The sequence below is a fragment of the Schistocerca americana genome, chromosome 2 (genome assembly GCF_021461395.2).
Source record: "Schistocerca americana isolate TAMUIC-IGC-003095 chromosome 2, iqSchAmer2.1, whole genome shotgun sequence".
In the NCBI taxonomy this organism is placed as follows: Eukaryota; Metazoa; Arthropoda; class Insecta; order Orthoptera; family Acrididae; genus Schistocerca; species Schistocerca americana.
In genome coordinates, this window is record NC_060120.1 from 525,937,599 (window position 1) to 526,081,777 (window position 144,179).

Sequence of the window (144,179 nt, forward strand, 5' to 3'; positions counted from 1 at the left end):
AAGTTAATAGGAAGCAGATAGTTTTGGTGCAGGGGGGGTCATGGAAGGTTCAGGAAATGGTGAATATAAAGAACTTGCTAAACACTGAGGTGAGCTGGTGGGGCAGTACGAGGAGGTATCAGTAAAGGTTTTGTTTGGTGTGAGGAAATGTAGGATTTTGGAGGTTTTCCATAGGTTGGGTGTGTTACCTGTGGAGGGGAAAGTGATATATATTTGCAGGGATGGTTAAAAAGGACATAGGTCATTCTTTGTTATGGCGATAGGTAATACGATTATGACCAGGGGATGTGTTGCGCTTGCTCTGAAGTACCTGTTTAATGTCCGGTGCTTTGATTGGGGTGCTTCATTCTGTTTCTGGTATGACGCAGAAATAACTGAAGCGGGGTGCTGGGCATGGGAGTGTAATATCTGTGTGTTCGTGGTGAGGAGGGAGTTGGAAATTTTCAAAGTGATAGTCGTCACAGACAAGGAAGAATTAGGAGAAATAGGCTGCAAAGTGATTGGATTTGCTCAGGTCGTCTGGTAAGGGAGTGATTTTTTGAAGGGACAGGTAGTTAGGGATGGCATGGGTGCCAGTAGGACTGTGGAATGCTTCCCAGTACTTGAAGGAGTTAACTGTAAGTGTAGCATTAGCTCACGTCAGGGGCCAGTCGCAGCGATTTTTAGCACTGAGTAAATTTCTAATTTGTTGCTGTATTTTCTGGTGACATGTGAGTGTATCCTGGTCATGAGTCCATGGGAAGGAGTGGTATAAGCGCGGAGATAGAGAAGTAGAGCTTGAGGAAGGGGGGGGGGGGGGAGAGTGCTGCGATGAGGATATATGGTTTTAGTAGGAAGATAACAATATCCTTTGGAGGAAGGCTATCTCATGGGCACTATCATCAGATTGCTGGAATGTTATGGATGGCCTGCAGTCTATCAATGGAGTCTCAGCAGGTATTCCTGTTGGCACAGAAGTAGTAATGGACAACTTAGGCGCACATAAAGACAGGGATGTGTGTACGCTACGATGAGGAGGGCATGTAGGTGGTGAATTCCAGTTGGATTAAGGATCTCTGCAATGAGGCGCCCAAGAGGGTTGGGAGATGTTAGGATCACATATGGGGTGGTTTTGCTTTCTGTGCATGAGTGTTTTGGGGTAGGGATAGTATCAACTTGGAGGGATCAAGTAAACTGAGGCCACCACCAGAGTTCTGCAGGGGATATACTGTAGTATAGATTTTGAGGTCGGTAGCAATAGTGTAGGCGGAAAAGTGTAGTCAATGTGGGCGAGGAAATCAGAGGGGATGGGATTATTACCAAAGGATGAAGATGGCAGTATAGGTAACAGAGTTGTGGGGAAGACGTTAAAGGTAAGGTGCTCAGTGGGATTATTCAGTGAGGGCTGTGGCTGAATGGTGATACTCCTGTGATTACCAATTGCTTCTCCATGGAGGGGTTTTGTCAGTGAGGTTGAGGATATAGGGAGGGGTTCACATGGTGTGGTGTGGTTGGAAGGTTGTTTCATTGAGGATGAAGATAATGGTGTTGGATTTGGACAGGGTATGTGTAAAAAGAGATTATTAATGGGTAGCAAGCGGATGTTGCGATATAGGATGCTTTAGTTTCTGTTGCTCTATTGTAAGAGACTATGTAGCGAAAACGGGTGGATAGAATAATAAGAGGGTGTCAAGAAAAAGTGGACATGGTTTGGGGAGTATGCGATTGGGTGTTGAGGAGGAATACTGAGTAGGCAACAAAGGAGATATGCTGAAGGGTTTGTGGTCATCGGCAGAGCTGGATATTTTGGGCAATGATGGTAAGGAAACAGATGACGTGCTTATCAGTGGGGGGTGGATGAAGGGAGGTGCCAGGATGACTGGGTTGGTAAATAGAATGGACAGCCGCAGTTAATTCAGTGATTCAGATTTGGCAGATGGGGGATTATCCTTGAACTAGGCAGATTAAGTAGAGTGAATGTCATTGCAGGTGTTGTAGATGCAGGAGAAGTGATCTACTTGAAGAAGTGGGATTGCTCATAATGGGGGCCAGTGTGAGGTTTCTTACAATCAGTAGTACGGAGGTGTTGGAGGTATTTCTGGGGTCTGTAGCATTGGCTGTGAATACTTAGACGAGGAAGCTGGGACTGGAGACACAGAACATATTTTGGATGGTGTGGATTTGTATGGATTCATACGGAAGGATAGGAACTCAGCTCTGTGACTAACTCGTCTGCTGTTATCTCAGGGTCAAGCTCCATGTTCATAGCAGCGTGGGTGGTGGGACAGTGGGGAGGATGCAGTTGTCTGGATGGGGGTTTGTTGTCAATGGGGTGAGAGTGGAGTGGGAACCGAAGGAATCTGAGTAGAAAGTCACTTTGGAATTTTGGAGTAGCTGGTTTGATAAAAACCAAGTTTTTGAGGGAGATGATTTGGTTGATAGGAGTGTGGAGGACACACTTCTTGGTTTCGAAGGTGAGTGATTTGGTGTTCAGCGGGGTCTGGGTTCGTTTGAGGTTAATTGGTGGAAGTGCTTCCTCTGGTGTCTGTGATGTGGCGCTTCTGGGATACTAGAGGGTAGAGGAATTGGAAAGGGTAAAATATGGCGCTGGGAAGGTCCTTCAATGGGCTGGAGTCATTGCAGGTGCTGGTGTATGGTGTTGTGGCGGCTGGTGTAGCGACATTGGCATGGCAAGAGGTAGATGTTATAGGAGCAACGGTGAGTGTGGGATAATTTGGCAATTAAGGATAGGCAAATGAAAAAATTGAGGGTAGGGAAGGTGTCGTGGGGTAGGCTGCCGAGACGAGGATGGATGTTTCTGGAGTATGAAAATCTCCTGCGTAAAAATCATGCGGAACTCAGCTCACTGCGTTCCTCCATGAGATCCACAGTACCGTAGACAATGGAGCTCAGGTCGATGACATGTTATTTGACTTCAGCAAGGCATTTAACATCGTCCCGCATTGCCGTATAGTGAAACAAATACGAGCAGATTTGCGGCTGGATTCAAGACTTCCTCGCTGGTAGAGTTCAATACATCGCAGAACAACATCGACAGATGTAAAGTAATTTCTAGAGTAACCAAAGCCAGTGTGATAATACCGTCTGTTTACAATATATATTATTGTATAGTAGAATGCATCGGATGCCCTTTTAGGCTGTTTGCATATGATACGGTGGTCAATAACAAAGTAGCAATGCCATAAGATTGTAACGATTTGCACATTGACCTCCAGAGAATTGATGGAAGCTGCAGGCTATGACAGTTGACCCTGAACGTAAGCAAACGTAACACGCTGAACATACATAGACAATGAAATCAACTACTGTACAGCTACACTGCAGATGGAAAACCGCAGGTAACAGTATATACCGTAAAATATCTAGGAGTAACTATCCAGAGTGACCTTAAAACAAATAGTGGGGAAAGCAGCTGCGAAATTCACAGGAAGAATCTTCGCTAAAATCAGGTGATGCCAGCGCTCCCGGTATGCGACGTGCCTCCGCTAAGGCTACTATGTCACGATATCGGCAAAGTGCTGCGTGTATGTCACTGATTCCCCTGATCTGGTGAGGTAACTTGAGGCAAGGTCGAACGTATACGGGTCGCTACCACTCTGGTAAATATGTCGCTGCTGAAGAGTGTCAGCGAGCGGTAATCATACTAGAGCCCCATCTTTTATGGACAGGAATAATCATTCCTTCGACCAAGGCTGCGGAAGGCGGCACGGTGGGGGACATTAGCTCCCGAAATATGGGCGTCAGCTTTGGAGCCAGTTTATACAGGGAGTCCGTTAGGGCCAGGAGTCTTTATTTAAGGCGTCGATAGTTTTTACTTAGTTACTTCAAACTATAATTCAGTTTGTAGCTATTGTGGAACAGTATCGTAAACTAATTGTGAGACTCCGGTCACCGTCGTCGGGTCGGAAAACTGAGCTAAATAAAGTCTTGTGTAATAGTTGAAGAAATCTGCACCAGTACCACTTTGCTTGGTGAGGCGACAGTCGTCCGCAGTAGTGATGGCCTTTATAAAGCTCTTTCAATCGTAGTTTACATTCTCGAATGACGTGGTACCTGGCTGGTCATTGCTATTCAGTGATGTTTCGCGCTCGGACAATCGTGCCTTCGAGGTGTCGGCTCATATATGCCACGATCTGGACCTCCGCACGGTGTACTGTCATCTGTCGTTCTGGCATGAGTGGCGGGGAGACATATTCGCGTAGGACCGTGAAACTAAAATCTTGATTGAGCCGCCTCCAAGGATACGGACGATTTCTGTGATTCTATTTGAACGTTTTCGCGGCTAAATCGTTTGATTTCTGAATTATTATTATACGTGGTAGGAATGGAAGCTGATATTGATGGTGTCTTGTCAGTAAGAAGGAGCCATAGCGACGCAATGTCAATGAAGTCGAGTAGCAGTTGAGGCTATGTAAAGGAACTACGAGCTCTCGCGGCTCTGTGTCCAGGAGGAAACAAGACGTACTTGGCACTCATCTGCCGAAGGTAGACTGCAAATATCATTGTTGAAACCTTCCCAACTCCTCTTTATCTCTATTTTTTTACGGAAGCTTCTCTTCTACAATAACCTATGAAACCTTTCCTTAGGATATCTATCTCTTGCTTAATAATAACAAATGAAATCTTCTCTTTGAAATTTATTCTCTTTCTCAGTCTTCACATACAAATTTAATTGCTGCTTATTAAAAGTGATTTTCTGATTATTTCAACGAAACATAGAATGTGTCGTCGTCGTGGCCCTCAGTCGTTATCTGCAATAACGCTGAACTCATAATTTCCTTTTTTACTGTTACTGGATCGCCATCTGACTGCTTCATCGAACTGTGACATGAATATACTTACTCTGATTTACTATACTCTATTAAATGCTGGTGGGCTGTCATAAGAAGTGGCTGTATTTATTACCAAAGCTGACATTATTCTTTAATTAATTTGACTGAAGTTACGTAATTCATAGTTACACTTTTTCTTGACAACAATAAAATTTTTGTAAAGGTTTACGTTGATGGTTTTTTGGATGGATTATAATCAGTAATGCAACATTGCTGGCAAAAATTAATTACATTCTGAAAACGCTTCAAATATTTAGTGTTGGTAATGAAATGATTTTACAAACGTTCAAATGGGACTTACATTTTACAATAATCTTACAACTAGCATCACGCAAACGTACTTTCAGTAGTCTTGAGTTTCGCAAAGAAAATAATTCAATAATACTAGTTCCTCTTATGATAATAGTTGATGTCTCTGTACATCCGTTTATAATATCTTGTAAATCATAGCTGGTGGCTGGCAGGCACACTACTCCTCTCAACCTCTCGCTTCAGATCTGCTACCAACTCGCTTCACATCTCGCTTACTGCTGACTTCCTACGAACGCTAAAGTGCAGTCTCTCCTGCCAACAATGCTTTCTGGTGCAGACAATCCCTGCTACCATTACAAAACGTATCAATGCGCGGTCTTTCCCGCTCTTTTCTTAAAATGTATCCACACGCGGTTTCTCCTGCCATTTTTAAAATTATACCAATTTGCGGCTTTCTTGCCAACAATACTTTTATGCAGACATTCCCTGCTATCACAATTATTTCCAACATGACAAATATTAATTATTCCTACTTAATCCTATTAATAAAATACAAACATCTTTTATAAATTGTGGCTTGACAATAGACAATATAAATATACACGTCTTACATTGTGTGCAAAGATAGAAGGCAGTGGGAGGCGGAACACTGATTAAACTTCACCCTTACATTGGCTACGGCACCTTTCTATTTAACTTTCCTGGTAGATGAAAACTTTGTGCTACACGTGGATTCGAACGTCGATTCTTTACTTTTCATGGGGATTACTTTACCGATTGACTTATCCTAGCGCTGCTCACGCCCCATCGTCACATCTTTACTTCTGCCAGTAGCTCTGTCTCACTGTAAATATTGGTCGTGAGACGTGCTTCGATAGCTCAGTCGGTAGAGTACTTGAGCGAGAAATGCAAAGATCCCTATTGGCGTACAGTTTCAATCTGCCAGGAAGTTTCCAATCACCGTTTATACCGCCGCAGAGTGAAAATACTTTCAGAGGTGGCGTCACATGTTACACGTTCTCTGGAGTCCTGAAGCTATACCAAAGCTCTACAGTGACGGTTTCTAAAAAAGATATCTACCCTCATCCAGCCACACGACGACTTCCTCTTGAGTGGAGCAGTTCGGCTGCTGCCACCTGAGGTCTGAAGGAGCAGTTACAGCGCCTGGTATCGCAGCTGCGAGGACAAGCCTGAAGCCGTGCTGCTGGTAGATCGTACCAGCCGTCGTAGCGCGAGTGGTGCTGTGTAGGCATTAGAAATTCAGCCAGGGTGATAGAGATAAGACCCCGAGCGCTATCGGTAAGCCGCGCTGAAGCACCTTGCCTTGGTTGGCACTAACACCGCCAAAGCTACGGGCTGCGGCCGGCCGGGCTGCGCCCATCTAGCCTCCCTAACTTATGCGAGGCACTCCAGTGGCTGCCGTCTTGAGTGAGCAGGCGACAGCGTTCCGCAATGGAGCGTATTTTGTCCGGAACCACAAATTCGATGCCATGGGCAGAAGAGAAACCAGAACGTGGTTGTAAGACTCGACATACATGAAAGAGAGTCAGCATTCGAGAAGGGAATGAGACAGGGGTGCTGCCTATTCCCATTGCCTTTCAGTCTGTACACAGAGGAAGCTGTAACTCACACCTGGGCAAATTAGGAATTTCTATTATAGGGAAAATTAAGAAGAACTGAAAGAACTCCAGACGTCACTATAACTTTGGGAGAGACGTCATAGAATTTGAAAGCTCCTGAGTTAAACAGAATAGATAGTGTCTTGAAAAGTGGTCCCAAGGATGAATATAAACAGTGAAAGAAGAACAATGAAAATGAAACGACACAGTTTCAGAGACTTTACTGTTCTCATGCAGATATGACATATATGTAAATAAAATCATATCTGTATGAGACCACTTAAGTCTCTGAAAATGTTTAATTTCATTAGTATGAGTACCTACATCCTTCAATTACGTTCGATGCTCAGGTGCTACTCCAGAACTGGGGTGGCACTGAGAACCCGGGTCGAGGACAGAGGTATGCCGGGATAATCCGTGTAGATGTATGAACCGCTGCGCCAAGGTGGCTCGGTGGCTAACGCACTTGCCTAGTAAGCAGAAGACTCGGGTTCGATTCCTGGCGTTAGTACAAATTTTCGCTCGCCGCTTCGTTCTATGTACATAAAATTGTAATAGAGTGTGGCCGAATTGAATTACGATGTCTGTTTAGGAAATGGGACGCTAAGGACAGTGGATGACTTTTACTATCTGGGCAGCAAAACAACTGACATCGGCCGAAGGACATAGGACGTAATTTGCAGGCTGTCGGAAACATGTAAGGCATTGTCGGAAATGAGTTTTTTGCATGGAATATAAATGTAAGTGTTAGGAAGTCGTTTCAGTGGATATTTGTCTGCAGCGTAGCCTTACATAGAAGCGAAAGAGGATCATATACAGTAATAACAAAAGGAGCTGTGTGGTGTTACAGAAGAGTGCTGAAGATTAGGTGTGTAGAAGGAGGAAGTAACGAAGAGGTAATTAATAGAACTGGAGAGAAAGGTGATTTATTATAGGGGAGATCGGGGAATGTTGACGCTCGGGGCACGTTTACGCAGAGCACATTTCTCAGGAATCGTTCTTGCTAGAGCGCTACCAACAATGGAACATTAGTAGTGGTATCTACTGAGGACTGTCACAAACTTCAAGGCACTAGTAGAGTGAACGTCTGAGCTCAAAGAATATGTTTGCATTTTTGTGCAACGTGAATGAATTTTGTTACTCAAATATCGAAGCTCCTATGAGCATAGCTGTCACAATTCAGAACAGATACATACATGTTCGTTTCTAAGAACATATTCTACTTTACAAACCACATTTGTATAATTTGAAAGCCAGAAAGTTACTAATGTAGATTCTAAAATCATTCAAACATAGCGATGGGACACACTTCACAGTTGTCTTGGGCATGTTTAGGCACTATTTAGCATTGCCATCGTGACAGATACCCCAGTCATGAAAAGTTGAAGACAAAAACAGTTGGAAACTAAATCGAAAATGATAAACGCACAGACGAGTAAAAGGCAAAATTGCTAATAAAAACATTTGAGCCTAATTAACCTCTAGGAGACGGAATTAATCTATAACAGTAAGGGCAGATATGGACGTTTTCGTTAGGTGTATTTCTCATGTCATTATTAGTGTTCTGCCCAAAGGCAAGTTCTCACGTGAAACCGGTACCTCTCCATACTCTCCTGACTTCTACCACCCTCTTCACGTCTGCGTAATTTCCATTTCCCTTTACATCGTCTATCATTTCGTATCTCCTCCTTCCTCTCAATCTCCTCTCACAAACTAATCCTTCTCCTTATAACCTTAAGCAGCCTGATGAAGAGGACGGAAACTGCCTTTGTATTTACTGCTTGAAACGATACAACCAACCAGAACCAAATCTATAATGGGTCCAGTGCCTTAGATGTAAAAGGTGGGTTCACGACGATTTTTGCACAGGTAACACTTTGTTTTTTTGCATAAATTGAAGCTTCAACAGTGATGATTAATAGGCTTTTAGTTATTATTAAAACCTCTGTGTAGGCCATAATATGGTAACAGGTAGAATTCCCCCAAAGAAAGCTATAGTACTACTACAAAATGTTTGTATTTACCACGTTAATTCATATAAGTTAGCCCGTAATTTTGTTTATTGCCCATAAACTATATTTTGGAAATTTTGGTAGTGTGTTCTAATATAAGTGCAACTGTGCCTGCACAGGGGTTGTTAGCTTGTTCCACACTTGCGGCACGTTTATGCACTAATTACTGTCAACGCAAAATTACTTTGTTCTCTTAAAAATATAATATTGACTTTCATGTTGTACTTCAACAGCAATTTTATAGGAATGAACAATTTTAAACGTGATAAATCTAATTAAATAATTTAAAAATACCGAAAGGATATGGACATACATGTGCCCTGGCCTCCTCTACATGTGGCCAAAGAAGGTTTAGACTTGCAGGACACATTCTCAGGCATCAAGGAATATTAACCCAGTAGTAGAGAAAACTGTGTAAGTGCATAAGAGCTGTAGAAGGAGTCTAATTCTAGATCACAAGATAGAGGTGCAAGTGGATGCACATTGCAGAAAATACACAGAAATGAAGAGTACAAGGTAATTCATAAAATAGAGTAAAAGCAGAAACCACTCGTTGTTCAAAATCTCATTGTTTAACAACAAATAGTGCTGTTACCAGTTTGGTACCAACATCAAATGGTGGTTCACATTTAAAGTTACACATAGATTTTACTGTACATGCGACTTTGAGAGGTGTTTAAGGTAACATGTGTTCCTTGGGACAATGGTGACATACAGCAAACTTTGATGTCAGTAAAAGGATTAATAAATGTAATTTCATATAATAGTCAACAGAAAAAGGCAAACTACTCTCTTGTCTTACACACTTCGAAAATCTTGCACTTTGTTAACACTGCGGACTGGTTTTGAGGTAGTTAATTTTACATCAAATAGCAAGATTCAACACTTTTCTGAACTTTGGAGATATATTTTGGAGACATGAATATTTTCATAAAAAGATCATTTATCAAGACTTTTTAATCCCAGAGACCGTGCTTGCCCAAGAATTTACGAAGGTTATGTCAATGTTCGGTAACGGCCTTGCCGCCATGGATACACCGGTTCCCGTGAGATCGCCGAAGTTAAGCGCTGTCTGGCGTGGTCAGCACTTGGATGGGTGACCATCCAGGCCGCCATGCGCTGTTGCCATTTTTCGGGGTGCACTCAGCCTTGTGATGCCAATTGAGGAGCTACTCGGCCGAATAGAAGCGGTTACGGTCAAGAATACCATCATAACGACTGGGAGAGCAACACCCCTTGGATGGTCCCAGTAGGCCACTCGTGGCCTGAAGACAGAGTGCATGTAAATGTTACAAGAGGATAATCGTAGGGTGTATAGATTCAGCACTTTTGATGTGCACTGAATGTAAATTAATTATAACTAACGACAACAAATATAGGAAAAGAGCTTAATTTAAACATATTATGGAAATAAATATTGTACAAAATTTTGTGAAAAAATTTAAACAAAAATAAATAAGAAAAACCTTTTATGGGAATTTCTGGCAATTATCCTTATGGTATAGTTTGTGTACTGTCTAACAGATAAGTGATGGGATACAAATTTACAAGCGTAGATATTAACACAGTGGATGCTAATTTCTTTTGTAATAGCTTATTGAAACATCAAAGTAACTTAACTAGTGCATTGACTTACAAATATAAGTTAAATGATTTTGCTGCAGTGAATTTGTTTCAGTGCATGTAGGCAGAGGGAAGAGGGGGAGAGTGATTGATGGTGAAATGGATGGGGCTCAAACGAGAGCAGAGACATATGCCTCTCTTTTTCAGTAATATGACTACTGCCTGCACATTTAAATTGAATATGAAATATACATACGTTTAGTAACAGAGTATGTTCTGACACAGCCTGAATTGTTGCAGATAACTCCCTTACACATGACACCATGTGGCATTGCCAGATATCTGCTCTCTCCCATCTCCACACATTCTGACATAGGTCAACAGCCTTATGTATAAAATGGCAGCTAATTCAAATATTGGTGAGAAATACCAAATAGGCAGTTTCTCTCCACTCCTACAACTTCACTGTGTAAGTAGGGCAGTTCTCATTAATGTAAACGGGCGGAAAATTTAAGATGAAACATTGCTCTGTTGGCGTGAAGTTTAAGGCAGTCTGTATGGCATGACAATTCAAGGGGTGGTCAAAGATGGAAGCCTCTGCGATGTCAGAATTCAAGATAGTGATCGAAGATGGTGGATCTGGAGATACTAACATGGCCTCTATGATACCAGTATCCAAGGTGGCAATTCAGAATGGCAGACCTAGAGATACTACCATCATATATATGATGCGGAAATCCATGTTTGTTGATTTAACTGGACTAATCCAAACACAGAAGGAACAAGGTATAAAAATTAAATATACAATAATTACAAAAATATTTCAACATGATATATACACAAAATAACTCCCATATGTTAATGTGGTTTTTATAGTTAATGCACTTATATGTATTTCTTCCAGCAGCCTACAACAGTCGTAGCAGAGCTTACAAAGCACAAACAGCTGATGGACTTACACATTTTTGAAATACAGTTTACAGGTTACGTAAATTAATCACAGTTATTATGGAAGATACATTGTTCCTCTGTGGGATATGACATTAATCTACATACAGTTTTGCTTTGGTATGGCCAGCAGCAATGAATCGTAATATAGTATGCAGACAGTATATGCAACACACACTGTGTACCCTCCATCTTACATGCTTATACACCCATAAATACAATGTCGAAGACGATGTAACTCCAAAGAAAATAATTTATGTACGAAGTATCCAATCATGTGTATTTTCCCTGTTACAAGCACCCACAGGTATACACATATGTACACTTTCATACACATTTATACACTATGATAAATGGATAACACCGCTCCACATACACACACAAATTTTCACCATATATACAACACACATGCACACTTCCATACACTCTATCATTCAAGTGAATAGTGTGCTGTATGTTTAAATTTTTATGTGAAGATGTAAAACTCTATAACAGGCAACCCATTTAGCTCATGGTTCACCGGGCTGGTAACCTTGTTAGTAGGCTTCAGGCCAGGAGGATAAACAACTGCAAGTCTAAAATTGCCAAATGTTTCTGGAACCATGTTACATTATATGTATCGCAATCCTTTCTCCAATAGATGAAGGCCTATGTATCTGTATAATATCACCATCAATCTGTGAAATGAATTTCTGTGAATTTATGGCAGAGGTGGTCCATGCAGAGTTTAGATAGGTCTAATATACTCATAACTGCATAAAAGGATTCAGCGAACACTGCTGAAGTCATAGCCATTTCTACAGGACACTATCCAGTTTCAAGCACTACTAGAAACATTACAGGAGATAAATGTAGTATGTACCTAGGTTTTCCCTCCAGCATTGTTAAAAGCTTGGGTTGGCTACCATTTTGTAGGACTTAGCGCTCTGGATAAACGGTATATTGTTGTGCTTGTCACGCAAACTACCTCTAAAATATATCCCACTTCAGAATGTGCTTGCACATTTGAAGACTTACCCAGTCCAACACTTTCCTTATCAGGAAGTCATTGGAACACTACAATATGTCGAGATTGTGGCATGGGATCCCCATATAGTTCCTTCACTTCTAAGTGCGTACTGTAGCTTACACTATGTAAGTAGGCTGTTTAGGTTTTTATATTGGTAACGACTTGTAGCGCTCTATATGAAAATCACTGACTGTGCTGTGTGCAGTGTGAGGCTGGTCGGCATTGTTGCAATATTCGCAATTGTAGTGTTGGGCAGTTGGCTGTTAACAGCGTGTAGCGTTGGGCAGTTGGAGGTGAGCCGCCAGCAGTGGAGGATGTGGGGAGTGAGATGGCGATGGCGGAGTTTTAAGAGCGGATGATCAGGACAGAGACAGTAAATTTGTAAGACTGGATATCATGAACTGATATATATATGACTTTTGAACACTATTAAGGTAAATAAATTGTTTGTTCCCTATCAAAATCTTTCATTTGCTAACTATGTCTATCAGTAGTTAGTGCCTTCAGTAGTTTGAATCTTTTTGTTTAGCTGGCGGTAGTGGCGCTCGCTGTATTGCAGTAGCTTGAGTAACGGAGATTTATGTGAGGTAAGTGATTTGTGAAAGGTATAGGTTAATGTTAGTCAGGGCCATTCTTTTGTAGGGATTATTGAAAGTCAGATTCCGTTGCGCTAAAAATATTGTGTGCCAGTTTAAGCATAGTCTTGTATAATTTTTCTAAGGGGACGTTACATAACTGCACTGATTGCACATTAACAGCTTATTTTATGTGTGTGCCTATGAGCACACTGGACAAGCTACCTGTGAATCTCATATTCGAAAAACATCATAATCTTCAATATTAACTCATCGTTTTCCGCATGACAACCCATGAAAATCCTTATGTCATGTGGTACAAGAAAGGATCAAGAGAGTCTGTTTCCAGATATACACAATGGAGTCATTCGAAAATGTCTGCTAATAAGTGTACATCCATGTGAACATTGAGCTTTGTATATTCTACTAAAATAGATGTGCTGAACTCCTGTCATACACTCATCATGGCTCCATACTCTGCATTTGATATGACAGTGCCTGAATGTTTGCTGTAGAATGCGTTGATCCAAGAGTAGTGTTGTTACTCTACCTGCGATACTAGCAACAAATCTGCATGTTACTGAATCTGAACAGCGAGTCTGGAAAGTAAAGGGGTTCACTGACTTTGCATGTAGCCAGACCATGATCGGACTAGCATTCTTCCACGCTATATACACGTATAGATTGAGACCGTGCATCTCAAATTTACTGATGTCTGGAAACCTTACTGGGAATTCAACACTACCTTGTTCACAATACCCACGAATGTCTCCCACATGGTGATGATCCATACGTTCTACATTTCTACTATTATTTTCCTCGCAAGCCAGATGTCACCATGCAACGCTATAGTCATTGATTTAGACGACAATAGCGGCGTTTTTATTTGCTACCTCCATTGAAATAGGGTTATTGGAGGTCCTCCACATATTGGATCATATGCATCTACATCAGCATCCAAATACAGGACTCCTATTAGAGCTTCCTCTAAATGGAATTCATAGTGCAAAGCCTCTAATGGCTTCAGGGTGAAGACCTCAAATGACTCAGCAACTACAGTGCCATGCAATAGGTATCCATTATCTGCCCAATTACGCAAAATGACATTCTTGCAGACAATCACCTTGGGCGGTGAAAGAAATCAATTAAATGTCTTTCATGATATTTAACTTGTTTGTCTTGCTTTTGTCTTATGTCACTCAGTTTTGTGAATTGCAGACTTCAAGGAAGGAGGAGTGGCATTGTGTTCATTCCACTAATTCAAAAGGTATCAGCAATATCCCCATTCTCCCCAAACCACGTGTACATAAATATGAATGCGTGATATAGTGAATGAATGTAGCTTCATTCCTATTTTCCGCCTCCTCCATATCTGCAAAGGTGAATGTACTTTAAAATCAGACTCAGTATGTTTAGTACATGGACTGAAAGGTTTCCTGTACAATGCGTTGGTGGGAGGCGGGTGTAGATACTATATGTTTTCGAAAAGTTGGTCAGGAAACACTAAGGTACTTTTCAGTACTTTTCCTCTTCCAAAGCTGCATTTGGCCAGGGGACGGAAATCATGTAGAAATGGCACTTGTGGCCAGGCGACTTGCTAAGACAGACATGGATACACTGCAAACTTTATTTGGTTTTATGTACGTATTCGAGTTCTTACTCACTTGCCATAGGTCACCATCAACATATCATTTACTGAATGTATACTTCTATGTTATGCTCGATCCCGGCTTTAACATCTGCAATATGCAGCTATGTCCCAATCAAGCTCATCTAGAACAAAAGAACGTATCACAAGTATTGCATGTAAGCGTAAAATTGTCTGTACAAGAAGGAGAGGAAAAAGATGAGGAACAAGAAGAAATAATGTTACAATTACTTACATACCTGATTCTCCACAATAAGAGAAAAACCCAACACCTTTTAGTTGAGAATTGCGAATCCCAGTCGCATAGTATCCAGATCGCCGGCCGGTGTGGCCGTGCGGTTCTGAGCGCCTCAGTTTGGAACCGCGTGACCGCAACGGTCGCAGGTTCGAATCCTGCCTCGGGCATGGATGTGTGTGATGTCCTTAGGTTAGTTAGGTTTAAGTAGTTCTAAGTTCTAGGGGACTGATGACCTCAGTAGTTAAGTCCCATAGTGCTCAGAGCCATTTGAACAATTTGTATCCAGATCGTAACCAGCTCCTGATAAATCACCTGTGAAGAAGGTATGGTGTGATGGCTTGGAACCAAGTCGTTGACCCCCGACAATTCATCGTGCATAGCAGTGCCATTGCCATTATAAAATTCGTACTATCGCTTCATACTCACATACTAATCAGTGCTCACTCTGAAGTGGGACAGGAGCTGATCAACATGTCTATTTACCGTCTACACATGGATGTGTATACCTGTTTAAGATCTGTAACCTGCTCTGTCTGTGATCACAACTGTATCACTTCTTCAACACCAGTAAACTATACTTGGAACTTTTAACATTGCAGCTCGTCAGCAATTGTGAATAATTTAATGACTAGAAAGAATCCGCATCGATTGAAAATTGAAACCTGGATGTTGACCTAGGTTTCGGCACGAATAACGACGCCTTCTTTGGAACACCCTAGAACTACAAACTGCCTAAAGAGGCATGTTCCAACATTAATACAGAACACTCAAAAGGGCAAAAGACTCGCATTAAAAGTAAAATAAACGGTACGTGTGTACCATGTCAATAGCTGTACTTGGCTCAAACGTCAGAAGCGTGGTTCCTCACCCCAGCCAATGTTCGGTGGGCCGCGGGCTCTCAGGTAAACTGAGGTGGCCCGGCAGCTAGGCTGTGAGAAAGTCAGAAAGCAGTGCGCATGCGCATATTGAGAAATTGTCTTCTTCCATGTGATTGGCACAAAATGTGTTATGAAAGCGATCTGATGACCCGGTCAAAGGCGCAGGAAGTTAACGCGTGTGTATGTATAATGTCCTAGCTGGAGGACGATTTTATAGAACTATAGAACTTGGATAGGCTGAAACTATATATGTGGAATAGCAAATTCCACGGATGGTCAAAACGCATGCACGCAAGACAGACAAAATACCATTAGCTAGAAACAGGCTAAAAATATAGGGCATGAATAACCCATTTTTCAATTACTTGGGGTCGGTGATAGTATTTGATGACTACGCTTGGATATACACGTAAAGTTACCATATTAAATTCTAAGAGCTGTTGACCAGAAAAGGGTCAAATTAGTATGACAGGCCTAATGTAATTCCGTGAAAGGACGTACAACGTCGCCTTCATCGCCCTTAATATCTAATGACTGACAGAGGCCATTTTGAATAGTGCTATCGGGTTTGTACCAAAATAGTGTAAAATTAACCTAAAGCTAAACTAGTTTCTTAAAATCAGGTACTTGAGGTACTGAACCATGGAGCTTAATCAAGTGAGGTCTGTGAACGCATATAGTGTGGATCTGACAAACCACCTTTATGTTCTAATAGCTGTTGACGCGGAAGATCCAAAATGTTACGGGCTTAATAAAGATGCGTGAAAGGACGTGCAACGTTTCTTTCATCGCACTTATTATTATTGACCGACAGAGCTCACAGTGATTAGTGCTATCAGGTGTTACCAAAATTTTATACGAAGTTATGTGTATATGCGTGAAGAGACGTACGACGTCATTTCAACTTTTTTTAAAAAAAGGTTAAGAATTTTCTCCTAATTTTGGGCCAGATCTCGGACTTGGAATGATTATGACTAAAAACATCCTTGCATCACCATATTCAACTTAGATAATTATAACTAAGTGGTAATGGCCATTTGGTCCATATTACACTACTGGCCATTAAAATTTCTACACCAGGAAGAAATGCAGATGATAAACGGGTATTCTTTGGACAAATATATTATACTGGAACTGCTATGTGATTACATTTTCACGCAATTTGGGTACACAGATCCTGAGAAATCACTACCCACAACAACCACCTCTGGCCGTAATAACGGCCTTGATACGCATGGACATTGAGTGAAACAGAGTAGTGACTTGCGTATTGAGACGAGCCGCCGGCCGAAGTGGCCGTGCGGTTCGAAACGCGTCAGTTTGGAACCGCGTGACCGCTACGGTCGCAGGTTGGAATCCTGCCTCGGGCATGGATGTATGTGATGTCGTTCGGTTTTTTAGCTTTAAGTAGTTCTAAGTTCTAGGGGACTGATGACCTCAGTAGTTAAGTCCCATAGTGCCCAGAGAAATTTGAACCATTTGACACGAGCCAGTTGCTCGGGCAACTTTGACTAGACGTTTTCAATTGGTGAGATATCTGGAGAATGTGCTGGCCAGGGCAGCAGTCGAACATTTTCTGTATCCAGAACGGCCCGTACAGGACCTGTAACATCCGGTCGTGCATTATCCTGCTGAAATGCAGGGTTTCGCAGGGATCGAATGAAGGGTAGAGCCACGGGTCGTAACACATCTGAAATGTAACGTCCACTGCTCAAAGTGCCGTCAATGCGAACAAGAGGTGACCGAGACGTGTAACCAATGGCACCCCATACCATCACGCCGGGTGATACGCCAGTATGGCGAAACGAATACACGCTTCCAACGTGCGTTCATCGTAGTGTCGCCAAACACGGATGCGACCATCATGATGCTGTAAACAAAACCTGGATTCATCCGAAAAAATGACGTTTTGCCATTCGTGCACCCAGGTTCGTCTTTGAGTACACCATCGCAGGCGCTCCTGTCTGTGATGCACCTTCAAGGGTAGCCGCAGCCATGGTCTCCGAGCTGATAGTCCATGCTGCTGCAAACGTCGTCGAACTGTTCGTGCAGTTGGTTGTTGTCTTGCAAACGTCCCCATCTGTTGAATCAGGCTGCACGATCTGCTACAGGCATGGGGATAAGATGCCTGTCATCTAGACTGCTAGTGATACGAGGCCGTTGGGTTCCAGCACGGCGTTCCGTATTACCATCCTGAACCCACCGATTCCATATTCTGCAACAGTCATAGGATCTCGACCAACGCGAGCACCAATGTCGCTATACGATAAACCGCAATCGCGATAGGATACAATCCGACCTTTATCAAAGTCGGAAACGTGATGGTACGCATTTCTCCTCCTTACATGAGGCATCACAACAACGTTTCACCAGGCAACGCCGGTCAACTGCTGTTTGTGTATGAGAAATCGGCTGGAAACTTTCCTCATGTCAGCACGTTCTAGGTGCACCAACCTTGTGTGAATGCTCTGAAAAGCTAATCATTTGTATATCACAGCATCTTCTTCCTGTCGGTTAAATTTCGCTTCTGTAGGACGTCATCTTCGTGGTGTAGCAATTTTAACGGCCAGTAGTGTATAAGTATTGGAGCTTGTAAGAAGTGAGAATACAGTGAACATGTACAAGAATCACTCATTATAAGGCATTAAATGAGGAGTGTACTAGTGTGCCCACGTTTGTAAGGGCAGCCGGCGTAACTAAAATTAGGGGAACCTACAGCGTGATTGGACGAAATGACCATCCGTGCCGGCCAGAGTAGCCGAGTAGCCGCTACAGTCTGGAGCCGCGCGACCGCTACGGTAGCAGGTTCGATTCCTGCCTCGGGCATGGATGTTTGTGACGTCCTTAGGTTAGTTAGGTTTAAGTAGTTCTAAGTTCTAGGGGACTGATGACCTCAGAAGTCAAGTCCCATAGTGCTCAGAGCCATTTTGACCATCCGTGAGACCAAGCGACCGCAAGAATGCATCGGCTATCTTCTATGTCGTAAGGTAGAATGATTGACATTGAATATGTACTGCTAAAGTTCCAGCTTAAGCAATCTCGCTTTGCATGGAACAGTCAATCATCACTGTGGGTGCTAATTCTTTAAACTTCAGCTCATATATAAATTCATCAGCCTCATAGTAAGTAAAGTGAAATCTTGGGTACATATTGTACAACAGGTCGACATTGTTATTGTCCCAGTCGATGTGTAAGTTATCATGTGAAAACACCCTGAAATTAGATACATGTTAGCTTTTGTTACAGTTACCAAATACAGTCGAATCTGTTTTCAGGTTACCAATCCTATTAGTTTGCAGCACTAGAATAACAAATAGAAGAATTTCCAGATAGAAGTCTTAACCGTACATGACTGTTTCGATGTGTCTGGAAGAACTGTTTACATGTAAATTTCCCATGAATCATAGTCAATTGCAGCTTGGGAGTATAGCTGGTAGTATTGCTGCATTCTTTGTTTCCTTTTTTTTTTTTTTTTTTTTTTTTTTTGCCGATTCGATTGTGGCGGTGATCAAAGATACTTTATATCATTGCAGCGTGTATGTTTTTCCTGGCCCACGAGAGAACCCTGGTGGGTGGCAACAAGTCTGTATTTAACACCAGCCACATCAGCACGCAGGAAGACTTTCTCCTTCGCGTTTAGCACAGCTAGGCTGCTGTTAAATTTTTAATACATTGGCACATAGCTGGACAGCAGGGAACGGCTTGCAGTGTCACTCCTTCATGTTGGACGAACTATTGTCTGTGGGGTTTAAGGAAGTTTTCAGGCCAAGTCCCTCCTGAGTGTGGTGTATGCTGTTCAAGCAAGGCCACGGCGAAGTGAGGACTGAGACAAGGAAAGGGCTCTTCCCGAAGGAATTATCCGAATGGGTTAGAAATCGGTAGATATGATTTTTACGTACAGACACATTCAGAAAAATTAATCATTTAATCAACAGTAAGATCTTCCCAAATTGTGTGTGTCAATAACGTGTTGCTCCATCTTTGTCACTTATGCAGCTTGTCCTTCATTGATTGAGTTGTTGGATGTCCTCTAGAGGGATAATGTGCCAGATTCTGTCCAATTGGCGCTTTAGAACGTCATACTCAGGAGATGGTGGGAGGGCCATGGAGAGTTCTGGTGATCTTTATGGCCAAGGTATGGGTTGGAAAGCACGAAGACAAGCAGAAGAAACTCTCGTCATGTGGAGGTTTGCATTGCCTTGCTGAAATGTAAGGCGTGGAAAGATTGCTATGAAGGGCAACAAAATGGGGCGTACAATATCGTCGACTTGCCGCTATGCTGAAGGTGCCACGGATGACAACCAAAGCGTTCCTCCTGTGAAACGAAATGTCACCCTAGACCATCGCTTCTGGTTGTCAGACCATATGGTGGGCGACAGTCAGGTTGGTACCCCATGACTGTCTGGGGCGTCTCCAGACACATCTTCACTGGTCAACGCGGCTCAGTTCGAAGCATGATTCATCACTGAAGACAAATGTATTACTTTCAATGAGATTCCAGGATAGAAACATGTATAGAGACAGCCCAGTGGATCAGTGGCGTAGCGTGACGGGAGACTTTGAGATTTAGTCTCCCCTGTATTCGTGCTTAAAAACGGTGGAATAGTAATTCATAGCAAAAATATAAACATCTTTCTACTAAGAGCACTAAATATGCGAGGACATCAGTTTTGTAGGCCGCGCCACCACACCCTGAGTATTGGTGTATCTGCCTGCTTGAGACTCGACTGCTCTCAGTCTCTGCCTCCCTTTCCTTACCTGGCTGTGTGCGCCTGAGCGTTTGTGCCATTCTCGGCTCCCCTCCACTTCCCCTCTTCCACGGTGCGCTGCACTTGCTAGCAGGTATCGAGCCTAGTCTCCGCCGCTTCTATGCTGGCTTTTAACACGGAAGTGAACAGTCGCGCGGTTTGTGTTCATAGTCATTATTGTGTGATTGTAATGCATATTTTCGTTGTGTCGCCGACATGAGTGAGCTAGCAACTGAACACCTTACAGAATTTTTCTTAAAAACGCACTTTTCTACATTAACGTACGAAAAAAAGGTGCGAATTGAAACTCCTATACTCAGTGTAGTTTTTAGTGAAGCCAATCAAAAACCGACTTTTCAGACGGCTAGGTACGAAAAGTGTTCTTGGCTGGCTACGAGTGTAGTTAATAACAGATTATATTGTTATATATGTCTTCTGTTTGGTGGTGAAAAGGAATGATGTAATGAGGGCATTTGCACAATAAAGAACTTTGACAGGAAAGCACAAAAGCATCAGATATCAAAACGTCACCTGCAGAACAAAGAATCATTTCAGTTATCGGGCAAAAGTAGAAGTGAGCACGCCATTTCTGAAGCCGCTCGTCTGACAGCAATAAAATACAAAAACAAGTTACATCCAGCAGAAGAATATTGTCTCGTGTTATTCAGGCAATTGTATTTCTTTGTAAACAAGAACTAGCCTTTCGCGGCCATCGAGAAGACGAATCCTCCAGCAACAAAGGTAACTATCCGGAATTGTTGGATTTACTAGCTCAAGGAGAGCAGTTAATCCGAGACCATAAGTCATCATCTTCAAACTTTAAAGGAACTTCTCCAGATATACAGAATGATGTAATAGAAATGATAACTCTGGCAGTTAATGAGAAAATAAAATCTGAAATTCAGAACTGCATTTTCATTTCGATTCAGGCTTATGAAACATTAAATGTGTCATGCAAGATTCAAATGAGTATAATATTCAGGTACTGTATTGCAGACAAAATTGAGGAAAGGTTCGTTGGATTTTACGATGTTTCTGGAGATAAAACTGTTGAAGGTTTGTCAAACATTATTCATGCAGTATTGAAAGAATGGAATGTGGAAGGAAAAGTGGTTAGTCAACCATATGATGGCGCTGCAGTAATGGCGGGCAGAGAAAGAGGACTACAACAATTGGTGAAGCAGTTCTGTCCCTATGCGCTATTTATTCATTGTTACGCACACCAACTGAGTTTAGTACTTCTACATGCCTCCAAAATCATACGACAAGTACGCATGTTTGTAAGTGATCTTACTGCATTCCATTCGTTTTTCAGCAAATCATCAAAGCGAACAGTATTGCTAACTGAGAAACGATTTAAACTGCCACATGCAAGCAACGCTCGCTGGAACTTTCGTTCCAGGGCGGTTTCAACAACATCTTATCATTTCTCAGAGCTAATTAGTGTTTTCAATTATATATTTGGTGATCAGACTCCCCGTGGGACCTAGAATCTTTGAGCTGTGCTGTGGGAATGAAACGACGGATGTATGATCCCACGTTTGTCTACTTGCTTTGCTTCTACTGAGAGTGCTTTGTTTATGTTGATCATCTCTTTAATGTTCTTCTGTCAAAAACTGTCAGTATAACTGCTTGCGACGACGAAATAAGAACTGTTTTGTGAAACTTACGACAATTAAGAACGGAAACATTCGTTGATGAATGCCTTAAATGCAGCCTGTGTTTGGATGGCAACTTATCATTCTGTGACAGTCAAAAGACATCTCTCAGGGCACTAACTTACGAGTTATTGGATTTGCAAATTTTTCAGATGGAAAGAGTGTTTCAAGACTTCCTCCAAATTCAAAAAGAATTCCCAAAGTTGAAACTGCTTAAATTATTAGAACAGTACCCTTTTTTCAAACAAGAACAACTGGAAAACGATCTGTGTAACATATACGCTGATGAGAAAACCACTTATCTACAGGAATCCTCTTAAAGTATATTATGAGCAATGATTTAGACTCCGTTTATGAAGAAACAACGAAGTCCCTGCGTTTGGGTTTGACCCTACCCGCAACTACAGCAAGCAGTGAACGAGGCGTGAATACTCTAAACGAGTGAAGAATTATTTAAGGAATTCAGTGTCCAACATCTGGCTGTCGTGTTTGAGCACATTAGAAATAGAAAAGACACTACTTGGAGAGCTATCCAGTGATCAGAGCGAGTTATAGACTTATTCGTGGAAAGAGAAGAGCGATAGTGTGGGGTGCTATTTCTTTTCATAGGAGGACCCCTTTGGTTGTCATCGGCGGCACGCTTACAGCGCCAGCAGTATATCGACGATATTCTACAGCCTGTTTTGTCGCCCTTCATGGCAAGACTTCCTAGGCTTAGATTTCAGGAAGATAATACCCCCATGCATATGACGAGAGTTTCTGCTGCGTGTCTTCATGCTCGACAAACCCTACCTTGGCCAGCAATGGCGCTGGATAATTACGCTTTTGACAACGTGTAGAGCATTGAGGGCAAGGCACTCCTACCATCTTGGGATTTTGACGATCTAACGCGATAATAGGACAGAATTTAGCGCAGTATCATTCAGGAGGACATCCAGATACTCTGTCAATCGCTGCCAAGCGGAGTTACCGCTTTCCTAAGGGCCAGAGATGGACCAATCTGTTACTGATCTCAGTTTGTGACGTCCTTTTTCTTGAATGAAAGATCTCATTTCTGTGCAAATGTAATCATTTGCTTGCCAGCACATCTACATCAATTTCTTTTGGGGTTTGGACTTGTGGCATCGTTAATTGAATCTGATGAGCATCTGTTACAGAGAAAACTAAGATGCTGTGTTCTTGTACTGAGCCTCGCTAGGCTCTAATTATTTTTTTTCCGATGCAATGCTTCTAGAACAGTGAAGTGTTGTATACGTATACTTGAGGGCTAGCTAAGCGATTAGTTGTGTCTTTATTTTGAGTGTTATGTGGCAGTACCCCCGCTGCCAGTCTCCTGACTTGTTTAGTGGTGTAGATGATCTTTTCTTACGTCAGTTTGTACATAACACTGATAGCACTCGGTAACGGTTGATCTGCGATCCCATGTCCATTGGAGCATTTCAGCTGCTTTTGGCCTGTAATTTCAATGTGTAAATTATTTCCCATCAATTCGGAAACATTCTCCATTAACCACTGTGACAGCTGTGATATGACACCAAAGGCCATTTGAAGGGTTGCTAGTTTCTCGCTGACACACTACTCGCCTCACTAAAGGCCCATAAAATAGTGAAGGTCTGTGCACATTCTGAAAATAGCAGTACCTAATGTATGTCAACAGGTGGATCAAGTTCGTAGCCTAAATCGATTCAGCCAACTAAATTCCAAATCTTAAGCTTCTTTTAAGTTTTGCAATAAGTTGCTCATTCTGGTCCTTGTTAATTTACAAAACAAATCTCCGTACTACACAACTTGAAATTACATTTCTTTTCCGTTTGTGAATTGTTTGGCACAGAACAATTTTACTTATTAACACTGCCACTGCCATCACTAATTTTGGCCTATAGTAGGCCTACATGGATTCTCAGCCTCTTCTATTAGCTAGGCGGCTGCTAAGTGCTTCTTACGAGCGTATGTCTGAGACTCGATCGACTTTTTTTTATTTTCCATTATCCTATCAGCCGTACAAAAACCCTTATACGTTTGTATTACTAGGAAACATGTTTCTTAAGCAGATGACGTCTTAATTTAGTAGGTTTTAGGTTATTACTCACCTACAAATCAAAGAAGACACGCCTGTCCTCCTTCAGTATTTACAGAAATAAAAGTAAATCCGTGCTGCAGAAATATTTTACAGTAATTTCGATTTCTGCTTGTGAAGGTGCGATGTCTGAAGTTTATATATCTCGGACCTGTTATAGTCGGATGGTGCTTTCGCCACAATATTTATAACTTCATTAATTGTACAGATTTAATCATTTAATTAGCATTCTCGGAGAGCCCTTAGCTCGACACACTTCACGCCATCGGTTCCGACTTTTTATGCCGAAAAATGATAGAAATACTGGACTACATACCGTGCTCACGTAAAGTCTAAACAGGTGAACGCTGTGACAGCAACTGAGCACCTCGTTAGATCAACGAACTCAACAAATCACAAACCGTTACCACTTGTTCGTACAGTTGTCACAACTTTAACACATGTCCTCGAGTGGACGGGTTGGAAGAAGACAATTGCCCATGTAAGCAGTTAACCGTTGGCCAAAGTAGAGGCAGCAATGTGACACAACGCCAAAAAGCCACAACAAACATATCTGGCGACTATGATTACTGTAGTTTACCTATATATGTTTTCTGGCATGTTATCGACGCCTCATTTGTACGTACCAAAATACACTTTACTGTGGATATACTGGGTGATCAAAAAGTCAATATAAATTTGAAAACTTAATAACCACATATTAATGTAGATAGAAGGGTAAAAATTGACACACATGCTTGGAATGACATGGGGTTTTATTAGAACCAAAACAAAAACAATGTTCAAAAAATGTCCGGCAGATGGCACTGGACAGCAAAACGTCAGTGAATGCGCATGACAATCAAGTATAAAAGGAGCTGTAATGAGAGAGAGAGAGTCAGATGCGCCAGCAGTCGCAGCATGTTCACGTTACCTGATAAGGCGCTTTTAGTGAAGCTGTATTATCAGAATGGGGAATGTGCTAGTTCAGCGTTATGATCCTATCGCCACAGGAAGGGGTCTGTTGACAAATGCAGCTGTGGCGAGAATGATTCCGAAGTTCGAAGCTACGGGTTGTTTAGACGATAGACCCCGTAGTGGCCGACCGAGCACAAGGCATAATGCTCCTGAGACAGTTCACGAAGAAATGGAGACTGTAGCGGGTTCGTCTATGCACGGGGAAATCAGCGCTCGTGCAGTCGCACTTCGCACCGGAATTCCAGACACTACTGTTTGGTTGGCGCTGAGGCGTATGCTCCGATGCTACCCGTACAAAATCCATCGGCATCATGAACTCTTACCTGGCGATTTAGTGAAGCGGAGGGCATTTGCGGTGTGGGCGTTTCAAAAGTTGGCGGAATATGACGATTGGTTGAGTAACGTGTTGTGGACCGACGAAGCTCATTTCACGCTCCGAGGGTCTGTCAACACCAACAACTGCAGAATTTTGGCTACCGAAAATCCTAGAACTGTCGTGGAAACTCCACTGCACGAAGAGAAAGTTACGGTATGGGCTGGATTTACCACATCTACCGTTATCGGGTCTTTTATCTTTGAGGAAATGCGTGATTCTGGTTTTGTAACTGCTACCGTGACGGCTGAGAGGTACGCTGATATGTTACAGAATCGCATCATCCCCAGCCCGGCTGATGAACACCTGCTGGAACATACGATGTTTATGCAGAATGGCGCTCCATCCCTTATTGCTAGACACGTGAAAGATCTCTTGCGCGCGTCGTTTGGTGATGATCGTGTGCTCAGCCGCCACTTTCGTCATGCTTGGCCTCCCAGGTCTCCAGACCTCAGTCCGTGCGATTATTGGCTTTGGGGTTACCTGAAGTCGCAAGCGTATCGTGTTCGACTGTCATCTCTAGGGATGCTGAAAGACAACATCCGACGCCAATGCCTCACCATAACTCCAGACATGCTTTACAGTGCTGATTACCACATTACTCCTCTACTACAGCTATTGTTGAGGAATGATGGTGGACATATTGAGCATTTCCTGTAAAGAATATCATCTTTGCTTTGTCTTACTTTGTTATGCTAATTATTGCTATTCTGATCAGATTAAGCGCCATCTGTCGGACATTTCTTTAACTTTTGTATTTTTTTGGTTCTCATAAAACCCATGTCATTCCAAGCCGGTTTGTCAATTTGTACCTCTCTATCCACATAATTCCGTGATTTATTCAGTTTTCAAATTTATGCAGACTTTTTGATCACCCGGTACGTATTTTAATTGATGTCTTTCCGCCCAGAGTCACGGGCTTTTTATGCTATTTTAAATAAAGCAACAGGTTATTTTCCTTCTTTATTACCTGCATCTTGCGAAATGATGCTTTACAGTCCCCAAGCGTAGTGGCCGCGCAGCTTGAGGCGCCCTGTCACGGACTGCGCGGCCGCTCTCGCCGGAGGTTCGATTCCTCTCTTGGGCATGTGTGTGTGTGTGTTCTTCCTAGCATAAGTTAGTTTAAGTAGTGCGCAAGTCTAAAGACCGATGACCTCAGCAGCTTGGTTCCTTAGAAATTCACACACATTTGAAAATCCTTTTGGCTTTACAGTCTGGCTCGGTTTAACAGCACACTGTCCTAGTCTTGTTGGTCCATAATATGAATGCATGTCATTGCACGATGAATGCCAATTATGACGCTTTTCAATGCTTATTCAACTCATTTCTACGACTTACTCGATCTGAATAGATGCGTTTGAGGTTCTATAGAGCTGTAGATACTGCATTAAGGAGTAGCACTAAAGGAAATTGAGTTGAGTACGAATGGGCAATCAAAGAAGTTGGAAAGGAAACAAAGGTGCAATAAAGGTATCTTCGAAGAAAGCTTGGGTAACAGAATACATATTGCGGTTGATCAAACAAAGTCGGAATTACAAAAAATGTTCAAGGAAATTCAAGAACACAAAAATATAAGTCACTTAGGAACTACACAAATCGGAGGTCAGGAAAGATGAGGTGAACTGGCTGCATGAAATATATGAAGAAATCGAAAAAGAAATGATTGTCAGATGAACTGACTCAGCGTACAACAAAGTCAAAACAACTTTCTGTGAAATTAAAAGCAAGGGTGGTATCCTTAAGAGTGAAATGGTAAATCCGCTGTTAAGTGCAGAGGAGACAGTGGGTAGTTGGAAAGAGGATATTGAGGGCCTCTATCTTGGGAAAGACTTGCTTGATCATCTGATAGAAGGAGAAACACGAGTCGATGTAGAAGAGATGGGAGATCCAATATTAGAATCAGTATTTAAAAGACTTTTGAAAGATTTAAGATCAAATAAGAAGGGATTCATAACATCCCACCAGAATTTCTAAAACCAATGGGGGATTCAAAATGGTTCAAATGGCTCTGAGCACTATGGGACTTAACTGCTGAGGTCATCAGTCCCCTAGAACTTAGAACTACTTATATCTAACTAACCTAAGGACATCACACACACCCCAGCCCGAGGCAAGATTCGAACCTGCGACCGTAGTGGCCGCGCGGTTCCAGACTGTAGCCCCTAGAACCGCTCGGCCACCCCGGCCGGCCCAATGGGGGAAGTGGCAACAAAACAACTAATCAACTTCGGCGTAGAATGTTTGAGTCTGGGGCTATACCATCTCATTTTAGGGGAAACATCATCCACTAAATTCCTAAGATTGCAAGAGTTTACTAGTGCGAGAACTGTCGCACAAATAGCTTAACAGCTCCTGTAGCCAAGTTTCTGACAAGAATAATATACAAGGAACGGGAAAAGAACTTGAGGATGTGTTAGATGATGATCAGTTGGGCCTTAGGAAACGTTAATGCACCTGAGAGGCAGTTGCGATTGATAAACTAAACTCCGTCCGAACAGGCGTTGGAAGGCCCAACGGTACCGACAGGCTCCCGTGTTAGCCTCAGCCCACAGTTGTCATTGGACGCAGATATGGAGGGGCATGTGGTCAGTACACCGCTCTCCCGCACCTATGTCAGTTTACGAGACCGGAGCTGCTACTTCTTAATCAAGTAGCTCTTCAGTTTGCCTCGCAAGGGCTGAGTGCCCCTTGCGCTGTTAGCCAACCGCGCTCGGCAGACCGGATGGTCACCCATTCAAGTGCTAATCCAGCCCGATAGCACTTAACTTCGGTGATCTGACGGGAACCGGTGCTACCACTGCGGCAAGGCCGTTAGCAGTTGCGACTGATAATGGAATCAAAACTAAAGCAGAATCAAGTGATGGTCATACGATTTGTCGTCGTCGAAAAAGCCTTTGATATTATCAAATGGTGCAAATTTGTTGGAAATTCTGAGATAAACAATTGGTAAGCTATAGGGAAAGACGGGTAGTATACAATATGTACAATAACCTAGAGGGAAATATGAAAGTGGAAGCCCAAGAACTAAATACTCCGATTGACAAAGGTGTTAGACGGGTATGTAATCTTTCGTACCTATTATTCAATCTAGATATCGAATAAGCGATAACGGAAATAAAAGAAAAGTTAAAGTGTAGAACTAAAATTCAGGATGGAAGGGCCTCAGTGATAAAATCTGTTGACGAGTGAAAATGAAGAAGAACTGCTGAATGGAGTGAACGGTGTAATGATTACAGAATATGGATTAATGGTAATGAGCCGTAGCAGCTCATTTCATTACCGCTAACTTTTAGCTGGCGTCTCACCACGAGGCGCGGATTACTCCCTCCTACGGTTATTGCTGTCTCACCTAGTCTTAGAAAGTGGCCTCGAGAGTGGCGTCTAGAGAGAGAGAGAGAGAGAGAGAGAGAGAGAGAGGAACGACGCACACCACGGACTGTGTATTGGCACGACGTCTTTTCTAGGTCATCGTTCACACTTCTTCGCCAGGACTGGACAGATGGTAAGGTCTGATACTTTTATGTTATGCGCAACTAGTTGTTCAGCTCTGTGCACCGATTTGCCGCTCCGCAAGCTGTTAGAACAGATTATAATGTTTATGCTTCTTTGCGTCCTTACATAAGCCTTGTTTCTTGGCTCTGTGAGTTTGGGAATAATGGTCTGGCCTCTCCGCTCTGTGAAATTTCGAATCTGCTGGCCACCGTTCTCTCTCAAATTATTTGCCGTGGTTAATGTTACTATTGTTATGTAATGTGCCCAATTGTCATGGACAGCTGTATCAGGGTCATGTGCTTATATAATTTATTTTAAAAGATTATGACGCTTTTAAAATTCCTGTGCAAGAAAGCCAGCTGATTCAAGGTTAAATATTTCTTTTCACGATGTTTAGAAGCTGCTAGGCTCTGGTATCACTGTGTTCCAGACCTTTTAAGCATGTTGTGAGCTCTAGTTAAAGGTACGACCAAAGGGAATTACGCATTATATTCCTTCCTGGAAGAAATTACAGCTTGTGTTGTCTACATCTCTGTTAGCGAAGCTTATATCTTAGCCCATTAAGAACTTATCGGGAATGTTTTGTAGGTGAAATCATAATTAAACGTTAAGTTTACTTGCTGTAAAATCCAGTCATCTTTCTCGTTGTTGCACCCGACCTTTGCCGTTAACCCCTTCTTGCCTGTTGCGACTATGTAACAGTCATATGCTGCTGCGTCTACCATGTTGGACCACCTCCTCTCCTTTGAGCAGCAGTGCTTTTGATTTGTAATGCTCTCTATGCACATGAAAGAACGCAGTGAACAATATCAGTCTCCAAGACTACACTGGTCACACGTCGTCCATATCACAGTTTCCGTATGATTCTTCCTCGTGTGAAACCCTCTAAATATTGCCTTCAGGCCATGTTGTGACGAATAACACTCCCACCGTGCACCGTCACAGCTCGCTGATTGACACATACTGTATTTTCTGATTCCTTCAACTGCCTCATGTTGCGTGGCCAACACCATAGGGTCCTATATCGCACTGGTCTCACGCCATGTCACGTCCAGTTTCCTGGGCACGTTTAGGAGATCACTGGCAACATGCTCCCGCACTTTTATTCATTTCCACTGAGTTGTTAGTATGCGCCGGCCGCTGTAGCCGAGCGGTTTGAGGCGCTTTAGTCCGCAACCGTGGGACTGCTACGGTCGCAGGTTCGAATCCTACCTCGGGCATGGATGTGTGTAATGTCCTTAGGTTATTCGGAGTTAAGTCTACGGGACTGATGACCTCACATGTTAAGTCTCATAGTGCTCAGAGAAATTTGAACCATTTTTTTGTTAATATGCTGCGGTACTTAACCTATATCGCACTTGAGTCTTGCATGTCAGTGTCTCCCAGTATTCGTATTAAAAGCCATGACATTATTTAACGAGAGGGAAAGGAATGAAATATTTAATTTGTTGGAGTGGATGACTGGATAGAAAACCGATATAGATTTATACGCGTTGCAACGAAACCGAGAATGCGAACAAAATACTAATACGTTCCACGCTGAATACGATTTTAACATATCTCGTGTAAGTAAATCTGATATTCCACAAAGTACAATGGCCCAAAAGCAAAACGAGCAGGCAATGATAATCTAAAATGACGTCCCGCCAGCGTGCTTATTTCCCGATCAGAAAGATAAAGCGTCGATACTGAACAAATCGGCACATTGTCACATAGCCAAGCGATAGAACGCAGTGTCACGTTGTCCACTGGTAATACGATCCTCGCTAACTGATTCTTCAAAAATGGTTCAAATGGCTCTGAGCACTATGGGACTTAATATCTATGGTCATCAGTCCCCTAGAACTTAGAACTACTTAAACCTAACTAACCTAAGGGCAGCACACAACACCCAGCCATCACGAGGCAGAGAAAATCCCCGACCCCGCCGGGAATCGAACCCGGGAACCCGGGCGTGGGAAGCGAGAACGCTACCGCACGACCACGAGAGGCGGGCTCTAACTGATTCTGCTAGCCAAGTTGTCCTATTGACCGGCTCAATTCAAAGTGTAGCCGACTTGCTTAAGATGCTCCTTGCAATTCCCACCCAAAGATAAGCTATTGTAAAAGACAAATGGATGTGCACACGATTACATGCAAGAAACGTGTCTATTAGCAGATGACTTGCAATGTCAGCTCAACTATCAGCTGCTCTACTTCCAATAACTACCAGCAATATTACTCAAAATTCCTGAAAAGTAAACCGCAACGAAAAACTTGAATCACTCAGTGAGAGCTGATAGAATAAATGATATTAAGTAAATGCAATGAATAATGAGGATAAGGCAACATCCTTACCGCAGAGGTAACATCGGTTCCCCTCAGGTCACCGAAGTTAAGCGCTGTCGGATTGGGCTAGCACTTGGATGGGTGACCATCCAGTCTGCCGAGCGCTGTTGGCAAGCCGCATGCAATGAGCCCCTGCAAGGCAAACTCAGGAGCTACTTGATTGAGAAGTAGCTGTTCCGGTCTCGTAAACTGAGATACTGCCGAGAGAGCGGTGTGCTGACCACGTGCCCCTACATATCCACATCCAGTGACGCCTGTGCGCCGGTCGGTAGCATTGGGCCTTCATGGCCTGTTCTGGCAGAGTTCAGTTAATACTGAGGATAATGTTTAGCAGTTTTATGAATATAAAATATAGCCGAAAGTGAGTGTCATGTTGCAACATAAGCAACTTTAGTACACGTAAACTTGGATTATGATGGACAAAGATCCATCTATCTAAAGCGAACTTGAACACAGCGTGCAAAATTACATGTTGTCACAATATGCTGCACAGATTCGGGGACTCTGCCTGTCTCGCCTACATTCGGTACGTTTCGGCGTCGCTCGTTCCTTCGCGGAACTGCTAGGTACAGAGTGACTTTTCGTTCAGCAGTGCGACCCTACGCTGTTTATTCCGCCATTTCGTGCCGTATTTTTCAGTCGGCACCCCACTCCTCAGTTCAACAGAATAACATTGAAAAAAGTGTCTGAGCTTTGCTGGTTATTCGTGGTAGGAAGGCAGTTAACAGGCCCAGTGGCTGTTTGCACGAAAGAGGCAGCCTACTGATATAAGTAACATGCCTTTAAAAATTAATAGGTAAAAGACATGAGGAGGATGAAAATTATAAGCATCCATTACACAGTCGCAAGATCGACGGGTTACATGAATTCGCTACAGAACAGCGTTACAACACAATGCAGAAGGCAATAAAAAATAGTTGATGGTGAAAATGCAAGAAGTTGCTATTGGCAGACAGATTGTACGGGATTCATTGCTTTGTTCATCAAGACGCACTTTGTGTTAAATTGGCAGGCATAAAGCACATGATTAAATTAGTGGTACGAGTCGTAAGTTTCCTGCAGACGCAGGCATTATTATACTGTCAGTTTCAATATTTTTTGATGGAACTGAACAATGAGTATGGGTACGTTTTATACCACAGCAAATTGCGTTGGTGCAGTCAAGGGGCGTAGCGGAACGATTGTTCGAATTAAGACCCGCTATTGCTGAATTTCTGAAGAAGAAAGAAAAGTGGGAATGATAATTAGAACGTCTGGAACGGATTGCAGAATTCTCATTTTATGTGGACTTAACTGCAAATTGTCCACGTTAATATGTTACGAAGTGAGAACACCTTTTTTTCGTTTTGGAAGTGACAACTTCTCACAAAAATGCCGTCCACTTCCCTAAGCTTAGTAGTTTTACATAAAACGCAAACTTGAGGAATGTACTATATCGTTAAAGAAAAACGTGAATTATTTTGCAAATGGTTTCAGTACACTAGCAATCTTTCATCTGCTTTCTTATCTGCTTTCGAGAGACTATGCTGTTTCAGTTGAGAACGCCCGTATGCATGTGGAACTGATCGATTTGCAATACAGGGTGAACGTTAACAGAACCGACAAACTACAGGGACGGACTCCTGACTGGAAATGGAGAAATAAAGGTGGTGTTGAGATGTGTCCGGAAATGCGTCGTTGCCACGGTAGATCGCGCTGATGAATGAATGGTCCTATGAATGCGCGCCGTGTTTTTCTCGTCGTTGCAGTCTGCGTAGTTGACGTAGCGTACTGTAAGCAGCAGAATGGTCTGGTATTCATTACAATGAAATGAACACCCTTAGCTGCGTACAGGCGTTGACTTCTCCTACTCACATGGCAGACGCTCTATCCACCTGAGCCACGGAGGACACAGAGGATAGTGCGACTGCAGCGATTTATCTCTGGCACGCCTCCCGTGAAACCCACAGTCCCAACGTAGTGTCCCACACTACATTCATAGTGCCCCCGCCCATTATACTCATTACTCGCGGCGCGTTGGCGATTCCAGCAAGAGTTCGGGCACTGTTTGTGCATTCGCACAGAAGAAGAAGATGGTCAAGTGGCCGATGAGCCTTGACTATATATATATATATATATATATATATATATATATATATATATATATATATATATATAAAGTATGTAGTGCGGGACAATACGTTGAGAATGTGGGTTTCGCGGGAGGCGTGCCAGAGATAAATCCCTGCACTCGCGCTATCCTCTGTGTCCTCGGTGGCTCAGATGGATAGAGCGTCTGCCCTGTAAGCAGGAGATCACGGGATCGAGTCTCGGTCGGGCCTGTAAGCAGCTAAGGGTGTTCATTTCATTGTAATTTCATTCTAACGAGCTGCATGGTCATCGATGGTATCTGTTCTTTCGGACATGTCCGAATGAACAGATACCATCTTAGTAGTACAACAGCTCTACTCGCATGCAGAATTCTTGGCCAGCCCCGGGCTTAAAAAACAACTATCTGTTGACCGAGTGCTTGCAGTCGACCACAGACTGGCAAAAAGAGCGGAGAATTCGACATAAACACATCACACTGTTTGCAATAAATATTAAAAAAATCATGACAGATGGCCGAAACCAGTAAGTGGCTACAGCTCGTCATCACCTACAGCACAACGAGGTTACGAGAAACAGTTTCTCTTCCTTATTCTTAAGCAACCCCAAATATTTTAGAAATGACATCACAGAACACTATACGGTGCCGTGAGATGTATTTTTAAAAAGCGAACCACTTCATTCATAGCCCACATCCCAGGACAGTTCAGGTTAACAGTAAGAGTCAGGTTGTAATTTAATGACGTCAAAAAATCGACTTGAAACTATGTACGGAGTATTGTTAGTGTCTGCGTGAAGTGTCACATTGTATTCACTTACGGGATTCGTCTGTTGTGTATGATGTGTGTAGCGTCAATATGCAGGTATTTGTCTGTAAAATGCTTCAAGTTCCATCTGTTGTTCGATTAAATTATCATTTGCATATTATAGAGGTCGCTGCATGGTTATTCCTTGTAGTTTTCAGTTAATTTGCTCGCTTTTAGATGTCACTGTATTCCAATGTAACTTGTCCTGCTAATCCAAGTCGTAGTGGAAAATATTCTTTGAGCGAACCCGGTTGCTCATTAAAGAATACTGTTAACAGCAGGTTCCAGTGTTACGTAATGCCGCTTCAAAAGTCTATTGAAACTATGAAGCTCAACTAATTAAAATACCCCAGCAACGTTCATGCTGTAACATATTTTCTGACAGTACACGTGGGCCAGCCGGAGTGGCCGAGCGGCTCTAGGCGCTGCAGACTGGAAACGCGCAGCCGCTACGGTCGCAAGTTCGAAACCTGCCTCGGACAGGGATGTGTGTGATGTCCGTAGGTTAGTTAGGTTTAAGTAGTTCTAAGTTCTAGGGAAGTGATGACCTCAGACGTTAAGTCCCATAGTGCTCAGAGCCACGTGGGTTTTTCCAGTGGCTTGATACGCAACTGCCAGTATCGGGGGTAAGGGGCAGGATTTGTCTAGCTCAGAGATTTTGTTGAACGCTACAAGGGTGGCACAAGGGGAAGTTATTCTCCCAGGTGGCAGGTGTTACCACCCACCCACTGTCTAAAATCAATATTTCAAAGTGAAATGATTATAGCGAGCGCGAAATGACCAAAGAAATTGCCTGCAAGCGGCTGCGAAGTCTAGCTGAAAGGTCTGAAAGTAAAACATTTTCGTGGAACGGTCGGATGGTAGTCTATAGGCAGTCGTGAGCATGGGAGCAGAAGGCTCTTGGGAGTGGTGGTGCTGATTCGAGAGTATAACAGATTTCTGGGTTCCAAGACTGGGCGATCCACGAAGTATTTCTTCGTGTATGTAAAGCTCAGAAAACTGGAAAAGGTTCGTTACGTGGGTGTGGAGTGTTCATTGCTTTCATGGGTCCGGTAGGACGGTGTTAAACTTTATTGAGCGTGTACACGCCCAGTAGGCAAAAGCCTGAGAATAAGTTGTGGAGCCAAGAAGCTAGTTGGACGGTTGATGTTTTAGTGAACGAGACTGAATCCAGTGAATTGTATTCTTATCCACCGAAATTGAAGTGTTGAGTTTTTGTGGTGCTTTTGTGCTTTTACAACTGTGTTCCTGTTTTGTTGTTGTGGAAAATATCGGCTGAGGCTGCCAGTATCCAAATGGAAGCTACGTACCAACAGTTAGTGGTGAGCATATTGCAGACCTGTGGTTGTATCTAGGAGTATTTTCTGAAAGTCGTTTCACTGACACTAGCTTTTCAACTATATATTATATTTTGAGTAGCGAAGAATGTAACACTGTCTCGTGGGTCAAAGCGAGGCTAAAGGCCCTTATTTAGACTGTATAATGTGACAACGGAAAGAGTTAAGTCGGGTCCGCCAGTAACGCTTTCGAATACATCTTCCGAGCAGTAAGTCATGTCATATGCATCGTGGACAATGTGTTATTAAAGCCGGCATTTCTTATGACTAGGAATTTCCGCCGTGCGAACAGAACAGGTCATTTTGTATTGGCGAGGGCGCAAAACACAAATGCGTTAACATTCGCGTTTCCATTATAAAATAAGAGAAATTAAAGCTCGAACGGAAAGCTTTGGGTGTTCCCTTTTCCCACGCTCCGTTCGAGAGTGGGATGGTAGAGAAGTGTATGAAAATGGTTCGATGAACCCTCTGCCAGGGAATTAAGTGTGAATTGCAGAGTAACGATGTAGACGAAGATGTTGAATTCGTTCGCACAGTAACTATTCATCCCACACCCTCTGTCTGGGAAAAGAGTTCAAACAAAGTACTGTTTCGTTACCAAAGTTCTTATGTCCTTCACGGTATTGATGGATGTCCTGCAAAACTTAGAATTGCTATCACTGTTTGAAAAATTAATGAAATCTGCTTTACTTATCATACTTGCACAACATTTCAGTTCTTCCTTAACACATTTGTTTCGTATGTGCTTGTAATCGTAGTTTTTAAATATGATGGTAAGAATAATGAAATAATTTACTTGGATTTTTACAGTAATGCTATATTTTGAAGTTGGTCTCTAAATAATGCATTCCTAAATTGTTTTATTGAAAATATTACCATTAGCAATCTTAAATAACGCTACCAGAAATATGTTAATAATCTATAAACAAGTGAAGGACAAATATGGAAATATTACTAACAGAAATGTTAAATAATTACAATGAAATCTTAATAATGAGTAAACAACTGAAGAACAAAATTGTGTCCCTTTTCCATAAACAATTACCTATGGTAATATTATTTCATTTGAGTTTACTTACTTTCTGTTCGAAAACATTTCTAAATTCTGCATTCATCAAACCCTACACACAGGTCTGTTTGAAAGCACCTGGATACGCCAATGTAATGACTCACTGAGGTTTGAGGATCGTTCCCATGCATCATCAAATATCACATGCCTCTCAAAGGCAGCACAAGAAGAAGACTAGGTACTAATACGTTCTTCTATCTCATTGTTCATAGTATAAGTGCCTAATGTGACGAAACGTGTTATGAAAGGGGTGTAGGGAGTATTGGCAGTAGATAAATAGTAACAGCAGAAGGGGTCCGTTCGAAAGAGCTCAGTGGCTTCGAACATGGGTTAGTCATTCAATGTCACTTGAGTACCAGTAGTGGGAAAAGGGGTCTACTGGTGCAATCTGGCGTGAAGATATAAGGTCGAGGGCATGGATCACCGTTCTGAGAAAGTTCTTCATCACTATTGTGGCATAAAGTCCTACGTTAGTTGTCTTCCGTCAAGGTCATGGTTCAACGTCCTCCTTGGTCTAGGTCCTCTGGGAACAAGGGGTCTTCTGTTCTCTACAAGTGATCCATTTAGCTAAGTTGTTTAGTCGCCTTATTTTACATAAAAATATGTCAGTCATAATTGCTTGTAACCTATTACTCATGTTTACTATTATTTAATAGTTAATTAATGAGACATCGCTTGTATACTACAGTTATAATAATTTAGTACCGAAAAATACGATTTACTGTCACCACTCGGAAATAAAGGAAACAAAGACATCAGAGTAAAAAGAACGAGCACATTGTTTGTAAGTATTAATCCACTCCTCTATCTCATTACTTCTTGCATGAGTGCGTAACATTGCCAATACCTACGATTTCTTTCTGTTTCCAACACAGCACAACTGTTTGATCACCACACCCTCATTCGTTGAGCTGTAGCAAATGGGCTACATGATGTCTATTACCAACACCGCTTCCAGACATAACAAGAAACGAAATCTGACGTGTAGGTATTATTAACCCAATTCTCCCCATACCCTCCCCCCCCCCCCTTATTTATTAAAATTCGACCTGTTTTTAGAAATTAAATTTTCCTTCTTTTCCACAGTGTAACAGCCCTCCAATGCATCCTTGGCTGATGATGTTCACTACATTGTCGCTTGTTGAGGAGCAGCACGCAAATGTTTCATATCCCGACCCACAACCGTTTTCTGCGATGCCACCCAGGGTCACTCATGTGACAGTTTCTAGAGAGGAGTGGGTTTTTAGACCTCAGGATACGGAGCAGCCATTGAAAAGTTCCAGCTTTAGCCCTGTTAAATGCTTCTTGAAAGTAAAACATCTGACTGTATACTTTTTTTCCTTTCCCTGAGAGCTAGGTGGGGAGCACAGCCCTTCTTTGCCCCTGGGTGTGGGCACCCTTCCACCACCATCACATTTAGAGCGTGAGCGAAGTGTTCAAGATCTATTGCTGTTCGCCATTGCATTCCATTTGACTGCCAGTAGATCCGAACGTGGAAATATACGTAGGTATAACAGCAGACAGTGACTCTGATGTAATATAAATTGTGGAAATTTGTGTGGTTTATGGATATTATGCGGCAAGAGTCATGTTGTGCGATGCTGTACATAAATGTTCATATGACGACGGAATAGTATTCATCTTACTCTCCTCCAGATATCTATCCAGTCTTTGGTTTGATACTGTCATAGGTATGTACAGTAATGCTGCAGTCGAGATAAAATACACAGTGATACAATAATATAATATAGCCACTACCACCCTCATAAAATTTGTCTTCATTTAAACAATTACACGTTTAAGCCACTGACAAGCTCTTATGATCCGGGAAATTGATACCTAAGAAGTATACGTCATAGATGTTTACACGTAAAATGAAAATATTTAACGCCGCCAAGTAGGAATCTGAAATCACGAAATTACCGTGAACTTGCCAAATAATGATCGATGTTAGAAGTTTTTCTACACCTGTTTCACACACGATAAATGGTTTCACACGCGATAAATTGCTGTTTCCTGTAGGACAGAAATGGAGGAGGAGAAGGCATGCATTGATGAACGTGTTCTCTTTTACGTAATACGCACTTACACTATAGTTGACGGTGGTGTAGGATGGTAGAAAGTTTTATTCCGATGACCAGAGTTCACACCAGCCAGCGACGAGCATACTTCCGCAGTTGGAGACACTACGAGTGGACACACAATAGTAAGCGATCGCAGGTAAGTGTTTTTTCTGCACACACGCAGGCCACCGACTAGGAGGCACTCAGGCTTCATGTAGACACATGCTCTCAGTCTTATATTCTTAGTTTATAGCTAACTTTTTAGTTATCAGGATTGATACATTATTATTGTTATTATCCCAAATATTGTAGTATCCTGTACAGAGGTATACGCTGATTAGGTTGCAAACTTTTAAGATTATGAAACGCCAGATAGAGTTACCAGGAAAGGAGTGCAAGGACCACGCACTTGGGCTCGCGGAGTAGCCGCGCAGTCTTGGGCGCCTAGCCACGGTTCGTGCGGCTCCCACCGCCGGAGGGTCGAGTCCTCCCTTGGGCAAAGGTGTGTGTTGTTCTTAGCATAAGTTAGTCTAAGTTAGTTTAAGTAGTGTGTAAGACTAGGGACCGATGACCTTAGCAGTTCGGTCCCTTAGGAATTCACATACACATTTGAACCACACACTTATTCGGTATTGCTGTAATGGTGGAAAGGGAACTACCAAATCGTGAGCAGTATCCATTACTGGCTCTACAGTCTGGAACCGAGCGACAGCTACTGTCGCAGGTCCGAATCCTACCTCAGACATGGATGTCTGTGATGTCCTTACGTTAGTTGGGTTTAAGTAGTTCTAAGTTCTAGGGGGCTGATGACCTTAGAAGTTAAGTCCCACAGTGCTCAGAGCCACTTCAACGCAATTATCATAGTATGAATAGAATGATTGCTTCGAACGGCATTATTGTTTCACAGTAAAGAACTTCTAGGAAAAATATCAACAGACGATATTACCGTGGTATTTTCAAAAAAATGGTTCAAATGGCTCTGAGCACTATGGGACTCAACTGCTGAGGTCATTAGTCCACTAGAACTTAGAACTAGTTAAACCTAACTAACCTAAGGACATCACAAACATCCATGCCCGAGGCAGGATTCGAACCTGCGACCGTAGCGGTCTTGCGGTTCCAGACTGCAGCGCCTTTAACCGCACGGCCACTTCGGCCGGCGTGGTATTTTCAACTTGATTACAATAGCTCATATGGCATTATCGTAATGTATCACACACCAACAGCCACAATTATATACAGTCTCTAATGAAGAGCTGAATGTACGTTTATCTCCTCTTTCTAATGCACAAGGATTTCTTTGAAATAGTTAACAAATTAAAAGCCAGTAATATCGGATGCACATTGTCATGAAATACGCCATATGACATATGTGGAAACATCTTACTGCTGCGATGCTGAGTCACGCTGCGGAGGCTCCGAAGAACGGATGATAGGAAACTTTCAACGGAGCCTTCAGGGGTAGTCGCGCACCTACACTGAGAAGCCCGGGTGTGGGGAAGCACACAGGCCTGAGAAGTTCATTTGATGTACACGTATATATGGATCAGCCAACAGTGCTGACCCGAGAGTGGCGCTGTGGCGTGGTGTGACAGTAAAACAGGCGAGCCGTTGCCAGCACGCCTGTTTACACGCGTGCTGCGGGCGTCTCGCTGAGCAAACCCGCCCAAGCCGCATGAGCCGCAGCGGGGTGGCGGAGCGCCCGTCGGCTGTTGGCTCGGACGCGTCCTGTGCTGTGAGGCGTGCGCCAGCAAACAGCTGCACACATTGCACTACAGCAGAGCACGGAGCGGTACTTGTCACTCCTCAGCCAACGTTAGCGGCAGGATATCTCCTCAAAAAGACATCGCCCTTCCACCACCTTCCAAACCTACGAAGTACACGTTCCCCAAGTAAATGCTAACCCGAAAAGTCCTGAATACCCACGTACCCCGCAAATAGTTTGATCTACGTCATGTGGGGCTCGTAGTTTAAAGCAAATGCTTGTTTGTTATATTTTGTTGGAAGTGTTTTGCAGTCGAAAGTACATAAAACAATAGCTTTAAAAAGTGAAGTTTGCAGTTATCCCAAGACTTTAAGGAGGCGTAGTTCCCGAAACCACCCAAAGTAGCTGAACATAATTGTGTCTCCTACTAGAAATAATGCATTAAGCAATGGAAATACTTTCGAAATTGAAGTATTGAATAAAACATTACGAAAAGTAGGTCTTGGTAAGCTTGGAACGTTGTAATTTGTTTGGGAGTACTTGAAGCCATCAAAAATGAAATCACACTGAAGATGGTGGCAACAGACTAAGCTATAATGTAGCCTAGAGGATACGTGTGCTCTGTGCTTTATGCGCTGCTCATTATAAAAGCAATCTGCACAGAAATTTAAAAAAAAATAATATTTAGAAACTGGACAAGTATTTTTACCAATACTTTCACGTAACTTATGTACATTACTAGTTACGTACAATACTATTTCAAGTATAAATGCTGACATCGCAAGCAGAACATGGAGATACAGAAAGTATATAAGCCTATTTAACGGGGAATTCAGTACGCAAAGGGAGCTGAAAATCCAATAGTAATGGGTAACTGGAATGAGGCTGTAAGGGAAGGAGCACACGCAATATTTATGTTAGAATATGGGCTTGGTAGTAGAATTAGGAGAGGAGAAAGACTAAATGAGTTCTGCAATAAATTTCAGCTATAAATAGCACATTTTCTGTTTAAGAAGCACAGAAGGAGGAAGAATACTTGGGAAAGGGTGGGAGATACGGAAAGACTTCAGCTTGATTACTCCGTCGTCAGACAGAGATGCGGAAATTACTTCTAGGAATATAAGGCGTAACTAGGAGCAGACAGACTCAGATCACAATTTAGTAATGATTAAGAGTGGGCTGGAGTTCAAGAGGCTAGTCAGGAATCATTTCACAAAGAATTGGGATATGGAGGCACAACGGAATGAAGAGTTACTTTTTGAATCCTCGGGGGATAAAGATTCTGCGTTAATGAATAACATAGCAGGAAGTTCATTCGAGGAGGAATGCATATCTCTAAAAAGGCCATTCACAGAACTTGGAAACCATGGACGACCGAAGAAATATTTCAGTTTACATACGAAGGTACGAAGTAAAAAATTTTCAGGGAAATTCAGGAACACAGAAATACAAGTCATTTGTAAATGAAATGAATGGGCAGTGAAGGGAACCTGAGGTGAAATAGCTGCATGAAAACTTCGAAGAAACTGAAAAAGAAATAACTGTCGGAAGACTGACTAAGCATACAGAACAGCCAAAACGACCTTCGGCGAAAATACAAACAATTGCGGTAACATTAAGAATGCAATTGTAATTCCACTGTTCAACGCAGATAGGAGAACGGATAGCTGAAAAGAATACATTGCAGACCTGAATGATGGGGTGGACGTGTCCGATGACCTCTTAGAAGAAAAGACAGGAGTCGATATACAAGGGATAGTCGATACAGTACTAGAACTATAATTTGAAAGAACTTTGAAAGTCTTGAGATCAAGTAAGGCAGAAGGCATATATATGCATGTACTACGTGATCAAAAGTATCCGCAAACCCCCAATAACATACGTTTTTGATATTAGGTGCATTGTCCTGTCACCTAATGCCAAGTACTCCATATCAGCGACCTCGTAGTCATTAGAGATCGTGAGAGAGCAGAATGGGGCGCTTCGCAGAACTCACTGACTTCGAACGTAGTCAGGTGAATGGGTGTAACTTGTGTCAGGTAGATAATGCTATTGTGGGAGTTATAATAAACCAAAATGTACCAAACTTAGGAGGAAACCTCATCCAATTATGTACTTTGAAACTATGTCACTTTCAAAAAATGAAATAATAAAGACGATAGCAAGCTTTAGTTACTGGCTGTATTAAAATAGAAATTGGAAGAACCAAACATTAGACCGGCTAAAACTTTTTTTCCATTAGTGTATAATTCATTTTTCCTTTCATTGATGATATATAGCATAATGTCAGCTAAGATATGTCATTATCACGCTGGTCGGATGTAGTGTGCATGTCCTTGATGGATATATATGGTTGTCTCCAAATTACATTTTTCAGTGTTAGTTAAATTATCAAGTATTCTTCCATTTCATTTATAATACAGGTTTTTTCGGTTATATCGTCTCCTCTTTGAATTCCTGTTGATGCTGTCGTAATTTATATTTTTACTTGTCTTGCATTTCGTATACAATAAATAAATAAAAAAGAAAGCACCATTTACTAGTCAGTCATCAATGAGAATAGCCCAGTTCCAATTCAAAAACAATATCTGAAGGTGTTCTCGGAAATGGGTAGTGGGTGAAGGTCACTCATCACTACATTGTTGTGTTGACAAGTAAATAATTTAAATATTGGGAAACACTATATAAATGTTAAAAACGTTGTAAGTAATATGAAGTTATTAAGTTAACTCTTTAGCATGGTACTACAACTGAAACAGTACCACAGAATATCCTAACTGATGACACCCACACAAATATGTTGATAGAATGTGGCAACGATAGCCACCTATCAGCATTGGGTCAGTTGTCTCAGTTTATTGTTTTACGATTGAACGTGACATACTAATCATAGAATCGAGTCAGGATTAAATAAAATTAAAAAATACACTCCTGGAAATTGAAATAAGAACACCGTGAATTCATTGTCCCAGGAAGGAGAAACTTTATTGACACATTCCTGGGGTCAGATACATCACATGATCACACTGACAGAACCACAGGCACATAGACACAGGCAACAGAGCATGCACAATGTCGGCACTAGTACAGTGTATATCCACCTTTCGCAGCAATACAGGCTGCTATTCTCCCATGGAGACGATCGTAGAGATGCTGGATGTAGTCCTGTGGAACGGCTTGCCATGCCATTTCCACCTGGCGCCTCAGTTGGACCAGCGTTCGTGCTGGACGTGCAGACCGCGTGAGACGACGCTTCATCCAGTCCCAAACATGCTCAATGGGGGACAGATCCCGAGATCTTGCTGGCCAGGGTAGTTGACTTACACCTTCTAGAGCACGTTGGGTGGCACGGGATACATGCGGACGTGCATTGTCCTGTTGGAACAGCAAGTTCCCTTGCCGGTCTAGGAATGGTAGGACGATGGGTTCGATGACGGTTTGGATGTACCGTGCACTATTCAGTGTCCCCTCGACGATCACCAGTGGTGTACGGCCAGTGTAGGAGATCGCTCCCCACACCATGATGTCGGGTGTTGGCCCTGTGTGTCTCGGTCGTATGCAGTCCTGATTGTGGCGCTCACCTGCACGGCGCCAAACACGCATACGACCATCATTGGCACCAAGGCAGAAGCGACTCTCATCGCTGAAGACGACACGTCTCCATTCGTCCCTCCATTCACGCCTGTCGCGACACCACTGGAGGCGCGCTGCACGATGTTGGTTCGTGAGCGGAAGACGGCCTAACGAAGTGCGGGACCGTAGCCCAGCTTCATGGAGACGGTTGCGAATGGTCCTCGCCGATACCCCAGGAGCAACAGTGTCCCTAATTTGCTGGGAAGTGGCGGTGCGGTGCCCTACGGCACTGCGTAGGATCCTACGGTCTTGGCGTGCATCCGTGCGTCGCTGCGGTCCGGTCCCAGGTCGACGGGCACGTGCACCTTCCGCCGACCACTGGCGACAACATCGATGTACTGTGGAGACCTCACGCCCCACGTGTTGAGCAATTCGGCGGTACGTCCACCCGGCCTCCCGCATGCCCACTATACGCCCTCGCTCAAAGTCCGTCAACTGCACATACGGTTCACGTCCACGCTGTCGCGGCATGCTACCAGTGTTAAAGACTGCGATGGAGCTCCTTATGCCACGGCAAACTGGCTGACACTGACGGCGGCGGTGCACAAATGCTGCGCAGCTAGCGCCATTCGACGGCCAACACCGCGGTTCCTGGTGTGTCCGCTGTGCCGTGCGTGTGATCATTGCTTGTGCAGCCCTCTCGCAGTGTCCGGAGCAAGTATGGTGGGTCTGACACACCGGTGTCAATGTGTTCTTTCTTCCATTTCCAGGAGTGTAATAAACGAGGATAAATTTACGTTCATCACCAGGAAGTAAAAATTGTGGTGTAATAAAATATTTAGTTGGAAGTATAATGCGCTAGTGAAGATTTTCGAAAATATTATGTCTATCTACACAACAGGAGAAACAAGGACTGTAAAACAATATCAAACAGGAGGAGAGGAAAGGGTTACCGAAGAATAAGACTTGATAGTAGGAGTGAGACAGGAGAAAATATAACTAAGTTCTACAGTGAATCTCAGGTAGTAGCAGCGACTACTCATGAATCAGAAGAAGATTGTATGTACGTAGAAAACGGCGGGAGATACGGGAATATTTCAGTTACATTACATCAAGGTCAGAGATTCCGAAATCAGATACAGGACTGTAAGGCGTACTCAGAAGCAGATGTTGACTCAGATCACAATTTAGTAGTTATTAAGAGCAGGCTGAAGTTTAAGGTACTAGTCAGGAAAAATCAATGAGCAAAGAAGTGCGATACGGAAATACTAGGGAAGGAACACATACGCTTGAAGCTCTCTGAGATAATAAATACTGCGATACTTTCGGTTAAGGAGGATGGATATTTTTAAAAAGGGCCACTACAGAAAAGTTGGAAAGAGAAAAATAGGTACAGAGAAACCGTGAGCAACAGAAGAAATGCTTTAGTTGATCGAGCAAAGAATCGAAGGAGCTAATTCTTCAGGGAAATTCAGGAATAAACAAATAGAAACCAGGACTGAAATAAGTAGGAAGTACAGGGAAACTAAGGCGATATCGCTGCATGAAAAACCAGTAGAGATCGAAAAATAAATGATTGATGGAAGAACTGACTCAGCATAATTTTATAGGGTCATCAGTATTCTGACTGGTTTGATGCAGCCCGCCACAAATTCCCTCTCCTGTGCCAACCTCTTCGTCCTGGAGTAGCACTTGCAACCTACGTCCTTAATAATTAGCTGGATGTGTTTCAATCTCTGTCTTCCTCTACAACTTGTGCTCTCTACACCTCCCTCTAGTACCATGGAAAGTTCCCTGATGTCTTAGTTGTCCTATCATGCTGTTCCTTCTCCGTATCAGTGTTTTACACAAATTCCTATCCTCTTCGCTTCTGCGGAGAGCCTCCTCATTTTCTACGTTACCAGTCCACGTAATTTTCAACATTCGTTTGTAGCGCTACATCTCAAGTGCTTTGATTATCCTCCATAGTCTATGTCTCACTACCACGCAATGCTGCGCTCCAGACGTACACTCTTAGAATTTTCTTGCTCAGCACCCAGAAAAATCAAAACAACCATCTGTGAAATTAAAAAAAAGAGTGGGAAAATTAAGAGTATAATGCCAATTCCACTGCTAAATGGAAAGGAGAGAGTAAATAGATGGAAGGAGTACATTAAAAGTCTCTATGAGAAGAAGACTTGTCTAATGACGTGATAAAAATAGAGAGGAGTCGGTATGGAAGACATAGGGGATCCATTATTAGAATCAGAGTTTAAAAAAGCTTTGGAACCCTTAAGATCGAATAACACAAAAGGTGTGGACTACATAACATTAGAATTTCTTAAATAATTGCAGTAAGTGGCAACAAAGCGACTACTAACTTTCTTGTGCAGAATGTACGTCTGAGGTGATATAGCACCGAACCAGGAAAAACATCATTCACAGTGTTCACATGATAGGAAGAGCCAAAAAGAATGAGAGTGATTGCATAATCAGATTAACAGCTCAAACATCCAAGTTTCTCACAGGAATAATATAAAGAAGGATTGAAAAAAAAGATGTTGTCTTAAATGACGAAAGGTAAAGATTGATAATGGACGAAATGTTACGGTTGATAATGGAAACATAGCTAAAGAAAATTCTAGACACGTTCACTGAAATTTTTGACCTGAAAAAAATGTTCGACAATGTTGAGGGGAACAAGATACTGGAAATTTTGAGAAAATAGGTGTAAGCTATAGGGAAAAACCGGTAATATACAATATGTACAAGAGACAAGAAGGATCAGTGAGAGTGGAAGACTAAGAACAAAGTGCTAATATTGAAAAGTGTGTGAGACAGGAACGTTGCCTTTCGCAACTTCCGTTCAATCTATACTTCGAAGAAGCAATGAAGGAAATGAAAGGAATGTCCTAGAACGGAATTGAAGTTCAAGGTGATAGAATATCAGTGATAAGATTCGCTGATGACACTGCTATCCTTAGTGAAAGCAGTAAAGAAATACAAGATCTCTTGAATCTAAGGAGTGCTGAATATGAAGTGAGAGAAAACCGAATAAAGGCGAAAGTAATGAGATGTTTCAGAAGTGATACCAGAGCGAAACTTGACATCCGGATTGGTAATCACGAAGTAGATGATTTTCAGGAATTATGCTACCGAGGCAGCAAAATATCCCATGATAAATGGAGGAAGGGTGACATAAAAAGTAGATTAGCACTGACACAAGAAAATTCCTGAAGAAGAGAAATCTACCAATATGAAACTGAAGCCTTAATTTGAGGAAGAAATTTCTTAGAATGTACGTGTAGGTATGACAGTGAAACATATACTGTGAAAAAACCGGAAAAAATGAAATCAAAGCATCTGAGGTATGTTGCTACAGAAGAATGTTGATGATAACTTAAACTGATAGGGTGAAGAATGAATAGGTTATCCTGAGACTTGGCGAGGAAACGAATATACGAAAGATACTGACAAGAAGGAGGCACATGATGGTAACACATCTGTTAAGACATCACAGAGTAACTTCCATGGTACTGTAGGAGGCTATAGAAAGTACAAGCTGTAGACAGAAACAGAACGGAATATATCCAGCGGACAAACGAGAACACACGTTGGAAGGGCTACTTTGAGATGAAGATGATGGCACAGGAGAGGAATTTGTTGCTGGCCGCATCTAATCAGTCAAGAGACCGATAAACTTATCACCCCCCCCCCCCTCCAAAAGGAAAGACGGAGGTTTGGGTTGACATTCGCAACATATGAGGATTTACTTTCCACGCAGATCTGGCACTCTGCTATCCGATTTGTAATTTCTGCGTCCCTATTTCTCCAAATGATCGTTTTCAAACTCTGCGCGGAGTTTTGTACACTTCCGTACGCCCCAGCTCTCACTCCCCACTGGAGACCCATGAAAATATTTAAATATATATGGAATAACCACCTGTGGAACAATTGACCTCGGCAATCTTTCACCTCAAGCATAACATCCCCATTTTAATAACGTATGGTGGTTTCACTTGATCGCTCTGGATTCTGTTTATTAATTCCAATATCTCCGCATCCAACTGCTCGTATTCTTTAATATCCAGAAACAACTGTGAGGTGTCATACAAATAAGATTGATTGAGATTTCTCTTGGGTGGCCTGAGTGTCCAACCTTCTAATGAAAGTGTCCACAACAACATTGTCATCGCCTCTTATATTAACTAAGTCAAATGAATAGTCAAGTATTCTTACTGCCCACCTCGCTGTACTCTTGCCCCTAGTGGTGCTGGGCCACGGTCTGCTAACTGTGCAGCGGAAATCAAGGTACTAAAATGTAAATATTATAAAAATGTTATATTATATTATATTATATTATATTATATTATATTATATTATATTATATTATATTATATTATATTATATTATATTATATTATATTATATTATATTATATTATATTATATTATATTATATTATATTATATTATATTATATTACATTATATTATATTATATTATAAATATCAGCCATGGAAATATCATTTTACCAGAAAGAGAGTTCATTGTGACATTTATTTTATTAATTGGAATCACAAACAGAAATCATATGATGGAAATATTATCAAAAGCTAGCTCTTTCCTTCTATACTAACCAGCAGTTCATAAAGGAACAACAAAATGTTACACAAGCTTTACTGAGAATTTCGATGACTCCGTCGTAAAATAACAATACCTTATTTCACATTACTAAGACCTCTATTAATGAATGTTTACAACTACACATATAATACACCAATATTCGTGAAACAGACTGCGATTTACTCAACGTATCTTTGATAAGAAGGTATGCCCGGTAGAGTTCCACATAGGGTCTTTGAGTGAGAACATTTCCGAACATGCCATGTATCTAACTGATCAAGAACGAGTTGTCCTTCATTCGTAATAAGGAGACCCTGTTCTCCCAGCACTGTCTTCCAACAGGACAGATCGAGGATTCATACACAAGAGCTCATATGACGCGTGCACCGTGCAGCACTTAACTGCAGCACCTGACTTTACAACGGCCTTAGCAGAGCTTCAGAAACCGTGAAACGGCCCTGCACTACTCCACCGAACAGTGTTCTCAAAACGAAGTGATAACAGAATGCTCTGGCCATAACCAAAAGTATCTATAATAGTGCCAGTTCACCATCGTGTTACTTTTCCAACATCTACGTATATGATTTCATACAATTTAGATTGTGCACCATAACAACGTACGGAAACATTTGTCAGCTTACGGCATCATATCATCGCGATTTCACTCACGAAACTGAACTCCTGCCCCTAGTCCGCCCTTACTCTCCGTAGCGTGGTAAACTCCCTTTGTGCTGTCGTCACTCGGCAGTTACCTTTCCCTACTGCCACGCCGTCTCGTGGCTCCGTCCCTCGGGAATAGACGCTAAACACTAATGGATAGCAAAACCGTAGTCGATTCGCAGGCACAGTGGTGAGAAATAAGCGTTACGAAAAGAAGTTGGTGCGTTGCACCGTTGCTGCGTTAATTACCATTTAAGTTAGCCAAGCACGCCATTGCTCTTGCAGATTCAAGTGGTCTGCGCATGAGTCTGCATAGCCTTTGGCTTGGGTTCGATCCTTACCACCGTCCCATGTCCAATTTTTGTATCACTCTCTTGCTCATCTTTAGAAAACCAAATGAATCACACGTCTGGCAACATTGCCTCTGTCAGACCGCTTCAATTTTCGCGCGCAACAGTCTCATTGGCTAACTTCAAAGTTAATTAACTCGGAAACGGCACAATGTATCGAATTTGTTCCTTAAGAGTTATTTCTTAGTACAATCTACCCTGCAATACCCTTCAAGTTTTTCAGACACTTTCTGATCACCATGTATGTCCCCTTACCAATTATGTATGGCCGTAGTGGCCGAGCGGTTCTAGGCGCTTCAGTCTGGAAGCGCGCGACCGCTACGGTAGCAGGTTCGAATCCTACGTCGGGCATGGATGTGTGTGATGTCCTTAGGTTAGTTAGGTTTAAGTAGTTCTGAGTTCTAGCGGCCTGATGACCTCAGATGTTAAGTCTCATAGTGCTCAGAGCCATTTGAACCATTTTTAAGTATGTCTAACTCATGTGATTGTCTTCATAGAAACGTCAAAAGTGAATTCGCCCACTCTACAGTCGTCCGTTCCACAAATCAAAACTGTTCTGCATGTCTTCTTCAGTAAGGAGTCGCACCGTTTTCACCTCCAAGCAAAACTCAAGAATGCGACTGTGGTAAACAGTTAATACACTGTCACAGAGCTGATAGATATTTGTGAGTCTTTTCACACTTCAAAAAGATAATTTAAAGTAAAAGAACGGTGGCTCATTATAACACAGTGGCGTAGAGTTTGGTAGTAGATCGGGCAGTGTCGTTCGTGTTTTGTCGAAGAAGTCTGTCGAAAGCATTGGTAGCCTTTCGTTTTGTTATTTATATGAGCGAGACATTTAATTTTGTGCAGTTCTGACAATTCGGAGACGGGATAGTATGCAGCTAAATCATAGGACTGCAGAAATGTGTAATAATTCATGACGTAAATGGCATCAAATTCAGAGACGAATAACGTACTGAATAAAAGTTCCTAAGTGAGAGATTTAAGGAAGAGTTACCCTTGAATTGTTAAAATAATTTGGCTCTGTTCAGTGCTGTAAGGCATTTCCCACTATTTAAAGTATCAAACACCTCTCAGAATTATATTTGAGGCCGAGAGGGACATTCATAACAGTGGAATAAAGTACATTAGCGGAACCAGTAACGTTGCGATTTAACGTCGTTAGAAATTCTTCCGCCACGATCCATACATGTCACAAAGAATAAACTTCTTTTTTAATCCGGTTCAGGACGACGTAGAAAAACTTAAAGTCGGCCATAAATCCACTACAGCATCCAGATTTCAATGTAGTGAAGTGTCTGACTGTTCTTGTATGACCTGTTTCACTACACAGTGCGTATCTAGTCTCGATAAAAGTATATCTAAATAATTCTTGTTACAGAACATGAAAATCCACCGCAAGTTCTTGTTATCGATTTGTAAACAATTTGCCATGTCTGTAAATACCCATAAAAACTATGATACATGTTTGACAACTAAATCTACACCTAAATCTATACTCCGCAAGCCACCTCACAGTGTATGGCGGAGGGTAATTTCTATGCCAGTGTCACTGCCCCTTTATCAGCTCCGGTCGCAAACGGTTTGCAGAAAGAACGAGTGTTGGCAAGCCTCTGTGTGGGTTTGAATGTCTACGATTTTAAATCTCAATTGAGTAAATTTTCTGAAAACTCCCTCGACAAAACACAAATCGTTAAAAGCCTGAAAAAGTCGATTAAACAGGAATTGTAGTAAAAGGTGTCATAAGCCTGTTGAGTATATTTTCGACGCTGAGCGCAATAAAAGTAAACGCTGGCGCTTAAGGACTTTCACAAACTGAGTACATCGATATACTGCGTAAGTAATTCGCGTATTATGCATTTATTTGTGGTATGTTTTAAAATGTTATTGCGGTTGGATTCACAAATCATTGACTTCTGTATTAACTCATGATGAATATACTTAAGCTTGTAGGCAGCGTCATATTACTGTTCAAAACCCTTAAATATTTTACGTTTCGATCCCTCTTCTGGTATCAGATTCAAGGTTGTTCCGATGGCCGCGGGAGATTCTATGTAGTTACATGAATTTCTTTAGTTGAGCGAAGCTAGAACCAAGAGCCATCAGAAGTTCTTACTCTTCACAGAATACGCTCCACGTTTGAGAACGCAATAATGTAAACCAGATAACAATATTTTGATTTGGTTTAACAGCTGCAAGTTATGCTGAGTGTTGCATTTTATGAATTTAGTACTGGAGCTCAGGAGTTGTCTCCTTTACACATCTACATCATACACTCCAAACCGTCGTATGGCACCCGTTATAAGATCTTAATTTTCACCATACCATTCCATTCGAGGATGCCAAACGGGAATCAATAACGGCGACACCCCGTAGCACAAAGGATTCTGTCGCATAAATTAGTACGCGATATATAATTGTGTAGGTGAGAATTATACATATTATTGAAAAAACATACAAAGCAGTATGTCTAGCCTATATAATAATATATTTTCTTGACTCATTTTGAAGTACAGAGCTCCGGAACTTGTTGAGTAACGGCTTTCTAGCGGCGGCTCCCACTATATTCTTGAAAGTTTCTGTGATATTTTCACGCTGCTGAACGAGTCTGTGAGAAAGCGTGGAGCTCGTCTCTCAGTATTTTCTCTCTCTTCCCCTAATCCTACTTGGTGTGAGCACCAGCCCATCAAGATTTTATAAAAGAAGAACTTTAAATTTGTGTGAATTATAGTTGTTTGGGATTCTTCCAATAAAATGTCGTTGTTTATGTAACTTCCTTGTTGCTAGATTTTTATGTTTCAACATGAACCACCCTTAATATATATTATTACGTAACAGCTTGGTAGTCAGTAACCATTTATTGTGAGAAATTTGTCAACATTCGGGATGAAGTTGTTGCTACCTAAACACCAGAGGGCGAGTACACAACCTTAAATTTGAATAATGCTTGTGTAAAAGAGAGGGGTTCAGTTATGCACTGTTGCTTTGAATCCCTACAGGTACAGAGATCAATCGTGAGGGAATTTAGTACACATACCAGTGAAGTCAACAAAAAAATAATTAGTCGATTCGGAATACGAAAGGAAAATAAAGGGTAAATCAGTGGACTACAACGAAATTAGTAACTGTGAATGTCCATATACTTAAATCATAAATAAATTTGTTTGTAATCGTAGCATCACAGGGACTTTCACTGAACACGTACAGGAACGAGATATCAAAATGATTGACTCTGCAGACGAAGCAGAGCGTTAGCAGGTCGTAACGTACGTAAAATGAAAGTATGCAGCCACGTATCATATCAAACTGGATCAGAATCCTAAAATTTATCTAGTTCTCGCAAGCCTTTGTACCAAACTTCGACTGAAAAGTTCAATGAAAACCTTACTTTCAGTCTACTTCCACAACTCCCAAACACACTGCGGAAAAAATTAGTACGCACTCTTAGAAGCTTGCAATTCACTCAAGACTCATTGTTCTAACAGTGAATATGGATCATATAAAATGATTACATTTAAAGATCAATACGTCACGCGGTTCTAAGGTACCAGGTATCTACGCATGCCAAAACACCCACATTAGTACATGGAGTAGCCTCCAAGAGCGGAAATGCTCGACAGTCACTTGCGTGAAGGCAGAATCTGCTTTCTTCGCTGAAAACCACGAGGCGCCATTCCATCTTCGAAGTCATCCTCTGACTGCAACAAACAAACCGTGCTCATCGATTATGTGGCCTGACCGCAGGACTGGCTAGAGATGTCCCACAGCTAATAATCGATTCACGACCATGTTGACACGCCCAGGCTCACGCAAGCCCTCGTATCTGTGCTGTGGCTGTTGTACGACCTGCCACTGCTGCCCACACAATACGACGATCCTGGTGGCCGTCTGTGCTCTGTGGATGTCCAGAACCTCGTCTACGGATCTGAGAATGTTCATTGATACCAGCACCGTCGCGGAACTGACGCAACACGTCCAACTTGTGTGGCAAGTATCCGAAAGGATCATCTCGCCACTCGGAAGGCAATTTGACTCCTGTCAGCTCTCTCAGTCGGCTGCAGGAAGCGTGACTACGTCTCCCTGGCATGGTTGCCTCCTTGCTTCACACGACTGCACCACGCTCAGCTTACTGGCTATGAGCATTCCCTGTTGAAGGGTACACAGAAATGGGGCTCCTGTAGTTATTTCACTTGGCTATCTGTTGATATACGGCACTGAAACCATTATCGGTACATCTGAGACGTCGACTTTCCAGGTGTATTTCTAACTCCCGAACTGGTGCACCATCGGAATATTTCTAAGTCGCGAGAAACACTTAACCCCAAGATTACGCATATCTCGGATTCCGCAAACCTTCCAAAAGCAAACTCACTCACGAAGAGACGAAGACAAAAGACAGCGAACCAGCTCTTCCCGTCTATTTCAAAACTTGGTTATGTGACACACTCCTTGACTGAGTGTACCAGCTTACAAGTTCACCAACATTCGTAAGACTAAACATGTTATAAGTTTCTCCATTTAAGACGTATAATACTTTTGGATCATTTGTACCTGATATCACATATACAATTTTATACACAGTAAGATACTGGGTGTGTATATATTTAATACACTACAATCTGAACTGTAAGAACCTAGTCGAGTTAGTGGCTTTACTCAGTTTGGAGATACAGTCATACGTTATTCCATCTACCATCTCGAAAACATCATATAACTACTTAATTAATAACGTTAGGGTAGTGGTTTAAATCACTCATTAAGGTGATAATGTACATATGAAATTATTCTCGAATAATTCAGTAAATTTTAAAGGGTCTGTGTTTCTGTTTAACAATAACAAAAATTTAGACATTATCTAGCTCACATCAGTACCTACCGAACTGTGTGTAATAAGCAATTCTGAGCGTTCGTAACATTGTTATTGATTTTATCAAAGAGAAATTTATTAAAAATATCAATAATGAATGTCAATAACGACTTTATATACGTCATAATAACATTAGTGAGCTCATCTCAGTGTGACGAGTTCGAAGCTATCGTTAGAACTTTAGCATCACCTGGAAGTAGTTTTGTTGTGGCCAGTGGATAATATGTTTCAGTTTTAACATCGTGTATTGTTTACGCGTATGTAGACGAGCTAATCAGCGGGTTAGAACTAGTGCAAGGGAAGGTGAGCTGTTTTGCGAAGCTGTGCGGCCCCACTGCCGACAGAACGACGCGAGCGTGCGGGCCGCCACGGCCGCTTCAGGCGAGGCACGTGCGTCAGCGAAGGACCGCATGTGGGGAAAATCCCGAATCTGGGGATTTGGACGGCTGTTACTCGCATGTCCTTTGCTCAGATGATACTCCAGGAAATGGCGGAGTGGCAGAAAATCATAAAGACGGCTGCTAGGTTACAGCTCATCGAGATTCGACAGTAATTCCCAGTCAGATATTAGCGCAAGTCTGAATACATCTTCTATCTCCAAAAAACGAGCCACACACAAACAGACAATAGTATCCCAATATTTTTAAAACTCCAGAAGTTAATATTTCACAGTTAATAAATATTTACACAATGAAGCTATGAGTTAATAACCTTTAATCACTTCATGTGATTTCAACAAACGTCATCTCAGATGAAAGCATTGCACTGTATTAGCTATCATCCGTAAAAGCTACGTATCTGATTCTATTTTACTCGTTTATTTACGGCGCCCTTTTACATCTTTTTCATTATTTAAATATTTGTCAGAACATCGGATTCTCCATAGTTACAAAGCAAATGAACGCAGCATTACTGCCTCACGTTTTGTCATAGTTGTGTTTTTAATTAATAAAAAGTTTACTACTGTGTCAGTAATTTTATTTAAATGTTGACTGAAAGTGCTTTAAAAAAATTGTGCCAATTTGAAAGTGGCCGCTCACATGTGTTATCGGAAACCACAATTGAACACAGAACCGAAAGACTTACCTGTTATGAAGGCATTAATAATTGTTTAAATAATATTTAGTGATAATCTGTAGACGTTTAAAATGAGCGTACTTGTCCAAGAATACTACTTTATTTATCTATGAGCCCACTATTACTTATATTTTTTGTAGGTGATCTGAATGTTATCGAATGCTTATAACATTTTTTTTTTTAAATTTAAACTCTGTTGTAATACATTGGTTAGTGCGGGAATGTTACCAAGATTACTCAAATCGAGCTTGAGAACATAGTATTTTCGGGGCGATAGCAGTCAGCCAGTGAGAGTTGGATAGTGACGGAACGCTGCTGGAATGAAGTAAAGACAGGAGATCTTCGAGTGAAGAGCTTATGGGAACGATTCTGGACACCTTATGTCGAGTTCTGGAAGAGGGCAAGCTGTCTATGGAAACGTGTGTGATTTACACTTATAGGTGACTGATTCTGGGCCGTGAACGGTGGCTGCAGTACTTCGACGGGACTGTATTACTCCACAACTCTAGATTTTTTCTCTTGAATTATGGAACTGAGGGTAGGAGATTATCAGGTGCTACTCTTTTCTAATCACCGTTCTGTCACATGTGTTAGACGAATCTAACATTCTTAACATTTCGTTCAAAAGCGGTTATCAACGATGGTAAGACATCTAATTGTCACTGTTTCTGTACCACATCCACAGAATCGAGATGTTAGATTGTTTGTGGCCAGCAGACTTAGTACATATACTTCGAGGGTGGGTGGCCATTCAATATACTCTTGGAAAACACCTTCAGTACAATGTCATGCGACATTTTCTCCTTGCCCATGTCTTGTAATCTATAGGTGGTGGATTCAAACCTCCATCCATCACATTTAAGTGTTCGAGAATTTGCTCACGAAGTATATTCACCTACGATTCTAACATTCCCATGATTATCTAGCATTCTTGACTCTGAATTTACGTAATAATCCATTATCAAGTTCATTACCGCAGGAAATACACCGCCACTGTCGGTTTCCATTCTATATTTCCAGAATATAGGCCCTACTTTATTCATAATTTAATATCGCAAGGTTATTTACTTCCGATTTAAGTCTGTTTTCTGTTCCAAATATTACGTGCGTGACATAACTGCTAATTAATGTGTGTAATGCTGGGACTTTCTGCTGAATTTCCTGCACTAACAAATTCTCGTTTGTCACCAGATGCTTGACTATTTCATGTGGCCCACAGCGGTTTCCTGTCCTGTTCCAGTCTCTTGTGACGCTGAGACGCCGGCCAATCAGCGTGGGAGAACTCGTTGCATTCACTCAAAACTTTCGTCTACCCAATGGAACTGAGTCACCCCGCCCCCAAGCTTACCGCGAAGAAGCTGATCAATGGATGGGACGCAGCTCCATTACAGCTCCAACCTCTTATTAGTAAGGTGCGTTTTGTACGCCAAGGATATGAAGTTTTTACAGTTTCGCCCATGTTTTCATGATATAAGCGATATTTTTGTATGTCACTTTGGCGACAGCATTGACATGTACGTTCTACACAGGGCACTCGTTCGTATTGTGCGATCAAAGGTTTTGATTTACATGAGCATTTCACACAGGTTCCTCGTCTCTGATCCAAAACTGGGACGCAACTTTCACTCTTCGTTTCACTTACACACAACTTCCTCCCATATTTTAGGAAAACATTTTAATCTTTATCATCTCCTACAATTTCTGACCGTTTCCGCTGCCTCTAGTACTATGTCAGTTATTGATTGACTTCTTGATGTTAAGATATTAGAGAATAACTCTTCCGTGGTACTAAAGGGAGGTAAGACGGAAAAACCTGTAAAACAAAAGAGAGAATGGAATACATACGGGGATGGTTCGTACCAAAGCGCACGGCCAATTTTCTTCCCAATTCGAAATTGTGCTCCGTCAGCAGTGACTTCGTTGCCAACGGGACTTTAAGCCTTAATCTCCCTTCCTTCTTGATGTATTAACTTATGTCTTGCCACCCTGTATATTAATCCAGTCGGTATTTGCCACATATTCCTTTCCTTTCCGATTCTGCAGGGAATTTCCTCGTTTTACCTTATCTCGAATCAATTTTTTTCTTACTATTTTCGCACAATCCTTGATTCACCTTTATAGAATAGAGAAAATTATTTACCAAACTAAGGCCTGTATTTGAAACTAGCAGACTTTTCTTGACGAGAAGTGACCTGTTTGCTGCCCTAATCTACAATTATATGTCCTCTTTCCTTCGTTCGCCAAGTTCCGTTTTGATTTCAAGGAAACATAAACGCTTCACTTCGTCTGCTACATGCTCCCCAGTCTTGAGTTTAACTTTTTTGCTAATCTCATACCTGGTAGTCAACAATATTTTCGTTTCTGTTTGTTTCCGCTTAATCCGCTTAATGTAGTCTGTTCGTTCCAGGCAACAGGTCTTGTAGTTCTTTCCACTTTCACAAGGCATCACAGAGTCCTCCGTAAATATTATGAATGACATCCTCCACTCTAAATCTTAATCCAATATCTGAATATTTTCTATATTTCGTTATTTCTGCTCAGAGGAGGAATACTGTAACAGTAGCTTAAGAACTTCTCTTTCTTCTGAGGTAAGCATTTCTCTATCTTGGTCTTCCATTCAAACAGTTCTTCCTGGTCTTGTGCATATTGCCCCACCCTAGAGCTTACATCTTATTTTCTACGGATTTCAGGAATCTAGCATTATATTAAGCTGTTTCTTTTTTCTAATACCAAGGTAATCTCTACACCTTTCTTTAGTTTTGCTTACGTTATCAATCGCAAATTTACAACCTCTCTGATGCCTTTACCCTTCCTAAAGCTAAAATTGTCGTCTTTTATAAGATAATAAGCATTCTCTTCTATTCCTCTGTATATTTTACTTTTCAGCAACTTGAATGCATGAGCTTGTAAGTTAGCAATCCTCGCAATTCTCTTGAATGCGTGCCGATGCTCTTCCGGAAGTCCGATGGTATGTCTCCAATCTCACAGATGCTGCACTTTAACTTGATTTTGTTATTTGCCATTCATCCACATGATTTTAGAAAGTCAAATGTATATCATCTGCCCTTCTTGCCAGCAGCCATGGTTAACAGAAATTGATGGAAGGGCCTGACCTCAAGTTATTACATCATTCATTATTTGCCAAGTGATTCACATTTATTAAATATTTTTTGAATGCAGCGACAATAAAGAACAGTTGTACAATCTTTTAGAAATTAAAAGCTCTTATAACAGTGGTTGGAATGTTTTCAAACGCATGAATGCAGGAATGCAAGAAACATGGCGCAAGGGTGCTGCCCAGCGCCCAGAGGGAAAAGCACTCCGTGTTCGGGCCACAAGTGGCCAATAGGGGGTATCCGACCGCCGTGTCATTCTCAGCTGAGGATGTGGATAGGAGGGGCATGTAATCAGCACACCGCTCTCCCGTTCGTTATGATGGATTTCTTTGACCGGAGCCGCTACTATTCGGTCGAGTAGCTTCTCAATTGACATCACGAGGCAGAGTGCACCCCCAAAAATGGCAACAGTGCAAGGCCCAGCTGGTCACCCAACCAAGGGCCGGCCACGCCCGACATCGCTTAACCTCGGCAATCTGACGGGAACCGGTGTATCCACTGCGGCAAAGCTGTTGCGTCTACTGGAAGGAAAACGAACAAATTAATTCCTCTACAGACTGCAATCGATACCAGCCGACAAGGCTCTCATCAGAGAGGGTGAGGGGCAGGACACGCACTGAGAAAATGGGAGCAGGTGATGGACAGAGAGTCCGTCTGCTTCTGCCCCTCACTCTCTGCCTTTATCCTTTTCTCTACCCATCTCTAGCTCTGTGCTTCCATCTCGTCGTTCCACCTCTCTCACACGATCTCCTCCCCCCCCCCCCCCCACTTTCACTGTCTATCTCCTCCTCTTTCCTTCCAATGTCCATCTCTTACTGTGCACACTTCAACACCATTCCCGCGTCCCTCTCTCTCTGTCTATATCCTTCTCCCAGATATCAGCGTTCATGTTCTACTTTCCTCTTTCTGTGTGTCCATCTCTTTCTCCCTCCTTCTGTCTCCATGTTATCAGCCTGCCCCATCTAGAGGCTGCTGGGTCTCTTTCCCCACAGTATTCCATTCCAGACAGTAGGTAATATGTGTACCAAGTTTGGTTCAAATCGATCCGGTGGTTTACGAAACGTCTTTTACCTGCAGCTTTGCCTGTACGTTCACGTGACAAATAATTATGATATATTTAATATATTACACACAAATTTGTACGTACACTTCAGCTGTAAGTCTAGAGAATTTTTCCCTGCAGTTTTCTTTTCATGCATCTAAATGTTGTCCTGAAGTATGTGTTTGCAAAAAGTGGTTCAAATTGCTCTGAGCACTATGGGGCATAACTTCTGAGGTCATCAGTCCCCTAGAACTTAGAACTACTGAAACTTAACCAACCGGAGGACATCACACACATCCATGCCCGAGGCAGGATTCGAACCTGCGACCGTAGAGGTCACACGGTTCCAGACTGTAGCGCCTAGAACCGCTTGCCCACCCCGGCTGGCATGTGTTTGTACAATGATATAATTTTGCAGTTACATTCAGTGGCTAATGTGGATACTGTCTGCAAAATTTGTTGTCAAATTGAAACATCTTACGTGATGTGGCAGTATCCTGCATGAACAGTGAGAAACTTTTTTGCTTTCTTCAGGTCGAGGAGGTTGTAAATGAGAAAAAAGTTTTGAAGAAGATCAAAATTGGCTGTCAAGTTTGTTGTATGTCACTAAGTGCTTTTATTCTCAAAAACTGGATGAATAAATCAGGGGCATCCGCGTGTTGAGGGCTATTATTTTTTTCTTCCCGAGTTCCACCATTTTTGACAGGTAGACAGTTCCAACCCGACGGCGATTCTGTCAGGACAGTGTCTACCAGGTTGCGATAAAATCGATTCTGTAGTTTATGTGGAGATGTGAAACATACATAATAAGTATAAACATAAACACATTTTTATAATATTCATGGATCTGTCATTTCAGGTTCTGTCTTTACCCCCCTATAAAGATGCCAATTCCTCCTCAATTGAACTATCTACTATAATATTCGTTATTGCAGTAGCTCAGAGGCCTTCAAACGTAATCCTGTAATGCGTGTTCTGTAAGTTGACACATCGTTGCCTGTGTCGAAAGATTGGTAAAAATTCACGGTGTGGAGTCTGGCACGCCACGAGCGCCATCTGGAGGCTGTTGCAGAAGCACAGAAAGACAAGCATTTGGAGCGAGGTGTCAGAAGCACATGTGCGACCAGCAGCAGTGATTAGTACAATATGACGGGCGGCTGTTAACCTCCTGACCGGACTATTTCTTGCGCCGCTATCTTTTCCCGCCCGTCTAATTACTCTCGCGCCTTGATAAGCTTTCTTGCAGCGGGGCGTAAACTGACTCACTTCAGTGCACTTTTCTCGAATCAGCTGAGTGTTGCGATTTTCTGTTGTCAAACATTCGAAGCTTTTGGCAGCAAGAATGTATACTAGGAAAATAATTACCTTACAAATGATTCATTTTGACAGTCTTCTGAAGATGTTTTGGAGGAGCGAATGCATACACAATACTTTTCGGGAAATAGATGCATCAATAATTTCCTTACTCGGGCAGTATATTTCGAAATCGGGTTCCTGAACTGTGTCTTGCAGGAACAACATTGCGGACAAAGAATTGGAATTTTAATTGTTGGTCGGTACCCAGTCGTGCACGTGCGATCTTTGTTTCAGCATACCAACATGCGAACTTAGAAACTGTTCAGCATATTCGTTTGTCTTATTAATTATTACTGTTAACAACCTGTCGTGAAAAATAAATATGGAATTACGAAGTGAACCCTTGAGCTTGGTGTCAAACCCTAAATACACTTTGTGGAGCTTCCCGAATAGTGCCAACGGCGAGCCCGAGCGTCGTTCGTCGAGCACGCAGCGCAGTGCTGCCAAGCATCTCGAAATCAGTTCGTTGAGCACGGTCGAAGAGTTCAAAAGCTACGGCAAGGAACTGGGTGATGGACAGACCGTCCTCTGTGTCGGAAGCTTTTTATATAGCTGAAATATGGCAATGGTTTGGCAGATGGATATACAGATGCTAATATAGTGAAGCTCCGATACTTCACAATCGCGGTGTACAGCTGGACATGCAATGGAAACGGCACGTGTGAAACAGTTATTGAACCTTACTAGCATTTATCGGACGTTGCGTGACCTTGCTAGACGAAATGTGTGTTCCAATCGAAGCGGAGCCACGACACGTAATTTGTGTTGAGCGGCAGGTTGTCATCAATGAAGTACGTCATTGTTCGCTGTAAGTGCTTTACATACAACGGGCTTAACCTCTGTATGTTCCTGTATTGCGGTAACTTGTGCTACTATTGTGCTATTACTGTGGCACTTCGGGCTGCGTTGCTGGCCGGTTATGTGTGCGAACGCAATCACTTGGGCGTAGAAAAATGACAGAGTTCTGTTATCTTCGAAGCATTTACAAGAAAAGGGGACCTGTCAGAGAAAATGACACAGGGAAGGAATTTTTCAAGGAAATGTCACTGCTGCTATGAAAACTGACGAAGATAGCCCCTTAAATTAAAATCTCGAAGCTCAACACAACGTAGAAGTATCGAACTTTGGTTGGCTCCAAAGAAGTAGTTGGATATAAATGTTGTGCAGAAGAAGTATTGCTAATTATGAAAAGCAGAGTTCATAATAAACATATGTGAGAAAAGGAGTTATTCAGAAACTCTTATTAGAAGAAGGGAATCAGTGAGTCAGACAAGTTTCTCACATGCTTTTCCTACTACGATTCATATGTGAAACTATCAAAAGCGGTGCCCATTGCAGCATGAGTTCCTTCATCTGGGACGGCAGATAACTGTTGGAGTGATCGCTATAGCAAGTAGAAATCTATTAATACCAGTATTGTTGCAGAAACGAGATGGAATCTTTCTACACGTAGGTCAGTGGCCTGAAGAGGGCGTAACAAATCGCCAAAACTGATAGCCAAATAAAGTAAGTTTGGAAACGACAGCAAAAAGGTGTTTGATTCGACAGTCTATATCTAACAGCCGAGTCCCGCAACCATCTCAGGGAAGACGGACCTGTAGAGGCATAACAAATTGGTTAGCAGAAGAGTGTAATACTTTTCACACGGACCCTCTGAAAGAGTTACAGTAAAGCCGAGACATATTGTCGTGAAACTTTTCCCAAAGCCACAAAATATGGGTAGGTGAAGTGTAAGAGGTTGTTTGTTTTGCTCTGATGCTTGTATCCTGCTAAGAATGACTGGCGGCTGAGGGACGCCACCAAGTTCCCTAGGTCCTGTGGCAATTGGATGGGAGGCCTAAAGATCGGGACGTCACAATCAAACGGATCTGGTGTTAACCTGCAGCCCCAGTCGGCGTTTCATGAATGCCGACAAAGGACTCGATGCATCTTCAATCATTTGTCAAGAAAATACGGCGTGTTGTCAGACAGGGAATTACCACGGACAGTAACCGCCGTCTTTACTACAGACCGTCTTATGAATGGGGTCTTGGCTAATAGGTTCCTCGCTTACTGATTTCCAGGGGGGTTTCAATGCGAGTTCGAAAGACGTGGCACCCTCTAACCAGCTATCCAGCGCCGTTCGTTCGGTGGGTAACTTTCGAAGTGAGACCATTAACGACAAGACGATACAATGGGAATTGAGCGCACTGAGGGGCAAGCGTGCGGTAAGGAGAACAAAATTCTCAAGCAGGAAAATGGTGGTCACTCACAGAGCCTTTCTGAATGCTCTCATTCTGAACATGATTTTGCAGATTGTTTCGAAATGTTTTCATTGCAGATCTAGGCATGTGATCTGCATGCTGTTACGCATAGGCAATTTAGACTTTGAAATCTGGTGGCATGTCATTCTGTTCCTACTAAATTAACAGACTTGTTCACTTTCTGTCATCCTCCACTTTATAGCGTTCCACATTGTTGACTGTTTTGTTCTATGAACATTTGACTGCTTTCCCGCAAAACCTAATCTCCACCTCCTAATATAATTTAGACGCCACTTCTCTAGTCTTTTACTATTGTTTTTATTCCAGTCATATGTATTCTGACTGGTTTGATACGATCCGCCATGAATTCCTCTCCTGGCCAAGCTCTTCATCTCAGAGTAGCACTTGCAACCTACGTCCTCAATTATTTGCTGGGTGTATTCCAGTTTATGCCTTCCTCTAAAATTTTTGCTGTCCGCAGCTCCCTCTAGTACTGCGGATTTCTTAACAGGCGTCCTATCATCCTGTCTATTCTTCTTTTCAATGTTTTCCACACATTCCTTTCCTCTCCAATTCTCCGCAGAACATCCTAATTCTTTTAACATTCTTCTTTACCACCATATCCTCAGGTACTTCGATTCTCTTGTTCTCCTGTTCTCCCACAGAAAATTATTCACTGCCAATAAACGCTGTATTCTAAGCATATATTCTCAGATATGGCAATTAGCCATGAAAATAAAAACATAATTGGGTCACAGATAATACGTCAAAAGAATGTAGATATGGTTCAAATGGCTCTGAGCACTATGGGACTTAACAGCTGTGGTCATCAGTCCCCTAGAACATAGAACTACTTAAACCTAACTATGCCAAAGACATCACACACATCCATGCCCGAGGCAGGATTCGAACCTGCGACCGTAGCAGTCGCGCGTTCCGGACTGTGCGCCTAGAACCACGAGACCACCGCGGCGAATGTAGATAGGTTTCAGGTAGCAGCAGATCTCAAGAGGCAGACAGCACGAGATACAAACATGTAAATATTCACGTATAGGTACAATAACACTAATCATTTATATCATCAAAGTAGATTAGAAAGAAATAAAGGAAAACTAATTGCATGAGATACTAATTAACTAATCTACATATCACATATCCATAGTCATTCAAGAAGTAAGCTAAACACTATAAAATAAATTAACGTAAAGTGTAAATGATAGTTCTTCTGTAAAGTACTGAATAAACATTTAAATATTCATTGTATTATTCATACAAATATTCAGATGAAAACACAATTTAAATTTAGATAAAGAAACTTGTGAGTAGTAGCATTAAGCAAAAACTCATTGTAAACAAATGAAACAACATCACTACAATCGTCTGGGGAAGGAAGCCAAGCTGACAACAGAAGTGGAAGGTCGACAGAAGGCTATGGTCTGAGTGTGAGAGTTTGTATCATTGCACAATAAGTCACTGGCTACAAATTGGAGACAAAAGTAAGGAATTTACTGACTCACACTTTACATCAGTGTGGAGACTGAGCCAGGTGTATTTTGAAGAATATTGTCCCACACCTGACCCACGTAGCGAGAGGATGGGAAAATCCAGCAACTGCGAGGGACAAACGATGCACACCTGTGAGGAAGGTGAAGTGACCCCATTAGCATGACACACAATAGCAGCGACTAACAATTGCAAAGCACTGGTAACAGCTCCGTAGTACCACCACCTGGAAAAATAAAACTCAGAATATCTCTCAATACCAGATGGAGAAGCTAGTAACTGAAAACAGATATATCATTTCCAAAATTATCTATTCGGACTTGACCATATCACATAACAACATTACTGGATAACATATCCTATCCCTATGCCAGTGAAGTTGCAAATTCTAAGAGAGAAGAGATGAAGACACAGGAAGCAACATAGAAAAGAAAAGGTCCCAAGATGAGGGCAGAAAACAGCAAAAATCCTTTCTAAATCCTATACCTTAAACCAGTATGAGATTTGGCAGAATCAACAGAAAGCAATATTCAACAAAACTGAGGCAGTTATCTCATCCTATCAAACAAACGAAAGGCGGTCAAATCATCTAATAGAGATCACATAATGGGGATATCAAAATGCAGCAACCATTGAGGGGCTACTCTCATCAACCTTGACGGCAGCTACACTAATAAAGGACTATGCCTCCTATGTTGTCACATCATGGCATAGCATGGGACGAGCAGTTTGTCATCATAACAATGCAACATGGAACTGACCATATAATGGCATTCATGATCGAACACTCAGAACTGTGAATGTTGAGCGTGGGATTAGCCAAGCGATCTAAGGCGCTGCACGAACAGTTCGACGACGTTTGCAGAAGCATGGACTATAAGCTCAGAGACTATGGCTGTGGTTACCCTTGATGCTGCACCACAGACAGGAGCGCCTGCGATGGTGTACTCAACGATGAACCTGGGTGCACGAATGGCAAAACGTCATTTTCTCAGATGAATCCGTGTTCTGTTTACAGCTTCATGATGCTCGCATCTATGTTTGGTGACATCGCGGTGAATGTACGTTGGAAGTGTGTATTCGTCATCGCCATACTGGCGCATCACCCGGCGTGATATAGGGTGCCATTGGTTACAAGTTTCGGTCACCTCTTGTTCACATTGACGGCAGTGTACTTTACATTTCAGATGTGTTACGACCCGCAGCTCTACCCTTCATTTGATCACTGTGAAGCGGCTGGTCCCGGCAGAGGTTCGAGTCCTCCCTCGGGCATGGGTGTGTGTGTTTGTCCTTAGCATAATTAAGGTTCAGTGGTGTGTAAGCTTAGGGACTGATAACCTTAGCAGTTAAGTCTCATAAGATTTCACACACTTTTTTTTTGTGGATGTTGATAATCTTCAGCAACATCGCACAGAGTCTACAACTCGCTAGCAGCATTAACCACCACTGATCGACAGCAGCATCAGGAAGCAAACCCAGCCCAAAGTTTAAAATGTAATGTGCATGAAGAAAGAAAGTGATACATGTGACAAATTCATTGTAATGTTTTAAAGAGTGCACAAGATAATCACTTCAGCAAGGATTTGGATGAACCATCTTAGTACAATGTAACCACAAGTACTAGAGAGAGAAATGTTGTAAGATTAGTCAAATAACTGCTATAAAGGACTGTAAAGCCACAAATAATTATCTAAACAGAAAATGCCATACACTTAAAATAAAAAAATTATGTTAAAATGACTTCATCTGGCATAAGATAGACAGATAGTTGGACAATGATTAAAATTAATTGTATTTACAGTTTTGCACTACAATAAGCAATGCCTCAACTATTGATCATAGCTGCACGAAATTGATTTGGAAGGGATAGTATGTGTAAGATGTCCAGATTTTATGGACCATAGAGGAGCTTGATCCATTATGACACTAAAATACAGTAGGAGATCCTCAGAAAAATAATCATATTATATCAACAAAAGGCAACTGCAGTAATCTCATGTACTGAAAGCTAACAAAACAATGTCTACCAATATATGGACAGTGGCATGAATAAACAGGTGAAAGTGAAAGCAGGTGGTTAACGGCATCAGAAAACCCCACTTAACAAGAGCATGGAAAGCTTCAGTGCAGAAAGGGATAAGGTCAAAACAATACATTTTTCCCTTTAACGTAAATATGGCCACGACTGAGGGTCGGTGCATAGCACGGCACTGCATGGCATTAACAGGGCTAAGCTGCGACCCAGCAACAAAAATAAAAGTCACCTCTATGAAGACGGTGATTGGCTGATGCCATACCGGGCGATGCGGACGCTACATCGTGGGCAGATCACAATAATATAAAAACATTTTGAGAACTAAAATGGCTAGATATCTCTGTCATCTGATGGCGGACTGCACAAGTGTTTGGAAAATAGCAGCGTCATTGAGAGCTTTGCTTTCTGCGAAGTGAGGACCACGCTTCACGTATGGTGGTGACAGATAGCAAAGAGGTAGTTAATTATTACTGCAGGAATTTTTACAGGCAAGGAAATTGTACACTTCACTTCAACCCTTAGCATGTGTGCAATAGCTGTTATTTCAACTAGGGAAAGAGTAATGTTCTACGGAATGCAGGAGAGTTGAGACTGAGTGAATTCAGTTAAGGCCAGAATAGGGAATTAGCTTTTCTGGTCCAGCACTGAGACAACGCTGTTGCAGATGCCACTTGGTAAAGTACCATTGCGCAATAGGCCACAGCAAATGTTGAGTCAAGATTTTGCCTACACCAGCTTGCATACACTTTGACCATTGAATATCAAAAGATGGATACTAACCTATCCTCACATTGAGAACATGAGAATTTTTCATTGGTTCAAAAAGTAAATTTATTCTCTACCAACTCAATGCATTGACCAGCTATGATCACGTAGATGTAAAGGAGCTGATGAAAATTATAATCATTCTTTTCTGTGATAGAAAAATTTCGTATGTAGAGATAACGATATTAATAATCGTCTGTTCGATACATCCAGGAGTTAAATATTGTGTTATTGAGTATTGAAAGTAATTGAACATGACCGTTGTGCATCACTTAACCCCTGTAAGCACAGTTGATAAATTACATGTAGAAAACAAAATGGAATAGCTGTTTTGTCTTTCCAGAATAAATCCCAAACTTTCGCTTTTATTAATTCATCCATTCTAATTAAGTGACAGCAGCATTTCTACAGATATTTGTTATGATCTGCACCTAATATTAGCCCCCTTACAGGGCCAGTTCATATTTATTTATATCATCTGTTTAATGCCCTGGGCTTGAGAAGAGAGTTCTGATGATTTGTCCATTTGCGCGCTAAGTGGTAAGCTAAGTTTGCATACGTTAGTACACTCACTGTGCAGATACAGATGTGAGGGCACTGACAACATCATAGACAAAACGACTCGTATGTGTAGAGAGATCACGATGGATGGTCGTTGAAAAATAAGAGGACGTCATCTACTAAAGTCACTGCAGCGATGAATGTCGCGCTTCCGAACCCTGTCAGGAAAAATCAAAGGAAGGGAGATCTGTAATATTTGAACAGCAGGGCGAGATGAAATTCCAAAACCACTCATCACTGATGCAAATTTCCATTACAGGAAAACAGGTTGCTGAAGCTATATAACCTGAGCTTTGGAGCGATGGAAGAAAGTAATTTGGTCGGAAGATTCTTGTTTCAAACTGCTTCCGACTTCTGGCCGATTTTACATCCAGAGGGTAAAACATGACAGGGGCTTGGTGATGATTTTGGCTGCCATTGCGTGCTACTTTATGGGTCCAAAGCTTATTCTAAAAGGTGGCGTTACTGGTGAGAGAGATATTCTTTTCATAACATCTGACGACAGCAACATGTACTATTGAACAAACGTGACTATCTGCAAGAAAAAGAAATGATGTCCTGACTCCAGCATGTTTCCAAGGCATTCCCTGACATAACTAAATTACTTAAATATGAAATCAAAATCAGAACTAATTCTTGAGCTTCATCCTACAAACCAGTAGAAAAACTGAGCATTTTAACTAAAGTTCAGCTAAAAATCTAATACAAGTTCGGAATTACAAATACAATGAAAGCCTCAATTTTTCTAGGCAGTGCAAAGTAGTGTATGTAGTTTACGTTCTAACGTATGAATTGATATGTTTCGTTATTCTGACATAGTCATTCTACAGATCAGGCGTCAAACATGGGGAAGTAGAGATATGCTTGCACACAAAGCTACTTCCAGGTGCTAGGAAACCATGTAACCTGTTGCATCTCCACAAACACAGATGCACAGAAATTACAGTAATTGTCAGAGCAGTACCATTTTATCGCAGCACCAAACAGAGTACGAATAAGTAGCTTTGGGTACCGTGGTACACCGGCCCAGATACATTGCAATGTCGAATTAAGTTGTGGAAACAGATCTAGAGAACATAAAATTTATGGCTTCCACATTAACTATAGCAGAGACCTGAGTGAGCACACCTTACGTAAGAATAAAAGACTGAAAACAACTTCCTTCCATCACTCTCTCTCTCCGCTGTTCCTTCAAATGTCGGCAAAATGTAATGTAACGTCTCATACTCATGACAAGTATCAATGAAATTTCATACTTATGAGTGGAAAACCGCACTTAAGTTCATTTTCAACAACAAAGGCAAGGCCGATTTTTTTTACAACTGTAGAGAGTGTAAGATTACTTGTCGTTACTGTAATAAGTTCTATATCGGTCACTCAGAACCACAACAGCTAAAGTGTCAGAACGTGATGAACGCAACTGGAGGATGTGGAATTCTTAATCCGCATTTTCTCATGGTGTACTGAGGAGAGGATACAGTTACCAGCCACAGTCCAGAGCGCTCCATCCTGCGATAGTCCTAATGTGACAAAATAATACCAAGTGCTGTTTTTTCTAAATTTTGCAGCCATTTCATTGTCCATTTCATGTTATATTTACTGAACCCATTATTGTTTAGTACTGCTATCGTAACTTCTTTCAGGCAGAAATAAAAGTATTGGATTTGGAGTGATTTCTGTCACTGTATGGGGATATATGAAGAAAACGAAGACGAATACGGAGATTGATGAAGTTGAAAAAGAAGAAACGTATGATAAAAGAGGTTCATTATTATCTGATACAGGGATGGATGCTGTAGGCAGTGAAATAAGTTGTGAGAAGAACAATGTCTACTTGGGGAAGGACAAATTAACGAAATGGATGAAGAGCCGCCCCCCCCCCCCCCCACCAAGGAATGTAAGGACACGACCCCAAAATAATGTTACTCACCTATCAGGTGTTGAAGGTGCTGCCAGAATTTTTAAATCCGTCTGATAATGCTTCAGTTTCCCTATGATGTTCTAAAAAGTATGTGGATATACTAACATGTACATGGGAAGCATTTCAGGCTTTTTTTCCGGAAACGAAACACAAAAGACAAAGATGTGGTTGAAATTAAGACTTTTGTTAGGTCACTTATTTTTGCAGACAAATGCTTTACTAGTTTGAACTTCTGTAAAGAGCTCCTAAAGAACTAACTTATTAAGCCTGAAACTATTCGTAAAAATTAAACAGGACTTCCTCCTTAATTTGTGAATATTAAACAAAGTTAAGTAGCAGTAGCTTATTTTGATTTCAAAAGGATTTGACAATCGTCATGTATGTGCCAAAAAATCACAAAAATATGGTACTTCTTCCATCTACGCACTGCAATAGTAAAACAGATAATAGCACAGGAGACAATAAGGCACCTGAGATAATCACAATGTATAATTCCACAAAAAATGGGAGTCGTTACCTGGGTGAAATGTGCGCCACGTACTCCAAGTTAAAAGAAACAAGACGATAGTTCTGTTCATTATTTTTCCGTATCTTTGGTATTTCTGGAATAAATGGTCAAAGATATTTAAGAGAAATAGCGAAACCAATAATATAGCCAGAAGATGGTTCCGAGGAGTATGATGTGAAAACAAAAAGCTTATATGTGAAGTGCATAAAATGTGTCTAAGTAACATTCTTAGAATATGCAATCATTTTTCCAAGGAGAACGTGTTTCAGATTCGGAATAAAACATAAAATAACCTAGAATATGTTTAAACTTGACAGAACTAATAAATATCTCAACCGAATGTAGAAAGATAGTAATATTTCTACTTTTTATTACTATTTGCATGATTAATGTTTAAATTTATATTACCAAAGCATAGAAAGTGTATAAATTTGTGGAAGAGTTTAAAACTTCAGTCCAGTAACATGGCAACACAGATTCTTTGCACTGCAAAATTATTTATGCTCATAAAGTTTCAGCTGTTTTCAGCAGCCCTTGTTATAATGAACGTTATATTTACAGCGCGCCAACTCCCTATTAGCAAAAGGTGAACTCTGAATCTGTTGAGGACCCTGAATATTTACTAACAGGTTAGTTTTTACATTAAAATATAGGTTACAACTGTGAAAAATAAATTTTACCCCTTTTTCGCATCACTTATTCCGTATATACCACTTTTTCTAAAATTGTTCTTCAGCTTCAGAGTGTAATGTCTTCTATTCATATTTTTATTATTGTCCATGTTATTTAAGCTGCTACGTAGTCTGCAGTTTTATCATGTGTACGTCTTGTATTCATTTAAGCCTAATATTGCATACTTTTATAAACCTACCATTTACGTAGTAATGTTAACAGTTATGTGCTGAGATTGAAGGGATGCATTCCTTTTGTCTCATTTTGTTCCTATACTTTTGTTCTCCTTTTACTCCCATTAGGTGCAGCTCCAGGGTTCGGTGATCAATGGGGTGGGGTTAGGTTTTTAACAGCTCTTTCCCACTCCTTTCTCCACTTAAGATCTAATTTACGTCCACTTTTACCATAGCACGGCTCCCTACAACGCACAGGACTGCTGCATGTGACTACGTGAGCGTGGAAATGCCGGGACTCTGTTTATTTCAGTCGTTTCCGACCACGCTGATGAAGTCTTTCTGTAATTTTTCCTTACAACGGACCACTTGAACGCAAAAAACTAAGTTCAGTCTTTAGTAGGGCCATTTGCAAGTGTTGTGTTAACAATGCTGACAGAAAAATTATTACCTGATAGTGATATACCATTTGCAGCAGGAGAGCGACACAAAATGAGGGTCCGGGACATGTATATATCAGCCTTCTATGGGATGTATGTATTACACTTCACTGACTGGACATGGTAGGCATTTAAGAAGCGTTTGAAACAAACCTTTCATTTGCAGCATGGAACAATGAATGAAAAACAGCGTGCCAAATTGATCACAGAAGTTCCCGTCATCAAGATCATAAGCGAAATGCTTGGGAGTTACAAACCATGGAGGAAGTTGAGATAGGTATACACTCTTAAAGGGTGAATATAGAATCATGTTGGTAACCGGGTGGCGAGAACTGACGGAATGTGATGGCATGCAACCGAATGCAACCTAATCTGTCTTGAAGATTCCAGTGAAACTGCCTATCCTTTAAGGCATAGATGCACGTAGTGCGATAATATGTTTTATAAGCACGTAAGAAACGAAGATCGAGAGGCTAAATTTGTCCAGTGGGTAAAGGTGCTGTGATTTGCAATGCCACATGCTCTTCAGAAGGAATAATTTGCTCTAAATGGATATGATTTTTACTCGGAGACCAGGAATCCAGGAAAAGGAAATTATTTTGGCCTGCTATTGACCAAAAGAAGTACTTATACCATAGTTGTAGCTCTCCTATGCCCATTTCCCCACCCTTGCTTGCTGTGATATGAATATTCCATAAAGCCCTCCAAGATCACACACACGAAAAAGATTCGTTGGAGACAAAGCCCCTCCTACTTCTCGTATCACAATAGACAACTTTCCAGCCAATGTTCTGTCCAGATTAACAGTCGGCGTAGTTGTATACGAGAGCATTAAGGCAGTGATGTTAGCTGATCTTGACACAACTCTCTTGGTGTATCTAATTTCCATCGTTCCTTTCATATACATTTACTCTTCAAACCCTGGTTAGTCGGAGTTGAAAAAAAAATCCGTAATGAGCGATAGGATAAGTTTCTTTATCTCATCTACGAAATTTCGCCGCACTCAGCAATGTATACGCCCAGTCCCTTCCCCTGTGGCCATTAGCAGCGAATATTGCGGTTGCATCATAGACAATCGAATGCGTAACCATGTATGGCCTTTCGCTGCCTCCCATTCAAGTGATTTCTTATTAGTTGGGAACGAGTTCTATCGCCTCCTCTTTTGTTTAACTCAACTTTCTCTGAATCAGCTGTCTCGCCTGTGGACTCTCGAATTATGTCGGACTTGTGGTCAGCTTGATAACTGTCACTTTTACTTGGCAGGATTTAACTCCGCAGGTGGCTGGGAAGGAAACTCACCAACCTGGGCAACAAACAGTCAAGAGTCTTTTAATTTTGTAAAAATAGCTACTATTTCGTAGAGTCTTAGTTTTGTGGTAATTTATTCTCTGAAAGTTATCTGAGAAATCTGGAAATTCATATACAGAAAACACTAACACTTTTAGCCGGCTGTGGTGGCTGAGCGGTTCTAGGAGCCTCAGTCCGGAATCGAGCGACTGTTACGGTCGCACATTCGAATCCTGTCTCAGGAATGGACGTGTGTGATGTCTTTAGGTTAGTTAGGATTAAGTAGTTGTAAGTCTAGGGGACTGATGACCTCAGATGTTAAGTCCCATAGTGCTGAGCCATTTGAACCGTTTGAACTAAACATTTAGATTAATGCCTTTAGAGCGTCACGACCCACACGGTCTTCCGCCACCTCATGCCCTTGGATCCATGTCTGCCACTCAAACAGATAACTTTTTTCAAAGTTTATTCTCAATGGACTCTTGGCGATCGACATGTAGGTTCTCCGTGTTTTTATTAACTTATTTAAGGCAAATTCTGGTGTGATTATTTTGTAAACGACGCAGCCGGTTTCCTCTCCCATCCATATCCTGCCTGAGCTTTTTCTTCTACTCTAACAGCCTCGCAGTCAACAGAAAGTTAAAACTCTAATTTCTCTTCCCTTTAAAGTTAAAGTTTTCTGGTATGTTCCGTTTAAATAATTTTACTGTTTAGCCTATATATTTTCAGCTGCGTTACAGATGAACTGTATAAGGTGTTATTTACTTTATTTTTGCATCACATATTTCCTTTACCTTGCCTTATCCTGCATAGTTGGTGAATATGGATTGGGGCTAAGAAATGAAAGAGGAAGCCGCGTGGTAGAATTTTGCACAGAGCACAACTTAATCATAGCTAACACTTGGTTTAAGAATCATGAAAGAAGGTTGTATGCGTGGAAGAACCCTGGAGATACTAAAAGGTATCAGATAGATTATATAATGGTAAGACAGAGATTTAGGACTCAGGTTTTAAGTTGTAAGACATGTCCAGGGGCTGATGTGGACTCTGACCACAATCTATTGGTTATGACCTGTAGATTAAAACTGAAGAAACTGCAAAAAGGTGGGAATTTAAGGAGATGGGACCTGGATAAACTGAAAGAACCAGAGGTTGTACAGAGTTTCAGGGAGAGCATAAGGGCACAATTGACAGGAATGGGGGAAAGAAATACAGTAGAAGAAGAATGGGTAGCTTTGAGGGATGAAGTAGCGAAAGCAGCAGAGGATCAAGTAGGTAAAGAGATGAGGGCTAGTAGAAATCCTTGGGTAACAGAAGAAATATTGAATTTAATTGATGAAAGGAGAAAATATAAAAATACAGTAAATGAAGCAGGCAAAAAGGAATACAAACGTCTCAAAAATGAGATCGACAGGAAGTGCAAAATGGCTAAGCAGGGATGGCTAGAGGACAAATGTAAGGATGTAGAGGCCTATCTCACTAGGGGTAAGATAGATACTGCCGACAGGAAAATTAAAGAGACCTTTGGAGATAAGAGAACCACTTGTATGAATATCAAGAGCTCAGATGGAAACCCAGTTCTAAGCAAAGAAGGGAAAGCAGAAAGGTGGAAGGAGTATATAGAGGGTCTATACAAGGGCGATGTACTTGAGGACAATATTATGGAAATGGGAGAGGATGTAGATGAAGACGAAATGGGAGATATGATACTGCGTGAAGAGTTTGACAGAGCACCGAAAGACCTGAGTCGAAACAAGGCCTCCGGAGTAGACAACATTCCATTGGAACTACTGACGGCCTTGGGAGAGCCGGTCCTGACAAACCTCTACCATCTGGTGAGCAAGATGTATGAAACAGGCGAAATACCCTCAGACTTCAAGAAGAATATAATAATTCCAATCCCAAAGAAAGCAGGTGTTGACAGATGTGAAAATTACCGAACTATCAGTTTAATAAGTCACAGCTGCAAAATACTAATACGAATTCTTTACAGAAGAATGGAAAAACTAGTAGAAGCCAACCTCGGGAAAGATCAGTTTGGATTCCGTAGAAACACTGGAGCACGTGAGGCAGCACTGACCTTACGACTTATCTTAGAAGAAAGATTAAGGAAAGGCAAACCTACGTTTCTAGCATTTGTAGACTTAGAGAAAGCTTTTGACAATATTGACTGGAATACTCTCTTTCAAATTCTAAAGGAGGCAGGGGTAAAATACAGGGAGCGAAAGGCTATTTATAATTTGTACAGAAACCAGATGGCAGTTATAAGAGTCGAGGGTTATGAAAGGGAAGCAGTGGTTGGGAGGGGAGTAAGACAGGGTTGTAGCCTCTCCCCGATGTTGTTCAATCTGTATATTGTGCAAGCAGTAAAGGAAACAAAAGAAAAATTCGGAGTAGGTATTAAAATTCATGGAGAAGCAATAAAAACTTTGAGGTTCACCAATGACATTGTAATTCTGTCAGAGACAGCAAAGGACTTGGAAGAGCAGTTAAATGGAATGGACAGTGTCTTGAAAGGAGGATATAAGATGAACATCAACAAAAGCAAAACAAGGATAATGGAATGTAGTCTAATTAAGTCGGGTGATGCTGAGGGAATTAGATTAGGAAATGTGGCACTTAAAGTAGTAAAGGAGTTTTGCTATTTGGGGAGCAAAATAACTGATGATGGTCGAAGTAGAGAGGATATAAAATGTAGGCTGGCAATGGCAAGGAAAGCGTTTCTGACGAAGAGAAATTTGTTAACATCCAGTATTGATTGAAGTGTCAGGAAGTCATTTCTGAAAGTATTCGTATGGAGTGTAGCCATGTATGGAAGTGAAACATGGGCGATAAATAGTTTGGACAAGAAGAGAATAGAGGCTTTCGAAATGTGGTGCTACAGAAGAATGCTGAAGATTAGATGGGTAGATCACATAACGAATGAGGAGGTGTTGAACAGGATTGGGGAGAAGAGAAGTTTGTGGCACAACTTCACCAGAAGAAGGGATCGGTTGGTAGGACATGTTCTGAGGCATCAAGGGATCACCAATTTAGTATTGGAGGGTAAAAATCGTAGAGGGAGACCAAGAGATGAATACACTAAGGAGATTCAGAAGGATGTAGGTTGCAGTAGGTACTGGGAGATGAAAAAGCTTGCACAGGATAGAGTAGCATGGAGAGCTGCATCAAACCAGTCTCTGGACTGAAGACCACACCAACCAACCAACCACCGTGATCAAGAAAGTACTATAATGTAACGTATTGTTGTGCTATGGAAAAGGCTGTCTCATTGTAGCTGTACGACAAAAGTTACTACTAAAACATGTTTTACTTTCCAGAATAATACATAAATCTGTGCAGACATAAAACAGAAACACCACAAAAGCAACATTGTAAATTGTCACTCATTAGTAGCGTCGTGATAAAATCGTTTAGCTGTCACATAAACTAACCACTGTGCCATCTGGTATCTCACAGAAAGTACTTTAAATCCAGAATGTATTTTCTAGTAAACCAAAATGTTGCATTAAAGTCTCATTAGCAGTACCAGTATATGTTCTATGTACGTAAGCCTTATAGTCGTTACGTAATCGTGCAACTAACAAGCAAGAATGTACACACACAATAACGCTGTGTCGTCTGTTCACCATAACAATGCATTCGTAATTTCTGTTTAAATATGTTCTCTTGGTTCTTGACTGGATATTTAACTTCAAACATTGTTGCATGTTAACAGTTTCTTAAGTCTAACAAAGCATACTAGAAATGTGAAGTGAAAAATTTTATGGCAAAGACTAAATTACAAAAAAATAGATTATCTCTCAATAAACGGTTTTACATGTGAAATGTGGTGCAAGCCTTTACTCTTACTACTATGCAGAGCTCCAGCTTCAACGGAATCATCGTGTGGTATATGTCGGTAAAGAATACTGGAATTTTTTTCAAGGTTAGCATCTATGTTATTTTTCCCTGAGCCAGCTGGCGCACGTGGCTGCCTGCGGTGCAAGTCATTGTCTGTTTCTTTGTTGGCGCGCGTCGTTATTAGGATTAGGAGACCTAACTTCTACAAATTCACCTTGTCGAGAGTGCCCTGCTCGGTTTGAATCCCGCCAGTTCCGATAAAATTCAGGTGATTATATCGCCTGTCATCATGTCAGTAGATTCCACAGTTTCTTTGTTGTCGGTCACGTGGTGGAGAATTTCTCCCTGAATCGTAACTGCGCGCTGAACTGTTGCATCTGAAATTATTCTGTCCCCCTTGATAATAATAGTTCTGGTTAGCATATTGTCTGTTTCTATGATTGTCTCTGTCATATTCATTACTACGGAAACGCGAACTTTCTCTGTAACTATTACTCTGCCAGTGGTTGTCATATGGGTGGTGTCTGTTTTGGTCACGATTTGTGTTGTGAGAATAGCCTTGTCATGTCCAGTTATTATTTCTTTCATCGCGGAATTGTGACGGATGTGACGTGTAATTGTTGTTCTCCTGTTTTCGCGTCCCTCGATTGTCAATGTCAATTTCTAATTCTTGTAAGAGTCCCTGAAAAGCTTCAATGTCGTCTTTGCAACGTCCTGCCAAAATAATATGTCGTAAACGTTCAGGTAATTTGATTAAGCAAATGCGGATGAGTTCTGAGGGGCTGTATGGGTTTGACAGGTACTGATTCTTGTGCAACATGTCTTCAAAATATTTCACAGGACTGGAGAATTCAGATTGTTCGAAATGTTTCATCATTATGATGCTATGTTTTACTCGGTCTTGTGTAGCTTGAGACCAATATGCTGAGAGGAAGGCATGATAAAATTCTCCTTCACTGTGACAATCGTGAATGACCGATTGCATTCTTACAGCTGGTTCATTCTCTAAGTAGCCACACATAAATTCTAATCTGTGCTGCAATGACCAGTTGGAAGGAAAACAATGAGAGAATTGATGAAGCCATGCTCGTGGATGAATGTTGTTGCCGGAATTCTTAAATGTTTTGAATTTACGTGTAGTAATGAACAGCTTATAGTCAAAATCATCGTGTAGGCGAGTAGCATATCGGTCATTGTTACGTGGTGTCGGCGGTTCCATCTCAAAATTCAGTGCACCTTGCCAATTTCTTTCATAGTTTCCGAAATGCCCTGTGTTATTATTTTGAGACTTTTCCGTATTTCCAAGCCCCTCTTCCCGTACTGGAGCGCGAGTGTCCTCTGAAATATGTAATTCTTGTATTACTTGTGCCAACTGATCTTGCACTCCCCGGATTTCTCTTTTGCACTGTATATTGATTTGATTTTGATTTTGTTTGAATTTCCTAATTTGTTCGCTTTCTTCTGTGTCATTGAAGACTACCGGTTTTGTGTCATTCAGATTATCATCTACCTTCGTAGATAAATTATTTAGCTGATCCGAAAGTTCAACTACTTTCTCTGATAATGAACTAATTTCCTCCATGTGCCTTTCTCAACCAATTTTCAGAGTATCTACTGTGTCCTTTAAGTTTTCTTGAGTTTTTGCAAGTTGCATAACCGAATCGGTAGATGCAACTGAGTCAATTTTAGCTTGCAGGGTCTCATGATTTTGATGAACAATAGTTTGCAGTTCTTTTATGGCTGCTTCGTGATTCTGTAATGCATTTTCATGCCGCGAAAAAATAGGTTGAAAATGCTCACAAATTTGTGTTTTTACGTCATTACAGACTTTTTGACATTTCGATTCAATGTTATGTAACTCAGTAGTTAAATCTTCACTTGTTTGTTCAAGCATGGTGTCTAACTTTTGAAGATTTTGTTCCATTGTGTCTAACTTTTTAAGATTTTCTTCCACTGTGTCTAACTGTTGCTGTGTTTGTCTCTGGTGTTGTTCCATTGTGTCTAACTTTTGAAGATTTTGTTCGATTGTGTCTAACTTTTCAAGATTTCGTCCCATTTGTTTCTGATTTTGTTCAAGTGTTGTGTCTAACTTTTGTATCCTTTGTCCCATTTGTTACATTAACTGTAATAACAGTGCACTGGTGCCTGAAACATGTTCCTCAGTGCTATTCGGCAGTGCATTTGAACCGGAAGTATTCGCATTCTGAGAAGCAGAAAATGTGTCTTGATTTATTTGAGAAAACGGTGAGGACGCAAAACCTGAATCTACAGTATTTGCAAGATTGTGTCCTGTCATTTCGGAATCCTGAGGCGAGCTGTTGCCGACCGATCGATCGATAATGCTTCCTTGTTCACTAATTGTTTCACTGCCTACACCATTATTTGACGCCCGCTCCATTTCCCTATGCACAGTTACCAAATTACTACTTTGAATATTTGTTAATTCATTACATGGTGGCGTTAACACACTGCTTTCGTCTTCACTGTTATTTCTCAGTTTACTTTGGAGCCTAGTATTACGTTTTTCACACGCCATTATTGTCACAATATTTCACACGACAACACAGAAAAACACAATTTGAAGAGCAAAAATAAGAGAACACATTAACACAGCACTGAAAATAATATCTAGTTAATTGTAAGCTGCGAAATACTTGGTGCAAATTTACATGCATGCCACAACTGTGTACAACAATGAAAAACTACAACTACAACGGAAATTCTCTCTATAATTACGCGCTAGCAATAAACAAAAGCTACATTAATTACACAAACTACAAGAAAAAAATCAGAAGATTCCAGTGAGGTATCCTAGGCTAAGGGTCGACATATGAAACGTCCCCTTTTAAAAATTATACAGGACTGTGCTTAACCTGATACACAATATTTTTAGCGCAACGCAATCTGACTTTCAAAAATCCCTACAAAAGAATGGCCCTGACTAACATTAACCTATACCTTTCACAAATCACTTACCTCACAAAAATCTTCGTTACTCGAACTACTGCAGTACAGAGAGCGCCACTACTGCCAGCTAAATAAAAGATTCAAACTACGGAAGGCACTAACTACTGATAGGCATAGTTAGCAAATGAAAGATTTTAATAGAGAACAAACAATGTATTTACCTTAATAATCATAATATATATATCAGTTCATGACAAATTTCAAAACTCCGCCATCTCTCTCCCCACATCCACCACTGCTGGCGACACACCTCCAACTGCGCCACGCAACGTGCTGTTAACATCCAGCTGCCCAACACTACAATGGCAGACAACAATGCAAACTAGCCATAGACTGCACACAGTCCAGCCAGTGATTTTCATACAGAGCGCTACGTGGCGTTACTAATATAAAAACCAAAACAGCCTACTTGCAAAAGTACGATTGTATATTTTGTTGGTTCTTGGGTCACCTACGTCAGTCAGCATTTTCAACGATGAACATAATGACACTTAATGTACAAATAAACTGACTGATCCTCACCTTTGAGACTGTGTAAGGATGGTTCCGACCATTTATTCACCAAATCACAATAAACTTTGCAGTGATATGTAAAGCCAAATATCTCATTGAACGTTTTTCAACATTCATGATGGTGTACGTTGTAATTTTTTCAAGTGTGTAATATTTGGAAAATCGAGTAGTAGGCCTACAATCTTTAACAGACAGAAAACTCCCCTTTACGTTTTTCGTGTAGTTAAACCTTTTAATTTTGGCTATGGTGTTGTTTTATGCTCAGACCTTTACGAATTTTCAAGTCAGCAGGTTTCTAAATGGACTAAGTTGTGTGCTATACGGCTGATGCCTAAAAAGGCTGAGCAGCATTGATTTAGTCAATGTGGCGATCTGCCTAAAAACCCACTCCAGATTGGCCCGCACAACAGCCCTCGTCGTTAATCCAACAAGCGAATTCGATCCGGGGACAGCGCATTTCACAGAATACTGATTTGGCCGTGATAAAGTGTGTGGCTATCCGGCGTGTTGCTTTTGAATTGCACTCGTTGTATGTAATATCTTTTATAGAGAAGGAAGCAATTTACTATCAAGTGACTTTCTAAGCCGAAAACGATTGCCTAATATAAATTATGGCTTCAAAAATTCCTTTCTATACTCTTTATTGACAAGTAGCGTAATTTAATAAGCAATGAATTACAACCTTCATAACGTACGTATTGCTCCAGTGACCTCAGATACCAACGTATCAGTCATTGCCACTATGACCTTTGTTATCAGCTGTTTAGTTGCGTGTTATTCAATTATCACATCGCAAGTAGAGTGACCCAGCCTTCGGATGCAAGTAAGTTCTGTGCTTGCGCTGCTTTGCCGTTGGTCAGTATCGTATCTGCAAGACATGTCTCAGTATCGAGTTATAAAGGCAACAACGAGGAAACAGATCTCAGCTTTCCTCATATTAAAGCGGAGGATTATCTGTTTATCAACCACATAACCAGAGGAGGTACACTTCTACGCAATAAGTAAATGAAATAGTTATGTTCAACTCATATCTGCGCCTAAGAAAGGACAAAGAAAGGTATCTTTTCAAAGTACAATGGTCAATCTATGAATAATGTTCCACAATTTCTTTTTTCAGAATACATTTGCTCGTAAGTGTCAGCGTTTCATGCCAGTATTAAGTGTACTGTTTTTCTACATAGTCACCATGATGTTCACCAACTTTATGCTAGCATTATGTAAGAGTATGTGTTGGCCTTTGGTAAACTCTCTTGATCTCTTTTCATTGCTTTAGTTACTCTCTGGATAGCTTCAAACTTTGCCTCATGTAGAGGATCCGGCAAAAAAAAAAAAAATAGCATCCATGTTTCTCATGGTGCCGGGAGCATTGTCTATGAAGGTATTCCGAACGTGGCCGATGACCGAGCTGTCCTTCTGACTCTTTAAGCCTTGTTATTCATCGCTCAATAGTGCAGTCAACTATAATTACATACACTGGGCACAAACGTTTGTGGGTGCACTCCACGGTTTCTTTTTCAGTAATAAAGAATTCAGTTGCAGCATTTTGCTTATAAAAATTGTCTTGCGCTGACGCTACTTCCACGGTACACTACAGTAATGCCATCCGACGAAACGGTTCATAACTTCGCACACATGCAGAAGAGATACAAAATTTGCAGCATTTAAAGGTTTTCTTTAAAGTTATCAGTCTTTTGATAGGTTTGACGTTGTCCGTCACCAGTTTCTCTCCGAAGTCAACATTCCTCTGCAGCATTACATTTCACATGTTTCTATTCTCTCCTATTTTGGTTTTCTCACAGTCCATGTCTCTCTGCCATACAATGCGGTCATCCAAACGTATAGTCCCAGAAAGTTCCTCCTTGAATGAAGACCTACGTTTTGTACTAGTAGACTTCTCTCAGCCACGAATGCCCTTGTTTGCTTTTTATGTACTCCCTGCTACGTCTCTCAAGTATTATTTTGCTGCCTAGATAGAAAAATTTTCTTAATTTTACCTACTTTGTGATCACCAATTACGCAGTTAACTTTTTCACTGTTCTTGTTTTTGCTACATCTCATTACTTCCTTCTTTCTTCCATTTACTGTCAGTCCTTATTCTGTGCTGAGGAAAGCAATTTCATCAGCGACTCTTATCATTGATATCCTTTCACCTTGAATTTTAATCCCACTCGTGAATCTATCTTTTATTTTAGTCATTGCTTCTTCGACATATAAACTGAAAAGCAAAGGCGGAAACTACATCCCAGCCTTACACCCTTCTTAACCCATGGACTTCGTACTTGTTCTTCCAGTCGTACTCATCCCTCTTGTTGTTGTACATATTGAATATTACCTGTGCTTCCCTACACTTCCTTTTTAGCTCATTCCTAAGTGATTCGTTAATGAGTATTCGTGAACTTCCCTGAACATTTTTGCACTCCTTCTTTCATCGATCAACCGAAGTGCTTTTTCTGATACCTATGATTTCTTCGCCATGACCTCCTTGTACCGAAGTGTTTCTCTCCAACTTTAGGGATGTCCGTTTCTCTTCAACTGAACTGCCTACCGGACTACTTAATATCGCAGTATCTATAGCCTCAGAGAACTTCAAGCGAATTTCTTCATTCTTTCTACTTTATTGTAACACTTTTTCCGCATTATTTCTTATACTCACTAATAGTTCAGGCTAAAGTTCATCATTACCAACTTGTGATCTGAGTCTATATCTCTCCCTGGGTGATATTTACAGTGCAGTATCTCATTCTGCAATCTCTGCCTGACCAGGAGGTAATTTAACTTAAACCTTCTTCTGTCTCCTGGCTTTTCCCAAGTGAGTACTAGGTCATGCCAGTATCAGAATGTTTTGTTAATGCAGGCTGCATACAGCTTTTGATTGACAGGTCCCTAATGTATTGTTCTGCTAAGCGGATTATGGCCCTTTAGGGTTAATCTGTCCTTCTGAGATATCTTCCCTCCACCCCTCAGCCTCCACCGTCTTCTCCCCCTCCCCCTCATTCACCCCCAACCCTCTGGCATTTCCCCTCGCTGATGCAACCACACCTTGACTTTTTATTGATCGACTAATCAAATAAGCTGATCAATTAATTAACCTATCCCCCTCTGGGAAACACTAGCTCTTCCCCTCTCATCGCCCATCTGGAAACCTGCAGGAAAAAGGCTCAGTTGATTGGCTGTTGGTAGGGAATCGATTGCATTGTATGGAATATTGTTTACACAATTACTGATAGACAATGCAATACGTGGAATATTGTTTACATCAAGGATTTATTGGATACAAGGTGGTGTATGGAATATAGTTTATCCATTTATTTACAGAAACTGCCGGGAAACTGTTTGCAATGCATGGAATATTCTTTGAACTATTTCTGGTAGGCAAGGTAATGTGTGGAATGACCTTTATCTAAACAATTTGTTGGATACAAGGCACATTTTGGAATACAGTGTATACAGTCATTTAAAAAAATGCAGGTAAATTGAATGCAAAATGTGGAATACTGATTATGTAAATATTTTGAGGTTCGCAATGCAGTATGAAATATTTAAAAAATTTAGGCACTTTTTTTGTCCTGTTCATGCAAGGAATACTGTCGAAATAACTCATTGCATGTAATTATCTGTTGATAACCTTTTGATAGCAAAGTACACATCATTTTCCATCAGCCGAGCAGGGTATAGTACCCTACTACTTCTGGTTAGTTGCAAATTAAATCTAGGACAGTGTTGCATGGTGAACTGGTCAAAGACAGTATGGGGAGATTTTTAATCTCCGAATTTATCCTAAGAATGCGAGTATGCTGTGTGACTCCCATCCATATAGGGAAAGATGGGAAATCGTAATCGTAAATTACGCACTATGATCGAAGTGCTAGAAATGTGTAGATAACGTAACTGCATCGATAGAGGGCATCGTCTGGCATACTTAGGCGTATTTGTTTTTAGAATTAACCATAAATGGACGTACTGCACAATCATCTATCTACTTCAGCAACCTAGTATACAGTATACCGAAAGTAATGAAGGGATGGTTTAATGGTGGTACAGCCACTGGAAACCATGCTGTCATGTCACTGGTAAGCGTTGAAATCATGGAAAAAATGGTAAAATTGCTAAAATTGATAGCACGATCAACACTGGTGCCTATTGCAGTGCTGTTGATTACTACATGATGACTGAGATATACCACTTCTCTGAGATGGAAGCAGTCTGGTGGGAGCAACATCTTCTGGTGATGGCCTGCATGATAAAGTGATTGCGTACATGACTGCCATATGAGTAACCAACCGAAATGGAACACCTAGACATCTGCTACATGTCACTGTGAAAGATGAGATTAAATGTAGACCTTCAGGCAGCTGTTTGGAAACGCTTCAAAATTCCACAAACTCTTCCAGTTTCCATATGTTCTGATGCATTTCGCATTTTTTGTCGATAAGAAACATCGCCTCTGACTTTTGTTTCAACCATCTTGTGTGTTGTGGAAGCAGCGTAGTTTACACCATCGATGTCCAGCTTTTTGTGAGAGCCAGTGGACTGGAATACGTTAATGTCAGTTTAGCACCTGAAACGGACCGCAAAATCATAATGGGGAAAAAATGGCAGTGTGAAAAACTGGATGTGTTATTGTGTCAAACTGCGTGTCAAAGAACAACACAGGGACCCCGTCATGCGACTGATAGTCTGTGGAATATGGTACTCCTACAACATGGGTGATGAAACTTTACACTGGTCTGTGCAAGCGATTATTATTATTGGCCACCTGCTCTAGTGGACCAATACCTGTGTATTTTACAGGATCGCCACATATATTTGATGTCAGCATGCAGGTTTGTTTTCGATACATCAGAAGAGATGACTTCAATCTTATCAAGTGACAATAGCATAGTATTTATAGCTTTTAGTTTTTCACTGTTGGATGCTATAAAATAACAGGAATAGAAGGAACATTTGGGTGACAGACATGAATGCATCCGAGGGATGCAGATGTACTTTGAGCTCCAGTTAGGTTAGATTAGTGTTGTTTAACGTCAGGTCGACCGAGGTCATTAGAGACGGAGCGCTAGCTCGGGTTAGGGAAAGATGGGGAAGGAAATCGGCCGTGCCCTTTGAACCATCCCAGCATTTGCCTGAAACGATTTAGGGAAATCACGGAAAACCTAAATCAGGATGGCTGGAGACGGGTTGGGCTCCAGTACTTTTATGTAATTTGGAAATCCACCTCAATGCAATAGCAAAATCCTCGCCCTACTCCCAGTTCCTGTACGATGTGGAGTGGTCCTAATTCTCTTTATAAGAGACACCAGTGTCACTGCAAGTCACTGCTTAGTCGTTTTCTAACTATTTAGTTGAGTTTTTTTACTATGTGGGTGTTGTAATCATTGTTCGTGGCTGTTACTTGTATTGCTTATAATTATTTTACATACAATAATGGCCATTAAAATTGCTACACCAAGAAGAAATGCAGATGATAAATGGATATTCATTGACAAATATATTATACTAGAACTGCCATGTGATTACATTTTTACGCAATTTGGGTGCACAGATCCTGAGAAATCAGGATGCAGAACAACCATCTCTGGCCGTAATAACAGCCCTGATACGCCTGGGCATGCGAGTAAGATGCCTGCCATCTTGACAGCTAATGACACGAGGCCCATGGGATCTAGCACGGCGTTCGGCATTGCCCTCCTGAACCCACCGATTATATATCCTGCTAATAGTCATAGGATCTTGACCAACGCGGGCAGCAATGTCGCGATACGATAAACCGCAATCGCGATAGGCTACAATCCGACCTTTATCGAAGTCGGAAACGTGATGGTACGCTTTTCTCCTCCTTACACGAGGCATCACAACAACGTTTCACCAGGCAACGCCGAGCAACTGCTGTTTGTGTATAAGAAATCGATTGGAAACTTTCCTCTTGTCGGCACGTTGTAGGTGTGACTGCTCTGAAAACTAATTATTTGCATATCACAGCATCTTCTTCCTGTCGGTTGAATTTCGCGTCTGTAGCACGTCATCATCGCGGTGTAGCAATTTTGAGGGGCAGTAGTATAGCTTCCTCTGCTGAGTGGGATGTTATACATTGTGCATAACATGTCACGTAGGTTTACGAATTTTTGATTTGATGGATGGTTGGATGAAGCATGTATAATTCCGTCTGTTGCTATCGGATTTCTGAAGATATCAAATATGTGTTTATTGGTGTCTCTCTTTATTGGAATATCTCGGAAATGTATTTGCTTTTGTATTCCTTTTTCCATGGTGAACTGATTGCTTTTATTTATATTTTTTATGTCCTAATGAAGTTTATCAGTTTTCTGTGTTGCGGCATCTACCATACAGATTCTGTCATCCACATATCTGTACCAGCAAAAAAATTTTATCGTTTCTTTGTGACGACTGAATTGAGGATTTTCTTTCGTATGTGGTTGATGAATATGTTTTCCAGTGTTTCTGCTATTGGGGATAGCGATGGAAGCCCACCTTCATATCAGCAAAATTGCTTTTCTAATGGTAAATTATTTTGGGATGTGATTGCCTTCAGTGTTTTATTCATTTCATTAATATTGTCTGCAGGTACTTTGTTGTAAGTAAGTAAGTTTTCTTCAGTTGCTTTTGTTGTGTCTGCTCTCGGTACTGATGTGTGTATACTCTGTGTGTAAAAAGGGTGAGTGCCGCTTTTTGTGGCATGATGCTGCATTCATGAATTTAATAAGACGCCTCAACGGAATAAGGGATCTGTGGACCTTCGGTTGGTTTCTGAGCGTTGGTGCTTTTCGGTTCTATGTGTGATGTCTTAGTTTTGTTTATCTCAACAAAAGAATTAAAATACAATTAAGCAGGAATACAAACAGCAAAGAAACCCGCAAACAGTACAGCACATATAGACACACAAAACAGTTACACTCATGATATGACTAAAAGAAAAAAATGGTGTACTTTAACATACAAACACAAAGCAACACACAAAACAGTAAATATATTAAAGAAACAGGAATTACATATTGCTTAAAAACCAGATAAATACCAAGGAGCAGGTACACACCAGTAAGAGTGCCAAGAATGTAAATCAGTATATCGGGAGATGATAGGTAGGAACTTCAAAACTAGATATAAGGAACATATAAACAATTGGAAATATGAGAATAGCCATTCTGCCTTCACCGAACACCGGGTAAAACACGGACATGAACCATCCAACATGGAAAATGTCATGACAGTTATTAGAGGGAATAATCACAACAAAAATCTGCTGACATTGCAAGAAAACTTTCACATACGCAGAGCCATCGCAGTGAAAAAGAAAATACTCAGTGAACGAATGCGTGCAAGCAGTAACTCTCTAATCATCTTAACCACAAATTTAATAACACTCAGAGATACCCAAAACATAACCAGAATAAATAATTAATATATCTTTCCTTCCCCACCCTCTCTCTCTCTCTTGTTCTCTCTCTCTCTCTCTCTCTCTTTCTCTTCTTCTCTCCCACTCTCTCTCTCCCTCTCTCTCTCACAAACACACACACACAAACACACACACACACACACACACACACACACACACACACACACACACACAAATACACACACACACCGAAAATACACTCATGTTGAACACAATATGTAAAGTACAATTGATGTATGTGGTGTGCTGAATGGAATGTGGCTGAAAAAACACCTGAAATCAAACAACTAGGACATGGCGACTAATGAATACATCTCCAAGAACACACACATGGGCCAACAGCACTGGAAATCGTAAGTAATATCAAACGATAATTTCACATCACGACATTTGTGCTACAAAAGTTAAGTGTAACCTAAGAAACAAGAGTAAAACATGACAAAATGTAACATAGTAGGATATTATAACTACCACATAATACATTTGTTATGTGTATAAATATGAAGATATAGTACAAGCCACTGAAGATGCTTCACAAATAAAAGAAGCAAAACAAGCACGGCAATAAACTCTCTTCCATTAGTTGCATAGATGGAACATATGTCCACGAATTATGAAGCAACCAAGGAACGAGGGAAAACAGAAAAAGTTATGATCAGTTTCCCAATTGAACAATTTATTGTTTCTGACAATGGAATTTCAAGCACACGTACCAGTCCATCACCTCCACAGATTGTTTACAGACATATCATGCAATTCAGCTGATTTTGGAATTTTCATCTATTTCCTACCAAATGACCTATCAGTGTCACTATGCATCAATAGGAGGCCAGGGAAAAGGAAAATCTAAGAGTTTAGAAACCAGGTGGCTGTAGAATCTAATCCCACCAGATACTCCAGTCCTTGTATCCACCAATATGATGCATGGAAAAAGTGGCCACACAAAGGGTGACGATGTAATTAATTACTCAATAAATCTGATACAGTGATGGAACATTTCCTGTGGCAATCCTTGTTCACAGTACAAGCAACCCTTAGTGGCTCTCCATCTCATAACTATTAATGATGTCGCCTTTCCAGCTTAGATCTTTTTTAATGTGTTACTTGTACGTACTGCTTCTTATTCCAGTCAGTGCAAACTTTAATTTTATTAATGTATTTTATACCTAATATGTTTTAGAACAGTTAGTCTAATCCTGAATACGACGCTCGTAGTAGCGTCGAAACCTGGTCAATTTTGACTTAATATTTGTGGCCGAGGGCTTATTTGTTCTAATACATTTCCAAGATGTCCACGACTGAGGTTTACATGGTAAACGCTGCTTTGGTTGCAGACGAATAAGATAGTGACCAATGGTGTGTGAAAGTCCAGCAATGGCACAATACAGGATGTGGTCCCTTGAGAGAGAGAGGGAAGCTGTTTTGACAGGAAGTTGTCAGCTAAGAAATATTAAAGGCTTGTCACAGCCTGAAACTTTTTTTGGGGATTAGAGTGACTTCAGCTCTACTAGGCTTGGAGCACAAGTCGGTGTAGTGCGGCTGTCCATGCGGGAAAATGCGATGCAGCCCTCTTGGCCGATGGAAGACTGTGCTTGCAACACGATCAAAAGATTTTGTACAGTTTAATTACGTGTGATGAGCTACATTGACGGCATTCCTAGCATGATTGGGACAAAAGTAGCTCCCCAATTGTTTAAATATTTTATACTGCCTCGTCATTGTGTTCCATACGTTGCATTTAACTTCGTAGCAAATTCTTTAGACAAGCAAGTAAACTGATTCAAAACACTTCCTTGTATTCAGTAAGTTTTTTATAATAAGCGATATGGGGGAGTGGGGGAGGTTTCTCAGAAGGAAAGATTATTCCTAGGGGCCATAATCCGATTATCGGAACGATATGTCCTGGATCTGTCAGTCAAAAGAAAGCAACAGGATTAGCCTTGAATGTACGCTCGCCGCTGGCGTATGCAACCTGCGCTAACAAATTGTGCTGACATTTGCTTTGCTCTACAACTCACGTGAACCTGACTCTCTTGTGATTCTTCAACACAGTAATCTCTATTACCATCTGAAATTTATGACAGAACTCAATTAGTCATGCTCCTCTCTCCTTTCCCCCCGCCAAGCCTATATTCTCCTGCATCTAATCTTCTGCTCCTTCCTCTACAACCACATTCCAGTCCAGCTACGTCTATTAAAATTCAATTTCGCTTCACGTACTCAATTAGCTGTTCAAAACTCGCATAAACGTTTCTATCCTTTCATCTGTTGCTTGCGACGTCGGCAGGTATAACTGAACTAGTTTTATTGGTCTGGGTTTTGTGTCAATTCTGATGAGAACAACCCTGTCAATGAACTAATTAGAGTAACACATTCTCTGTCTCACCTTCGTATTCATAATGAGTCCTACTCCTTTTATAACATTTTTCTGTTGCTTTCATATTACCCTAGTCTTGCCTGGCGATTAATTCTTGCCTCCTTCCAATTCACTTCCATGACGCTCAGCGTAGCTAGATTAAGTCTTATCATTCCCCTTTCCAGTCTTTTCTAGCTTCCTACCCCCCGTCTCAGACAACACTAGCTTCTCGTTGGTTATTCAACCTCTTTCTCATGGTCACCTCTGTCTTAACAGTCACTCTCGCGGTTCCTTATTGGAGCTAACCAGGAAACTTTCGCCAATGGAGAAGTCATCACGAAACTTTTTCAGTTACAGATCGTATGTCCTGTGGATACGCTTTATGTGTTTTTAATGCAGCGGATTCCATTACCTTCTGCCGTCATGGCTTCGATCACTGATGATTCTTTCATCTTTTAAGGGTAGTTTGCCACTCCAAGAGCAAGAAAGTGCTAGAACCTCAGTCCGCTACTCCTCTCTCTTTGACAAAGCCGTTAGCAGAATGAGAGGGACTTCTTACGCCAGATATCCGATGAGTCTTTATTTAAAATTCAAACAGTGCTATGGTTCAAACCTTTGACCGTTTTGTTTACAATTAAAGATGCTACCCACACGTTACAGGTAGTGTACATATTAACCTCTGTAAAGAGTTTGGACCATTATTTATTCAATCACCCTTTTACATCCATCACTCTACGAGCAAGCTCCGAGACCACCGTTCTTATCGCTCCATGCCATGATATCAGAAATTCAGTTATTTATAAAAATACGAAAATACAATTAGGAACGACGCTAAATTTTAGGATTTTGATCTATACAATAAACTGACAAAGCGGACCATTTTTAAAGTTCATAATCCTTCTTGTTTACGTATATTTTCCCCATTGGGTCTACTATAACTAGATAATTTGAAAAAATTTCACATTTCACTTACAAAAATGGTACAAAATCGTTTTCCGGAGTAAACCATTTCTTTCTTCTTGCTATCCATTCAAAATATGCTGCCCTAAACAACTGCTAGAAGTACGTGCGTGATATTTTAGTTTGATACACGGAAAAAATTGCTGAATTTAGCAATCCGAGAAATTTGAAGCCTAAAAACGTTGCAGTGCTGTCATCTGAAGACAGATTTCCAGGAGCTATTACTATTTGCAAACTACTACATTTATTTTATTGTTATGTTTACAAATCCTAAAGAAATTATTGATTTTAGCGTTTATAGAGGCTACTATGAGTAATGTACTCCTCAAGCTTCGGAGAAAATTATATCATAGATATCAACATTAGTTTCATGGAAGATTTTGTAGGTTCTGAATTTATTGAAACAGAGGCCAGAGTAGTACATACTCGCATATGCAAGAGTTTAAAGCTACAACAAATCAAAATAAATCAGCTACCAACTAGACTTGCAGTCATCTGATTCTTGTGATCTGCCAGTACGGCAGATAAAGAGTCTGATGAGCTCGCATTATTTCAAATAAATTGAATCACTCTATAAAAGACCACAGTCACTTTTATTGCAATGAAACAAAGAAATGTATACGTTCAGCTAATAGTGCAAATCGAGTGTAGCCCAAGTTCTGGGCAGAAGTAGCTACTGACTGTGTTCACAATACGATATTGCTGAGCCTCTGTTTTTCAGAAGGACAATGCGAAGTTCGTTCTAAATGAACCTTGCATCGTCCTTGTAAACAACACAGGACCTGCAATACAGTTTCTAACCACCGGTACCGTGTAAGCGTCTATCAGTTAAAATGCCTCCCCTGTATAGCAATATACATAGTGAGTGTACGAGGGTAGTTTGTAGAAACACTGCTGACGACACATGGAAGCTTGGGTTTGCCCAGAAATCTTGCTCGGATAGCCTTACGGTAAGGCGACCGCTCGCGATAAACGGAAAATCCTGGTTCGAGTCACGGTCCGGCACAAATTTTCGCTATCGTCGTTCCATTATATAGCTGATGGTGATCCGTATTATCAAATGCGTATATATTTCATGTATATGAGTTCGCAACACAGCCGTTCCCTATGGCACCTCTAAGTTCAATGCTGTGTATCATTCCGTGCCTACCTGCATGCAGATGAGGCATGACACAGCACATCAAAAAGTTTACGTACTCCTGAAAGTTAAAAGACAATTCTGAATTGATGGACACGACTGGTTGCACACACAAAACTACATGTCATTTCGTGCGACAAAAGCGACTAACTGAGAGAAAAAAGAGTTAATATTTACTTCACAACTGTTTGAATAGTAAATTATAACTGCAGTTTACGACCTTAAGGGAAACTGAATATTGTTACACTCACAGTGGATCTATGTGTAATTTATGGCTATTATATAACTAAATATTATTGCACAAATTCGAAACAATATTCATCTATAGTATTAATTTACATGTACAAATTCAATCAACATGTTGTCTAGGGGCGTATTTGATAAGTACCCGTCCTTCGTCCCGGGTTCGAAACCCACCAGCACTTAAATTTAGATTAATAATCAGCATTGGCCACCGAACACTTCCAGCATAAGAGGTTAACCTCATTCTGCCAACGGCGTTGTCAAACAGGGCGGAGGAGCGGGCAGAGATTCAGCTAGCGCTCTTGTCCTTGTGGTGGGAAAATACCCTTAAAATTGGAAGAATCAGCAATGACCAACGGCACGAGGATACAGAAGGAAATGCAAATCACAACGTTAAAGACGCGTAACCTGTATCTATATGACACGAAATTGAAAAAGCGTGATAGCGATCTCTCCATTAGCGAGCGATTCCGGAATAGTTATCCATTCGGAACTCCGAAACGGACCGCCAAAGGGGAGGTGACCACGAGAAACAGACTGAATAACCAAGAAAAGGATAACGTTCTACGAGTCAGGGCGTCGAATGTAGGAAGCTTGAACGTGGTAGGGAATCTAGAAAATCTGAAAGTGGAAAAGCAAAGGCTCGATCTTATATATAGTTGGCGTCTGTGACGTGAAATGGAAAGGAGACAAGGAATTCAGGAGTACTGGGTAATGTCAGCAGCAGGGGAAGAATCATGTAACGGGAGTAGGATTCTTTATGAATAGGAATCTAGGGTAAATAGTGTGTTGCTGTGAATGGAAATGAGCGTACGGCATTGTGGGCCGGGAGTCCCCAATTTGGGGAAGTTCGGCCGCTGAGGGCATGTACGTATTGCATTCGACGCCACGTTGGGCGATTTGCGCGTCGGAGATGGGGATGAAATGATGATGACAGCACAATACCCTGAGCGGAGAAAATCTCCGTACCCAGCCAGGAATCGAATCCGTTCCCCTTGGAGTGGCACTCCGCCGCACTGACCACTCAGCTAACGGGGAAGACTGTTGCTGTGAACAGTTGGTTGATACGGTTGTCCTTATCGGAATCGACAGCAAACCAACACCGAAACGATAGTTCTGGTATACACGCCGACGTCGCAGAGAATGTATGAGGATACTGAAACGGTAATACATTACCTAAAGTAAGACGAAATTCTATATTTCATGGGAGACTAAATGCAGTTTTAGGGGAAGGAGCAGAAGAAAAGATTACAGGAGAATATGGGCTTGGGACAAGGAATGAGAGAGGAGAAAGAGTAATCGAATTATGTGAGAAATTTCAACTAGTAATAGCAAACACTGTGTTCCAGAATGGCAAAAGTAGGAGGTAGACTTGGAAAAGACCGGGTGATATCGGAAGATTTCAGTTAGACTACGTCATGGTCAGACGGAGATCAGATATTGTAAGGCCTAACCAGGAGCATATGCAAATCACAATGTAGTAGTGATAAAGAGCAGACAAAGTTTAAGAGACTAGTCAGAATGAATCAATACACAAAGAAGTGAGAAACGGCAATACTAAGGAATGACAAGCTATTCTTGAAGTACATTAAGGCTGTAGATACAACAATAAGAAATAACCCAGTAGGCAGTACAGCTGATGAGGAATGGACATCTCTAGCAAGGGGAATTATAGAAGTGGGAAAGAAAAACATAGATATAAAGAAGCTAACTGGTAAGAAGCTAGAGTAACAGAAGAAATACTTCAGTTGATCGATGAAAGAAGAAGGTACAGAAATGTTCAGGGAAATGCGAGAATACAGAAGTACAAGTCGCTGTGGAATGAAATAAATAGGACTTGCAGAGAAGCTAAGACGACATGGCTGCATGACAAATGTAAAATACCGAGAAAGAAATGACTGTCGAAGGGCTGATTCAGCATGTAGAAGTAAAAATAACCTTCGGTGATATTAAAAGCAATGGTTGTATTTTTAAGATTGTAACGGAAATTCAATTCTTAAACGCAGAAGAGAGAGCGGAAAGGTGGAAAGAGTACATTGAAGGCCTCTGTGAGGGATAGATTTGTCTGGTGGGGAAGAAAATGGAAGAGGAATTGATGTAGAAATGATAGGGTATCCTGTATTAGAGTCATAATTTAGAAGAGCTTCGGAGGCTTTAAAATCAAACAAGGCAGGAAGTATAACTAATATTCCTTCAGAATTTCGAAAATCATTGGAGGAAGTGGAAAAAAAACTACTCACTTTAGTGCGTAGAATGTATGAGTCAAGCGACATATCATCTGACTTGCGGGAAAATGTCATTCACACAATTCTGAAGACAGCAAGACCCTACAAGTCCGAGCTTTATCATATCATCATCATCATCATCATCATTTAAGACTGATTATGCCTTTCAGCGTTCAGTCTGGAGCATAGCCCCCCTTATAAAATTCCTCCATGATCCCCTATTCAGTGTTAACATTGGTGCTCTTCTGATGTTAAACCTATTACTTCAAAATCATTCTTAACCGAATCCAGGTACCTTCTCCTTTGTCTGCCCCGACTCCTCCTACCCTCTATTGCTGAACCCATGATTCTCTTGGGTAACCTTGCTTCTCCCATGCGTGTAACATGACCCCACCATCTAAGCCTGTTCGCCCTGACTGCTACATCTATAGAGTTCATTCCCAGTTTTTCTTTGATTTCCTCATTGTGGACACCCTCCTGCCATTGTTCCCATCTACTAGTATCTGCAATCATCCTAGCTACTTTCATATCCGTAACCTCAACCTTATTGATAAGGTAACCTGAATCCACCCAGCTTTCGCTCCCATACAACAAAGTTGGTCGAAAGATTGAACGGGGCACAGATAAGTTAGTCTTGGTACTGACCTCCTTCTTGCAGAAGAGAGTAGATCGTAGCTGAGTGCTCACTGCATTAGCCTTGCTACACCTCGCTTCCAGTTCTTTCACTATGTTGCCATCCTGTGAGAATATGCATCCTAAGTACTTGAAACCATCCACCTGTTCTAACTTTGTTCCTCCTATTTGGCACTCAATCCTTTTATATTTCTTTCCCACTGACAGTACTTTCGTTTTGGAGATGCTAATCTTCATACCATAGTCCTTACATTTCTGATCTAGCTCTGAAATATTACTCTGCAAACTTTCAATCGAATCTGCCATCACAACTAAATCATCCGCATATGCAAGACTGCTTATTTTGTGTTCACATATCTTAATCTCACCCAGCCAGTCTATTGTTTTCAACATTTGATCCATAAATAATATGAACAACAGTGGAGACAGGTTGCAGCCTTGTCTTACCCCTGAAACCACTCTGAACCATCAACTCAGTTTACCGTCAACTCTAACTGCTGCCTGACTGTCCATGTAAAGACCTTTAATTGCTTGCAAAAGTTTGCCTCCTATTCCATAATCTCGTAGAACAGACAATAACGTCCTCCTAGGAACCCGGTCATATGCCTTTTCTAGATCTATAAAGCATAGATACAATTCCCTGTTCCACTCATAACACTTCTCCATTATTTGTCGTAAGCTAAAGATCTGGTCCTGACAACCTCTAAGAGGCCTAAACCCACACTGATTTTCATCCAATTGCTCCTCAACTAATACTCGCACTTTTCTTTCAACAATACTTGAGAAGATTTTACCCACAACGCTGATTAAAGAGATACCTCTGTAGTTGTTACAATCTTTTCTGTTTCCATGTTTAAAGATTGGTGTGATTACTGCTTTTGTCCAGTCTGATGGAACCTGTCCCGACTCCCAGGCCATTTCAATTATCCTGTGTAGCCATTTAAGACCTGACATTCCACTGTACTTGATGGGTTCCGACTTAATTTCATCCACCCCAGCTGCTTTATTGCACTGCAATCTATTGACCATTTTCTCCACTTCCTCAAACGTGATCCTATTTCCATCATCATTCCTATCCCGTTCTACCTCGAAATCTGAAACATTACTGATCGTATTTTCACCTACATTGAGCAACTCTTCAAAATATTCCCTCCATCTGCCCAAGGCATCCACAGGATTCACCAGCAGTTTTCCTGACCTGTCCAAAATACTTGTCATTTCCTTCTTACCTCCCATTCGAAGACTGCTAATTACACTCCAGAATGGTTTTCCAGCAGCTTGACCCAATGTCTCCAACCTGTTTCCAAAGTCTTCCCAAGATTTCTTCTTGGATGCTGCAATTATCTGTTTGGCTTTGTTTCTTTCTTCAACATAACTTTCTCTGTCTACCTGAGTTCTAGTATGTAGCCATTTTTTATACGCCTTCTTTTTCCTTTTGCAGGCTGCCTTGACTGTGTCATTCCACCAAGCTGTTTGGTTCCTCCTACTTTTACACACTACTGTTCCAAGACATTCTTTAGCCACTTCTAGTACTGTGTCCCTGTACCTTGTCCATTACTTTTCCAATGACTGTAATTGACTACATTCAACTAACTGGTACCTTTCTGAGATCGCTGTTATGTAACTGTGCCTGATTTCCTTATCCTGAAGTTTCTCCACTCTTATCCTCCTACATATGGACCTGACCTCCTGCACTTTCGGCCTCGCAATCCCAATTTCACTGCAGATTAAATAATGATCAGTGTCGTCAAAGAATCCCCTGAATACACGTGTGTCCCTCACAGCCTTCCTGAATTCCTGATCTGTTATTATATAGTCAATGACAGATCTGGTTCCCCTGCTTTCCCACGTATACCGGTGAATGTTCTTATGTTTAAAAAAGGGGGTTTGTGATTACTAAGCCCATACTGGCACAGAAATCCAAGAGTTGTTTCCCGTTCCTGTTGGCCTCCATATCCTCTCCAAATTTACCCATAACCTTTTCATACCCTTCTGTTCGATTTCCAATCCTGGCGTTAAAATCACCCATGAGCAGAACACTGACCTTGTCCTTTACTCTAACAACTACATCACTGAGTGCCTCATAAAAACTATCCATCTTATCTTGATCAGTCCCTTCACAATGCGAATATACTGACACAATCCTAATTTTCTTGCTAGACACTGTCAAATCTATCCACATCAGTCGTTCGTTTACATACCTTATTGCAACTACGCTGGGTTCCATTTCTTTCCTGATGTAAAGCCCTACACCCCATTGTGCTATTCCTGCTTTGACTCCTGACAAGTAGACCTTGTATTCTCCCACATCTTCTTCTTTCTCATCCCTTACCCGAATGTCACTAACAGCTAAAACGTCCAGCCCCATCTTACTTGCAGCCTCTGCCAGCTCTACCTTTTACAGAAGTAACTGCTACCAGTGTTTGTTCCGCTATCATATAATCATACAATAAAGGATCCTTCTTTCTATGTATTCGCAATACATTACATTTGTCTATGTTAAGGGTCAGTTGTCACTCCCTGCACCAAGTGCCTATCCGCTGCAGATCTTCCTGCATTTCACTACAATTTTCTAATGCTGCAACTTCTCTGTATACTACAGCATCATCCGCGAAAAGCCGCATGGAACTTCCAAAACTATCTACTAGGTCATTTATATATATTATGAAAAGCAGTGGTCCCATAACACTCCCCTGTGGTACGCCAGATGTTACTCTAACGTCTGTAGACTTCTCACCATTGAGAACAACATTCTGTGTTCTGTTTGCTAAAATCTCTTCAATCCAGCCACACAGCTGGTCTGATATTCCGTAGGCTTTTACTTCGTTTATCAGGCGACAGTGTGGAACTGTATCGAACGCCTTCCGGAACTCAAGGAAAATAGCATCTACCTGGGAGCCTGTATCTAATATTTTCTGGGTCTCATGAACAAATAATGCGAGTTGGGTCTCACGCGATCGCGGTTTCCGGAATCCATGTTGATTCCTACAGAGTAGATTCTGCGAGCAAAAAACATGTTCTAAAATTCTACAACAGATCGAAGTCAGAGATATAGGTCTATAGTTTTGCGCATCTGCTCCACTGCCCTTCTTGAAGACAGGGACTACCTGTGCTCTTTTCCAATCATTTGGAACCTTCCGTTCCTTTGGAGACTTGTGGTACACGGCTGTTAGAAGGGGGGGGGGGGGGGGGGGCAAGTTCTTTCGCGTACTCTGTGTAGAATCGAATTCGTATCCCGTCAGGTCCAGTGGACTTTCCTCTGTTGAGTGATTCCAGTTGCTTTTCTATTCCTTGGACACTTATTTCGATGTGAGCCATTTTTTCGTTTGTGCGAGGAATTAGAGGAGGAACTGCAGTGCGTTCTTCCTCTGTGAAACAGCTTTGGAAAAAGTAGTTTAGTATTTCAGCTTTATGCGTGTCATCCTCTGTTTCAATGCCATCATCATCCCGGAGTGTCTGGATATGCTGTTTCGAGCCACTTACTGATTCAACGGAAGACCAGAACTTCCTAGGATTTTCTGTCAAGTCGGAACATAGAATTTTACTTTCGAATTCACTGAACGCTTCACGCATAGCCGTCCTTACGCTAACTTTGACATCGTTTAGCTTCTGTTTGTCTGAGAGGTTTTGTCTGCGTTTACACTTGGAGTGAAGCTCTCTTTGCTTTCGCAGTAGTTTCCTAACTCTGTTGTTGAACCACGGTGGGTTTTTCCCGTCCCTCACAGTTTTACTCGGCACGTATCTGTCTAAAACGCATTTTACGATTGCCCTGAACTTTTTTCATAAACACATGATCTGCTGAATGAAACAAGACGAAAGTAGTGAGACGTAGCAAAAATGAGTAAAGTGAAAAACTTAACATCAGGATTGATGGTGACGATGGAGATGAAGTAAAGGAATTCTCCTACCTCGGTAGGAAAATAACCAGTGACGGACGGAGCAAGGAGGACATCAAAAGCAGACTAGCACTGACAAAAAGGCATTCCTGACAAAGAGATGTCTAATAGTATTCAATGTAGGCCTTAATTTGAGGAAGAAATTTCTGTGAATGTACGCTTGGAGCACTGCATTATATGTTAGCGAAAATCGGACTGTCGGGGAACAGCAACGGAAGAGAATCGAAACTTTCGAGCGGTGTTCCTATAGACGAATGATGAAAATTAGGTGGACTGATTAGGTGAGGAATGACGAGGTTCTGCGTAGAATCTAAGAGGAAAGGAATATGTGGAAAACACTGACAAGGAGAAGGGACATGATGATAGGACAACTGTTACGACATCAGGAAATGTCTTCCGCGGTGCTAGAGAGAGCTGTAGAAGGCAAAAACTGTAGAACAAGACTGAGATTGGAATACCTCCAACAAATAATTGAGGAAGTAGGTTGCAAGTGCTACTCTGAGATGAAGAGGTTGGCGCATGAGTCTTCTCAAAACCAATGAGAAGACTGATGACTCAAACAAGAAAAAGATGATAGAATAAAACAAAAGTCTGAACAGCGCTGTATGAGAGCGATACGTGACAGTAAAGATATTGTAAATGAAGAAAGTAGACGTATATTAATTGCTAAATAACCGAAAGGTTTCAAAACTTAAGAAGACGTCAATTACGAATGTAAGAAGTAAGTATACACCGGAAAGATTGGTGTAACAAACCATTAATGTGAGAAAATAGTGGGTGGCTGAACGTCTGCCGAAGTATTCGCGAATAGTAATAGTGATTCTGATGGCGATAATGTTGTAAGCGATAAAAAGTGAAGAAATTATGATGTATCATGCAGCGTAGCTTGCTATGATAGTGCGAGAGAGAGAGACAAAGATATTGTTTATTACTCTGTGGAGGTCAGCGCTCACATAATTGTTCTTAGGATACAGAGCTTTTGTTCTTGTTAAGAGTAATATTACTAGAAGAGAGCAATTCTTTCGATGTAAAAATCGACGCCATTGCGAGTTTTTGATTCACATTGTAAAATATATATCTATATGGAAGGAAATCAGTTAATAGAACAATAAAATATTGGCTCAAAATTTCTCTGAGCACTATGGGACTTAACTTCTGAGGTCATTAGTCCCCTAGATCTTAGAGCTACTTAAACCTAACTAACCTAAGGACATCACATACATCCATGCCCTAGGCAGGATTCGAACCTGCGACCGTAGCGGTCGCGCGGTTCCAGACTGTAGCGCCTAGAGCCGCTCGACCACTCGGGCCGGCAATAAAGTATTGTTTATTTCAAAAAGGTACGTGTTATTCTACAACCAGCGTATTTTTATATTGTGATTTAATAATAAATACCAGATTGAGAACAGTTCCGACGGGAGCGTTCTGTTCTAGTGAATTAGTTCGATGCTTCCTTCGGAAAAGAAGTCACTTAATGGATCATTCAAATCCACGATTGTACCAGGACATTTCTCAAAACTGAAACCAACCTGATTGCTATGCTATGCAACAGAGCCCCGAAGAATATTTCTCCGTACTTTGGTTACCACTTTCAGCTCAACGCGGTATCTACAGGAAATGGAGCAGATTTCTATAACAGCGGAAGCGTGTAGTCGCTATCAGGTTCACACATCGCCCTGTGTATGCTGCATGTATTTACCCACAACAGTTAACATACAGTTACTCACACACATAGAAAGACGATACAAGGTGGTGTGGGAAACATTTCAGTATAAAGGTCCTGTAGAGATAAACAGTAATTAGCCTAGTAGTAGCAGTAACCAATTTTTTTTTCCAAGGAGTCTTTATAAAATGTAACCCAGACCTCAGTTATCGTGTTTTAAGTACATAAAACAGTAAAATCCCTTGTGCCAAGAGGGAAAACTATACTAAAAGGACAATATAACTGGAGACATTAATTTTAAAATGTTCTCTCCGATCCGCGTCAAACTTCTGACAATGGTAATCATAGTTCAGATGAATTATGAGTCTCAAATATTAAATCCTTATTTTGATATACTGTAGTGTACTGAAGACCACTGTTGTAGTGTTGCCATGTCATTCAACCTATTCATCGATATTTATCCAGGCCTTCTGATAGTGTCGGGAGAGGCGTTAATCTATGCAGCAACGAAAACAACATCCATCCATGCACATATTGAGTACTTCACTAAAATAAAATAGGACTTCAGACGATTCATACACTGAGAGGATGCTACGTGATGAAGTATTCAAAAAAAATGCCTGTTTTTCTTTGTCATTCACGGGCGTAAGCCTGAACATTTACTTTGTTCGTCAGTAGGAGCGATGAGTTGTCAATATAGATTGAATGAACATGAAAGACATAACTCAATAATAGTTACTTTGTACGGAAAAGATATATTCTGACGAATCGCCTTACGTCGTAAACATCTTTTCCATTCAAGATTTATGTAGAGGTAACTGGCACTGTTGGTTCTTATGTGCAGGCTAGCAGAGATAAGAACTGATAGTTAAGCCTAAAATTCATCATAAGGGTAAAGGATAAAGAGTCCCATTAAAAGGAACGTTCATTACAGTTTTTGCACGTGACTCCAAATGGGAGTCGCTAAGAGCAGTTCAGTAGGTTTGGCAGGGATGCAGTTCGAATACTCGCTCGACAATTCGAGATTAGATGTTCCGCAGATTCTTTAAATCGCTACATGTGAATAAGGGTTTATTAGAGTAGGTTACCACCAGTTTTTTTTTCCAATCGTATTCATATGAACTGATGTACCATTTCTAATGAGCAAACCTTCGAAGTGTCTTTTATTTCTACTATTGCAAGAGCGTAAGAGACGGTAACTACATTTAATATATCAACAAAAGCTTTTTACATTACTAATTAGCAGTACCTGTTTTAATAAAAAGTACTGTGCAAGTTTCCTTAGGACAAGCATGCTATTCATATGTGTTCGCCTCGCCTCTCAATAAGTGTCCTTCCTGTACAGGAATATACGTAGCGTACGAGTGAATGTTTTGGCACATGAACGACGACATATGAAATTTTGGGTTTCGGTGATTCGCACACAGTCAAAGCTGTTGGGCGACACTGTGCTTGAAGTGGTCCTGGTTCGACACAAATTTTCACTTTCGTCATCCCACTATACAGCCGGTGGTGGTTCATATTCGTAAAAGCGAATACATTTCCTGCATTTTTACAGAAATATTGTCGCCAAAAGCTGCTATTATTAATAGCATTTGTTGAGTTGGTCGGAGAGAGGGAGGGGTGTGAATAGCAACTATGAATGGTATTCGAATAAGAGTAAAGCTTTGTGTGGCACACCAGGTGGTGAATTTTTAACAATTACAATTTTTTTGTTTCGTTTACACGCCTTGTTTCATAAAGAAAATGCGACCAGCAAATCTCCGTTGTGATGAGGCGAATCAGTACATGTAATTAACGTCAGTAAAGTTAATAATAAATTAAATTAAATTTACGCTCATCGGGTGCAGATGACCATCTCCTGAATATGTATTAGCTTACTCAACAATAGAAATCAGAAATTTGCTTTTCTCCAGGAAATCCTGGAGTTGAAAACAGAAGCGACCAACATTAAAGCGAAAAAAGATGATTTGGCACCAGTACAGCGTGCTGCCTTAAGCATGGGTCGTTGCGATGGCAACACGAACTGAGCTTCTCCACATACTCTATTGCTCAGATATCAGAATACAACTGAATAAAATACATTGAACCTCTGTAAATTATATGTGGAGATCCCTGGACTACACGGCAGAAATATGAAAAGGCATTTAGTTACACGATGACCGAAACAAACTATCAGCAACTCCTGTACAAATCATCAGCATTTCAGCCTGTACTGTGATAAAATTTTGGCATTATTTGAAGAAACAAATTTTGTTCATCGGGATTCTACCTTATTCGTGAAAAATGGATTTCTAAACGTTTTGAGTAACTTTTAGTAGTGCAGAAATACATTTTCTTCAGAGGATTTCATACTAACTCTACATATAACTGACTTCTGCGCTTTCCGAATTACCATTAGCAGTTTTATGTTGTTATGTAACACCAGCCTATTTCAATAACTGCCGCTAACACGTGTGGTACATCAACTCAGCAATACTGCAGTTCGCTGCGTTTGTTTTCTCTTGGCTGCTGAGTTGCATGCTACCACAGCACACAGAATACTAATTAAAAAGAATTCAAGCTGTATGATAACCTTCGATGTTACGAGCAGTACTTAAGACAACTGTTAGTGGTTATATATATATCGCAGGGAGCAGCAGTACAGCTTGCCGAGTACAATGAAGGTCGTTCTGTTGCTTGTTGTTGGTAAGTACTGTCAGAATGTATAGTATTAATATTCAATTACGATAAAGCCTTTTCTTGTTTTACCTCTTTCATTAAATAAGTTTTGAAGTGATGATTACTTTAAAAGAAATAATTCTATCATCGTTGTAAAAATGCCCATTTTCACAGTCAGCGAAGTAATTGTTATAACCCAGCATGCTGCGTGTGTACTACGAAGAAATTTCATTTACATATTCTACCAAATAGACCCAAACACCCATATTCTGGACAAGGCGCTGTCATGTCGTCGATATCAACAATTTTTGAGTACAATTAAAAGTGTGATTATGGTAGATTAAAGTGCTACCTATCGTAGACACCCACCCTTGAAGGACATGTAACACTTTAAAGAATGGGGTCTGAATGAAGAATTTAAGAGACGACCTATTAGGCAGAGCAACCTATACATAGTGTTTGCTGAGGAATCAGCTGCTTGTGCAACACAGTAACTGCAAAACCTTCCGGTCGACATACACAGAATTATACTTTGTATATAGGGTGACATCTTGGCTTTCATACGAGTTTGTGGAAGGAGACGGGAGGCGAAAAACATTGTATGATGATAAAGAATTAAGAAGAGTCGTAGTAATATCGTTAAAGTTGTTAACTAACTGAATATGAAACGTAATGAGCACATAAAAACGTGTTATATTAAGTGCGAACGAAAGTTTTCGTTTCCTGGGGAGAACCGTATGGAGAATAGCGCATCCGAAGTTAAAAACAGAATGTACCTTTCTGAAATTTATTTGCTAATCAATTCAGAGGCTAGTGTCATAGTCCAAAGGAGGCCTGCGCAGATATTCAGGATGTTTGAGGAAGATGACGATATTCTCGTAAATAGCTGTTAGTTAAAATAATTATGATGTTCTTTTAAGATTATCGCTAAAGTGTCTTAAACAAGTATCTTGTATCTGGCAGTAGGCAGGCGAATGTCATGTAGCACAATTTGAGATTGCTCCGCAGAATCGATTTCTTGTTACTAGGGTAATACTTAATATAGACAACCAAATAAACCCGACCCCCCACACAGTACAAGCTACGTATATACGATTCCTTACTGCAAGATAATAGTGTTGTTTCGATGTCATGGTACGAACTGTTCTTTATCGTGCAAAGTAGAAGGCTTTGCTGGATATATAGCATCCATGAAAACATAAAGAAAACGTGTTTCATTCACTAACTGGACGAGCAGGCTCGGTCTCTGAAGCCTTGTTGTTGTAGAGTTTGGTTCCCTTTCATTATTCTTTATATTATACATTTTATTCTGTATCCTGAAATGTGGGGGCGGTCTTTGAAACATCCGACCCATTGTAGAGCCAAGTTATTTTCTTCCACAGTCCAGAAGAGTTGATGGTGGAGCAGACGGATTACCATTTCGCAGGGTATTTCCACACCCGGTGTATGCCTTGAAAGCTAGGGAAACCTACTGAAACGTTGATCGGAAGTAGAGCATTGGAGCAATGTTCAGTTCTTTTTTCCTAGGACAGTACGTTCTGGACAAAATTTTCGAATCGTTGGCCGTGCTTAGTTTTTCATACGTGATTGCGAGAATACTCGATGGCTTGCTTGAAGCTTGCTATCGTCGATTCAGGTTGTAGTGGAAAGTGTATTATACTTCAGTTATACCGAATTCATGTGCAAAATTCAGGTGTCATGTGACGCTGTCTGCAGTGAAGAGTATCTTAATGGAGGTACCTACCCAGCAAACTGGAGCCCAGGAAGCCAGCAAAGGTTATGACATGTCATATTAGTCACTTCCAGTCAATAGAGAAAATACATAATGCACCCAAAATGTGTGAAACAAAAGCTGCTACTTACTTCTATTATTTACTGTATATGTAACGCTACTACGTCGCATGCTAATTAGCTATTACACTTCTTTCTGGCTTGGTTGAAATAAAGGATTGAATACCGGGTAGGGCATTCGAATGGGAAGATTTTAAATATTCACACAAAACAGAGATTTAAACTAATTTTAATTATTTTCATGCATACCGTATAGACAAGTGGAAATTAATAGTTTACCTTGAAAGTTGTCTTTTTTTCTGATTTTGCTATCACTCACATTGCATCCTTGGTCTAGCACACGTTATCAGAGTCTGAGGTAAACCAGCACACGAAATTATGTAGTATCTGAAATAGAACATTGTTTGTTTTTTGGAAAATTCACTCGTTCAAATCATTTCCGATTATTGTATGGTTTTCCTGGGAAACTTTGGACTGAGATAACTCCAAAGAAATAAGCCTGGAGCCGTTAAAGCTGGCAGACGGACGGCTACGGAATATCGCCATTCCTCCTAACGATGCATGCGCGTCTGGCCAAATCCAATGACACTGCGGTTTGATCCACCATCCTACTGCTGGAAGAGTCAAGGTTCTGCACAGAACCGTACAGCTGATTTTCACGGTCTCCTTCGTAAAGGCGACACACACGATCAATGATATCTTGCGTCCGGCTTGTACGTATTTACGTGAGCACCTCTTTTCTGTGTAGTGCTTCCAGTGGCTTCAGAGTTTGTCGCCCAAAGGCAGATAGCGTTTGGAGATGCCGCTACACCTCGTGGAGAGTAAGTTAAACTCCCGGTGGAAGACGCGTGTTCAGCTCCTAGAAAATATCCGAATTTTAATAATATGCCAATACAGCACACACCCGCAGAGCACTTGACCCAGTCCCATAATCCACATCAGGGAAACCATTTAGTTCCTACACCTTTCCGTTTGACTGCCTCACCCTGGATTTATATACTTGTATTCTTTTACGGCACTTCTCCAAATTTTATTTACTGGTTTACATGCAAGTAGCAGAAACTGTGAAAGGTCGCAGGTTCGAATCCTGCCTCGGGCATGGATGCGTGTGATGTCCTTAGGTTAGTTAGGTTTAAGTAGTTCTAAGTTCTAGGGGACATATGACCTTAGATGTTAAGTCCCATAGTGCTCAGAGCCATTTGAACCATTTTTGTAAACCTTTAGTTGTCACCTCTAAAGATGAATCTAAGATCGCGAAAAGTTGTCTTAGTCCTTTCCTGTACAGGCTGAGGCAAATAAGACAGATCATTCCAGAAATAATAAATACAGCAAGGTGTCGTTTGCGCCATGCTACAGCAAACAATGTGGCAAATTTCCGGACGTTCGAAAGCAATTTTTACTGTCCATAGTGGCAGAATTACGACATCGACTTTGCTTCTCACTAATGCAACTATAAAATTTTTTCTGAGTAATGTGAGAGAAGCGCGCGTGAGAACTTCAGCTACGTAACATGTATGGGACTTGATCTAATGGTATCAAAATAATAGCGTCGTGAACCTTTGTTCCACCACCATGAGAAGAGGTTCCACTAATGTCTGCCCTGTTATACCAAACGTAAGCAAACACGTAATTCAGGTGCGATTCGTATGTTCATTATCACGGCTGTCATACCAATTGTCTAAAATGTTGACCTAGAGCATTGCTAAACGATATACTCGTAAAAGCAATTCTGTAGAAAAAATACTGCAGATTGAATTTCATCTAGAGTTAACTGCAGCATTGGCCCATGTTAACGGCACTTCATACCTTCGGGAGTCACCGGTGTGTCCTAATTGATCCTAATATGTCACCAAGTGCTCTATTAAGAGGATTGATTACAAATGCCAAATGGGATGTTCCCCCTCTACTCGTCACTGCAACGAACGTAACGTGTGTTCTCATTCTTTTTAAAATGTATGCTATGTATTCAGCAAACCCCTTTACGTTCCTTGAAATATGGTAATTCATACCATTATTATTTCTTTGATTTCCTGTTATATCGAAACAAATCCAGTGAGAAAAGGGGATCTTGCACTTTTTGTTGATTTGGCGACAGAACCAAGTTCGATAGGTTAACTACACGTTGGTAAAACTTTTGTTTGTAGTTTGCTTTTAAAGGAGTACTCACATTTTAATCATAGACAATGTCCTGATCTGCCGCAAAAATACATCATGAATAAGACCACTTCGGTCTAGGGCGCTGCAGTCACCGCTTCAGTCATGGTCTGTGCGGCTGGTCCCGGCGGAGGTTCGAGTCCTCCCTCGGGCATGGGTGTGTGTGTTTGTCCTTAGGATAATTTAGGTTAAGTAGTGTGTAAGCATAGGGACTGATGACCTTAGCAGTTAAGTCCCATAAGATTTCACAGACTTTTTTTCTTCTTTTTTTGAGTAAGACCAATTACAGGTTAAGTCATTTTCACAAGATCTGATGAAGGCAACAGTAATGTACTATTGAACAAACGTCGTTATGTGGATAAAGGTAATGATTTCTTGAATACCATATACTTCCACGTCCTTCTTAAAGACTGTATTAAATTATTCAAAGAGAATCTTAAATGAGTAATCAATTCATGCAAAACCACATTCTATGATTTTTAAGGAAAACTGTTAAGTCATGTGATCCAGTGCCCATTATAATGTACGGAATTTCTAAGCAGCATAAACAAGGTGCTCCTATTCGTCCAGTTGTATGATCATAGACGGCAACATCTTACAAACTAGATACTAAACTGGACACCTTAATTAAGAGCAGGGCGAAATTTAAACCATAGAATGCTATTTCAAATTCTATGGGCCTTCTAAATAATTTAAATGTTATATCTGTCTCACAAAGTGATAAATTAGTATCCTTTGAAGTCTTTAGTTCGTTTTTCAACTACAAAATACAAAAGGTGTGTTGTATTTTCTAAGCGTTCTACCAATAAAAAATGTTCAAATGTGTGTGAAATCTTATGAGATTTAACTGCTATGGTCATCATTCCCTAAGCTTACTCACTACTGAACTTAAATTATCCTAAGGGCAAACACACACGCCCATGCCCGAGGGAGGACTCGAACCTCCGCCGGGATCAGCCCCACAGTCCATGACTGCAGCGCCTCAGACCGCTCGTCTAATCAAATGCGGAGCTCTACCAATAAATCGCAGTCTTATATATCTCTCAACTGCCGTCGATGCTACTTCTTTGAATATCAGCTACATTTAGCACAATAAATAGCTTTCCAGTCAATTTACCATCCAGATTATCAATCAGTATATTTTTATACGAATGCGTTAAGGGCACTGACGTTATTTGTTTTTAATACAGCTCTCTTTCGATATCTACTTTGAAGGGTCCCTTTCACAGGCATTTCTTCTTCATATGGTGATTGCTCAGAGTTGAAAACAAAATCCTTACTGAAGGGTGAGATAAGTTTGTTTATCTAATCTAGAACGTTTCTTGCCTATTCCGCAGGTTGCTGTTCATCGACAATTTGAAGCTTTGTTTGAAATTTCGTTTCCTTGCATCTTCCAATTCTGTAGCACTGTTTGAGGTTATGCAACCATCGACTGCTTCTCTTGAAATCACCTGTAACCCGTGTTGCGGCCAGTTTGATGTGCGTAACGTAGTAGTCCGCTATCACGTACATAGTGTAAACTGTAGCGAGCACACTTAAAAAGCGCAGACACCAGTTTCTGTGACTAGTGCACTTTGTCCTCCCTTGAATATGCGTAGCTCTTCTGATGCTCTATATAGTCATACTGCTGTGGACTCATTCTAAATATGTTCATAATTGCTTTTTCACTGTGCTGCGGATGATCATCCATGTTGTTGTTGTTGTGGTCTTCAGTCCTGACACTGGTTTGATGCAGCTCTCCATGCCACTCTATCCTGTGCAAGCTTCTTCTTCTCCCAGTAACTAGTGCAGCGTACATCCTTCCGAATCTGCTTAGTGTATTAATCTCTTGGTCTCCCTCTACGATTTTTACCCTCCACGCTACCCTCCAGTACTAAATTGGTGATCCCTTGATGCCACAGAATATGTCCTACCAACCGATCCCTTTTTCTAGTCAAGTTGTGCCACAAACTCCTCTTCTCCCCAATTCTATTCAATACCTCCTCATTAGTTATGTGATCTACCCATCTAATCTTCAGTATTCTTCTGTAGCACCACATTTCGAAAGCTTCTATTCTTGTCTAAACCATTTATCGTCCATGTTTCACTTCCATACATGGCTACACTCCTTACGAATACTTTCAGAAACGACTTCCTGACACTTAAATCAATACTCGATGTTAACAAATTTCTCTTATTCATAAACGCTTTCCTTGCCATTGCCAGTCTACATTTTATATCCTCTCTACTTCGACAATCATCAGTTATTTTGCTCCCCAAATGGCAAAACTCCTTTGCTACTTTATCTCATTTCCTTTTCATGTCCCTCGACTCTTACAACTGCCATCTGCTTTCTGTACAAATTGTAAATAGCCTTTCGCTCCGCGTAATTTACACCTGCCACCTTCAGAACTTGAAAGAGGGTATTCCAGTCAACATTGTCAAAAGCTTTCTCTAAGTCTACAAATGCTATCAACGTAGGTTTGCCTTTCCTTAATGTTTCTTCTAAGATAGGTCGTAGGGTCAGTATTGCGTCACGTGTTCCAACATTTCTACGGAATCCAAACTGATCTTCCCCAAGGTCGGCTTCTACCAGTTTTTCCATTCGTCTGTGAAGAATTCGCGTTAGTATTTTGCAGCTGTGACTTATTAAACTGATAGTTCGGTAATTTTCACATCTGTCAACACTGATTTCTTTGGGATTGGAATTATTATATTCATTTTGAAGTCTGAGGGTATTTTGACTGTGTCATACATTTTACTCACCAGGTGGCAGAGTTTTGTAAGGACTGGCTCTCCCAAGGCTGTCAGTAGTTCTAATGGAATGTTGTCTACTCCTGGGGCCTTGTTTCGATTTAGGTCTTTCAGTGCTCTGTCAAACTCTTCACACATATCTCCCATTTCATCTTCGTCTACCTCCTCTTCCATTTCCATAATATTGTCCTCAAGAACATCGCCCCTATGTAGACCCTCTATATACTCCTTCCACCTTTCTGCTTTCCCTTCTTTGCTTAGAACTGGGTTTCCATCTGAGCTCTTGATATGCATGCAAGTGGTTCTCTTTTCTCCATCCATACACACAATTTTGTTTAGTAACCGCTCCACACGCTCCTTGGACAACGTTGGTCCTATGTTATGTTTCACTTGAGAAGGGAAGTGTCGGACGGGTTCCCTGTGCGACAAAGATAATGAACTACATGACTCGAAATCTGTTTCAATATTTTTTTCACTTGTTTATCACGCATCGTCATCATCGTACTCCTCATGTACATTGCCCCCACAGTCGAGCGTACACGGCAACACGCGTTCCATTCAATCACCTTCCTCAACTGCTAATATTTCGTCTGTCACTTGTTTCTCACTCTCAGAAATTCCTTGGTTTTCTTTCTGGAAATGTCAGCTCCGGGAAATGTTGTTGTGGATACAATGCAGTGTTTGCTTTTTCTATCAACGACATTACTCTGCTCTGGGGCGTCGGCTAATCAGTTCAACTATGCTCCTTCGCCTCATGCTGGGCTCATCATTGGTTACCTTGAGTCCCGCCCCATGTGGCCATTAGGAGTTAATATTGTGGGTGCATGGTAAACAATAGATGCGGCAGCGAATGCCAAAAAACATCACTAAACTTTTCCGGCCTCACGTTCAAGGAGCTCAAAGTAAGTTCACGTCAGCAGAATTTGGGTTAAGGTATTAAAGTAGTTTCAGCATTCCAAATATGGATTCATATGTTTTTTATTCCAGTCTCTGATCACAATATGATTTCTTTTGACGATGACCGGTTTCAGTCAGTAAGGACCATCCTCAGATATTTTCTGGATCATATCCTAAGGTGATAAGGCCATAGATATGGTGTGGAAAAGATCTGAGGATGGACATCATGTACTGAAACCGGTCATCGTCAAAAGAATTGATATTGTGATGAAAGACTGGAATAAAAAAAACATTTGACAGTTTTGGATCACTGTTCGTATTCGCGACTATGTCGCAGCTGGTGCAAGTATGGATTTCCTACAGGAATTATAAAATACAATTTCGGAATTGTTCTTCAGGAACAGTGGAATAAACAAGTAACGAGTGATGTTGTGCTGTTGTTATGAAAATCTCTATATAAACGTGCAATTCACTGAATATAAATTTTTTAAGGATCAAATTGTCTGTCAGGATCGGCGTTGCTTCGATAATTAATTTACATCACAACTGCCATCCCGTAGACGATATTCGCTACAGTGTGTATGTTTTCTGGTCTCTGCAGCCCTGGTCGCCGTGGCGCATGCGCGCTACGGCCCTCGGGAGTCGCGTTACCAGCCCACGGAGGACCGGGAGCAGCCGTCATCGGCAGAGAGGCGGCACAGTCCCAGAGCGGTCCGGCGCCGCTCAGAAGACGACGGTTCCGCCTCGTCAGAGTCGCAGGAAATGTCGTCCACGGAGCTACCGTGCCCTAAAGTTTGTCCACTTATCTACGCACCAGTGTGCGTCGAAGACATCAACCATGATTACCACTTGTTCGATGATGAGTGTGAGGTGCGCAAGTGCGCCTGTGACACAGGGTTCGGTAAGTTCTTGGAATTTAAATGATGTTGTTTTACGTGTGTTATTGATGAGATATCGACGGACTGTGCATTTACTTAGCGCTGGATTCCAATGTCAGAGTGGAAATACGAGTAACCAGCAATGGGACTCTACATATTTATGCCTGCGAAATCATTGAAGGAAGCACTGTTCCTCGTACTTTGCAGTGAAACGGCAGGAAACTTTCTTCGCTCAGTCCACGACTTCCAATCTTATGGTTGAGCTTAGAACTCATTCGGATTATTCGTCAGAACTGTCTCTGGAACTCGCTGCATCTACTTAATCTACTTATTTTACAATACTTTATGAGCGCAGTAGATGTCTTTCATGGTACTGACATACCGTAACTTTGTATAAAAGTATGTTTACATAGGATTTGTTTTATATCCGTCAGGAAAGACACTGTGAGGCTTAGGATCAATACTCTTGGAACAGGGGTATTTTAATCGTTTAATTTTTTTCTTACCGTTCTGATATCTGCCCCCAGTAGCTGACTAGCTAGCGCGACAGAGTGTCCATCCTAAGGGCCCGGGTTCGATTCCCGGTTGGGTCGGAGATTTTCTCAGCTCAGAGACTGGGTGTTGTATTGCCCTAATCATCATTTCATCCACATCGATGCGAAAGTCGCAGAAGTGGCGTCAAATCGAAAGACTTGCACCCGCCGAACGGTCTACCCGACGAGAAGCTCTAGTCACACGACATTTACATTTCCTCGTTACGATAAATGCGTTAATTAGCACGCCATTTCCAAGATTCTGGGAGGCACTGGCCCCGAATCGAATACGTGCAGTGGTTACCGACGAGGGCCGGTGTGCGAGTCAGCCTGGTTGTAGTTTTTAGGCGGTTTCTCACATCCGAGTAGGTGAATACCTGCATGGTACACACTATCCACCTCATTGACACTACTGACAAACATTTAGAAAATGTTGACACACTGGCACACTTTTCTCCTGGATACCACCAGGTATAGACAGACTGGTTACACAAATTCCCTCACGAGGTTTGAGGGGTGGGGACTGTCGGAGGGGGTGGCAACAGGAAGAGCGTCCCGCCGCCATTTTTCTGTACGGCTAATTTTGTTGTTATCTTCCGTCCGGAGGCTGGTTGGATGAGACTCTACAGGCTACCCTATCCTGTGCAAGCATCTTCGTTTCCGAATAACTACTGACACACCAATTTAACATGAACTGTGATTGTGACATAACGTAACGCAGGAAGAGTGGAGCTATACTGAAAATTGATATGAGTGATGTAAAACTGCTGAATTGGTGGCTGAATGAAATGCCACTAATTAAAAAGCCAATGACTTCATTTGATTCGTTTTGGGATATGCCAATCATCAGAGAGTCATGATCATCTAGCTATTCAGAGGATAAAGATATGCATAAAGATTGATACAGCCTTATCATGTCTGCCATGACAGCTGTTATAGCTTCTCTCTATGCATGTGAATACCTAGATGACCATGATGAAGGATATCTCTCGTAACGATTCCAATAAAGTCATTGGTTTCTTAACTACTGTAATTTCGTTCAGTGACCAATTCAACAATTTTGCAGTATTCATAATAATTTAATATCAGTCGAAACCTACGGGCTGTTCTCGTCTCTTGGTTCCCTCTCACACTTCCCTCCAGTACAAAGTTAGTGATCTCTTGACGTCTCAGAATGTGTCTTATCGGCCGATTTCAGTACCTCCTCATCAGTTACATTATCTACCCGTGTAGTCCTCAGCATTCGTCTGTAGCATCATATTTCCGAAGCTTGCATTCTGTTTTTCTTTGAACAGCTCATCGCCCACTTTTCGGTCCCGTATGAGGCTACATTCCAGAGAAATATCTTCAGAAAACACTTCCTAACACTTAAATTTGTATTAGGTGTTAACAAATTTTTCTTCTTCAGATACGCTGTTCTTGCTATTGCCAGTCTACATTTTATATCCTCTCTACTTTGGCCATTATCAGTTATTTTGCTGTCCAGATAAAGGCGTTTTTAAGAATTCCTAAAAACAGACATTGGTGACGATCCTGCAGCAGTACTATATTTATAAAATCAATTCGGAATACAAGAATCTCTCTGACAACAGCTGAGTAAGGTATGGAGATATGACCTGCTACTGATAGATGAAAATTTTTACCGGATTGTGACACTAAACCATATTATGAGCTTGTCCCGAGCGCTTGCCTTTACCATTTCGTCAATCCGAGGGCGCTTCTAGGACCGACCAAAACTTCCTTACGTCATACTGTGTACGACCCTGTCTCTCGCAAAATTATTTATATTTCCGCTACAGTGTTCCAAAGACACAAACGTATTCATCGTCAGTGTTAAGATAGGCATTTTGCCAGTCGAGGCTTTTAATATCTTTTGGTTACGATGTCTGAAGGAACAGACACTGGTGGAGATTTTGGACCTCTACTAAATTTACGAAATTTATTCTAAATTGCGCAATCATTCTGACATTAGCTACGTTAGGAATAAATATATGGCACATGAGAATTTGTGCCGGACCGTAATTCGAAACCGGATATAGCGCTTGTAACAAGCGCCCTTCTGAGATGACCCGAAGGGTCAATACTGTCTCGCTTATTCTCCTATTTGTCCAGAAAAATACTGTTCCACGGGATCGGCTTCTACCAGGTTTTCCATTCTTCCATCAGTATTGTGCAACGATGACTTATTAAACTGGTAGTCTGGTGACATATATATCACGAACAAGAAAATAGCATTTATTCCTCCCGATCTCTCTCAGTAAATTGTGAACAAGTGGCTAGAGAAGTGTGTGAATCATAGCGCTGACAGAATCTCTCAGTTTTTGTCACAGACTGATATTCACTACAGCTGTGAAGAATTTTGTTGGAACTGACGCGACTTGAAAACTGATACGATTTTGTCTAGTCATGTCGCCGCGAAAGACTTGTTGTTTTCAGTAACACTTCTCCGTATTTTTGAGGAATTTTCATACAAAAATTCTACTTTTTACCACATCAGAAAAAGACTAATTGTTTAAAAGTAGTTATTAAATCAGTTAGTAATCTCTGCGAATGACATGCATGTGTACAATGTCGAGATACAACGGAACCATCTTTCCTAAAGCAGATATACATGAGAACAAAGATTTATAAAAAAAGTTTCGTAATGTATCAAACTTTCTGCGCATATATTTTTTCCCCGAGTACTCCAAAGTTCTGACTATATTCACTTCGTGTTTTACAGTTAATGCTAATATTTTGTATTTCGCACTGGTAATAGGTTACTCTCCTGTTGTCTCGACTGTAGAATATACGTTTTTCTTAGTCATTTCGCTGATGTATGTGTACAGTAAAATCTTAAAAGTTTTATGTGTACAAAAATGTGTAACTTTAACAAAAGACCTTATATATTTTTATAGCTATAAACACATTTCGAATTGTAAGACGTGTTCTGTTACGATCTCTAAGACAAGCTTCGTTGTTTGTATTGCTGGTTGTACAGCCTTATGATACATCTGTTCTCTTGGTGAAATCGTAAATTAAGAAATCGAAGACCACGTTGTTCCTATATCTTAGAATTACTTTAACCTAACTAACCTAAGGACATCACACACACCCATGTACGAGGCAGGATTCAAACCCGCGACCGTTGCGCTCGCGCAGTTCCAGACTGAAGCACCTAGAACCGCTCGGCCGCAGCGGCCAGCTATACCAATGAAATGGGACGAATTCTACTGCTGGTACTCACTGACGAGTGCTTCGCTTTATCGACATGCAGTACATATTCAGGCCGAGTTTATTTTATAGAGGACCTATCTACCTCGGAATCTACACAGCTAAGCCACAATCCCCTCCCTTTCCCTTTGGCATACAACGTAGCACCGACGAGCTCAACTGTAGTCCCTGAATCGTGTTACGACATTACGGCAGTACTGAAAAGGCTCTGACCCTTCATCCCTTTATGTGTTCAAATGTGTGTGAAATCTTATGGGACGTGACTGTTGAGGTCATCAGTCCCTAAGCTTACACACTACTTAACCTAAATAATCCTAAGGACAAACACACACACCCATGCCCGAGGGAGGTCTCGAACCTCTGCCGGGACCAGCCGCACAGTTCATGACTGCAGCGCCCGAGACCGCTCGGCAAAACCTGCGCGGCTCATCCCTTTAAATATCACCATAGACATTTTTAAGAGAAAATTAAAGTGAAGATTGGACACACAGACACATATGAACAGTCATCGGCCTACGCTTCGTCCATGAAAGTAAGGGGGCCGACCAATCATATAAAGATATAAAGATCCCGGTGCACTTCCGACCTGTATACATAACACAAGTGTAAATAATGAACCGACTTTGCACTAGCCTTCAAAACACGAGATACACAACAAGGCACACGTGCTAATATCCAACGCTCTTCAAACATTTTCGCTATGGAATAAACTTGAGAATGTATTTACCGTGCAAGCAAATTTGGACGACTAAAAGCTCAGGAACAAGCTAGACACAGTTGTATTAATGGGGATGTGGTCAAAGGAATTCTATATTTGTGACAAGCTCTTGGGCATGTGGGGAGCCACTTCTTGCTAATGAATTGCTAACTTTCTCTATAATTCGCATCCAGAACATGATCTGGTCATATTGCAACAACAGCTGTGCGTGGCGTTAAGGAAATGCAATAGGAGACATTAATGTAGTCGACAGTAAGTAATCAGACCGTTAGAAAAGTTTTTCACAGTTACTAGCGTTATTAACGTGCCCTTCCTTTTATTTGTTACAGTTTACAAGTTTGTACCAAGGGAGATGTGTAAAGGACCAATGTCACCCTGTCCACTGCAGCCAAAATCTTTTCGGCGTCTTGATGTAGAGGAAGACGCTGAAATTGAAGACTCGTCCTCCAGCGAGTAACGTCCGAGTGGCTGTCCTGACGACAAGGAATCTTCGTAAAGCAGAAAAATGATTAGTGTGCTTAGAGGTACGAAGAAAATACGAGAGCAGAAGAATTTACCTCATGTACTCGCAACAAAACTACCTGAATAACCTCAGCAACGTTTCTGCTTTATTGATTCGACCACCAAATACAATTAATCAAATCAGATTTTATTTTATGTTACTTGCTATTTACATAAATTTTTGTGCCCTTTTTTATCAATTTCTTATTCTGTAATAAATTGGCTACAACCCAAAGGAAGTTTCATGTTAAGTGCTGTTACATTTTTGATTCCACAACAAATTTATCTGCCTCTAGCATCTGATACTGGAAAGTACTGAATGAGCATTAATAAAGTCAACCAAATTCGGCCCAGTCAAGCTATACATTCAAAAACGCTGATTTTATATCACAATGATAAACGGTTTCATTGACAACGTACTGCAAAATTAAAAATAAACGTGTTAGTAATGAGTAGAGCTTGTATTAATTTTCCTGTCTAAACCCTAACTAATGGTAAAAAGACTGAGCACACCTCTGAATAACACATACTCTGCAGGATGCGGTCTGCAAAACACGCTGGTGAAATGCGTTGACGCTTCGGTTGCGGCAGATACCTATATTGCTTTACCAAAAACCGTTTAAATAATTAAGTAAAGATGAAACATAGTTAGATGTCGAATAACGTTTACCAATGGATGAGATTTATATCTAAATGGCGTTAAATAACGCATGTCGAATCCAGGAGTATAGCCATTCTTGTCAAAAGCAGTCTTTTCTAGCGCTTTGTGGCGTTATTGCTTGGGCAACGTTTTTGTGTGACTACAGTCACTATTTACGTTTGTATTTCTTCAATCAGTCTTAAAGACCAGCACTGTTAGCCTCCAGCGTGGTTTTCAACAACTTCTTTTTTGCCTGGTTACTAGGTACGTACCGTATGATGATATTCAGAATTAACGGTAGCTAAGGTGGCATCACTAGGTGTGTAGGTTTGAGGTTTCAGTTAATTACAAGCTAATTGAGAACGAAAATCTTACTACAGAAATATTTTATCTTAAGCTATCAAACTAATAATAAAAACATCCAACTGAAAATAAAGTATCCGTCATTATGTGGCTACGATTTTGAGTGACTCTCAACTGGAGGTACAAAACATTCCAAATTAAAATTAATGTAGTACATATATTTGATACTAAGAAATGAATGTGTGATTCCCGAAATTATTTTGTCAAAGAAACTGATTAATAGCATTGAAGCTTTATTACATTGTGGTGTGCTATAATCTGGTAAGATAGACTCAGTTTAATTCCATACATTTATAGAACCTCATTAACATTCAGTTCCGGAGCCAAAAAGGAGTAGAAAAAAAAATATAAATTGTGCGCCTGGAAAGATCCGATAACGGCATATACCATCTATAGTATAGTAGTTGCACTGATAATAGTCCACCGACAGATAACGTAGTGGTAAATCTACCTGCGCAGCGCCGTATGTGTCTACCCTTTAATACTAAATGCTTACAGCAAGAAAGCTCAGTGTCGTTCAAACGTGTGAAGCAAGCAGGCAACCGAGCCACGGAGCCGTATTTCCTACAGCCAGCTGAGTGAATTTGAAAGGGGTCCAACTGTGGCATTCGGAGTGACGGGATGGTACTTTCGGAGAATTGGCACACAAGTTGAACGTGCAGCTTCAGTTGTGTAACGGTGCTGGTATCAGTGGTCACGTGACTATTATCAGACCCTTAGACGAGATTCTCGACGTCCACGCTGCACAGATGCCCACCTTCATCGTCGTATTGGCTAGCAATGCCAGATCGTAGACTCACCACGGCACAGATAAGAGGACTTTTGATCCCAGATGTGTCAACACTAACTGTTGCGAACAGATTATTAGCATTGCGATTACAGGCAGCCACACCTCTAGCCCATCTTCCACTCACACTATAGCATCAATGCGCACGGCTCGACGGGTGCCGTCAGCTATACTTAGAGTGGTGTTCCATAGTCTTCAGAAGCTGATTCTGGTTGCATGAAAGTGATGGTCGTGAGAGCGCACGGCGTAGACCTGGTGAGCGGTGTGTCGTTGAGTGCTTTCGTACAAGGCAGGCTGGCCCCCACCTCAGGCCCTATGGTCTGAGGTGCGACGAACTACAGCCTTTCGCGTTTACGGAGGGGACTCTAACCAGTGCTCGGTACGTGCGGAATGTTTCAGACCCGTTCACTTGCCGTTCTTGCATCAGAAAGGTGATGTATTCATCTGACAGGATAATACTCGCCCACACACTGCCCGTGAAAATTAACGTGCTCTGCAAGACGTATAGCGACTTCCCTGGCCAGTCCGATTTCCAGACTAGTCTCCAGCCGAGCGTATGTGGAATATGATGGGACGAGAAGTGACACGTGAGACTCATCAATCAACAAATACATCTACATCTACATCTACATTGATACTCCGCAAGCCACCCAACGGTGTGTGGCGGAGCAGAACAGGCTAAGCACACATGGCATAACGTATCCCAGGACAGTATTCACCATCTGTGCAATCAACTGACTGGCAGAGTCACTGCCCGCATTGCTTCCCGTGGAGGCCACGCCACGTACTACTGATATTAGCGTGGGTCGATACCTGGTACCTCATAACCGCTTGTGCTATTAATCTGTAAATGTAACTTCATTTATTCCATAAGCAATATTGCAACAACACATCTTGACTGAACTGAAAATCTCTAAATGCGTGTTGAGCGGTGCGCGGCTCTTGTTCGTGCCATCTATTGCTTGACAGCTTGTCTTTGCGGTGCCGCCGTCTCGTTTCTTATTCGATTTACTGGCCTCACTAAGTTGCTGGCTTGCTTGGTCGTGAGTGGCAGCAGCAGCGCTTATCGATAAGTGCACTGTCGTACTATCTCTGGAGCGACCGCTAGTATTTCGGGTTCGTGGTCTGTCGGCAGTGGAGTTGGGACGGAGCACCAGTGAGGTGTGGACAGCCAGTACTCGCCGACCGCTGGCGACACACATGCACTGTCCGACGGAAGGAGACTGGAGTGGGATTGACCTTTGGTTGGTCGTTCGGCCGGTCGTCTCATCGGGCGACGTGTATTTGGTCTTTTGACCGTTCCTGGGCCTCGTCTGTTGGTAACTTTGTCGGATGTGGGTCGGTTCCTTCCTTGTGCAGAGATGTCGGGTGGCCAGTGGGCAAGCGTTACCTCTGCATGGTTGGGTCCGAGCTAGTGTGCCCAGGTCGCCGTTTCTCCGAGTTCGGAACTGCCATAGTGTTGAGTCAGGATGGAGCTCCAGGGAGGTCCGGATAGCTATGTCTCGCTCGACCGTGGCTGACAGGCATGACATGAGTGGGGACGATGTCGAATGTTCGTTCGGTCGGTCGTCACACCGGACGACGTATATCTGGTCGCCGACCGCCTCTGGGTTCGTGTGTTTGTGGAACTGTGACTGGCTTGTGTGATTTCGACAGAGCAGTTGATTTTAATGCTGTCTGCGTACTGGAGTATGCAAGCGGTTGTTGGGACACACCAGCAAGGAAGTCTCCGCGGTGAGGTCATCAGCGTAGTTTTCCGCAGTATGTTTTTCCTCGCCGTATGAGGCTGTCCGGCTCGGGGTGTAGTCCGACAGCTCTTGGTGTTTGTTCGTATTTTTTAGTGGTTATTGTGCTTATCTATATTTAGACGCCAATATTTGAAGACGTAGCGCAGCTGGTATCTTCGTCCTCGCTGACATTTTCCGTTGTGGTGCCGTCGATCGGCCGGAAGGGAATTGAATAAATTGTTGGTCGGTCCTTCAGCCGTCCCTGGGTTGAGTTGCCATATGTTTACTCAATTTTATTCTTGGCTGCCTATCTCACCCAACCTTACGTTAGTTACCGCCTCAGGCTGACCCTTGGAGAACATTTGAGCTCCATTGTTCTGTTGTTTTTAGATTGTGATTTTCTTTTAGTTCCAAGCACTGTTCTGGCCTTGATATGTATTGTTTCCGAATTCTTTTAAGGACATGTGTGGTAACTGCTTTAGTAAAATAAAGCATGTATCTTTGTGCAACTAACAGCAACTAATTTGGACTCCTTTCCATAACCTCGTCCGCTCTGTCCTGTAATTATTTGGTATCGATATCTTTTAGAGTAGTAGTATTGATAACCGTTCGTATCTGAGATTCAGCTTGTAGTCCACTGCAAGGAAATAGACTGAGCATGTTCTACCCTTTTCTAAATATTTTCTGTCCTCTCACTTACACCAAGACACCCACAAAAGTTAAATGTAATGTGATGCGATTTTTAATTTGTACCCGTTATCGATGTACTGATGAACGGCAGCACTGCCCTGAATGTATTATCCCACTACTTGTTATATTTTGTCATTATTTTGAAGTCAGAGCTGAAATTCCACGCCGGCCGTAGTGGCCGTGCGGTTCTAGGCGCTACAGTTTGCAGCCGAGCGACCGCTCCGGTCGCAGGTTCGAATCCTGCCTCGGGCATGGATGTATGTGATGTCCTTAGGTTAGTTAGGTTTAAGTAGTTCTAAGTTCTAGGCTACTGATTACCTCAGAAGTTAAGTCGCATAGTGCTCAGAGCCATTTTGAAATTCCACATTTCATCGATATATGCGTAACGTGTATCATTTGTAGGTTGCGCAAATGGAGGTGGACAGGTGCTCTCGGTCGGCTGACATGGGTCTTTCGCCGACAGAGCTCTTCTGACTGAGTGTCCCAAGAGCGGCTGGCCAAATAGAAGCTTCTTTCCGTTCTCGCCCGCGTAGCGAGTACTGCGCGATGACCAGAAGTACTAATACCTCAAGACATAACGCAGCCAACTCCCACGGATGCTGGACCCACGCCGATGTGAGGGATCTTCTGTCGATCGTGGAAGAAAGACAGACGAACCACTGACGATGTTTTGAGCCCATTAGCGAGACTCAAGCGAAACAGCACACCTAAGTGTGTGTACAGCAGGTCAATAAGTTTTAGCACTCCATAAAATCCTGATGTTCATCCTACGAGACCATGTATGTGAGAGAGATAAAATCCATATCCAAGTATTTTATCGTGCAGCAGCAAAGACGCCCTGAGAAACGACCATGAGGTCATCAATAACGGTGCACAAGCTCATACTGGATAAGACTTGGAAAGGAAATAGCCGGCGTCCGTTTGTAAGGGTATCGATATCAGTCCTCTCGAAAGAGATTAACATAGGCTGATGTGACAAGGCTTGAGCGCCACTAACCAGAATGCCGTTTGTGACAAGTTTATCCATATTTCCGTTTAATTTTTAATTTCTCTTTTTTTGATCCTTCATGAGATAATCGGAGCCAAATTAACTTATTATAGGAACAATTTTCTCATCATATTATCCTCAGAATACTGATGGTGAGGCAGAGTGTGTAAGAGTATCTGCAAGTTGCAGTAGCCTGGTCAGGCGTAGGAGAACACCTGATGCCATTGAAAGGTATCGGAATTTAGTTAATACAGTAGCTGAACGCCTTGGAGCGGTATCGATTGGGCATAATACTTAAAATTTGTTATAGGAAGAGCGAATTCGGTTTGTTGGAAAACCTTTGAGAAAGTGTGGTGCATCAGAAAGGGATCGTGGTTTTAGGTCTGCGTGTTCTACGACCTCTCTGTGCTCATGATTCGAGGGATTTAAAATGTTAGTGTGTGCGTACGGAACAGTTAGTGAGATGCGAAACATATGCCTAGCCTCCCTAAGACGTAATGTCTGTGCCTTTCCTTTTACACTACACAGTGGTTGGTATAAAGCTTATTTCGTTAGAATATTATCCGTACTATATTAAAAGATACGTCTACATCTATACATCGCAAGCCACCTTAAGGTGTGTGGCGGAGGGTATTCCGTACACGAGTGTCGGTTCTCCCTATCGTGTTCCAATCGGCAATGGAACGCGGAAAGAATTATTGCTGCCATGCCTCCGTGTGGGCTAAAATCTTCTAATTTTATCTTCATGGTCTTACCGAGGCTTATACTTATATAGAGGAAGCAATATATTGGTTGACTCTAGGACAATACGCTCTCAGAACTGTAACAATAAATCACATCGTAATGCAGAACGCCTTTTTTGCAGCATCAGCCACTTGAGTCAGTTGAATATCTCTTTAACCCATTCGCGCACAGTATATGGACCTGTAACGAAACGTGCTACTCTTCTTTGGACATTCACTACTTCCTTTATTAACGGTATCTTCTGTGAGTCCCACAGTGCTCAACAATATTCAAGTACGTGTCGAAACAGAGGTTTGTAAGATACCTCCTTTGTGGGTTGCTGAAGATCACACGACCGGTTTGGAGCTCTCATACGCCCATCTCCGGGTGTCGTTACTTGGTGCTGTGACTCCCGAGCGGCGCGGTAGACGTGTACAAAGAGCGTTGTGCTACCTACGAGCGCAGAGCATGTTATAGAACAACAATATGTATCTCTGCCTATTTTTGGTGGAGGTCAACGGGCCATCACTTCACCGAATGACGATACTCTCCAGGTCTCCCTATATTTCTCTGCTTTTTTCTACAGTTGCGACTTGTTTGTATACAACAGCACCGTCCACGAAAAGCCAACATCTATCGGTGACAACTACTGCTATGAGCTGGATCGTGGCTTAAGTGTGCCGTGTTTAGTACTTGCAGATACATCTCGGTTGACTCTGTCTTGCAGTGGTATTCACAACTGTGTCTGCCCCATCACACACCAGACCCTTCCTCCTCCTCCTCCTCCTCCTCCTCACCCGCCACCTCCTCCTCCTACTCCTCCATCCATATGTAGTGTAGAGAATCAATTTAGGAATTCTACAGTGCTTTAAAAACCCGATCACAACTTCACTGCGGATTGGATCATGGTCTAAGTGTGTCACATTTAGTGCTTCTCACTAAATCGCAGTGAACTTTATCTTGCAGAGGTAACTGTTGTTAAGGTTGTCTCTATCTTACCTTTCAGTATACACTTCCTCCTCCTCCTCCACCTCCTCCTACTTCTACTCCTCCTCCTCCACTTCCTGCACATTCTTCATCCTGTTGTAGGTGAGAGAAACAACTTAAGTGTTATAGAGTGCTTTAAAAACACAATCGTCACATCAGTTTCGCATGTCATGTGGGTATGTTCCATCTACGCAACTAATTGAAGACAATTTGTTTATTGCCATAGGTGTTTCGCTTCTTTTATTTATGAAGCTTCTTCAGTGGTCTGTAATGCAGTTTCTTTTTATACATACAATAAATGTATTAGGTGTTGATTACAGTATGTTACTGTGTTACATGGTGTCATGTTTTCTCATACTTTTTAGGTTAGCATCAACTCTCGTAGCACAAATTACGACATGCGAAATTACCGTTCGGTTTTGCGCTTTCCAGCGCTGTTAGCCCATGTGTGTAGTCATCGAGATTTGGTCACAGGCGTCCATGGTCCATTTAGCAGATTTCCCTGGTTATTTTAGCCACGTTTGATTCAACACATTGCACACATCACGTCCACTTTACACTTTGTGTTCAGCATGTCTGTGTTTCGGCGTGTAGTGTTGCCAACAGCCGCCGTGTGTTTGTATTTCGTCTTTTGTTTGTGTTGTGTGTCTGGTCTTGTATTTGTGCGTGTGTTTGTATGTCTGTGTGTGTTTTGTTGCGTGTAAGTGTTGTTCTCTGTGAGAGTGTGATATTTTTTTATGGATATGTGTGTGTGTGTGTGTATATGTGTGTGTGTGTGTGTGTGTACGCGCGTGTGTGTGTGTGTGTGTGTGAGAGAGAGAGAGAGAGAGAGAGAGAGAGAAAGGTAGAGAGGGAGGGAGAAGAAGAGAGAGAGAAGAGAGAGAGAAGGGGAGAGGAAGTTTCATTAATTATTTATTCTTGTTATGTTTCGGAACTCAGATTGTTATTATATTTGTGGTTAACATGATTAGAGAGTGGTTGCTTATATGGATTTGGTCATTGAGTTCATTCTGTTTTATAGCAATGGCTCTATGTATGCGAAAGTTTTCCTGCAATATCAGGACCTTATGTTGTGATTATTCACTCTGATAACTGTCATGTCATTTTCCATGTTGGATGGCTCATATCTGTGATTTATCAGGAGTTATGCTATTTCCATATTTCTAATTCTCTGCGTGTTTTGTGTTCCTGCTTCTCATCCCTAGATATACTGATTTACATTCTTGGCACTCTAACTGGAATATATGGGCTCCTTGATATTTATCCGGTTTGTCTGTTGTTTGTAAATGTGTTGCAAATGTCATTGGAGTGTGTTTCTTGTCCTGTAAGCAATGTGTCATCTCTGTTTATTTAATGTATTTACTATCTTGTGTGTTGCTTTGTGTTTGTATATTAAAGTGTACCATTTTTATCTGGTAGTCATTTCATGTTACTGTTCTGTGTTTTCGTGTGTGCTGTAGTGTCCATGGGCTTCTTAGGTGTTTGCTACTTATATTCATTGTTATTTAGTCATAATCTAATTGTTTGGTTGAGTTTTTGCACTATGTGGGAGTTGTAATCATTGTTCGTTGCTATTGGTTGTATTGTTTATAATTCTTTTCCATAGTTTTCTTTGCTGAGTGGGATCTAATTTATTGTGTAGAACATGTAACGTAGGTCTAGTAATTTTTGATTTTACGGGTGGTTGGATGAAACATGTATAATTCGGTCTGTTGGTATTGGCTTTCTGAAGATGTCAAATGTGTGTTTATTGGTATCACTCTATTATGATATATCCAGGAAACGTATTTGCTTTTGTGTTCCTTTTTCCATGGTGAACTGAATGTTTCTATTTTTTTATGTCTGTATGAAGTTTATAAGTTTTTTGTGTTGCTGCAACTACCACACAGATTTTGACATCCACATATCAGTACCAGCAAAAAATCTTCTATCGTCTGTTTGTGACGACTGAATCAAGGATTTTGTTTCATAGGTGGTTGATGAACATGTTTTCCAACGTTTCTGCTATTGGGGATACTGATGGAAGCCCACCTTCATACCAGCAAAATTGTCTTCGTAATGTTAAATTATTTTGGGATGTGATTCATTTGAGTGTTTTATTTATTTCATTAATATTGTCTCCAGGTACTTTGTTGTATGTAAGTAAGTTTTCTTCAGTTGCTTTTGTTGTGTCTGCTGTCAGTATTGAAGTGTGCATTCTCTGCACGTCAAAAGCGTGAGTGACGCTCTTTGTGGTATGATGGTGCATTCATGAATTTAAAAACACGCCTCAACGGAATAAGGGATCTGTGGACTTTGGGTTGGTTTCTGAGCGTTGGTGCTTTTCGGTCCTTCTGTGTGATGTGTTAGTTTTGTTCATCTCAACCAAAAAAAAATTAAAACAAAACTAAAGAAAACTCAAAACAAGCAGAAATACAAACAGCAAAGAAGCCCAGAGAGAGTACAGCACACATACACACACGAAAAAGTTACACTCATGATATGACTAAAGGAAAAATATGGTATACATACAAACGCAAAACAACACATATTATTATTATTATTCTGGATTTACAATGTGAGTACATTTTTCCAGCACCTATTCTAGATTACAGTAAGTCTTTAATTATTGTTCTCCACTCTTCTCTATTTGTCCATAAGTCTTCAGGAATGTTGTTCTTCCTCATTGAAGACTGAACTCCCTGTATCCATGTATCAGGTGGTCGTCCCCTTTTTCTTCTTCCAATTGGTACCCAGTCGAATATGCATTTTGGTAGTCTTTCCTGTTCCATTTGTCTGATGTGTCCATACCATTTAAGTTGTTTGTGCTCGATGAAATCAATAATTGAATTTTTACATTTCATCTAGTCTCTGATTACTTCATTTCTTATTCTTTCTCGTCTTGATATTCTTGCTGAACGTCTCCAGAAATCCATTTCTGTGGCTAATAATTTTGATTTCAGTTGCCATTTTGTTGTCCACACTTCTGAACCATATGTAATAATGCTCCTAACTATTGTTTTAAAAATCCTTATTTTGATATCAGTTGTTATGTGTTTGTCCCAGAGAATTCCATTCAATAAAGAGATTGTCGTCTTTCCAGAATTTATTCTTGATCTAATTTCTTTGTCCTGTTTCCCATCATCTGTAATTTTCACAACTAAATATTTATATTCCTCAGTAGCTGTTATTGTTCCCATCCCTTCTTCTAATATTAAGTCTCCATTCACTCCACCAATTACCATGTACTTTGTTTTATTCAAGTTTACATTTAGACCTGATTTTTTATATTCTTGAATCAATTATCTGGTCATATACTCTATGTCTTCACAGTCTTGGGCTATAATCAGTTGGTCATCTGCAAATTGTAACAAGTATATTGTTCTATCATTTATTGGTATTCCCATAGCGTGACTTTTTTTTCCAATTCTGTAAAGTTACTTCTGTATATATTTTATACAATGTAGGTGAGATGCTACATCCTTGACGTAATCCTTTTGTGACTTGGAATCCATGTGATAGATATTTACCAATTTTTATTTTTGAAATAGAATTTTTATATAAATTTTGAATTGCTTTAATTATTCTTGGATTTATTCCTATTGATATTAAAGCTTTCCATAAACTGGATAAAGGCACACTATCATAGGCTTTATCTATATCTATGAATACTAAATGTATAGGTTGTGTCCGAACCATTTTTTTTTCAATAATTGGTTTTAGGCAAAAGATATGATCAATTATTGATCTTCCAGCTCTAAAACCTGCTTGTTCTTCAGCCTCCTTTTCTTTGTATTCTTGTTCTAACAAATATTTAATAATTCTTCCATATAATCTACTGAAGGTATTGGTCACTGTTATTCCCCTATAATTTTTACACTCATCTTTTGCTCCTTTTTTATGTATCACTGAAATATATCCTACTTTCAAATCATTTGGGACATCTTCCCCATTTAAACATCTTTGGAAAAGGTTTCTTAACAATTCCATTAATTTCTTTGTTCCTAATTTTAATAATTCTGCAGGAATACCTCCAATGCCTGTAGCCCTTCCATTCTTTAAAGATTTTATTGCAGTTATTACTGTCTCTATTTCCAAACAGATGTAATTCTCTGCTTGTAGATCTATCATTTCATTATATTCAGGGTTTCCCAAGTATTCTTCCCTGTTTTCTGTTAATAAACTTCTAAAATGAGTAATATATTTAATATGTGTTGTTTCTTTAGAATTCCTTCTTAAACTTTTTATAGTTTTCCATGCTTCTGTGTTTCTTTTACCACCAATATAGGATTCAATTTTTTGACATGACTGTTCCCAAACTTTGTTTTTTTCTTCTGCAACCTTTTTCCAGATTTTTGCTTGTTGTGCATTAAGCTCTATTTTATCTTGAAGATTTCTGGTATTTAACCATTTTAAATATTTTCCTTTCTTTAATTTCACTTCCTTTTTAATTTCTTCATTCCAGTAGTATAATGGATGGTTTGTACATGTTTCTTCTGTTTCTCCTAAAGCTTCCTTGGCGGCTTCATGTAGTTTATTTACAATATAATGATATTGATCTTATGTATTATCAAACTCTGTTTCTACCAGTTTTTCATCTAATCTCTTTTGATATAAAAGTATTGTGCTTTCATTCCCAAAACTATTCAAATTATATTTAGGAATTTTGATTTCTGTTTGTATATTTTCTATAGGACAATTTCGATTTTCTTCAGTGCTTTTTCCTCTGAAGGGGAATAAAAACACATAAGATAGTAAATATATTAAAGAAACAGGAATTACATATTGCTTAAATATCAGATAAATACCAAGGAGGAGGTATATGCCAGTAAGAGTGCCAAGAATGTAAATCAGTAAATCGGGCAACGACAGGTAGAAACTTCAAAACTAGATATACGGAACATATAAAACATTGAAAATATGAGAATGGCCACCTAAAACATAACCAGAGACAAATAATTAATGTACCTTTCTTTCCCCACTCCTTATCTCTCTTGTTCTGTCTGTCTCTCTCTCTCTCTTCCTCTTGTTCTCTCTCTCTCTCTCTCTCTCTCTCTCTCTCTCTCACACACACACACAAAACAAACGAAAATACGAAACCAGATTCTCAACACAAACAAAAGATGAGAGATAAACACACAGCGACGGTTGGCAACACTGCACACCGAAAACACACTCATGTTGAACATAATATGTAAAGTAAAACTGATGTATGCAGTGTGTTGAATCCAATGTGGCTGAAAAAACACCTGAAATCGGACAACTAGGACATGGAGACTAATGAATAAATCTCCAAGACCACAAACATGGGCTAACAGCACTGGAAATCGTAAGTAATATCAAACGATAATTTCACATGACGACATTTATGCTACAAAAGTTGAGTACAACCTAAGAAACAAGAGTAAAACATGACAAAATGTGACATAGAAGGATACTATAACTGCCACATAATAAATTTGTTATGTGTATAAATATGAAGATATATTACAAGCCACTGAAGATGCTTCACAAATAAAAGAAGCAAATCAGGCATGGCAATAAAATAAACTCCCTCCAATTACTTGCATAGGTGGAACATACCACCACGAATTATGAAGCAACTAAGGAACGACGGAAAACAGAAAAAATTACGATCAGTTTCCCAACGGAACAATTTACTGTTTCTGACAATGTTATTACAAGCTCACATACCGTTCCATCACCTGCAAAGATTGTTTATGGACATATCATGCAATTGAGCTGAAATTTGGAATTTTCTTCTACATCGAATGTAATGGACTTTCTACCGAATGACCTATGAGTGCCAGTATGCATCAATAAAAGACCAGCTAAAAGGAAAATTTGGTAGGTTTTAGATACTAGGTGGCTGTAGGATTTTATCCCGCCAGATACTCCAGTCCTTGTATCCACCAATATGATGCACGGAAAAAGTGTCCCACACAAAGGGTACCGATGTAATTAATTACTCAATAAATGTGATAGAGTGTTGGAACAGTTCCAAGACGTCCCAGCTGGCGTTTACATGGTAAACGCTGCTTTGTTTTCAGTTGAATCCGATGGTGATCGATGGTGTGTGCAAGTCCAGCAATGGCACAATACAGGATGTGGTCACTTGAGAGAGAGATGGAAAGCACATTTTTTGACAGGAAGCTGTCAGCTAAGAAATATTAAAGGGTTGTCACGACCTGAAACTTTTTTGGGGTTTAGCGCGACTTCTGCTCTACTAGGATTGGGGCAAAGTGTGTGTAGGCCGGCTGTGCATGCCGGAAAATGCGATGCGGCCAACTTGGCCGATGGCAGACTATGCTTTCAACACGATCAAAAGATTTTGAACAGTTTAATTACGTGTGATGAGTTACACTGACGGCATTCCTAGCATGATTGGGATAAAACCATCTCCCCAAATGTTTAAATATTTTATACAGCCTCGTCACACTCAAAATGTTTAAATAAAAAGTGTTCCATACATTGCATTTAATTTCGTAGCAAATTCTTGAGACAAACAAGTAAACTGTATTCAAACGACTGCCTTGTATTCAATAAATTTTTTAAGTAAGCGAGGTGTCGCATACTGTCTTGTCTGTCAGAAATTGTTTACACAATATTCCGAGAACTGTAATCGATTTCCTACAAAATAGCCAATATAATTGAATCTCTTTCCCACCTGTTTGCTGGTGGGGGAGGTGAAGGGAGGTCTATGAGTTTCCTGGAGGAGGGAATAATTAATTCATCCGTTTAATTAATTAGTCCATTAATTTGATATTGAGGTGTGCTAGTATCAATGAGGGGAGTTCCAAGAGGGGACAGGAGGAAGAAGGGAAGGGGGAGAGGGATGGGGGAGTGGGGGAGGTTTCTCAGAAGGAGAGATTATTCCTAGGGCCATAATCCACTTAGCAGAACGAACGGTTCAGGATCTGTCAGTCAAAAGAAAGCAACAGGTTTAATCCTGAATGTATGCCCACCGCTGAGGTATACAACCTGCAGTAACAAAATGTGCTGACATTTGCTTAGCGCTACAGCTCACGTGTACCTAACCCTCTTGTGATTCTTCAACACAGTATTCTCTATTACCATCAGAAATTTATTGCAGAACTCAATTAGTCAAGCTACTCTCTCCTTCCCCCCTGCCAAGCCTATATTCTTCTGTATCTTTTCTTCTGCTCCTTCCTCTACAAACCACATTCCAGTCCAGCTAAATCTATTAAATTTCCATTTCCCTTCACGTAGTTAATTACCTGTTCAAAACTCTCATAACCGTTTCTACCCTTTCATGTATTGCTTGCGACGTCGGCAGTTATAACTGTACTATTTTTATGGGTCTGGATTTTGTGTCAGTTCTGATGAGAACAACCTTGTCAATAAACTAATTAGAGTAACTTATTCTCTGTCTTACCTTTGTATTCACAACGAGTCCTACTCCATTTATAAAATTTTTCTCCTGCTTTCATATTACCCTAGTCTTGCCTGGCCATTAATTCTTGTCTCCTTCCAGTTCACTTCCATGACACTCCGCGTAGCTAGATGAAGCCTTAGAATTCCCCTTTCCACACTTTTCTAGCTTCCTATCATGTTCAAACTTCTTACAGTCCACCCAGCGTCTCAGACAACACTAGCATCTTGTTGGTTATTCAACATTTCTCTCATGGTCACCTCTGCCTTAACAGTCACTCTCAGGGTTCCTAATGAGGCCAATCGGGAAACTTTCGCCAATGGAGAAGTCATCATGAGACTTTCTCAGTTACATATCGTATGTCTTGTGGATACGCTTTATATGTTTTTAATGCAGCGGATTCCATTACCTACTGCTACCTCACGCCTTCCACCTTTCAAGGGTAGTTTTCCACTCCAAGAACTACTACTCCTGTCTCTTTTACAAGGCAGTTGGCAGAATGAAAGCGACTTCTTACGCCAGAAATCTGATGTCTCTTTTTTCAAAATTTAAACAGTGCTAAGGTTCAAACCTTTGACCGTTTTGTTTACAATTAAAGATGCTATCCCTACGCTAGAGATAGTATACATATTAACCTCCATAAAGAGTTTGGAGCATAATTTAATCACCCTTGTACATCCATCACTCTACGAGCAAGCTCCAAGACTACCGTTCTTATCGCTCCATGCCCTGATATTATAAATTCAGTTATCTATAAAAATACGAAAATACAATTAGGAACTACACTAAATTTTAGGATTATAATCAATACAAGAAACTGACGACACGGGCCATTTTTAAAGTTCATAATACTTGGACACGACTGGTTGCACACATCAAACTACATGTCATTTAGTGGGACAAAAGCGACTGACTGAGTGAAAAAAAGAGTTAAAATTTACTTCACAACTGTTTGAATAGTAAATTATAACTGCAGTTTACGACCTTAAGGGAATGGATGTCTGTGAAATCCATGGCTATTATATAACTAAATATTGTTGCACAAATTCGGAAGAATATTCATATATAGTATTCATTTACATGTCCAAGCTGATTCAACACGCGGTCTAGGGATAGCGTATTTGATAATTAACCGTCCTTGGTCCCGCGTTCGAATCTCGCCACTACATAAATTTTGATTAATAATCAGGGCTGGTGCCGAGCACTTCCAGCATAAGAGGTTCCCCTCATTCTGTCAACGGCCTTGTCAAAGAGGTCGGAGGAGCGGGCAGATATTCAGCGAACGCTCTTGTCCTTGTGGTGGGAAAATACCCTTGAAAGTGGAAGAATCAGCAATGATCAACGGCATAAGGATACAGAAGGAAATGGAAACCACAACATTAAAGACACATAACCTGTATCTGTAGAACATGTGGACTGAAATTGAAAAAGTGTCATAACAATCTCTCCGTTAGCGAACGATTCCGGAGTACTTCCCCATTCGGCACTCCGAAATGGACCGCCAAAGGGGAAGTGACCATGAGAAACAGATTGAATATCGAAGAAAAGGATAACGTTGTGCGAGTCGGGGATTCGAATGTAAGAAGCTTGAACGTGGTAGGGAATCTAGAAAATCTGTAAGTGGATATGCAAAGGCTCAAACTTATGTAGAGTTGGCGTCTGTGAAGTGAAATGGAAACGAGACAAGGCTCGAAAATGCCTCTGAGCACTATGGGACTCAACTGCTGAGGTCATTAGTCCCCTAGAACTTAGAACTAGTTAAGCCTAACTAACCTAAAGACATCCAAACATCCATGCCCGAGGCAGTATTCGAACCTGCGACCGTAGCGGTCTTGCGGTTCGAGACTGCAGCGTCTTTAACCGCACGGCCACTTCGGCCGGCAAAGGAGACAAGGATTTCAAGTCACAGGAGTACTGGGTATTGTCAACAGCAGGGGAAGAATCATGTAACGGGAGTAGGATTCGTTATGAATAGGGCCAAGAGTGTGTTGCTGCGAATGGAAATGAGCGTACTGCATTGCGGGCCGAGAGTCCCTCATTTGGGGAAGTTCGGCCGCCGAAGTCATGTACGTATTGCATTCGAAGCCACGTTGGGCGACTTGCGCGTCGGAGAGAGGGATGAAATGATGATGAGGAGAACACAACACCCTGAGTGGAGAAAATCTCCTACCCCAGCCAGGAATCGAAAACGAACCCCTTGGCGTGGCACTGTTGTGTGAACAATTCGTTGATACGGTTGTTCGTATCGGAATCGACAGCAAACCAACAAATACGACGTTAGTTCACGTATATATGCCGACGTCGCAGGGAATGTATGATAATAATGAAACGGTAATACATTACCTAAACGAAGACGAACTTCTATTATTCATGGGGAACTGAATGCAGTCGTAGGGGAAGGAGTAGAAGAAAAGATTACAGGAGAATATGGTCTTGTGACAAGGGATGACAGAGTAATCGAATTCTGTGACAAATTTCAGCTAGTAATAGCAAATACTGCGTTCCAGAATCACAAGAGGAGGAGGTAGACTTGGAAAAGACTGGGTGATATGGGAAGATTTCAGTTAGATTACATCATGGTCTGACTGAGATTCCGAAATCAGATATTGTATGGCGTAACTAGGAGCAGATACAAATCACAATTTAGTAGTGATGAAGAGTAGACTAAGTTTGAGATACTAGTCAGCAACAATCAATATTCAAAGAAGTGAGAAACGGAAATATTAAGGAATTAAGGAATGACGAGGTACTCTTGAAATACAGTAAGGCTGTAGATACAACAATAAGGAATAGCCCAGTAGGCAGTACTGTTGATGAGGAATTGATATCTCTAACATGGGCAATCATAGAGGTTGAATAGAAAAACATAGATATAATGAAGCTAACTTCTTAGAAGCTAGGGTAACAGAAGAAATACCCCAGTTGATCGACGAAAGAAGAAAGTATAGAAATGTTCAGGGAAATTCGGGAACACAGAAATACAAGTCGCTGAACCATGGACCTTGCCGTTGGTGGGGAGGCTTGCGTGCCTCAGCCATACAGATAGCCGTACCGTAGGTACAACCACAACGGAGGGGTATCTGTTGAGAGGCCAGACGAACGTGTGGTTCCTGAACAAGGGCAGCAGCTTTTTCGGTAGTTGCAAGGGCAACAGTCTGGATGATTGACTGATCTGGCCTTGTAAAAATAACCAAAACGGCCTTGCTGTGCTGGTACTGCGAACGGCTGAAAGCAAGGGGAAACTACGGCCGTAATTTTTCCCGAGGGCATGCAGCTTTACTGTATGATTAAATAATGATGGCGGCCTCTTGGGTAAAATATTCCGGAGGAAAAATAGTCCCCCATTCGGATCTCCGGGCGGGGACTACTCAAGAGGATGTCGTTATCAGGAGAAAGAAAACTGGCGTTCTACGAATCGGAGCGTGGAATGTCAGATCCCTTAATCGGGCAGGTAGGTTAGAAAATTTAAAAAGGGAAATGGATAGGTTAAAGTTAGATATAGTGGGAATTAGTGAAGTTCGGTGGCAGGAGGAACAAGACTTCTGGTCAGGCGAATACACGGTTATAAATACAAAGTCAAATAGGGGTAATGCAGGAGTAGGTTTAATATTGAACAGGAAAATAGCTACTACAAACAGCATAGTGAACGCATTATTGTGGCCAAGATAGATATGAAGCCCACACCTACTACAGTAGTACATGTTTACATGCCAACTGGCTCTGCAGATGACGAAGAAATTGAAGAAATGTATGATGAAATTAAAGAAATTATTCAGATAGTGAAGGAAGACGAAAATTTAATAGTTATGGGTGACTGTAATTCGGGTGTAGGAAAAGGGAGAGAATGAAATGCAGTAGGTGAATATGGATTGGGGCTAAGAAATGAAAGAGGAAGCCGCCTGGTAGAATTTTGCACAGAGCACAACTTAATCATAGCTAACGCTTGGTTTAAGAATCATGAAAGAAGGTTGTATACATGGAAGAACCCTGGAGATACTAAAAGGTATCAGGCAGGTTATATAATGCTAAGACAGAGATTAAATAGTAAGACATTTCCAGGGGCACATGTGGACTCTGACCACAATCTATTGGTTATGAGCTCTAGATTAAAACTGAAGAAACTGCAAAAGGATGGGAATTTAAGGAGATGGGACCTGGATAAACTGAAAGAACCAGAGGTTGTACAGAGTTTCAGGGAGAGCATAAGGGAAAAATTGACAGGAATGGCGGTAAGAAATACAGCAGAGGAAGATTGGGTAGCTTTGAGGGATGAAGTAGTGAAGGCAGCAGAGGATCAAGTAGGTAAAAAGACGAGGGCTAGTAGCAATCTTTGGGTAACAGAAGAAATATTGAATTTAATTGATGAAAGGAGAAAATATAAAAATGCAGTAAATGAAGCAGGCAAAAAGAAATACAAACGTCTCAAAAATGAGATCGACAGGTAGTTCAAAATGGCTAAGCAGGAATGGCTAGAGGACAAATGTAAGGATGTAAAGGCTTATCTCAGTAGGTGTAAGATAGATACTGCCTACAGGAAAATTAAAGAGACCATTGGAGATAAGAGAACCACTTGTATGAACATCAAGAGCTCAGATGGAAACCCAGTTCTAAGCAAAGAAGGGAAAGCTGAAAGGTGGAAGGAGTATATAGAGGGTCTATACAAGGGCGATGTACTTGAGGACAATATTATGGAAATGGAAGAGGATGTAGATCAAGATGAAATGGGAGATACGATACTGCGTGAAGAGTTTGATAGAGCACTGAAAGACCTGAGTCGGAACAAGGCCCCCGTAGTAGACAACACTCCATTGGAACTACTGACGGCCTCTGGAGAACCAGTCCTGACAAAACTCTACCATCTGGTGAGCAAGATGTATGAAACAGGCTAAATACCCTCAGACTTCAAGAAGAAAATAATACTTCCAATCCCAAAGAAAGCAGGTGCTGACAGATGTGAAAATTACCGAACAATCAGTTTAATAAGACACAGCTGCAAAATACTAACACGAATTCTTTACAGACGAATGGAAAAACTAGTAGAAGCTGACCTCGATGAAGATCAGTTTGGATTCCGTAGAAATACTGGAACACGTCAGGCAATTCTGACCATACGACTTATCTTAGAAGAAAGATTAAGGAAAGGCAAACCTACCTTTCTAGCATTTGTAGACTTAGAGAAAGCTTTTGACAATGTTGACTGGAATACTCTCTTTCAAATTCTAAAGGTGGCAGGGGTAAAATACAGGGAGCGAAAGGCTATGTACAATTTGTACATAAACCAGGTGGCAGTTTTAAGAGTCGAGGGACATCAAAAAGGGAAGCAGTAGTTGGGAAGGGAGTAAGACAGGGTTGTAGCCTATCCCCGATGTTATTCAATCTGTATATTGAACAAGCAGTAAAGGAAACAAAAGAAAAATTCGGAGTAGGTATTAAAATCCATGGAGAAGAAATAAAAACTTTGAGGTTCACCGATGACATTGTAATTCTGTCAGAGACAGCAAAGGACTAGGAAGAGCAGTTGAAAGGAACGGGTGGTGTCTTGAAGGGAGGATATAAGATGAACATCAACAGAAGCAAAACGAGGATAATGGAATGTAGTCGAATTAAGTCGGGTGACGTTGAGGGTATTAGATTAGGAAATGAGACACTTAAAGTAGTAAAGGAATTTTGCTATTTGGGGAGCAAAATAACTGATGATGGTCGAAGTAGAGAGGATATAAAATGTAGACTGGCAATGGCAAGCAAATCGTTTCTGAAGAAGAGAAAGTTGTTAACATCGAGTATAGATTTAAGTGTCAGGAAGTCATTTCTAAAAGTATTTGTATGGAGTGTAACCATGTACAGAAGTGAAACATGGACGGTAAATAGTTTGTACAAGAAGAGAATAGAAGCTTTCGAAATGTGGTGCTACAGAAGAATGCTGAGGATTAGATGGGTAGATCACATAACTAATGAGGAAGTATTGAATAGGATTGGGGAGAAGAGAAGTTTGTGGCATAACTTGACCAGAAGAAGGGATCGGTTGGTAGGACGTGTTCTGAGGCATCAAGGGATCACCAATTTAGTCTTGGAGGGCAGCGTGGAGGGTAAAAATCGTAGTGGGAGACGAAGAGATGAATACACTAAGGAGATTCAGAAGGATGTAGGTTGCAGTAGGTACTGGGTGATGAAGAAGCTTGCACAGGATAGAGTAGCATGGAGAGCTGCATCAAACCAGTCTCAGGACTGAAGAGCACAACAACAACAACGAAGAATCAAATACATAGGACGTTGCAGAGAAGCTAAGACGACATGGATGCATGGCAAATGTGAAGTACCGAAATAGAAATGACTGCCGAAATCCTGATTTAGCATATAGAAGGTCAATATAACCTTCGGTCATATTAAAAACAATGCTGGTATCATAAAGATTGCCATAGAAATTCAATTCTTAAATGCAGACGAGATAGTGGAAAAGTGTAAAGAGTACATTGAAGGCCTCTGTGAGGGGAAGGCTTGTCTTGTGGGGTAGAAGGTGGAAGAGGAATTGATGTAGTAAAGATAGGGTATCCAGTATTAGAATCAAAATTTAAAAGAGATTCGTAGGCTTTAAAATCAAATGAGGTAGTAAGTATAGCTAACATTCCTTCAGAATTTCGAAAATGATTGCCGGAAGTGGAAAAAAAGACTGTTCACTTTAGTGTTTAGATTGTATGAGTCAAGCGATATATCATCTGACTTTCGGAAAAATGTCATCCACACAATTCCGAAGACTGCGAGAGCCTGCAAGTGCGAGAATTATCTTACAATCAGCATGCATCCAAGTTGGTTACAAGAATAATATACAGAAGAATAGAATCTAAAATTGAGGATGTGATAAATGATGTCCATTTTGGCTTTAGGAAAGATAAAGACATCAAAGCGGCAATTCTGATGTTGCGGTTGATAATGGATCAAGACTAGAGAAAAATCAAAACACGTTCGAAGGATTTGTCGATCTGGAAAAAGTGTTCGTTAATAAAACGGTACGCGATGTTCGAAATTCTGAGAAAAGTAGGGTAATCTACAGGTAGAGACGGGTAATACGCAATAAGTACACAAGCCAGGAGAAAATTAAGGGTGGACGACCAAGTACGAAGTGCACGGACTGGAAAGGGTGTAAGACAGAGATGTAGTCTTTCACCCATACAGTTGTGTCTGAATATTGAACAATCAATGATGGAAATGAAAAGGTTAATTAGTGGAATTAAAATACAAGATGAAAGGATATCAATGATACGATTGGCTGATGACATTGCTATCCTGAGTGAAAGTGAAGAAGAGTTGAATGATCTGCTGAATGAAACAAGACGAAAGTAACGAGATGTAGCAAATATGAGTACAGTGAAAACCTTAACATCAGGACTGATGGTTACGATGCAGATGATGTTAAGGAATTCTCCTGCCTCAGTAGGAATACAACCAGTGACAGACGGAGCTAGGAGCACATCAAAAGCTGACTAGCACTGGCAAAAAGGGCATTCCTGACAAAGAGAAGTCTGATAGTATTCAATGTAGGCCTTAATTTGAGGAAGAAATTTCTGTGAATGTACACTTGGAGCACAGCATTGTATGTTGAGGCGTTACTTTCGTTTTGCCTCAGGTTACAGTAGGAAGTAATTATGTTTTCTATATCGAGATATATGTTTTTCTTTGATTGCTGGCAGGTTCAATACTTAGCTGGATGAAAGGAAAATTTGACGCATTTGTTTATTTTTCATCAGTTCACAAAGAGGTCACACGCCGTTTACATGTAACTCCTTGCTCCATTCTGTATGAGTGTGCATGGGAATGAATGGATGTCAAACGTAGCGGGACAATGGACCAGAGGGAACAGTTTATGGGAGTAGCAGTCATTGCCAACATTACAAGAATCACGGCAGGTAGGCCAGAGCAGCAAGCAAAGCTGAAAACAGGCACGACGGTAGGTTACAAAGTTGGTGCGGGGGTGACGTGAGTCTCCCCGTCATCGCGGTTGAATGGGAACGTTGGTCGGAGTTTGGCGGGTGGACAGCACTGTGGTTCTAGCCATGAGACGGACCGGACGTGGGAGCACAGCAGCTCGCAGATTTGGTGAGACAAAAATGAGGTAATATGGCTAAAAATTCACGACAGGGTTTGCTCATAGCACGCATTCAACATACCTTCATCGGCACAAGTTATGGTTTTAATTTGTTTGCAATAGTTTTCTCTGAAATGTGTTTGTGAAAATTTGCTTTGTGGTAGTGAGCATGCGACAGGAAACAATAGGTTGGTGTAGCTATTTCCCGAGTTAAAAGCTTCACTTTTAGCTCAATGAGTGCAGATTGCGTATCGAATGGTAGATCGAGAAATTTCTGTCTCGAAATTTAATTATTTTTGGTACTTTCTTTGTGAGTTTATTTCGTACTTCATTTTGGCGCCAATGGTACAAAGTCATATAATGGGGTCAATTCTCGAGTTTCAGTACACTTGCAGTTGTCTCCAGTGACATATTTAACCGTTATTACTGTGCTACTGCGCTTTTACCTAAATATTTTATGAATTTGATGTAGTTTCTTGGATCTCATATGATCGACCACGTATTTGCGCCCTCAGCGTAGCACATGCTAAAACTGAAGCTACCTGTGTTCATTGCAAAGTGCATTCAATTGAAACAAACAGCGGCATATAAATATTGTAAAATCTACAAAATTTTTATTAACATTTTACCCAGAATCTTTTCTTTGGTTGAGATTTTCTACCTTAAGTAATGGCTGACTTTAAATTTCTATTGTGTAATTCATGCATAATAAAACGTGAGTTTTAAGGAATGAATGACGTTTATCCCGCTAAGAAACGGTGTGACCCACTAATGTATTATTTGTGTAATGAGACCACTGTCCTACCCATGATAGGTTTAACGCTCATTCAGACATAAGTTTTGTAACTAAAGAAAAATTCTAATGTGTCATCTTCTACAATATTTTCATCAGAGTAGAAAACAAATGTATTAAATGAGGTCAGCATTTCGATTAAGAAATATTCCCCCAGTCACCTGATACATGAAATGGATAGGGTATATCTTATTCAGTTCAATTAAACCTGGCAAGCCTTTTCAGTTCGATCTTCTAAAGTTAATAAGAGATAGAAATAATCTGCTACTTGAATTTAGATAGGCTACCAGCTGCTATAGTGACGGCTTTGAGTTCAACCACCCCATAACGTGTTATCTTAGAGAAACTCGCTTCTTATGGGCCTGATATATTAGCAGCCAGGACACAAAGTCGAGTATAATTCTCTAAGGTAACGCGAGGAGATGGTCACACAGGTTCAATATAAATTAAAAATATATAAAGAACCAGTATACAGCCAACGAGCAGTCATATAGCAATGTTAGCGAAAATTTGACTGTCGGGGAACCGGAATGGAAGAGAATCGAAACTTTGAGCGGTGGTCCTATACACGAATGATGAAAATTAGGTGGACTGATTAGGTGAGGAATGACGAGGTTCTGCGTAGAATCGAAGAGGAAAGGAATATGTGGAAAACACTGACATGGAGAAGGGACATGATGATAGTACAACTGTTACGACATCAGGAAAGGTCTTCCGCGGTGCTAGAGAGAGCTGTAGAAGGCAAAAACTGTAGAACAAGACTGAGATTGGAGTACCTCCAACAAATAATTGAGGAAGTAGGTTGCAAGTGCTTCTCTGAGATGAAGAGGTTAGCGCATGAGTCTTCTCAAAACCAATGAGAAGACTGATGACTCAAACAAGAAAAAGATGATAGAATAAAACAAAAGTCTGAACAGCGCTGTATGAGAGCAATACGTGACAGTAAAGATATTGTAAACGAAGAAAGTAGAAGTATATGAATTGCTAAATAACCGAGAGGTTTCAAAACTTAAGAAGACGTTAATTACGAATGTAAAAGGTAAGTATACGCCGGAAAGAATGATGTAACGAACCACAAATGTGAGAAAATACTGGGTGGCTGAATGTCTGTCGAAGTATTCGAGAATAGTAAACGTGATCCTGATGGTGATGATGTTGCAAGAGATAAAAACTGAAGAAACGTCTCCCAGACCACAGTTATGGTGTTTTAAGTACATAAAACCGAAAAATGTCTTGTACAAAGAAGGAAGACTGTACTAAAAGGACGATATAACTGGAAAAATTGATTTTAAAATATTCCATCCGGGTCAGACTTCTGACAATGGTAATCATAGTTCAGACGGATTATAAATCACATATATCAAATACTTATTTTGATATATTTTAGTGTACTGAAGACAACTGTTATACTGTTGGCATTTCATTCAGCCTATTCTTCGATATTCATCCAGGTCTTCTGATAGTGTCGAAAGGGGCGTTAATCTATGCGGCAACGAAAACAACGTCCATCCACGAACATATAGAGTACTTCGCTAAAATAAAATAGAACACCAGATAATTCATACTCTGAGAGGATACTATGTGATGAAGTTTCCAAGAATGCCGGTTTTAATTTGTCATTCAAGTGAGTAAACTTGAACATTATTCGTCAGTAGGAGCGATGAGTTGTGAATATAGATTGAATGAACATGAAAGACAGAACTCAATAATAGTTACTTTGTACGGAAAATATATATTCTGACGAATTGCCTTACACCGTAAACGTCTTTTCCATACAAGATTTAATTAGAGGTAACTGGCACTGTTGGTTCTTATGTGTAGGCTAGCAGCGATAAGAACAGATAATTAAGCCTAAAATTCATCACAAGGGTAAAGGATAAAGAGTTCCAATAACAGCAACGTTCATTACAGTTTTTGCATGTGACTCTAAATCGGAGTTGCTAAGAGCAGTTTAGTAGGTTAGGTAGGGATGCAGTTCGAATACTCGCTCGACCATCCGAAATTAGATGTTCCGCAGTTTCTTTAAAACGCTACATGTGAGTAAGGGTTTGTTAGAGTAGGTTACCACCAGTATCTTTCTCCAATCGTATTCATATGAACTGATGTTCCATTTCTAATGAGCAAACCTTCGAAGTGACGTTAATTTCTACTATGACGAGAGCGTAAGAGACAGTAACTGCGTTTAATATATCAAAAAGTCTTTAATTACTAGTTAGCAATGCCTCTTTTAATAAACAGTAGGGTTCCTTAGGACAAGCATGCATTTCATATTTGTTCGCCTCGACTCTCAATAAGTGTTCTTCCTGTACAGGAATATACAGGGTTATTACAAATGATTGAAGCGATTTCACAGCTCTACAATACCTTTATTATTTGAGATATTTTCACAATGCTTTGCACACACATACAAAAACTCAAAAAGGTTTTTTAGGCATTCACAAATGTTCGATATGTGCCCCTTTAGTGATTCGGAAGACATCAAGCCGATAATCAAGTTACTCCCACACTCGGCGCAGCATGTCCCCATCAATGAGTTCGAAAGCATCGTTGATGCGAGCTCGCAGTTCTGGCACGTAGAGGAGGTTTAAACACTGACTCTTTCACATAAGCCCACAGAAAGAAAACGCATGGCGTTAAATCAGGAGAGCGTGGAGGCCATGACATGAATTGCTGATCATGATCTCCACCACGACCGATCCATCGGTTTTCCAATCTCTTGTTTAAGAAATGCCAAACATCATGATGGAAGTGCGGTGGAGCACCATCCTGTTGAAAGATGAGGTCGGCGCTGTCGGTCTCCAGTTGTGGCATGAGCCAATTTTCCAGCATGTCCAGATGCACGTGTCCTGTAACGTTTTTTTCGCAGAAGAAAAAGGGGCCGTAAACTTTAAACTGTGAGATTGCACAAAACACGTAAACTTTTGGTGAATTGCGAATTTGCTGCACGAATGCGTGAGGATTCTCTACCACCCAGATTCACACATTGTGTCTGTTCACTTCACCATTAAGAAAAAATGTTGCTTCATCACAGAAAACAAGTTTCGCACTGAACGCATCCTTTTCCATGAGCTGTTGCAACCGCGCCGTAAATTCAAATCGTTTGACTTTGTCATCGGGTGTCAGGGCTTGTAGCAATTGTAAACGGTAAGGCTTCTGCTTTAGCCTTTTCCGTGAGATTTTACAAACCGTCGGCTGTGGTACGTTTAGCTCCCTGCTTGCTTTATTCGTTGACTTCCGCATGAAACTTGCCCGCACGCGCTCAACCGTTTCTTCGCTCACTGCAAGCCGACCCGTTGATTTCCCCTTACACAGGGATCCAGAAGCTTTAAACTGCGCATACCATCGCCGAATGGAGTTAGCAGTTGGTGGATCTTTGTTGAACTTGGTCCTGAAGTGTCGTTGCACTGTTATGACTGACTGATGTGAGTGCATTTCAAGCACGACATACGCTTTCTCGGCTCCTGTCGCCATTTTGCCTAACTGCGCTCTCGAGCGCTCTGGCGGCAGAAACCTGAAGTGTGGCTTCAGCCGAACAAAAGTTTTTGAGTTTTTGTACGTATCTGTAGTGTGTCGTGACCATATGCCAATGAATGGAGCTACAGTGAATTTATAAAATAGCTTCAATCATTTGTAATAGCCCTGTACGTAGCGTAAGAGTGAATGTTTTGGCACATGAACGACGACATATGAAACTTCTGGTTTAGGTGATTCGCACACAGTCATAGCTGTTAGGGCGACACTTTGCTTGAAGTGGTCCTGGTCCGGCAAAACTTTTCCCTTTCGTCATTCCACTATACAGCAAGTGGTGGTTCATATTCGTAAAAGCGAATACATTTCCTGCATTTTTACAGTAGTTTTCTTGGCAAAAGCTGCTGTTACTAATAGCATTTGTTGAGTTGGTCGGAGAGAGGGAGGGGTGTGAATAGCAACCATGAATGGTATTCGAATAAGAGTAAAGCTGTGTGTAGCACACCAGGTGGTGAATTTTTTACAATTACAATTTTTTTCTTTCGTTTACACGCCTTGTTTCACAATGAAAATGCGACCAGCAAATCTCCGTTGTGATGAGGCGA

General features: G+C 41.1%; 1 protein-coding gene across 1 annotated transcript; it reads left to right on the top strand.

The window, feature by feature from the left end:
* Positions 1-2,580: 2,580 nt before the first annotated feature.
* Positions 2,581-117,191, top strand: LOC124594148. Its single transcript, XM_047132504.1, has 5 exons — positions 2,581-2,697; positions 10,854-11,020; positions 81,213-81,334; positions 111,715-112,014; positions 116,785-117,191. Exons 1-5 carry the CDS (start codon positions 2,581-2,583, stop codon positions 116,910-116,912), a joined length of 834 nt encoding a protein of 277 aa, XP_046988460.1. The 3' UTR covers positions 116,913-117,191.
* The last annotated feature ends 26,988 nt before the right edge of the window (positions 117,192-144,179 follow it).

Bases quoted from the DNA above. Each gene is read 5' to 3' on its own strand.
- LOC124594148 (XM_047132504.1), top strand. From the start codon at position 2,581: ATGGCGCTGGGAAGGTCCTTCAATGGGCTGGAGTCATTGCAGGTGCTG. The intron at 2,698-10,853 runs GTGAGTGTGGGA...TGACAATTCAAG, and splicing joins TAGATGTTATAGGAGCAACG to GGGTGGTCAAAGATGGAAGC. The intron at 112,015-116,784 runs GTAAGTTCTTGG...TATTTGTTACAG, and splicing joins CGCCTGTGACACAGGGTTCG to TTTACAAGTTTGTACCAAGG.